General features: G+C 41.5%; 3 protein-coding genes across 14 annotated transcripts; all 3 read right to left on the reverse strand.

Moving 5' to 3' along the window:
- Positions 1–50,498: 50,498 nt before the first annotated feature.
- LOC107078840 (ubiquitin carboxyl-terminal hydrolase 37-like) lies at positions 50,499–57,977 on the reverse strand. Of its 12 annotated transcripts, none has more exons than XM_069196729.1 (14): positions 57,923–57,977; positions 57,037–57,254; positions 56,469–56,615; positions 55,910–55,949; positions 55,670–55,752; positions 55,052–55,183; positions 54,178–54,778; positions 53,542–53,621; positions 53,101–53,243; positions 52,474–52,592; positions 51,882–51,941; positions 51,561–51,630; positions 50,817–50,955; positions 50,499–50,621 (listed from the first exon to the last, which is right to left on the reverse strand). In XM_069196729.1, exons 1-7 carry the CDS (start codon positions 57,959–57,961, stop codon positions 54,607–54,609), a joined length of 831 nt encoding a protein of 276 aa, XP_069052830.1. In that variant the 5' UTR covers positions 57,962–57,977; the 3' UTR covers positions 50,499–50,621; positions 50,817–50,955; positions 51,561–51,630; positions 51,882–51,941; positions 52,474–52,592; positions 53,101–53,243; positions 53,542–53,621; positions 54,178–54,606. The 12 variants fall into 12 exon arrangements, with proteins under 12 accessions (XP_069052830.1, XP_069052826.1, XP_069052829.1 ...); XM_069196725.1 differs by having other exon boundaries at positions 51,882–51,944; XM_069196728.1 differs by having other exon boundaries at positions 51,429–51,630; positions 51,882–51,944.
- A 1,248-nt stretch (positions 57,978–59,225) lies between these two features.
- On the reverse strand, positions 59,226–114,134 carry cfap65 (cilia and flagella associated protein 65). The gene is made up of 33 exons (XM_015359428.2): positions 114,048–114,134; positions 108,244–108,325; positions 104,192–104,364; positions 103,168–103,270; positions 102,271–102,437; positions 100,468–100,667; positions 98,162–98,307; positions 96,396–96,618; positions 95,660–95,925; positions 90,011–90,211; positions 89,189–89,533; positions 88,259–88,396; positions 86,550–86,789; positions 85,813–86,037; positions 84,502–84,660; positions 82,962–83,127; positions 82,586–82,714; positions 79,647–79,860; positions 78,349–78,477; positions 77,756–77,932; positions 74,926–74,992; positions 74,152–74,262; positions 72,842–73,033; positions 70,576–70,734; positions 69,741–69,884; positions 68,941–69,057; positions 66,987–67,118; positions 66,013–66,063; positions 64,094–64,308; positions 62,049–62,177; positions 60,564–60,848; positions 59,773–59,907; positions 59,226–59,500 (listed from the first exon to the last, which is right to left on the reverse strand). The coding sequence occupies exons 2-33, from the start codon at positions 108,316–108,318 to the stop codon at positions 59,368–59,370; spliced, it is 5,346 nt and encodes a 1,781-aa protein (XP_015214914.2). The 5' UTR covers positions 108,319–108,325; positions 114,048–114,134; the 3' UTR covers positions 59,226–59,367.
- Positions 114,135–125,023: 10,889 nt separating this feature from the next.
- Positions 125,024–138,997, reverse strand: mnx2a (motor neuron and pancreas homeobox 2a). Its single transcript, XM_006636815.3, has 3 exons — positions 137,897–138,997; positions 129,775–129,932; positions 125,024–127,783 (listed from the first exon to the last, which is right to left on the reverse strand). Exons 1-3 carry the CDS (start codon positions 138,333–138,335, stop codon positions 127,445–127,447), a joined length of 936 nt encoding a protein of 311 aa, XP_006636878.2. The 5' UTR covers positions 138,336–138,997; the 3' UTR covers positions 125,024–127,444.
- Between the last annotated feature and the right edge of the window lie 5,182 nt (positions 138,998–144,179).

A 144,179-nucleotide genomic window follows, 5' to 3' on the forward strand; every position in this document is an offset into this window, starting at 1 on the left:
AGGACTCTGAAATAAAGGACAGCGCTGAGGATGACATGAAGAAACACAAGACAGGAATGGAGAAGGAGGTGGGGAGAAGTGGGTCAGAACGAACTGGCATCAGCCAAAAGAAGACAGTGATAATTCTAATTCTAATGCAAAACACAGTGAAGGACATAGTAAAGGATGGGTTTCAAGAAGAAAATTCTGAAGTAAACACAAATTCAACTGAGTGTGAAACAGACACTCAAAGAAAGACACCAAGTCCATCTGAAGCCCCAGCTGTGCAGCAGCAATTCCTGACCACTGCAGAACCTCACAGCTCTGCACCTGACACAGAGGACCAAGCTCACCTGAGAGGACAGGAGGGCCACACAAATGGAGCCCCCTGTACACCTCCCACAGCCCTGAGAGACGAAGGGCTAAGAAATACAGAAACACAAAACAGACACGAGCCTGAAAAGGAAGAGCAGAAAAAGAAGACAGAGGAAGAAGAAGTGGAAGACATACACAACACTGAAACAGAAAAGGAAGAAAATAAGCAACATGATGGAAATGGTACCAGCGGAGTGGAGGAGACAGAAAAAACAAAGAGCCAGTCAACAGGAAAATATGACGGCTGTGACAAAAATGACAAAGGTGAGGAGAGTGTGTTAGCAGAATGTAAGGAAGTGACTCTCAACAGAACTGAGCCCATGATGTTGCCTGGAACACAGACACAGGGAACAGTCTGCACTCCTGGAACTTCACAGAGCCCCGTTCCTGCCAACCTGCACCTTCACCCACAAGAAATACAGAGCGGGGAGAAAACTGAGGACGACAGGATGGTCCAAACCCACCAAGTAGACAAACTGTGGACTGAAGATGCACAAAGTCCACCAGATACGCAACATGAAGACTTTAAAGAGGACAAAGACATAGAAAACAACAATGAAGAACATTTCAATTTAAAGATAAAAAAGAAATCATTAGTTATCCAAGACAACAATCTGAAGGAGAAATCGCAGCACGGAGAGAAGAGAGACTTCGTGGCAGAAATGCCACCTAATCTCCCCCCTGTCAAAACACCTCATGATGCAGCACAGGAGTCCGGCTTAAACACAGTTGTGATGAACTTTCCTCCTTCCCCTGAGCCCATTAAGCATCGCAGGAGGAGAAGAATCAGGGGCAGAAAGAAAAAGAAAAATATGGAGGCAGTAGGGAATGAAACTCCCCCAGCAGAGACAACGCAAAATAACTCCAAGGAGATGCAGTTCGATTACCGTGCCAAGACAGAGGGAGAAAGGAAAAGACAGACAACACAGACTGTCAAAGAGGAGAAAGTGTCACCTGAGCCACTCAGACAGACAACAGGCGTCCACACTGGGGCCCAACAGGTTCAGCCTCAGATCTTACAGTCAGGTCCACAGCCTGGCATGAGGAACAGGTGCAACACAGAGCACATGTCTTCCTCCTCAGAAAGCCACTCCAATGGATCAGCTCACAGGGGAATATCAATGAACAGGAACACAGTCACATTCAGAAACAAGAGAGAGCTCACATCCAGTGCCAGGCAGGGGTGTGGACCTCCACAACAATTCTCAACTCGGGGGCGGCTGCAAAGCTCAGACACAAAGTTGAGCCCCCCTGGCTTCTATCGGACTTTAGTTTTCTGGAACAGCCAGATGAAGGACAGACGAGTGGAGAGATGGTCCACCTGCCCTGAAAGGATCACGCCCTGCCCCCAGGCACGCCCCTCCACCCACAAGACAGCAATGGAGAAGGAGGTGGAGAGAAGTGAGGCAGAACTAGCAGTCATCAACAACATGAAAGACGTAATAGACTCTGGAAATACAATTACTATGCAAAAGACAGAAGAGCACATAGTAAAGGATAGGTTTCAGAAAGAAAATTCTGAAGACAACACAAATTCAGCTTTGTGTGGAACAGACACTCAAAGAAGAACACCAAGTCCATCTGAAGCCCCAGCTGTGCAGCAGCAATTCCTGACCACTGCAGAACCTCACAGCTCTGCACCTGACACAGAGGACCAAGCTCACCTGAGAGGACAGGAGGGCCACACAAATGGAGCCCCCTGTACACCTCCCACAGCCCTGAGAGACGAAGGGCTAAGAAATACAGAAACACAAAACAGACATGAGCCTGAAAAGGAAGAGGAGAAAAAGAAGACAGAGGAGGAAGAAGTGGAAGACATACACAACACTGAAACAGAAAAGGAAGAAAATAAGCAACATGATAAAAATGGTACCAGCGGAGTGGAGGAGACAGAAAAAACAAAGAGCCAGTCAACAGGAAAATATGACGGCCGTGACAAAAATGACAAAGGTGAGGAGAGTGTGTTAGCAGAATGTAAGGAGGTGACTCTCAACAGAACTGAGCCCATGATGTTGCCTGGAACACAGATACAGGGAACAGCCTGCACTCCTGGAACTTCACAGAGCCCCGTTCCTGCCAACCTGCACCTTCACCCACAAGAAATACAGAGCGGGGAGAAAACTGAGGATGACAGGATGGTCCAAACCCACCAAGTAGACAAAAAACTGTGGACTGAAGATGCACAAAATCCACCAGATACGCAACATGAAGACTTTAAAGGGGACAAAGACATAGAAAACAACAATGAAGAACATTTCAATTTAAAGATAAAAAAGAAATCATTAGTTATACAAGACAACAATCTGAAGGAGAAACAGGGGTGTGGACCTCCACAACAATTCTCAACTCGGGGGCGGCTGCAAAGCTCAGACACAAAGTTGACCCCCCCTGGCTTCTATCGGACTTTAGTTTTCTGGAACAGTCAGATGAAGGACAGACGAGTGGAGAGATGGTCCACCTGCCCTGAAAGGATCACGCCCTGCCCCCAGGCACGCCCTTCCACCCACACAGACAGTGACCAAACAAAAAGACAGACAGACAGTGACAATGCACCACAGAAAGTCAGACAAGCTGAACGAAGCTCTAGTGCAGTATTTGCATGTACACAAGGAGGAAAATATAGAGCTCAAAACATACAGAACCAGACAAGCGGACCTAACACCTGTCAAGTCTTTAAACACAAGAGGACCGGAGCCCACCTGACCTACTCTGAGGTAGTGAGAAGACAGTCTGGGCCTGTTGGGAGAGCACTCCCGAATCAAACCCCCCCCACAGATCACAACGGGGGGAATCACTGAGGACCTGGACAACAGCCTGTGACCAAGAACACTGACTAAGCACCTAAAAAACTCACAACTTCATTTCTTCAAAAATAAATTTACAATATGCAATCATAGCTGTGTTTCTCTTCTTTCTACACTAAAAACCTGAGTCCATTTTGCTTCAGAATCTAGAAGATACCAGCACATATAAAGAATGATGGAGAGGCGTGTCCAGTCTGGTGCGACACATGAATTCTGTGTCTGTAAATAAATAAAGACAGACTTTATCTATTCAATCCTTCAACAAGCTTTTTAAAAAACTTATTTGTAATATATTAAGAAAACTATAAAGAAAATTACTGATATTACATTCCTACGTATAACCATACGTTATGGTTTGGTTTCACCAATACCCATCAACAGCTTTTTGGACTCTAATTTACAGTGTATTAGTAATATTACAGCCCTACAACACGTGAAATGATACAATAAGAACAACTGATGAACGTCACAGCCATACTTTTTCAATGTGATAGAAATTTCATAGATGTGCTCTAGAGAATGTTCCTTCCTTAAAACATATTACTAATCAACCTGAATTTAAAACAGAAAACGCGCAAGATTTATTAAAGGTGTAAAACTCTCAACATTTTCCCTCATTCGATGTTCATGCAATGGATAGAAAATAAAGAGAGTTCATCCTTTACAATCCCTTGGACCCTACATGCTGACAACAGTTGAGTCTGCAAGGAAACAAACTTGCAAACAAACTAAAACAACTCAATGCAATAATTCGAATGGACTCAGACATCATACATCACAATGAAGCCGCTGGCTTACCTGTCCAAGAACAAACACTGCCTGAAGACTGACGCTCTCGTGCTGGGTGAAAAACAGAAGAGTTTGCGCCCCCTGTAGGGAGAAAAATAAATCAGACTCTACTGAGAAAAAGGTTCAACAGATTCCTGGAAACTGAATGCTTTTTGAAATAAAAATTGACTTTGGATGTGTGTGGCACACCAACATAAGATGAGCTCTCTCAGCTGTAATCTTCTGCATTCATTGTAAAGTATCCTTGTACTCATACTCTTCATTTTAACATTTTTACCAAACATTTGAACATTTTCAAATTATACTCCCCATTTAAGTCTAAAAACTGATAAGCCAAAAAAATCATCTTTGATAACATCTTGTTTCCAAAGAAACATGCTAATGGGTCTCATGCAACGGCACACAGATGAAAAACAGTCTACAAACCTGCCTACAACATAATCCAACATTCACAACTCTAATGACCAAGAGGTTGACTGATATTCATCCAGAACAATAGAAAAAGACAAAAGTTAAGACTAAACTCTTTGAGGGCGACCATGAGCTACTCTTTAGGGCCCTGACGAGACAAATATCTAGTATGTGTTGACAGAAATAGATTCTATGCAAAATATACTTCAGACTTTACTATATACAGTACTAGATAGTACTATATACAGGGTCTGCAATGAAAGAATAAACTTGCAAACAAACTCAAACAACTCAATGTAATAATTTGAATGGACTCAGACATCATACATCACGATGAAGCCGCTGGCTTACCCGTCCAAGAACAAACACTGCCTGAAGACTGATGCTCTCAGGCTGGGTGAAAAGCAGAAGAGTTTGCGCCCCCTGTAGGGAGAAAAATAAATCAGCTGCTTTACTGAGAAAAAGGTTCAACAGATTCCTGGAAACAGAACACTTTTTGAAATATAAATGCATTCTGGAAGTGTGTGGCACACTGACATTAGAGAAGAGCAGAGAGAAAACAGTAGGGAGCCCAGGACAGAGGCCTAAGGGACTCCAGTGGAGAGAGAGTAAGGAGACGTCTTTCCAGGAGACCTGGTGTCTGTATGAAGTGAGGGAAGAGGAGAACTGGGCAAGAGCAGTACCACAACTACCAAGATCTAAAGTACTGTATATAAATTACAAAAAGTCAGCAAAGGCATACTTATGTAAATATATGCAATTTACTAAAAACTTTCAGATCAAAGGCTTCCTACTGTATATACAGTCAGAATTGCAGCACTGTCAGATTTATTGCCAAATAATATCTCCAACTCCACAATACCAAACTACTGGACAGAATATAATACCACCACTACAGAAACATACACATGTTCTAAAATATACAGAAATGTGTTTACATGAAAGAAAAGGTGGAAAAACACAAATAAGGCATAAGGGAAAGTTTGAAAAACTCATTACAATCTCTCCATTAAATGTTGGATCAAGATTTCTAAGCATGTGACATCACAGAAGACCGTGTTACCATGGCGCCGATGATGTCACTCAAAGAGTCTTGAAGACGACAGTTGTATTCATCTGCTTCTCAGTCTGAACATGGAGCTGCAATGGGAAACACACTGACCTGTTTGCAGTGTTGCCCTTGTCAATGTACAACATGGGACTGTCAGAGAAAAACAAACAAGGAGGCTGACCTCCTACATGACATCAGACAGAGGTGCAAGCCTGAGAGGAGGAGGAGAGAAAGAGAAGAAAGGAGAGGAAGGGCGAAAGCCACCAAAAGCCTGAGACAGAACAGAAACAGGAGGGCAGGAGGAGCCTGGGTCAAGAGGACTCCTGAAACAACACAGGGGGACAAAAGAGACTCTGCTGCCAACAGCCCAGCTTGGCTGAGTCACTGCCGAGCCTCAGAAATTAAGCCCACCTGTGGTGGAACGGATAACACAGATAAGATCCAGCAACAGGAGAAAGACAAAAACAATGACCAAGAACTTTCACCAACTAAGGAACAGGAACAAGAGATGCCGAACCTCACTGTGCCTCCAGAATCTCTGACAGAACTAAAGGACAGGCCTGGGCCGCTACAGGAACCTGGGCTAGAGGAAAACTCCCCCCCCTCTCAACTCTCACTGCACAGACTGCTCGGAGAACGACAGCCCAGGAATCAAACTGAGGACACAAAAGACAATCAGCAGGAAAATGAGCAACAGCTCATGGCTGACAATGACAGTAAATTAAAAGAAGAATGCACGATGAAGACTGAGGATAGGGATGAGGAAGAAACTCCTAAAGAAAATCTGGACAAGGGAAACAAAGCACTAAAGAAGGCAAAAGAGAAAGAGCTGGAAACTACGCATGACAATGAAACACAAAAAGAACAAGATAGGCTACAAACTGAAAATGCTACCAGGGACGAGGATGATATCACAAAGGACATAGTAACACCTTGTCCAGCCAAGGACAATTCAAAGTCTGAAGTTGAAAACAAGTTCAGCCTAACTCCTGTGCTAGACTACAATCTTGAAAGCAGAAGACAAATGAATGACTGGACACTTGAGTGCTTTTACCTATCGCCCACACAAACACATGGTACAAGGACAACAGTGGACAACATGAGAGGGGACTGTGAAAAGACAACACAAGCACTGCCAGAGCAAAACACAGGACACCCTAGAGACAGCTCTGAGGATGACATGAAGAGACATAAGACAGGACTGGAGAAGGAGGTGGAGAGAAGTGAGGCAGAACTCACTGTCATCAACCAAGAAAAAAAAGTCATAGACTCGGGAAAAAGAATTGCAATGCCAAACACAGAAGAGGACATAATTCAGGACGAACAACAAGAAACGTGTGCAGAATACACAAATAAAGCTTTGTGTGGAACAGACACTGAAAGAACAACATCAAGTCCATCTAAAGCCCACCAAGCAGATGAAAAACTGTGGATGGAAGAAGCACAAAGTCCACTAGACACTCAACATGAAGACATTAAAGAGGGCAAAGACTCAGAAAAACTAAACGAAGAACACGTCAAGTTTAAGATACAAGAGAAATCATTAGCGACACAACAGAACAATCTACACGTTGTTACACAATCAAAGTCTCCAGCAGAAGGCAAATTCAGCCAACTTGCTGTCTCAGACTACAGTCTTGGAAGGAGAAGCCTCATCTGTTGCAGAAGGCAAAGGATTGACTGGGGAGCTGAGGGCTTTTTCCTATTGCCTACAGAGACAGAAGGCAGAGGACTGACAGTGGAGCACACCACACAGGACTCTGAAATAAAGGACAGCGCTGAGGATGACATGAAGAAACACAAGACAGGAATGGAGAAGGAGGTGGGGAGAAGTGGGTCAGAACGAACTGGCATCAGCCAAAAGAAGACAGTGATAATTCTAATTCTAATGCAAAACACAGTGAAGGACATAGTAAAGGATGGGTTTCAAGAAGAAAATTCTGAAGTAAACACAAATTCAACTGAGTGTGAAACAGACACTCAAAGAAAGACACCAAGTCCATCTGAAGCCCCAGCTGTGCAGCAGCAATTCCTGACCACTGCAGAACCTCACAGCTCTGCACCTGACACAGAGGACCAAGCTCACCTGAGAGGACAGGAGGGCCACACAAATGGAGCCCCCTGTACACCTCCCACAGCCCTGAGAGACGAAGGGCTAAGAAATACAGAAACACAAAACAGACACGAGCCTGAAAAGGAAGAGCAGAAAAAGAAGACAGAGGAAGAAGAAGTGGAAGACATACACAACACTGAAACAGAAAAGGAAGAAAATAAGCAACATGATAAAAATGGTACCAGCGGAGTGGAGGAGACAGAAAAAACAAAGAGCCAGTCAACAGGAAAATATGACGGCTGTGACAAAAATGACAAAGGTGAGGAGAGTGTGTTAGCAGAATGTAAGGAAGTGACTCTCAACAGAACTGAGCCCATGATGTTGCCTGGAACACAGACACAGGGAACAGTCTGCACTCCTGGAACTTCACAGAGCCCCGTTCCTGCCAACCTGCACCTTCACCCACAAGAAATACAGAGCGGGGAGAAAACTGAGGACGACAGGATGGTCCAAACCCACCAAGTAGACAAACTGTGGACTGAAGATGCACAAAGTCCACCAGATACGCAACATGAAGACTTTAAAGAGGACAAAGACATAGAAAACAACAATGAAGAACATTTCAATTTAAAGATAAAAAAGAAATCATTAGTTATCCAAGACAACAATCTGAAGGAGAAATCGCAGCACGGAGAGAAGAGAGACTTCGTGGCAGAAATGCCACCTAATCTCCCCCCTGTCAAAACACCTCATGATGCAGCACAGGAGTCCGGCTTAAACACAGTTGTGATGAACTTTCCTCCTTCCCCTGAGCCCATTAAGCATCGCAGGAGGAGAAGAATCAGGGGCAGAAAGAAAAAGAAAAATATGGAGGCAGTAGGGAATGAAACTCCCCCAGCAGAGACAACGCAAAATAACTCCAAGGAGATGCAGTTCGATTACCGTGCCAAGACAGAGGGAGAAAGGAAAAGACAGACAACACAGACTGTCAAAGAGGAGAAAGTGTCACCTGAGCCACTCAGACAGACAACAGGCGTCCACACTGGGGCCCAACAGGTTCAGCCTCAGATCTTACAGTCAGGTCCACAGCCTGGCATGAGGAACAGGTGCAACACAGAGCACATGTCTTCCTCCTCAGAAAGCCACTCCAATGGATCAGCTCACAGGGGAATATCAATGAACAGGAACACAGTCACATTCAGAAACAAGAGAGAGCTCACATCCAGTGCCAGGCAGGGGTGTGGACCTCCACAACAATTCTCAACTCGGGGGCGGCTGCAAAGCTCAGACACAAAGTTGAGCCCCCCTGGCTTCTATCGGACTTTAGTTTTCTGGAACAGCCAGATGAAGGACAGACGAGTGGAGAGATGGTCCACCTGCCCTGAAAGGATCACGCCCTGCCCCCAGGCACGCCCCTCCACCCACAAGACAGCAATGGAGAAGGAGGTGGAGAGAAGTGAGGCAGAACTAGCAGTCATCAACAACATGAAAGACGTAATAGACTCTGGAAATACAATTACTATGCAAAAGACAGAAGAGCACATAGTAAAGGATAGGTTTCAGAAAGAAAATTCTGAAGACAACACAAATTCAGCTTTGTGTGGAACAGACACTCAAAGAAGAACACCAAGTCCATCTGAAGCCCCAGCTGTGCAGCAGCAATTCCTGACCACTGCAGAACCTCACAGCTCTGCACCTGACACAGAGGACCAAGCTCACCTGAGAGGACAGGAGGGCCACACAAATGGAGCCCCCTGTACACCTCCCACAGCCCTGAGAGACGAAGGGCTAAGAAATACAGAAACACAAAACAGACATGAGCCTGAAAAGGAAGAGGAGAAAAAGAAGACAGAGGAGGAAGAAGTGGAAGACATACACAACACTGAAACAGAAAAGGAAGAAAATAAGCAACATGATAAAAATGGTACCAGCGGAGTGGAGGAGACAGAAAAAACAAAGAGCCAGTCAACAGGAAAATATGACGGCCGTGACAAAAATGACAAAGGTGAGGAGAGTGTGTTAGCAGAATGTAAGGAGGTGACTCTCAACAGAACTGAGCCCATGATGTTGCCTGGAACACAGATACAGGGAACAGCCTGCACTCCTGGAACTTCACAGAGCCCCGTTCCTGCCAACCTGCACCTTCACCCACAAGAAATACAGAGCGGGGAGAAAACTGAGGATGACAGGATGGTCCAAACCCACCAAGTAGACAAAAAACTGTGGACTGAAGATGCACAAAATCCACCAGATACGCAACATGAAGACTTTAAAGGGGACAAAGACATAGAAAACAACAATGAAGAACATTTCAATTTAAAGATAAAAAAGAAATCATTAGTTATACAAGACAACAATCTGAAGGAGAAACAGGGGTGTGGACCTCCACAACAATTCTCAACTCGGGGGCGGCTGCAAAGCTCAGACACAAAGTTGACCCCCCCTGGCTTCTATCGGACTTTAGTTTTCTGGAACAGTCAGATGAAGGACAGACGAGTGGAGAGATGGTCCACCTGCCCTGAAAGGATCACGCCCTGCCCCCAGGCACGCCCTTCCACCCACACAGACAGTGACCAAACAAAAAGACAGACAGACAGTGACAATGCACCACAGAAAGTCAGACAAGCTGAACGAAGCTCTAGTGCAGTATTTGCATGTACACAAGGAGGAAAATATAGAGCTCAAAACATACAGAACCAGACAAGCGGACCTAACACCTGTCAAGTCTTTAAACACAAGAGGACCGGAGCCCACCTGACCTACTCTGAGGTAGTGAGAAGACAGTCTGGGCCTGTTGGGACCCCCCCCACAGATCACAACGGGGGGAATCACTGAGGACCTGGACAACAGCCTGTGACCAAGAACACTGACTAAGCACCTAAAAAACTCAATTTCATTTCTTCAAAAATAAATTTACAATATGCAATAATAGCTGTGTTTCTCTTCTTTCTACACTAAAAACCTGAGTCCATTTTGCTTCAGAATCTAGAAGATACCAGCACATATAAAGAATGATGGAGAGGCGTGTCCAGTCTGGTGCGACACATGAATTCTGTGTCTGTAAATAAATAAAGACAGACTTTATCTATTCAATCCTTCAACAAGCTTTTTAAAAAACTTATTTGTAATATATTAAGAAAACTATAAAGAAAATTACTGATATTACTTTCCTACGTATAACCATACGTTATGGTTTGGTTTCACCAATACCCATCAACAGCTTTTTGGACTCTAATTTACAGTGTATTAGTAATATTACAGCCCTACAACACGTGAAATGATACAATAAGAACAACTGATGAACGTCACAGCCATACTTTTTCAATGTGATAGAAATTTCATAGATGTGCTCTAGAGAATGTTCCTTCCTTAAAACATATTACTAATCAACCTGAATTTAAAACAGAAAACGCGCAAGATTTATTAAAGGTGTAAAACTCTCAACATTTTCCCTCATTCGATGTTCATGCAATGGATAGAAAATAAAGAGAGTTCATCCTTTACAATCCCTTGGACCCTACATGCTGACAACAGTTGAGTCTGCAAGGAAACAAACTTGCAAACAAACTAAAACAACTCAATGCAATAATTCGAATGGACTCAGACATCATACATCACAATGAAGCCGCTGGCTTACCTGTCCAAGAACAAACACTGCCTGAAGACTGACGCTCTCGTGCTGGGTGAAAAACAGAAGAGTTTGCGCCCCCTGTAGGGAGAAAAATAAATCAGACTCTACTGAGAAAAAGGTTCAACAGATTCCTGGAAACTGAATGCTTTTTGAAATAAAAATTGACTTTGGATGTGTGTGGCACACCAACATAAGATGAGCTCTCTCAGCTGTAATCTTCTGCATTCATTGTAAAGTATCCTTGTACTCATACTCTTCATTTTAACATTTTTACCAAACATTTGAACATTTTCAAATTATACTCCCCATTTAAGTCTAAAAACTGATAAGCCAAAAAAATCATCTTTGATAACATCTTGTTTCCAAAGAAACATGCTAATGGGTCTCATGCAACGGCACACAGATGAAAAACAGTCCACAAACCTGCCTACAACATAATCCAACATTCACAGCTCTAATGACCAAGAGGTTGACTGATATTCATCCAGAACAATAGAAAAAGACAAAAGTTAAGACTAAACTCTTTGAGGGCGACCATGAGCTACTCTTTAGGGCCCTGACGAGACAAATATCTAGTATGTGTTGACAGAAATAGATTCTATGCAAAATATACTTCAGACTTTACTATATACAGTACTAGATAGTACTATATACAGGGTCTGCAATGAAAGAATAAACTTGCAAACAAACTCAAACAACTCAATGTAATAATTTGAATGGACTCAGACATCATACATCACGATGAAGCCGCTGGCTTACCCGTCCAAGAACAAACACTGCCTGAAGACTGATGCTCTCAGGCTGGGTGAAAAGCAGAAGAGTTTGCGCCCCCTGTAGGGAGAAAAATAAATCAGCTGCTTTACTGAGAAAAAGGTTCAACAGATTCCTGGAAACAGAACACTTTTTGAAATATAAATGCATTCTGGAAGTGTGTGGCACACTGACATTAGAGAAGAGCAGAGAGAAAACAGTAGGGAGCCCAGGACAGAGGCCTAAGGGACTCCAGTGGAGAGAGAGTAAGGAGACGTCTTTCCAGGAGACCTGGTGTCTGTATGAAGTGAGGGAAGAGGAGAACTGGGCAAGAGCAGTACCACAACTACCAAGATCTAAAGTACTGTATATAAATTACAAAAAGTCAGCAAAGGCATACTTATGTAAATATATGCAATTTACTAAAAACTTTCAGATCAAAGGCTTCCTACTGTATATACAGTCAGAATTGCAGCACTGTCAGATTTATTGCCAAATAATATCTCCAACTCCACAATACCAAACTACTGGACAGAATATAATACCACCACTACAGAAACATACACACGTTCTAAAATATACAGAAATGTGTTTACATGAAAGAAAAGGTGGAAAAACACAAATAAGGCATAAGGGAAAGTTTGAAAAACTCATTACAATCTCTCCATTAAATGTTGGATCAAGATTTCTAAGCATGTGACATCACAGAAGACCGTGTTACCATGGCGCCGATGATGTCACTCAAAGAGTCTTGAAGACGACAGTTGTATTCATCTGCTTCTCAGTCTGAACATGGAGCTGCAATGGGAAACACACTGACCTGTTTGCAGTGTTGCCCTTGTCAATGTACAACATGGGACTGTCAGAGAAAAACAAACAAGGAGGCTGACGTCCTACATGACATCAGACAGAGGAGCAAGCCTGAGAGGAGGAGGAGAGAAAGAGAAGAAAGGAGAGGAAGGGTGAAAGCCACCAAAAGCCTGAGACAGAACAGAAACAGGAGGGCAGGAGGAGCCTGGGTCAAGAGGACTCCTGAAACAACACAGGGGGACAAAAGAGACTCTGCTGCCAACAGCCCAGCTTGGCTGAGTCACTGCCGAGCCTCAGAAATTAAGCCCACCTGTGGTGGAACGGATAACACAGATAAGATCCAGCAACAGGAGAAAGACAAAAACAATGACCAAGAACTTTCACCAACTAAGGAACAGGAACAAGAGATGCCGAACCTCACTGTGCCTCCAGAATCTCTGACAGAACTAAAGGACAGGCCTGGGCCGCTACAGGAACCTGGGCTAGAGGAAAACTCCCCCCCCTCTCAACTCTCACTGCACAGACTGCTCGGAGAACGACAGCCCAGGAATCAAACTGAGGACACAAAAGACAATCAGCAGGAAAATGAGCAACAGCTCATGGCTGACAATGACAGTAAATTAAAAGAAGAATGCACGATGAAGACTGAGGATAGGGATGAGGAAGAAACTCCTAAAGAAAATCTGGACAAGGGAAACAAAGCACTAAAGAAGGCAAAAGAGAAAGAGCTGGAAACTACGCATGACAATGAAACACAAAAAGAACAAGATAGGCTACAAACTGAAAATGCTACCAGGGACGAGGATGATATCACAAAGGACATAGTAACACCTTGTCCAGCCAAGGACAATTCAAAGTCTGAAGTTGAAAACAAGTTCAGCCTAACTCCTGTGCTAGACTACAATCTTGAAAGCAGAAGACAAATGAATGACTGGACACTTGAGTGCTTTTACCTATCGCCCACACAAACACATGGTACAAGGACAACAGTGGACAACATGAGAGGGGACTGTGAAAAGACAACACAAGCACTGCCAGAGCAAAACACAGAACACCCTAGAGACAGCTCTGAGGATGACATGAAGAGACATAAGACAGGACTGGAGAAGGAGGTGGAGAGAAGTGAGGCAGAACTCACTGTCATCAACCAAGAAAAAAAAGTCATAGACTCGGGAAAAAGAATTGCAATGCCAAACACAGAAGAGGACATAATTCAGGACGAACAACAAGAAACGTGTGCAGAATACACAAATAAAGCTTTGTGTGGAACAGACACTGAAAGAACAACATCAAGTCCATCTAAAGCCCACCAAGCAGATGAAAAACTGTGGATGGAAGAAGCACAAAGTCCACTAGACACTCAACATGAAGACATTAAAGAGGGCAAAGACTCAGAAAAACTAAACGAAGAACACGTCAAGTTTAAGATACAAGAGAAATCATTAGCGACACAACAGAACAATCTACACGTTGTTACACAATCAAAGTCTCCAGCAGAAGGCAAATTCAGCCAACTTGCTGTCTCAGACTACAGTCTTGGAAGGAGAAGCCTCATCTGTTGCAGAAGGCAAAGGATTGACTGGGGAGCTGAGGGCTTTTTCCTATTGCCTACAGAGACAGAAGGCAGAGGACTGACAGTGGAGCACACCACACAGGACTCTGAAATAAAGGACAGCGCTGAGGATGACATGAAGAAACATAAGACAGGAATGGAGAAGGAGGTGGGGAGAAGTGGGTCAGAACGAACTGGCATCAGCCAAAAGAAGACAGTGATAATTGTAATTCTAATGCAAAACACAGTGAAGGACATAGTAAAGGATGGGGTTCAAGAAGAAAATTCTGAAGTAAACACAAATTCAACTGAGTGTGAAACAGACACTCAAAGAAAGACACCAAGTCCATCTGAAGCCCCAGCTGTGCAGCAGCAATTCCTGACCACTGCAGAACCTCACAGCTCTGCACCTGACACAGAGGACCAAGCTCACCTGAGAGGACAGGAGGGCCACACAAATGGAGCCCCCTGTACACCTCCCACAGCCCTGAGAGACGAAGGGCTAAGAAATACAGAAACACAAAACAGACACGAGCCTGAAAAGGAAGAGCAGAAAAAGAAGACAGAGGAAGAAGAAGTGGAAGACATACACAACACTGAAACAGAAAAGGAAGAAAATAAGCAACATGATAAAAATGGTACCAGCGGAGTGGAGGAGACAGAAAAAACAAAGAGCCAGTCAACAGGAAAATATGACGGCTGTGACAAAAATGACAAAGGTGAGGAGAGTGTGTTAGCAGAATGTAAGGAAGTGACTCTCAACAGAACTGAGCCCATGATGTTGCCTGGAACACAGACACAGGGAACAGTCTGCACTCCTGGAACTTCACAGAGCCCCGTTCCTGCCAACCTGCACCTTCACCCACAAGAAATACAGAGCGGGGAGAAAACTGAGGACGACAGGATGGTCCAAACCCACCAAGTAGACAAACTGTGGACTGAAGATGCACAAAGTCCACCAGATACGCAACATGAAGACTTTAAAGAGGACAAAGACATAGAAAACAACAATGAAGAACATTTCAATTTAAAGATAAAAAAGAAATCATTAGTTATCCAAGACAACAATCTGAAGGAGAAATCGCAGCACGGAGAGAAGAGAGACTTCGTGGCAGAAATGCCACCTAATCTCCCCCCTGTCAAAACACCTCATGATGCAGCACAGGAGTCCGGCTTAAACACAGTTGTGATGAACTTTCCTCCTTCCCCTGAGCCCATTAAGCATCGCAGGAGGAGAAGAATCAGGGGCAGAAAGAAAAAGAAAAATATGGAGGCAGTAGGGAATGAAACTCCCCCAGCAGAGACAACGCAAAATAACTCCAAGGAGATGCAGTTCGATTACCGTGCCAAGACAGAGGGAGAAAGGAAAAGACAGACAACACAGACTGTCAAAGAGGAGAAAGTGTCACCTGAGCCACTCAGACAGACAACAGGCGTCCACACTGGGGCCCAACAGGTTCAGCCTCAGATCTTACAGTCAGGTCCACAGCCTGGCATGAGGAACAGGTGCAACACAGAGCACATGTCTTCCTCCTCAGAAAGCCACTCCAATGGATCAGCTCACAGGGGAATATCAATGAACAGGAACACAGTCACATTCAGAAACAAGAGAGAGCTCACATCCAGTGCCAGGCAGGGGTGTGGACCTCCACAACAATTCTCAACTCGGGGGCGGCTGCAAAGCTCAGACACAAAGTTGAGCCCCCCTGGCTTCTATCGGACTTTAGTTTTCTGGAACAGCCAGATGAAGGACAGACGAGTGGAGAGATGGTCCACCTGCCCTGAAAGGATCACGCCCTGCCCCCAGGCACGCCCCTCCACCCACAAGACAGCAATGGAGAAGGAGGTGGAGAGAAGTGAGGCAGAACTAGCAGTCATCAACAACATGAAAGACGTAATAGACTCTGGAAATACAATTACTATGCAAAAGACAGAAGAGCACATAGTAAAGGATAGGTTTCAGAAAGAAAATTCTGAAGACAACACAAATTCAGCTTTGTGTGGAACAGACACTCAAAGAAGAACACCAAGTCCATCTGAAGCCCCACCTGTGCAGCAGCAATTCCTGACCACTGCAGAACCTCACAGCTCTGCACCTGACACAGAGGACCAAGCTCACCTGAGAGGACAGGAGGGCCACACAAATGGAGCCCCCTGTACACCTCCCACAGCCCTGAGAGACGAAGGGCTAAGAAATACAGAAACACAAAACAGACATGAGCCTGAAAAGGAAGAGGAGAAAAAGAAGACAGAGGAGGAAGAAGTGGAAGACATACACAACACTGAAACAGAAAAGGAAGAAAATAAGCAACATGATAAAAATGGTACCAGCGGAGTGGAGGAGACAGAAAAAACAAAGAGCCAGTCAACAGGAAAATATGACGGCCGTGACAAAAATGACAAAGGTGAGGAGAGTGTGTTAGCAGAATGTAAGGAGGTGACTCTCAACAGAACTGAGCCCATGATGTTGCCTGGAACACAGATACAGGGAACAGCCTGCACTCCTGGAACTTCACAGAGCCCCGTTCCTGCCAACCTGCACCTTCACCCACAAGAAATACAGAGCGGGGAGAAAACTGAGGATGACAGGATGGTCCAAACCCACCAAGTAGACAAAAAACTGTGGACTGAAGATGCACAAAATCCACCAGATACGCAACATGAAGACTTTAAAGGGGACAAAGACATAGAAAACAACAATGAAGAACATTTCAATTTAAAGATAAAAAAGAAATCATTAGTTATACAAGACAACAATCTGAAGGAGAAACAGGGGTGTGGACCTCCACAACAATTCTCAACTCGGGGGCGGCTGCAAAGCTCAGACACAAAGTTGACCCCCCCTGGCTTCTATCGGACTTTAGTTTTCTGGAACAGTCAGATGAAGGACAGACGAGTGGAGAGATGGTCCACCTGCCCTGAAAGGATCACGCCCTGCCCCCAGGCACGCCCTTCCACCCACACAGACAGTGACCAAACAAAAAGACAGACAGACAGTGACAATGCACCACAGAAAGTCAGACAAGCTGAACGAAGCTCTAGTGCAGTATTTGCATGTACACAAGGAGGAAAATATAGAGCTCAAAACATACAGAACCAGACAAGCGGACCTAACACCTGTCAAGTCTTTAAACACAAGAGGACCGGAGCCCACCTGACCTACTCTGAGGTAGTGAGAAGACAGTCTGGGCCTGTTGGGAGAGCACTCCCGAATCAAACCCCCCCCACAGATCACAACGGGGGGAATCACTGAGGACCTGGACAACAGCCTGTGACCAAGAACACTGACTAAGCACCTAAAAAACTCACAACTTCATTTCTTCAAAAATAAATTTACAATATGCAATAATAGCTGTGTTTCTCTTCTTTCTACACTAAAAACCTGAGTCCATTTTGCTTCAGAATCTAGAAGATACCAGCACATATAAAGAATGATGGAGAGGCGTGTCCAGTCTGGTGCGACACATGAATTCTGTGTCTGTAAATAAAGAAAGACAGACTTTATCTATTCAATCCTTCAACAAGCTTTTTAAAAAACTTATTTGTAATATATTAAGAAAACTATAAAGAAAATTACTGATATTACATTCCTACGTATAACCATACGTTATGGTTTGGTTTCACCAATACCCATCAACAGCTTTTTGGACTCTAATTTACAGTGTATTAGTAATATTACAGCCCTACAACACGTGAAATGATACAATAAGAACAATTGATGAACGTCACAGCCATACTTTTTCAATGTGATAGAAATTTCATAGATGTGCTCTAGAGAATGTTCCTTCCTTAAAACATATTACTAATCAACCTGAATTTAAAACAGAAAACGCGCAAGATTTATTAAAGGTGTAAAACTCTCAACATTTTCCCTCATTCGATGTTCATGCAATGGATAGAAAATAAAGAGAGTTCATCCTTTACAATCCCTTGGACCCTACATGCTGACAACAGTTGAGTCTGCAAGGAAACAAACTTGCAAACAAACTAAAACAACTCAATGCAATAATTCGAATGGACTCAGACATCATACATCACAATGAAGCCGCTGGCTTACCTGTCCAAGAACAAACACTGCCTGAAGACTGACGCTCTCGTGCTGGGTGAAAAACAGAAGAGTTTGCGCCCCCTGTAGGGAGAAAAATAAATCAGACTCTACTGAGAAAAAGGTTCAACAGATTCCTGGAAACTGAAAGCTTTTTGAAATCAAAATTGACTTTGGATGTGTGTGGCACACCAACATAAGATGAGCTCTCTCAGCTGTAATCTTCTGCATTCATTGTAAAGTATCCTTGTACTCATACTCTTCATTTTAACATTTTTACCAAACATTTGAACATTTTCAAATTATACTCCCCATTTAAGTCTAAAAACTGATAAGCCAAAAAAATCATCTTTGATAACATCTTGTTTCCAAAGAAACATGCTAATGGGTCTCATGCAACGGCACACAGATGAAAAACAGTCCACAAACCTGCCTACAACATAATCCAACATTCACAGCTCTAATGACCAAGAGGTTGACTGATATTCATCCAGAACAATAGAAAAAGACAAAAGTTAAGACTAAACTCTTTGAGGGCGACCATGAGCTACTCTTTAGGGCCCTGACGAGACAAATATCTAGTATGTGTTGACAGAAATAGATTCTATGCAAAATATACTTCAGACTTTACTATATACAGTACTAGATAGTACTATATACAGGGTCTGCAATGAAAGAATAAACTTGCAAACAAACTCAAACAACTCAATGTAATAATTTGAATGGACTCAGACATCATACATCACGATGAAGCCGCTGGCTTACCCGTCCAAGAACAAACACTGCCTGAAGACTGATGCTCTCAGGCTGGGTGAAAAGCAGAAGAGTTTGCGCCCCCTGTAGGGAGAAAAATAAATCAGCTGCTTTACTGAGAAAAAGGTTCAACAGATTCCTGGAAACAGAACACTTTTTGAAATATAAATGCATTCTGGAAGTGTGTGGCACACTGACATTAGAGAAGAGCAGAGAGAAAACAGTAGGGAGCCCAGGACAGAGGCCTAAGGGACTCCAGTGGAGAGAGAGTAAGGAGACGTCTTTCCAGGAGACCTGGTGTCTGTATGAAGTGAGGGAAGAGGAGAACTGGGCAAGAGCAGTACCACAACTACCAAGATCTAAAGTACTGTATATAAATTACAAAAAGTCAGCAAAGGCATACTTATGTAAATATATGCAATTTACTAAAAACTTTCAGATCAAAGGCTTCCTACTGTATATACAGTCAGAATTGCAGCACTGTCAGATTTATTGCCAAATAATATCTCCAACTCCACAATACCAAACTACTGGACAGAATATAATACCACCACTACAGAAACATACACATGTTCTAAAATATACAGAAATGTGTTTACATGAAAGAAAAGGTGGAAAAACACAAATAAGGCATAAGGGAAAGTTTGAAAAACTCATTACAATCTCTCCATTAAATGTTGGATCAAGATTTCTAAGCATGTGACATCACAGAAGACCGTGTTACCATGGCGCCGATGATGTCACTCAAAGAGTCTTGAAGACGACAGTTGTATTCATCTGCTTCTCAGTCTGAACATGGAGCTGCAATGGGAAACACACTGACCTGTTTGCAGTGTTGCCCTTGTCAATGTACAACATGGGACTGTCAGAGAAAAACAAACAAGGAGGCTGACCTCCTACATGACATCAGACAGAGGAGCAAGCCTGAGAGGAGGAGGAGAGAAAGAGAAGAAAGGAGAGGAAGGGCGAAAGCCACCAAAAGCCTGAGACAGAACAGAAACAGGAGGGCAGGAGGAGCCTGGGTCAAGAGGACTCCTGAAACAACACAGGGGGACAAAAGAGACTCTGCTGCCAACAGCCCAGCTTGGCTGAGTCACTGCCGAGCCTCAGAAATTAAGCCCACCTGTGGTGGAACGGATAACACAGATAAGATCCAGCAACAGGAGAAAGACAAAAACAATGACCAAGAACTTTCACCAACTAAGGAACAGGAACAAGAGATGCCGAACCTCACTGTGCCTCCAGAATCTCTGACAGAACTAAAGGACAGGCCTGGGCCGCTACAGGAACCTGGGCTAGAGGAAAACTCCCCCCCCTCTCAACTCTCACTGCACAGACTGCTCGGAGAACGACAGCCCAGGAATCAAACTGAGGACACAAAAGACAATCAGCAGGAAAATGAGCAACAGCTCATGGCTGACAATGACAGTAAATTAAAAGAAGAATGCACGATGAAGACTGAGGATAGGGATGAGGAAGAAACTCCTAAAGAAAATCTGGACAAGGGAAACAAAGCACTAAAGAAGGCAAAAGAGAAAGAGCTGGAAACTACGCATGACAATGAAACACAAAAAGAACAAGATAGGCTACAAACTGAAAATGCTACCAGGGACGAGGATGATATCACAAAGGACATAGTAACACCTTGTCCAGCCAAGGACAATTCAAAGTCTGAAGTTGAAAACAAGTTCAGCCTAACTCCTGTGCTAGACTACAATCTTGAAAGCAGAAGACAAATGAATGACTGGACACTTGAGTGCTTTTACCTATCGCCCACACAAACACATGGTACAAGGACAACAGTGGACAACATGAGAGGGGACTGTGAAAAGACAACACAAGCACTGCCAGAGCAAAACACAGAACACCCTAGAGACAGCTCTGAGGATGACATGAAGAGACATAAGACAGGACTGGAGAAGGAGGTGGAGAGAAGTGAGGCAGAACTCACTGTCATCAACCAAGAAAAAAAAGTCATAGACTCGGGAAAAAGAATTGCAATGCCAAACACAGAAGAGGACATAATTCAGGACGAACAACAAGAAACGTGTGCAGAATACACAAATAAAGCTTTGTGTGGAACAGACACTGAAAGAACAACATCAAGTCCATCTAAAGCCCACCAAGCAGATGAAAAACTGTGGATGGAAGAAGCACAAAGTCCACTAGACACTCAACATGAAGACATTAAAGAGGGCAAAGACTCAGAAAAACTAAACGAAGAACACGTCAAGTTTAAGATACAAGAGAAATCATTAGCGACACAACAGAACAATCTACACGTTGTTACACAATCAAAGTCTCCAGCAGAAGGCAAATTCAGCCAACTTGCTGTCTCAGACTACAGTCTTGGAAGGAGAAGCCTCATCTGTTGCAGAAGGCAAAGGATTGACTGGGGAGCTGAGGGCTTTTTCCTATTGCCTACAGAGACAGAAGGCAGAGGACTGACAGTGGAGCACACCACACAGGACTCTGAAATAAAGGACAGCGCTGAGGATGACATGAAGAAACACAAGACAGGAATGGAGAAGGAGGTGGGGAGAAGTGGGTCAGAACGAACTGGCATCAGCCAAAAGAAGACAGTGATAATTCTAATTCTAATGCAAAACACAGTGAAGGACATAGTAAAGGATGGGTTTCAAGAAGAAAATTCTGAAGTAAACACAAATTCAACTGAGTGTGAAACAGACACTCAAAGAAAGACACCAAGTCCATCTGAAGCCCCAGCTGTGCAGCAGCAATTCCTGACCACTGCAGAACCTCACAGCTCTGCACCTGACACAGAGGACCAAGCTCACCTGAGAGGACAGGAGGGCCACACAAATGGAGCCCCCTGTACACCTCCCACAGCCCTGAGAGACGAAGGGCTAAGAAATACAGAAACACAAAACAGACACGAGCCTGAAAAGGAAGAGCAGAAAAAGAAGACAGAGGAAGAAGAAGTGGAAGACATACACAACACTGAAACAGAAAAGGAAGAAAATAAGCAACATGATAAAAATGGTACCAGCGGAGTGGAGGAGACAGAAAAAACAAAGAGCCAGTCAACAGGAAAATATGACGGCTGTGACAAAAATGACAAAGGTGAGGAGAGTGTGTTAGCAGAATGTAAGGAAGTGACTCTCAACAGAACTGAGCCCATGATGTTGCCTGGAACACAGACACAGGGAACAGTCTGCACTCCTGGAACTTCACAGAGCCCCGTTCCTGCCAACCTGCACCTTCACCCACAAGAAATACAGAGCGGGGAGAAAACTGAGGACGACAGGATGGTCCAAACCCACCAAGTAGACAAACTGTGGACTGAAGATGCACAAAGTCCACCAGATACGCAACATGAAGACTTTAAAGAGGACAAAGACATAGAAAACAACAATGAAGAACATTTCAATTTAAAGATAAAAAAGAAATCATTAGTTATCCAAGACAACAATCTGAAGGAGAAATCGCAGCACGGAGAGAAGAGAGACTTCGTGGCAGAAATGCCACCTAATCTCCCCCCTGTCAAAACACCTCATGATGCAGCACAGGAGTCCGGCTTAAACACAGTTGTGATGAACTTTCCTCCTTCCCCTGAGCCCATTAAGCATCGCAGGAGGAGAAGAATCAGGGGCAGAAAGAAAAAGAAAAATATGGAGGCAGTAGGGAATGAAACTCCCCCAGCAGAGACAACGCAAAATAACTCCAAGGAGATGCAGTTCGATTACCGTGCCAAGACAGAGGGAGAAAGGAAAAGACAGACAACACAGACTGTCAAAGAGGAGAAAGTGTCACCTGAGCCACTCAGACAGACAACAGGCGTCCACACTGGGGCCCAACAGGTTCAGCCTCAGATCTTACAGTCAGGTCCACAGCCTGGCATGAGGAACAGGTGCAACACAGAGCACATGTCTTCCTCCTCAGAAAGCCACTCCAATGGATCAGCTCACAGGGGAATATCAATGAACAGGAACACAGTCACATTCAGAAACAAGAGAGAGCTCACATCCAGTGCCAGGCAGGGGTGTGGACCTCCACAACAATTCTCAACTCGGGGGCGGCTGCAAAGCTCAGACACAAAGTTGAGCCCCCCTGGCTTCTATCGGACTTTAGTTTTCTGGAACAGCCAGATGAAGGACAGACGAGTGGAGAGATGGTCCACCTGCCCTGAAAGGATCACGCCCTGCCCCCAGGCACGCCCCTCCACCCACAAGACAGCAATGGAGAAGGAGGTGGAGAGAAGTGAGGCAGAACTAGCAGTCATCAACAACATGAAAGACGTAATAGACTCTGGAAATACAATTACTATGCAAAAGACAGAAGAGCACATAGTAAAGGATAGGTTTCAGAAAGAAAATTCTGAAGACAACACAAATTCAGCTTTGTGTGGAACAGACACTCAAAGAAGAACACCAAGTCCATCTGAAGCCCCACCTGTGCAGCAGCAATTCCTGACCACTGCAGAACCTCACAGCTCTGCACCTGACACAGAGGACCAAGCTCACCTGAGAGGACAGGAGGGCCACACAAATGGAGCCCCCTGTACACCTCCCACAGCCCTGAGAGACGAAGGGCTAAGAAATACAGAAACACAAAACAGACATGAGCCTGAAAAGGAAGAGGAGAAAAAGAAGACAGAGGAGGAAGAAGTGGAAGACATACACAACACTGAAACAGAAAAGGAAGAAAATAAGCAACATGATAAAAATGGTACCAGCGGAGTGGAGGAGACAGAAAAAACAAAGAGCCAGTCAACAGGAAAATATGACGGCCGTGACAAAAATGACAAAGGTGAGGAGAGTGTGTTAGCAGAATGTAAGGAGGTGACTCTCAACAGAACTGAGCCCATGATGTTGCCTGGAACACAGATACAGGGAACAGCCTGCACTCCTGGAACTTCACAGAGCCCCGTTCCTGCCAACCTGCACCTTCACCCACAAGAAATACAGAGCGGGGAGAAAACTGAGGATGACAGGATGGTCCAAACCCACCAAGTAGACAAAAAACTGTGGACTGAAGATGCACAAAGTCCACCAGATACGCAACATGAAGACTTTAAAGGGGACAAAGACATAGAAAACAACAATGAAGAACATTTCAATTTAAAGATAAAAAAGAAATCATTAGTTATACAAGACAACAATCTGAAGGAGAAACAGGGGTGTGGACCTCCACAACAATTCTCAACTCGGGGGCGGCTGCAAAGCTCAGACACAAAGTTGACCCCCCCTGGCTTCTATCGGACTTTAGTTTTCTGGAACAGTCAGATGAAGGACAGACGAGTGGAGAGATGGTCCACCTGCCCTGAAAGGATCACACCCTGCCCCCAGGCACGCCCTTCCACCCACACAGACAGTGACCAAACAAAAAGACAGACAGACAGTGACAATGCACCACAGAAAGTCAGACAAGCTGAACGAAGCTCTAGTGCAGTATTTGCATGTACACAAGGAGGAAAATATAGAGCTCAAAACATACAGAACCAGACAAGCGGACCTAACACCTGTCAAGTCTTTAAACACAAGAGGACCGGAGCCCACCTGACCTACTCTGAGGTAGTGAGAAGACAGTCTGGGCCTGTTGGGAGAGCACTCCCGAATCAAACCCCCCCCACAGATCACAACGGGGGGAATCACTGAGGACCTGGACAACAGCCTGTGACCAAGAACACTGACTAAGCACCTAAAAAACTCACAACTTCATTTCTTCAAAAATAAATTTACAATATGCAATAATAGCTGTGTTTCTCTTCTTTCTACACTAAAAACCTGAGTCCATTTTGCTTCAGAATCTAGAAGATACCAGCACATATAAAGAATGATGGAGAGGCGTGTCCAGTCTGGTGCGACACATGAATTCTGTGTCTGTAAATAAATAAAGACAGACTTTATCTATTCAATCCTTCAACAAGCTTTTTAAAAAACTTATTTGTAATATATTAAGAAAACTATAAAGAAAATTACTGATATTACATTCCTACGTATAACCATACGTTATGGTTTGGTTTCACCAATACCCATCAACAGCTTTTTGGACTCTAATTTACAGTGTATTAGTAATATTACAGCCCTACAACACGTGAAATGATACAATAAGAACAATTGATGAACGTCACAGCCATACTTTTTCAATGTGATAGAAATTTCATAGATGTGCTCTAGAGAATGTTCCTTCCTTAAAACATATTACTAATCAACCTGAATTTAAAACAGAAAACGCGCAAGATTTATTAAAGGTGTAAAACTCTCAACATTTTCCCTCATTCGATGTTCATGCAATGGATAGAAAATAAAGAGAGTTCATCCTTTACAATCCCTTGGACCCTACATGCTGACAACAGTTGAGTCTGCAAGGAAACAAACTTGCAAACAAACTAAAACAACTCAATGCAATAATTCGAATGGACTCAGACATCATACATCACAATGAAGCCGCTGGCTTACCTGTCCAAGAACAAACACTGCCTGAAGACTGACGCTCTCGTGCTGGGTGAAAAACAGAAGAGTTTGCGCCCCCTGTAGGGAGAAAAATAAATCAGACTCTACTGAGAAAAAGGTTCAACAGATTCCTGGAAACTGAATGCTTTTTGAAATAAAAATTGACTTTGGATGTGTGTGGCACACCAACATAAGATGAGCTCTCTCAGCTGTAATCTTCTGCATTCATTGTAAAGTATCCTTGTACTCATACTCTTCATTTTAACATTTTTACCAAACATTTGAACATTTTCAAATTATACTCCCCATTTAAGTCTAAAAACTGATAAGCCAAAAAAATCATCTTTGATAACATCTTGTTTCCAAAGAAACATGCTAATGGGTCTCATGCAACGGCACACAGATGAAAAACAGTCCACAAACCTGCCTACAACATAATCCAACATTCACAGCTCTAATGACCAAGAGGTTGACTGATATTCATCCAGAACAATAGAAAAAGACAAAAGTTAAGACTAAACTCTTTGAGGGCGACCATGAGCTACTCTTTAGGGCCCTGACGAGACAAATATCTAGTATGTGTTGACAGAAATAGATTCTATGCAAAATATACTTCAGACTTTACTATATACAGTACTAGATAGTACTATATACAGGGTCTGCAATGAAAGAATAAACTTGCAAACAAACTCAAACAACTCAATGTAATAATTTGAATGGACTCAGACATCATACATCACGATGAAGCCGCTGGCTTACCCGTCCAAGAACAAACACTGCCTGAAGACTGATGCTCTCAGGCTGGGTGAAAAGCAGAAGAGTTTGCGCCCCCTGTAGGGAGAAAAATAAATCAGCTGCTTTACTGAGAAAAAGGTTCAACAGATTCCTGGAAACAGAACACTTTTTGAAATATAAATGCATTCTGGAAGTGTGTGGCACACTGACATTAGAGAAGAGCAGAGAGAAAACAGTAGGGAGCCCAGGACAGAGGCCTAAGGGACTCCAGTGGAGAGAGAGTAAGGAGACGTCTTTCCAGGAGACCTGGTGTCTGTATGAAGTGAGGGAAGAGGAGAACTGGGCAAGAGCAGTACCACAACTACCAAGATCTAAAGTACTGTATATAAATTACAAAAAGTCAGCAAAGGCATACTTATGTAAATATATGCAATTTACTAAAAACTTTCAGATCAAAGGCTTCCTACTGTATATACAGTCAGAATTGCAGCACTGTCAGATTTATTGCCAAATAATATCTCCAACTCCACAATACCAAACTACTGGACAGAATATAATACCACCACTACAGAAACATACACATGTTCTAAAATATACAGAAATGTGTTTACATGAAAGAAAAGGTGGAAAAACACAAATAAGGCATAAGGGAAAGTTTGAAAAACTCATTACAATCTCTCCATTAAATGTTGGATCAAGATTTCTAAGCATGTGACATCACAGAAGACCGTGTTACCATGGCGCCGATGATGTCACTCAAAGAGTCTTGAAGACGACAGTTGTATTCATCTGCTTCTCAGTCTGAACATGGAGCTGCAATGGGAAACACACTGACCTGTTTGCAGTGTTGCCCTTGTCAATGTACAACATGGGACTGTCAGAGAAAAACAAACAAGGAGGCTGACCTCCTACATGACATCAGACAGAGGAGCAAGCCTGAGAGGAGGAGGAGAGAAAGAGAAGAAAGGAGAGGAAGGGCGAAAGCCACCAAAAGCCTGAGACAGAACAGAAACAGGAGGGCAGGAGGAGCCTGGGTCAAGAGGACTCCTGAAACAACACAGGGGGACAAAAGAGACTCTGCTGCCAACAGCCCAGCTTGGCTGAGTCACTGCCGAGCCTCAGAAATTAAGCCCACCTGTGGTGGAACGGATAACACAGATAAGATCCAGCAACAGGAGAAAGACAAAAACAATGACCAAGAACTTTCACCAACTAAGGAACAGGAACAAGAGATGCCGAACCTCACTGTGCCTCCAGAATCTCTGACAGAACTAAAGGACAGGCCTGGGCCGCTACAGGAACCTGGGCTAGAGGAAAACTCCCCCCCCTCTCAACTCTCACTGCACAGACTGCTCGGAGAACGACAGCCCAGGAATCAAACTGAGGACACAAAAGACAATCAGCAGGAAAATGAGCAACAGCTCATGGCTGACAATGACAGTAAATTAAAAGAAGAATGCACGATGAAGACTGAGGATAGGGATGAGGAAGAAACTCCTAAAGAAAATCTGGACAAGGGAAACAAAGCACTAAAGAAGGCAAAAGAGAAAGAGCTGGAAACTACGCATGACAATGAAACACAAAAAGAACAAGATAGGCTACAAACTGAAAATGCTACCAGGGACGAGGATGATATCACAAAGGACATAGTAACACCTTGTCCAGCCAAGGACAATTCAAAGTCTGAAGTTGAAAACAAGTTCAGCCTAACTCCTGTGCTAGACTACAATCTTGAAAGCAGAAGACAAATGAATGACTGGACACTTGAGTGCTTTTACCTATCGCCCACACAAACACATGGTACAAGGACAACAGTGGACAACATGAGAGGGGACTGTGAAAAGACAACACAAGCACTGCCAGAGCAAAACACAGAACACCCTAGAGACAGCTCTGAGGATGACATGAAGAGACATAAGACAGGACTGGAGAAGGAGGTGGAGAGAAGTGAGGCAGAACTCACTGTCATCAACCAAGAAAAAAAAGTCATAGACTCGGGAAAAAGAATTGCAATGCCAAACACAGAAGAGGACATAATTCAGGACGAACAACAAGAAACGTGTGCAGAATACACAAATAAAGCTTTGTGTGGAACAGACACTGAAAGAACAACATCAAGTCCATCTAAAGCCCACCAAGCAGATGAAAAACTGTGGATGGAAGAAGCACAAAGTCCACTAGACACTCAACATGAAGACATTAAAGAGGGCAAAGACTCAGAAAAACTAAACGAAGAACACGTCAAGTTTAAGATACAAGAGAAATCATTAGCGACACAACAGAACAATCTACACGTTGTTACACAATCAAAGTCTCCAGCAGAAGGCAAATTCAGCCAACTTGCTGTCTCAGACTACAGTCTTGGAAGGAGAAGCCTCATCTGTTGCAGAAGGCAAAGGATTGACTGGGGAGCTGAGGGCTTTTTCCTATTGCCTACAGAGACAGAAGGCAGAGGACTGACAGTGGAGCACACCACACAGGACTCTGAAATAAAGGACAGCGCTGAGGATGACATGAAGAAACACAAGACAGGAATGGAGAAGGAGGTGGGGAGAAGTGGGTCAGAACGAACTGGCATCAGCCAAAAGAAGACAGTGATAATTCTAATTCTAATGCAAAACACAGTGAAGGACATAGTAAAGGATGGGTTTCAAGAAGAAAATTCTGAAGTAAACACAAATTCAACTGAGTGTGAAACAGACACTCAAAGAAAGACACCAAGTCCATCTGAAGCCCCAGCTGTGCAGCAGCAATTCCTGACCACTGCAGAACCTCACAGCTCTGCACCTGACACAGAGGACCAAGCTCACCTGAGAGGACAGGAGGGCCACACAAATGGAGCCCCCTGTACACCTCCCACAGCCCTGAGAGACGAAGGGCTAAGAAATACAGAAACACAAAACAGACACGAGCCTGAAAAGGAAGAGCAGAAAAAGAAGACAGAGGAAGAAGAAGTGGAAGACATACACAACACTGAAACAGAAAAGGAAGAAAATAAGCAACATGATAAAAATGGTACCAGCGGAGTGGAGGAGACAGAAAAAACAAAGAGCCAGTCAACAGGAAAATATGACGGCTGTGACAAAAATGACAAAGGTGAGGAGAGTGTGTTAGCAGAATGTAAGGAAGTGACTCTCAACAGAACTGAGCCCATGATGTTGCCTGGAACACAGACACAGGGAACAGTCTGCACTCCTGGAACTTCACAGAGCCCCGTTCCTGCCAACCTGCACCTTCACCCACAAGAAATACAGAGCGGGGAGAAAACTGAGGACGACAGGATGGTCCAAACCCACCAAGTAGACAAACTGTGGACTGAAGATGCACAAAGTCCACCAGATACGCAACATGAAGACTTTAAAGAGGACAAAGACATAGAAAACAACAATGAAGAACATTTCAATTTAAAGATAAAAAAGAAATCATTAGTTATCCAAGACAACAATCTGAAGGAGAAATCGCAGCACGGAGAGAAGAGAGACTTCGTGGCAGAAATGCCACCTAATCTCCCCCCTGTCAAAACACCTCATGATGCAGCACAGGAGTCCGGCTTAAACACAGTTGTGATGAACTTTCCTCCTTCCCCTGAGCCCATTAAGCATCGCAGGAGGAGAAGAATCAGGGGCAGAAAGAAAAAGAAAAATATGGAGGCAGTAGGGAATGAAACTCCCCCAGCAGAGACAACGCAAAATAACTCCAAGGAGATGCAGTTCGATTACCGTGCCAAGACAGAGGGAGAAAGGAAAAGACAGACAACACAGACTGTCAAAGAGGAGAAAGTGTCACCTGAGCCACTCAGACAGACAACAGGCGTCCACACTGGGGCCCAACAGGTTCAGCCTCAGATCTTACAGTCAGGTCCACAGCCTGGCATGAGGAACAGGTGCAACACAGAGCACATGTCTTCCTCCTCAGAAAGCCACTCCAATGGATCAGCTCACAGGGGAATATCAATGAACAGGAACACAGTCACATTCAGAAACAAGAGAGAGCTCACATCCAGTGCCAGGCAGGGGTGTGGACCTCCACAACAATTCTCAACTCGGGGGCGGCTGCAAAGCTCAGACACAAAGTTGAGCCCCCCTGGCTTCTATCGGACTTTAGTTTTCTGGAACAGCCAGATGAAGGACAGACGAGTGGAGAGATGGTCCACCTGCCCTGAAAGGATCACGCCCTGCCCCCAGGCACGCCCCTCCACCCACAAGACAGCAATGGAGAAGGAGGTGGAGAGAAGTGAGGCAGAACTAGCAGTCATCAACAACATGAAAGACGTAATAGACTCTGGAAATACAATTACTATGCAAAAGACAGAAGAGCACATAGTAAAGGATAGGTTTCAGAAAGAAAATTCTGAAGACAACACAAATTCAGCTTTGTGTGGAACAGACACTCAAAGAAGAACACCAAGTCCATCTGAAGCCCCACCTGTGCAGCAGCAATTCCTGACCACTGCAGAACCTCACAGCTCTGCACCTGACACAGAGGACCAAGCTCACCTGAGAGGACAGGAGGGCCACACAAATGGAGCCCCCTGTACACCTCCCACAGCCCTGAGAGACGAAGGGCTAAGAAATACAGAAACACAAAACAGACATGAGCCTGAAAAGGAAGAGGAGAAAAAGAAGACAGAGGAGGAAGAAGTGGAAGACATACACAACACTGAAACAGAAAAGGAAGAAAATAAGCAACATGATAAAAATGGTACCAGCGGAGTGGAGGAGACAGAAAAAACAAAGAGCCAGTCAACAGGAAAATATGACGGCCGTGACAAAAATGACAAAGGTGAGGAGAGTGTGTTAGCAGAATGTAAGGAGGTGACTCTCAACAGAACTGAGCCCATGATGTTGCCTGGAACACAGATACAGGGAACAGCCTGCACTCCTGGAACTTCACAGAGCCCCGTTCCTGCCAACCTGCACCTTCACCCACAAGAAATACAGAGCGGGGAGAAAACTGAGGATGACAGGATGGTCCAAACCCACCAAGTAGACAAAAAACTGTGGACTGAAGATGCACAAAGTCCACCAGATACGCAACATGAAGACTTTAAAGGGGACAAAGACATAGAAAACAACAATGAAGAACATTTCAATTTAAAGATAAAAAAGAAATCATTAGTTATACAAGACAACAATCTGAAGGAGAAACAGGGGTGTGGACCTCCACAACAATTCTCAACTCGGGGGCGGCTGCAAAGCTCAGACACAAAGTTGACCCCCCCTGGCTTCTATCGGACTTTAGTTTTCTGGAACAGTCAGATGAAGGACAGACGAGTGGAGAGATGGTCCACCTGCCCTGAAAGGATCACGCCCTGCCCCCAGGCACGCCCTTCCACCCACACAGACAGTGACCAAACAAAAAGACAGACAGACAGTGACAATGCACCACAGAAAGTCAGACAAGCTGAACGAAGCTCTAGTGCAGTATTTGCATGTACACAAGGAGGAAAATATAGAGCTCAAAACATACAGAACCAGACAAGCGGACCTAACACCTGTCAAGTCTTTAAACACAAGAGGACCGGAGCCCACCTGACCTACTCTGAGGTAGTGAGAAGACAGTCTGGGCCTGTTGGGAGAGCACTCCCGAATCAAACCCCCCCCACAGATCACAACGGGGGGAATCACTGAGGACCTGGACAACAGCCTGTGACCAAGAACACTGACTAAGCACCTAAAAAACTCACAACTTCATTTCTTCAAAAATAAATTTACAATATGCAATAATAGCTGTGTTTCTCTTCTTTCTACACTAAAAACCTGAGTCCATTTTGCTTCAGAATCTAGAAGATACCAGCACATATAAAGAATGATGGAGAGGCGTGTCCAGTCTGGTGCGACACATGAATTCTGTGTCTGTAAATAAATAAAGACAGACTTTATCTATTCAATCCTTCAACAAGCTTTTTAAAAAACTTATTTGTAATATATTAAGAAAACTATAAAGAAAATTACTGATATTACATTCCTACGTATAACCATACGTTATGGTTTGGTTTCACCAATACCCATCAACAGCTTTTTGGACTCTAATTTACAGTGTATTAGTAATATTACAGCCCTACAACACGTGAAATGATACAATAAGAACAATTGATGAACGTCACAGCCATACTTTTTCAATGTGATAGAAATTTCATAGATGTGCTCTAGAGAATGTTCCTTCCTTAAAACATATTACTAATCAACCTGAATTTAAAACAGAAAACGCGCAAGATTTATTAAAGGTGTAAAACTCTCAACATTTTCCCTCATTCGATGTTCATGCAATGGATAGAAAATAAAGAGAGTTCATCCTTTACAATCCCTTGGACCCTACATGCTGACAACAGTTGAGTCTGCAAGGAAACAAACTTGCAAACAAACTAAAACAACTCAATGCAATAATTCGAATGGACTCAGACATCATACATCACAATGAAGCCGCTGGCTTACCTGTCCAAGAACAAACACTGCCTGAAGACTGACGCTCTCGTGCTGGGTGAAAAACAGAAGAGTTTGCGCCCCCTGTAGGGAGAAAAATAAATCAGACTCTACTGAGAAAAAGGTTCAACAGATTCCTGGAAACTGAATGCTTTTTGAAATAAAAATTGACTTTGGATGTGTGTGGCACACCAACATAAGATGAGCTCTCTCAGCTGTAATCTTCTGCATTCATTGTAAAGTATCCTTGTACTCATACTCTTCATTTTAACATTTTTACCAAACATTTGAACATTTTCAAATTATACTCCCCATTTAAGTCTAAAAACTGATAAGCCAAAAAAATCATCTTTGATAACATCTTGTTTCCAAAGAAACATGCTAATGGGTCTCATGCAACGGCACACAGATGAAAAACAGTCCACAAACCTGCCTACAACATAATCCAACATTCACAGCTCTAATGACCAAGAGGTTGACTGATATTCATCCAGAACAATAGAAAAAGACAAAAGTTAAGACTAAACTCTTTGAGGGCGACCATGAGCTACTCTTTAGGGCCCTGACGAGACAAATATCTAGTATGTGTTGACAGAAATAGATTCTATGCAAAATATACTTCAGACTTTACTATATACAGTACTAGATAGTACTATATACAGGGTCTGCAATGAAAGAATAAACTTGCAAACAAACTCAAACAACTCAATGTAATAATTTGAATGGACTCAGACATCATACATCACGATGAAGCCGCTGGCTTACCCGTCCAAGAACAAACACTGCCTGAAGACTGATGCTCTCAGGCTGGGTGAAAAGCAGAAGAGTTTGCGCCCCCTGTAGGGAGAAAAATAAATCAGCTGCTTTACTGAGAAAAAGGTTCAACAGATTCCTGGAAACAGAACACTTTTTGAAATATAAATGCATTCTGGAAGTGTGTGGCACACTGACATTAGAGAAGAGCAGAGAGAAAACAGTAGGGAGCCCAGGACAGAGGCCTAAGGGACTCCAGTGGAGAGAGAGTAAGGAGACGTCTTTCCAGGAGACCTGGTGTCTGTATGAAGTGAGGGAAGAGGAGAACTGGGCAAGAGCAGTACCACAACTACCAAGATCTAAAGTACTGTATATAAATTACAAAAAGTCAGCAAAGGCATACTTATGTAAATATATGCAATTTACTAAAAACTTTCAGATCAAAGGCTTCCTACTGTATATACAGTCAGAATTGCAGCACTGTCAGATTTATTGCCAAATAATATCTCCAACTCCACAATACCAAACTACTGGACAGAATATAATACCACCACTACAGAAACATACACATGTTCTAAAATATACAGAAATGTGTTTACATGAAAGAAAAGGTGGAAAAACACAAATAAGGCATAAGGGAAAGTTTGAAAAACTCATTACAATCTCTCCATTAAATGTTGGATCAAGATTTCTAAGCATGTGACATCACAGAAGACCGTGTTACCATGGCGCCGATGATGTCACTCAAAGAGTCTTGAAGACGACAGTTGTATTCATCTGCTTCTCAGTCTGAACATGGAGCTGCAATGGGAAACACACTGACCTGTTTGCAGTGTTGCCCTTGTCAATGTACAACATGGGACTGTCAGAGAAAAACAAACAAGGAGGCTGACCTCCTACATGACATCAGACAGAGGAGCAAGCCTGAGAGGAGGAGGAGAGAAAGAGAAGAAAGGAGAGGAAGGGCGAAAGCCACCAAAAGCCTGAGACAGAACAGAAACAGGAGGGCAGGAGGAGCCTGGGTCAAGAGGACTCCTGAAACAACACAGGGGGACAAAAGAGACTCTGCTGCCAACAGCCCAGCTTGGCTGAGTCACTGCCGAGCCTCAGAAATTAAGCCCACCTGTGGTGGAACGGATAACACAGATAAGATCCAGCAACAGGAGAAAGACAAAAACAATGACCAAGAACTTTCACCAACTAAGGAACAGGAACAAGAGATGCCGAACCTCACTGTGCCTCCAGAATCTCTGACAGAACTAAAGGACAGGCCTGGGCCGCTACAGGAACCTGGGCTAGAGGAAAACTCCCCCCCCTCTCAACTCTCACTGCACAGACTGCTCGGAGAACGACAGCCCAGGAATCAAACTGAGGACACAAAAGACAATCAGCAGGAAAATGAGCAACAGCTCATGGCTGACAATGACAGTAAATTAAAAGAAGAATGCACGATGAAGACTGAGGATAGGGATGAGGAAGAAACTCCTAAAGAAAATCTGGACAAGGGAAACAAAGCACTAAAGAAGGCAAAAGAGAAAGAGCTGGAAACTACGCATGACAATGAAACACAAAAAGAACAAGATAGGCTACAAACTGAAAATGCTACCAGGGACGAGGATGATATCACAAAGGACATAGTAACACCTTGTCCAGCCAAGGACAATTCAAAGTCTGAAGCTGAAAACAAGTTCAGCCTAACTCCTGTGCTAGACTACAATCTTGAAAGCAGAAGACAAATGAATGACTGGACACTTGAGTGCTTTTACCTATCGCCCACACAAACACATGGTACAAGGACAACAGTGGACAACATGAGAGGGGACTGTGAAAAGACAACACAAGCACTGCCAGAGCAAAACACAGAACACCCTAGAGACAGCTCTGAGGATGACATGAAGAGACATAAGACAGGACTGGAGAAGGAGGTGGAGAGAAGTGAGGCAGAACTCACTGTCATCAACCAAGAAAAAAAAGTCATAGACTCGGGAAAAAGAATTGCAATGCCAAACACAGAAGAGGACATAATTCAGGACGAACAACAAGAAACGTGTGCAGAATACACAAATAAAGCTTTGTGTGGAACAGACACTGAAAGAACAACATCAAGTCCATCTAAAGCCCACCAAGCAGATGAAAAACTGTGGATGGAAGAAGCACAAAGTCCACTAGACACTCAACATGAAGACATTAAAGAGGGCAAAGACTCAGAAAAACTAAACGAAGAACACGTCAAGTTTAAGATACAAGAGAAATCATTAGCGACACAACAGAACAATCTACACGTTGTTACACAATCAAAGTCTCCAGCAGAAGGCAAATTCAGCCAACTTGCTGTCTCAGACTACAGTCTTGGAAGGAGAAGCCTCATCTGTTGCAGAAGGCAAAGGATTGACTGGGGAGCTGAGGGCTTTTTCCTATTGCCTACAGAGACAGAAGGCAGAGGACTGACAGTGGAGCACACCACACAGGACTCTGAAATAAAGGACAGCGCTGAGGATGACATGAAGAAACACAAGACAGGAATGGAGAAGGAGGTGGGGAGAAGTGGGTCAGAACGAACTGGCATCAGCCAAAAGAAGACAGTGATAATTCTAATTCTAATGCAAAACACAGTGAAGGACATAGTAAAGGATGGGTTTCAAGAAGAAAATTCTGAAGTAAACACAAATTCAACTGAGTGTGAAACAGACACTCAAAGAAAGACACCAAGTCCATCTGAAGCCCCAGCTGTGCAGCAGCAATTCCTGACCACTGCAGAACCTCACAGCTCTGCACCTGACACAGAGGACCAAGCTCACCTGAGAGGACAGGAGGGCCACACAAATGGAGCCCCCTGTACACCTCCCACAGCCCTGAGAGACGAAGGGCTAAGAAATACAGAAACACAAAACAGACACGAGCCTGAAAAGGAAGAGCAGAAAAAGAAGACAGAGGAAGAAGAAGTGGAAGACATACACAACACTGAAACAGAAAAGGAAGAAAATAAGCAACATGATAAAAATGGTACCAGCGGAGTGGAGGAGACAGAAAAAACAAAGAGCCAGTCAACAGGAAAATATGACGGCTGTGACAAAAATGACAAAGGTGAGGAGAGTGTGTTAGCAGAATGTAAGGAAGTGACTCTCAACAGAACTGAGCCCATGATGTTGCCTGGAACACAGACACAGGGAACAGTCTGCACTCCTGGAACTTCACAGAGCCCCGTTCCTGCCAACCTGCACCTTCACCCACAAGAAATACAGAGCGGGGAGAAAACTGAGGACGACAGGATGGTCCAAACCCACCAAGTAGACAAACTGTGGACTGAAGATGCACAAAGTCCACCAGATACGCAACATGAAGACTTTAAAGAGGACAAAGACATAGAAAACAACAATGAAGAACATTTCAATTTAAAGATAAAAAAGAAATCATTAGTTATCCAAGACAACAATCTGAAGGAGAAATCGCAGCACGGAGAGAAGAGAGACTTCGTGGCAGAAATGCCACCTAATCTCCCCCCTGTCAAAACACCTCATGATGCAGCACAGGAGTCCGGCTTAAACACAGTTGTGATGAACTTTCCTCCTTCCCCTGAGCCCATTAAGCATCGCAGGAGGAGAAGAATCAGGGGCAGAAAGAAAAAGAAAAATATGGAGGCAGTAGGGAATGAAACTCCCCCAGCAGAGACAACGCAAAATAACTCCAAGGAGATGCAGTTCGATTACCGTGCCAAGACAGAGGGAGAAAGGAAAAGACAGACAACACAGACTGTCAAAGAGGAGAAAGTGTCACCTGAGCCACTCAGACAGACAACAGGCGTCCACACTGGGGCCCAACAGGTTCAGCCTCAGATCTTACAGTCAGGTCCACAGCCTGGCTTGAGGAACAGGTGCAACACAGAGCACATGTCTTCCTCCTCAGAAAGCCACTCCAATGGATCAGCTCACAGGGGAATATCAATGAACAGGAACACAGTCACATTCAGAAACAAGAGAGAGCTCACATCCAGTGCCAGGCAGGGGTGTGGACCTCCACAACAATTCTCAACTCGGGGGCGGCTGCAAAGCTCAGACACAAAGTTGAGCCCCCCTGGCTTCTATCGGACTTTAGTTTTCTGGAACAGCCAGATGAAGGACAGACGAGTGGAGAGATGGTCCACCTGCCCTGAAAGGATCACGCCCTGCCCCCAGGCACGCCCCTCCACCCACAAGACAGCAATGGAGAAGGAGGTGGAGAGAAGTGAGGCAGAACTAGCAGTCATCAACAACATGAAAGACGTAATAGACTCTGGAAATACAATTACTATGCAAAAGACAGAAGAGCACATAGTAAAGGATAGGTTTCAGAAAGAAAATTCTGAAGACAACACAAATTCAGCTTTGTGTGGAACAGACACTCAAAGAAGAACACCAAGTCCATCTGAAGCCCCACCTGTGCAGCAGCAATTCCTGACCACTGCAGAACCTCACAGCTCTGCACCTGACACAGAGGACCAAGCTCACCTGAGAGGACAGGAGGGCCACACAAATGGAGCCCCCTGTACACCTCCCACAGCCCTGAGAGACGAAGGGCTAAGAAATACAGAAACACAAAACAGACATGAGCCTGAAAAGGAAGAGGAGAAAAAGAAGACAGAGGAGGAAGAAGTGGAAGACATACACAACACTGAAACAGAAAAGGAAGAAAATAAGCAACATGATAAAAATGGTACCAGCGGAGTGGAGGAGACAGAAAAAACAAAGAGCCAGTCAACAGGAAAATATGACGGCCGTGACAAAAATGACAAAGGTGAGGAGAGTGTGTTAGCAGAATGTAAGGAGGTGACTCTCAACAGAACTGAGCCCATGATGTTGCCTGGAACACAGATACAGGGAACAGCCTGCACTCCTGGAACTTCACAGAGCCCCGTTCCTGCCAACCTGCACCTTCACCCACAAGAAATACAGAGCGGGGAGAAAACTGAGGATGACAGGATGGTCCAAACCCACCAAGTAGACAAAAAACTGTGGACTGAAGATGCACAAAGTCCACCAGATACGCAACATGAAGACTTTAAAGGGGACAAAGACATAGAAAACAACAATGAAGAACATTTCAATTTAAAGATAAAAAATAAATCATTAGTTATACAAGACAACAATCTGAAGGAGAAACAGGGGTGTGGACCTCCACAACAATTCTCAACTCGGGGGCGGCTGCAAAGCTCAGACACAAAGTTGACCCCCCCTGGCTTCTATCGGACTTTAGTTTTCTGGAACAGTCAGATGAAGGACAGACGAGTGGAGAGATGGTCCACCTGCCCTGAAAGGATCACGCCCTGCCCCCAGGCACGCCCTTCCACCCACACAGACAGTGACCAAACAAAAAGACAGACAGACAGTGACAATGCACCACAGAAAGTCAGACAAGCTGAACGAAGCTCTAGTGCAGTATTTGCATGTACACAAGGAGGAAAATATAGAGCTCAAAACATACAGAACCAGACAAGCGGACCTAACACCTGTCAAGTCTTTAAACACAAGAGGACCGGAGCCCACCTGACCTACTCTGAGGTAGTGAGAAGACAGTCTGGGCCTGTTGGGAGAGCACTCCCGAATCAAACCCCCCCCACAGATCACAACGGGGGGAATCACTGAGGACCTGGACAACAGCCTGTGACCAAGAACACTGACTAAGCACCTAAAAAACTCACAACTTCATTTCTTCAAAAATAAATTTACAATATGCAATAATAGCTGTGTTTCTCTTCTTTCTACACTAAAAACCTGAGTCCATTTTGCTTCAGAATCTAGAAGATACCAGCACATATAAAGAATGATGGAGAGGCGTGTCCAGTCTGGTGCGACACATGAATTCTGTGTCTGTAAATAAAGAAAGACAGACTTTATCTATTCAATCCTTCAACAAGCTTTTTAAAAAACTTATTTGTAATATATTAAGAAAACTATAAAGAAAATTACTGATATTACATTCCTACGTATAACCATACGTTATGGTTTGGTTTCACCAATACCCATCAACAGCTTTTTGGACTCTAATTTACAGTGTATTAGTAATATTACAGCCCTACAACACGTGAAATGATACAATAAGAACAATTGATGAACGTCACAGCCATACTTTTTCAATGTGATAGAAATTTCATAGATGTGCTCTAGAGAATGTTCCTTCCTTAAAACATATTACTAATCAACCTGAATTTAAAACAGAAAACGCGCAAGATTTATTAAAGGTGTAAAACTCTCAACATTTTCCCTCATTCGATGTTCATGCAATGGATAGAAAATAAAGAGAGTTCATCCTTTACAATCCCTTGGACCCTACATGCTGACAACAGTTGAGTCTGCAAGGAAACAAACTTGCAAACAAACTAAAACAACTCAATGCAATAATTCGAATGGACTCAGACATCATACATCACAATGAAGCCGCTGGCTTACCTGTCCAAGAACAAACACTGCCTGAAGACTGACGCTCTCGTGCTGGGTGAAAAACAGAAGAGTTTGCGCCCCCTGTAGGGAGAAAAATAAATCAGACTCTACTGAGAAAAAGGTTCAACAGATTCCTGGAAACTGAAAGCTTTTTGAAATCAAAATTGACTTTGGATGTGTGTGGCACACCAACATAAGATGAGCTCTCTCAGCTGTAATCTTCTGCATTCATTGTAAAGTATCCTTGTACTCATACTCTTCATTTTAACATTTTTACCAAACATTTGAACATTTTCAAATTATACTCCCCATTTAAGTCTAAAAACTGATAAGCCAAAAAAATCATCTTTGATAACATCTTGTTTCCAAAGAAACATGCTAATGGGTCTCATGCAACGGCACACAGATGAAAAACAGTCCACAAACCTGCCTACAACATAATCCAACATTCACAGCTCTAATGACCAAGAGGTTGACTGATATTCATCCAGAACAATAGAAAAAGACAAAAGTTAAGACTAAACTCTTTGAGGGCGACCATGAGCTACTCTTTAGGGCCCTGACGAGACAAATATCTAGTATGTGTTGACAGAAATAGATTCTATGCAAAATATACTTCAGACTTTACTATATACAGTACTAGATAGTACTATATACAGGGTCTGCAATGAAAGAATAAACTTGCAAACAAACTCAAACAACTCAATGTAATAATTTGAATGGACTCAGACATCATACATCACGATGAAGCCGCTGGCTTACCCGTCCAAGAACAAACACTGCCTGAAGACTGATGCTCTCAGGCTGGGTGAAAAGCAGAAGAGTTTGCGCCCCCTGTAGGGAGAAAAATAAATCAGCTGCTTTACTGAGAAAAAGGTTCAACAGATTCCTGGAAACAGAACACTTTTTGAAATATAAATGCATTCTGGAAGTGTGTGGCACACTGACATTAGAGAAGAGCAGAGAGAAAACAGTAGGGAGCCCAGGACAGAGGCCTAAGGGACTCCAGTGGAGAGAGAGTAAGGAGACGTCTTTCCAGGAGACCTGGTGTCTGTATGAAGTGAGGGAAGAGGAGAACTGGGCAAGAGCAGTACCACAACTACCAAGATCTAAAGTACTGTATATAAATTACAAAAAGTCAGCAAAGGCATACTTATGTAAATATATGCAATTTACTAAAAACTTTCAGATCAAAGGCTTCCTACTGTATATACAGTCAGAATTGCAGCACTGTCAGATTTATTGCCAAATAATATCTCCAACTCCACAATACCAAACTACTGGACAGAATATAATACCACCACTACAGAAACATACACATGTTCTAAAATATACAGAAATGTGTTTACATGAAAGAAAAGGTGGAAAAACACAAATAAGGCATAAGGGAAAGTTTGAAAAACTCATTACAATCTCTCCATTAAATGTTGGATCAAGATTTCTAAGCATGTGACATCACAGAAGACCGTGTTACCATGGCGCCGATGATGTCACTCAAAGAGTCTTGAAGACGACAGTTGTATTCATCTGCTTCTCAGTCTGAACATGGAGCTGCAATGGGAAACACACTGACCTGTTTGCAGTGTTGCCCTTGTCAATGTACAACATGGGACTGTCAGAGAAAAACAAACAAGGAGGGTGACCTCCTACATGACATCAGACAGAGGAGCAAGCCTGAGAGGAGGAGGAGAGAAAGAGAAGAAAGGAGAGGAAGGGCGAAAGCCACCAAAAGCCTGAGACAGAACAGAAACAGGAGGGCAGGAGGAGCCTGGGTCAAGAGGACTCCTGAAACAACACAGGGGGACAAAAGAGACTCTGCTGCCAACAGCCCAGCTTGGCTGAGTCACTGCCGAGCCTCAGAAATTAAGCCCACCTGTGGTGGAACGGATAACACAGATAAGATCCAGCAACAGGAGAAAGACAAAAACAATGACCAAGAACTTTCACCAACTAAGGAACAGGAACAAGAGATGCCGAACCTCACTGTGCCTCCAGAATCTCTGACAGAACTAAAGGACAGGCCTGGGCCGCTACAGGAACCTGGGCTAGAGGAAAACTCCCCCCCCTCTCAACTCTCACTGCACAGACTGCTCGGAGAACGACAGCCCAGGAATCAAACTGAGGACACAAAAGACAATCAGCAGGAAAATGAGCAACAGCTCATGGCTGACAATGACAGTAAATTAAAAGAAGAATGCACGATGAAGACTGAGGATAGGGATGAGGAAGAAACTCCTAAAGAAAATCTGGACAAGGGAAACAAAGCACTAAAGAAGGCAAAAGAGAAAGAGCTGGAAACTACGCATGACAATGAAACACAAAAAGAACAAGATAGGCTACAAACTGAAAATGCTACCAGGGACGAGGATGATATCACAAAGGACATAGTAACACCTTGTCCAGCCAAGGACAATTCAAAGTCTGAAGCTGAAAACAAGTTCAGCCTAACTCCTGTGCTAGACTACAATCTTGAAAGCAGAAGACAAATGAATGACTGGACACTTGAGTGCTTTTACCTATCGCCCACACAAACACATGGTACAAGGACAACAGTGGACAACATGAGAGGGGACTGTGAAAAGACAACACAAGCACTGCCAGAGCAAAACACAGAACACCCTAGAGACAGCTCTGAGGATGACATGAAGAGACATAAGACAGGACTGGAGAAGGAGGTGGAGAGAAGTGAGGCAGAACTCACTGTCATCAACCAAGAAAAAAAAGTCATAGACTCGGGAAAAAGAATTGCAATGCCAAACACAGAAGAGGACATAATTCAGGACGAACAACAAGAAACGTGTGCAGAATACACAAATAAAGCTTTGTGTGGAACAGACACTGAAAGAACAACATCAAGTCCATCTAAAGCCCACCAAGCAGATGAAAAACTGTGGATGGAAGAAGCACAAAGTCCACTAGACACTCAACATGAAGACATTAAAGAGGGCAAAGACTCAGAAAAACTAAACGAAGAACACGTCAAGTTTAAGATACAAGAGAAATCATTAGCGACACAACAGAACAATCTACACGTTGTTACACAATCAAAGTCTCCAGCAGAAGGCAAATTCAGCCAACTTGCTGTCTCAGACTACAGTCTTGGAAGGAGAAGCCTCATCTGTTGCAGAAGGCAAAGGATTGACTGGGGAGCTGAGGGCTTTTTCCTATTGCCTACAGAGACAGAAGGCAGAGGACTGACAGTGGAGCACACCACACAGGACTCTGAAATAAAGGACAGCGCTGAGGATGACATGAAGAAACACAAGACAGGAATGGAGAAGGAGGTGGGGAGAAGTGGGTCAGAACGAACTGGCATCAGCCAAAAGAAGACAGTGATAATTCTAATTCTAATGCAAAACACAGTGAAGGACATAGTAAAGGATGGGTTTCAAGAAGAAAATTCTGAAGTAAACACAAATTCAACTGAGTGTGAAACAGACACTCAAAGAAAGACACCAAGTCCATCTGAAGCCCCAGCTGTGCAGCAGCAATTCCTGACCACTGCAGAACCTCACAGCTCTGCACCTGACACAGAGGACCAAGCTCACCTGAGAGGACAGGAGGGCCACACAAATGGAGCCCCCTGTACACCTCCCACAGCCCTGAGAGACGAAGGGCTAAGAAATACAGAAACACAAAACAGACACGAGCCTGAAAAGGAAGAGCAGAAAAAGAAGACAGAGGAAGAAGAAGTGGAAGACATACACAACACTGAAACAGAAAAGGAAGAAAATAAGCAACATGATAAAAATGGTACCAGCGGAGTGGAGGAGACAGAAAAAACAAAGAGCCAGTCAACAGGAAAATATGACGGCTGTGACAAAAATGACAAAGGTGAGGAGAGTGTGTTAGCAGAATGTAAGGAAGTGACTCTCAACAGAACTGAGCCCATGATGTTGCCTGGAACACAGACACAGGGAACAGTCTGCACTCCTGGAACTTCACAGAGCCCCGTTCCTGCCAACCTGCACCTTCACCCACAAGAAATACAGAGCGGGGAGAAAACTGAGGACGACAGGATGGTCCAAACCCACCAAGTAGACAAACTGTGGACTGAAGATGCACAAAGTCCACCAGATACGCAACATGAAGACTTTAAAGAGGACAAAGACATAGAAAACAACAATGAAGAACATTTCAATTTAAAGATAAAAAAGAAATCATTAGTTATCCAAGACAACAATCTGAAGGAGAAATCGCAGCACGGAGAGAAGAGAGACTTCGTGGCAGAAATGCCACCTAATCTCCCCCCTGTCAAAACACCTCATGATGCAGCACAGGAGTCCGGCTTAAACACAGTTGTGATGAACTTTCCTCCTTCCCCTGAGCCCATTAAGCATCGCAGGAGGAGAAGAATCAGGGGCAGAAAGAAAAAGAAAAATATGGAGGCAGTAGGGAATGAAACTCCCCCAGCAGAGACAACGCAAAATAACTCCAAGGAGATGCAGTTCAATTACCGTGCCAAGACAGAGGGAGAAAGGAAAAGACAGACAACACAGACTGTCAAAGAGGAGAAAGTGTCACCTGAGCCACTCAGACAGACAACAGGCGTCCACACTGGGGCCCAACAGGTTCAGCCTCAGATCTTACAGTCAGGTCCACAGCCTGGCATGAGGAACAGGTGCAACACAGAGCACATGTCTTCCTCCTCAGAAAGCCACTCCAATGGATCAGCTCACAGGGGAATATCAATGAACAGGAACACAGTCACATTCAGAAACAAGAGAGAGCTCACATCCAGTGCCAGGCAGGGGTGTGGACCTCCACAACAATTCTCAACTCGGGGGCGGCTGCAAAGCTCAGACACAAAGTTGAGCCCCCCTGGCTTCTATCGGACTTTAGTTTTCTGGAACAGCCAGATGAAGGACAGACGAGTGGAGAGATGGTCCACCTGCCCTGAAAGGATCACGCCCTGCCCCCAGGCACGCCCCTCCACCCACAAGACAGCAATGGAGAAGGAGGTGGAGAGAAGTGAGGCAGAACTAGCAGTCATCAACAACATGAAAGACGTAATAGACTCTGGAAATACAATTACTATGCAAAAGACAGAAGAGCACATAGTAAAGGATAGGTTTCAGAAAGAAAATTCTGAAGACAACACAAATTCAGCTTTGTGTGGAACAGACACTCAAAGAAGAACACCAAGTCCATCTGAAGCCCCACCTGTGCAGCAGCAATTCCTGACCACTGCAGAACCTCACAGCTCTGCACCTGACACAGAGGACCAAGCTCACCTGAGAGGACAGGAGGGCCACACAAATGGAGCCCCCTGTACACCTCCCACAGCCCTGAGAGACGAAGGGCTAAGAAATACAGAAACACAAAACAGACATGAGCCTGAAAAGGAAGAGGAGAAAAAGAAGACAGAGGAGGAAGAAGTGGAAGACATACACAACACTGAAACAGAAAAGGAAGAAAATAAGCAACATGATAAAAATGGTACCAGCGGAGTGGAGGAGACAGAAAAAACAAAGAGCCAGTCAACAGGAAAATATGACGGCCGTGACAAAAATGACAAAGGTGAGGAGAGTGTGTTAGCAGAATGTAAGGAGGTGACTCTCAACAGAACTGAGCCCATGATGTTGCCTGGAACACAGATACAGGGAACAGCCTGCACTCCTGGAACTTCACAGAGCCCCGTTCCTGCCAACCTGCACCTTCACCCACAAGAAATACAGAGCGGGGAGAAAACTGAGGATGACAGGATGGTCCAAACCCACCAAGTAGACAAAAAACTGTGGACTGAAGATGCACAAAGTCCACCAGATACGCAACATGAAGACTTTAAAGGGGACAAAGACATAGAAAACAACAATGAAGAACATTTCAATTTAAAGATAAAAAAGAAATCATTAGTTATACAAGACAACAATCTGAAGGAGAAACAGGGGTGTGGACCTCCACAACAATTCTCAACTCGGGGGCGGCTGCAAAGCTCAGACACAAAGTTGACCCCCCCTGGCTTCTATCGGACTTTAGTTTTCTGGAACAGTCAGATGAAGGACAGACGAGTGGAGAGATGGTCCACCTGCCCTGAAAGGATCACGCCCTGCCCCCAGGCACGCCCTTCCACCCACACAGACAGTGACCAAACAAAAAGACAGACAGACAGTGACAATGCACCACAGAAAGTCAGACAAGCTGAACGAAGCTCTAGTGCAGTATTTGCATGTACACAAGGAGGAAAATATAGAGCTCAAAACATACAGAACCAGACAAGCGGACCTAACACCTGTCAAGTCTTTAAACACAAGAGGACCGGAGCCCACCTGACCTACTCTGAGGTAGTGAGAAGACAGTCTGGGCCTGTTGGGACCCCCCCCACAGATCACAACGGGGGGAATCACTGAGGACCTGGACAACAGCCTGTGACCAAGAACACTGACTAAGCACCTAAAAAACTCACAACTTCATTTCTTCAAAAATAAATTTACAATATGCAATAATAGCTGTGTTTCTCTTCTTTCTACACTAAAAACCTGAGTCCATTTTGCTTCAGAATCTAGAAGATACCAGCACATATAAAGAATGATGGAGAGGCGTGTCCAGTCTGGTGCGACACATGAATTCTGTGTCTGTAAATAAATAAAGACAGACTTTATCTATTCAATCCTTCAACAAGCTTTTTAAAAAACTTATTTGTAATATATTAAGAAAACTATAAAGAAAATTACTGATATTACTTTCCTACGTATAACCATACGTTATGGTTTGGTTTCACCAATACCCATCAACAGCTTTTTGGACTCTAATTTACAGTGTCTTAGTAATATTACAGCCCTACAACACGTGAAATGATACAATAAGAACAACTGATGAACGTCACAGCCATACTTTTTCAATGTGATAGAAATTTCATAGATGTGCTCTAGAGAATGTTCCTTCCTTAAAACATATTACTAATCAACCTGAATTTAAAACAGAAAACGCGCAAGATTTATTAAAGGTGTAAAACTCTCAACATTTTCCCTCATTCGATGTTCATGCAATGGATAGAAAATAAAGAGAGTTCATCCTTTACAATCCCTTGGACCCTACATGCTGACAACAGTTGAGTCTGCAAGGAAACAAACTTGCAAACAAACTAAAACAACTCAATGCAATAATTCGAATGGACTCAGACATCATACATCACAATGAAGCCGCTGGCTTACCTGTCCAAGAACAAACACTGCCTGAAGACTGACGCTCTCGTGCTGGGTGAAAAACAGAAGAGTTTGCGCCCCCTGTAGGGAGAAAAATAAATCAGACTCTACTGAGAAAAAGGTTCAACAGATTCCTGGAAACTGAATGCTTTTTGAAATAAATATTGATTTTGGATGTGTGTGGCACACCAACATAAGACGAGCTCTCTCAGCTGTAATCTTCTGCATTCATTGTAAAGTATCCTTGTACTCATACTCTTCATTTTAACATTTTTACCAAACATTTGAACATTTTCAAATTATACTCCCCATTTAAGTCTAAAAACTGATAAGCCAAAAAAATCATCTTTGATAACATCTTGTTTCCAAAGAAACATGCTAATGGGTCTCATGCAACGGCATACAGATGAAAAACAGTCTACAAACCTGTCTACAACATAATCCAACATTCACAGCTCTAATGACCAAGAGGTTGACTGATATTCATCCAGAACAATAGAAAAAGACAAAAGTTAAGACTAAACTCTTTGAGGGCGACCATGAGCTACTCTTTAGGGCCCTGAAGAGACAAATATCTAGTATGTGTTGACAGAAATAGATTCTATGCAAAACAATACTTGAGACTTTACTATGTAGGAAAGGACTTTCAGAAATTCAGAGAATATGAAAAGGCCTCTGTAAGCTCTCCTGAATTCAGTCCTTCTCTGCTTCATGAAAATACATTTTTTGGCTCAAAGCGACCATGGAGTATACTGCATTAACACTGGTGGTGATGGGTATAATTCTTACCACGTGATTCATCGCAGCTTAACATTTCCTGAGGAGAGTGTGTCAGGGTAAAACCATATTGGTTAATACCATATTAATGTAAGAATCTCGTCAAGCAGCATACTGGAGAGCCATAAGCTGAATTCTGTATAGTGTTGCTAATGTGGCAGAGCAAAGGTAGCGATGCACTGTGCACAGTAAGATATCGCATTTAACACTGAAATTGGCCGCGTGGATGAACCAGGGTGAAAAAAAACATACCTCTTCAAAATGAAAATTGAACAGGTCAGCAAACTAGACAAGTATAGGATTCTAATCAACACAATATTTCTCTCGGATGATCAATATTCTTAATTCTTAAGAATCGTTTCAATTGGAAAGCCTGAGGCAAAAAATAAAGGGAAATGCTGGACGTTTTAAGATATTTGAAAATACCTCCAGGATGGAGATTTAAGGACCAAACAGGAGGAACAACGTGCATGTGGTAACCCTATAACGTAACCAGAAGTGCTGTATGTGTAGAGTACACACCCTACAGTATATAAATACAGCAAATACTCTATCCTCACCTTGTACCCTAGTGATGTTTTCACATCCACTGCTGCTTCTTAGGATTTCAATAGCTTCATTATTGCTTGAATGGTCAGGATGCACACTGACTCACTAACCTGTCGCTGGAAACAGCACACAGAACATACTGAAATGCAGGGGGACCCGCTTTTACGCCAATGACCGCAACCTAAAAGGGAGTCCAACAGTAACTTTCTAGTAAAATCATTGCAAAAAGGGTTTTTTATTATATAAAAATAATTTGCTATATATGTTACTGTCTTGTTTTACACCTATGGGTGACTGAGATGTTTATGTGATTTGTACGTCTTTTCTATGCCCCGACATTACGGCCTCTGAACACAAAGCCCCGAACAAGGTTCAGAGAAACGTCGAGAAGCACAAGCAGACTACGTCGCCTTACAGTTAAATGTCATTTTCCTCAATACAGTACAGGGTGTCCTTATTTATCACATACTGTATACAGTTTTCAGTGTAACTTTATTTAGTACTGTTCTGTACATCATAATTTCTGTCGACACCCGAAGAAGGCTCCACGGCCGAAACGTTGTGTTTTCTCTCTTCTCTTTTCAACATGGAATAAACCTATTACTTGTTACTAATTCGGATAATTTGGTTGTCGGTACGAAGCAGTATTGAGTACATACTGTCCTGCAAGTGTACAGGAATAAGTAGAACAAGCGGTTCAGTATTGTATTCAACATCAATTTCAACATGAAAGAGGACACCCAGAGGAACTTTCCTATCGCCTTATCTGGGAAGGGGGTGGGGATGGACAGTATTTTCAAAATATCCCACGTTTTATGTTCATTTGTTAATCTACCTACATATCAGGTATTAGTACAGAAAATGTCTGTGCTTGTAAATAATAATGTCTAATAATTAGTAAGATTTTTCACTGGCTTACCACCTTAGTTGTGCAGAACTTTACTTTTCTTCCCGTTGATGTGCCCAAGCATATTTCTCTGTAGATCGGATTTCTCTCGGCAGTGGTTGAATACCTTGAAGATGTTTAAATGTGTGAAATGCACAAGTCCCCTTGGCTGCAGTAACAGTATCGTCTGTTTTGCTGCCAGATTTGACTAAATATGAGCTTGCAAGTCAAGTACACCTTTATTTGCCACGGAGACAGAAGTACCAGTCTTACACACCAAACATTCAGCTTCCCAGTCTTCTCTGCCACTTCGAAAATACGGAAATTAGATCCGCTGTGAAGCGAGTGAAGAAACTCTACGTCTCTCTTTCTAACCTCATCTACTGTCCTTAAAACTTTTGTTAATTATTCTTCGTGGTGAAAATAATGTGGTCGAATTGTTGGATATTTGAAAATTCCCCCCGGGAAGGAGATATAAAGATCAAAATAGAGGACATTTCCGGCAAAATCCGGACGTACAGCAACCTTAATTAAGCGGCATATTGCATCTCCTGGGACATATCCGAATATAGTAGCAGTTTATTACTGAAATAAGACCGTTACTCCGGAATAATTTAACGCGTTAGCCTCTGGGAAATGTAACTGTTGGACTTCAGGAATGAAAAGAAGTGTCCATCCAGGCCCAACACATGAATTGAGATTTCTGTAAATCAGTAAATTGACAAAGACTGATAATTAAAGCTGCTCTATATCACCGCAGGTCGACCGTTATTTGTTCACTTTTCAGCGGCCGCTCACGCGCTTGTGTGAAAAGCAGCCTCGCTCGCGCCCCCTGCTGGCGGCTCACTGAACCAGCGGTCGGTTCACACGGACACACGTATTGATTGTGACTGAACACGGTACTGAAATAGATTAATTTTACCTTTCCGAATTACATAATATTCAACTACAATACAATTCCAACCACTTTACAATAGACCTTCGTCGCATGAAGTCATGGGTCCTCAGTATTTCACCGTTTAATGCACAGAATGCCCCACAGTGAGTTTGGAGAGCTCTGTTGAGACAAACAGCCCGTGTAGGGGAACAAATTCAGCAAAACGCAGAAAGAAACGGGAGGCTCAGTCACTTTAAGTCTGTGTGTATACTTCTTTATTGAGAAGGTCTCCACACTGCTGGTACTCAGGGGGAGGAGGGATATTGAGTACAAGGGATACAGTGGGTTAAATGTGTAATTTCATATAGTTCAATGTAAGGGTATATTAATGAAAACACTCTTAAGGGGTCTTTTCAGAAGTTATTGATGTTCATTGCAGTAAAAGTAATAAAAAAGTTATTTCTGATATTTGCATACGTTAATGTTACTGGTTGGATAAAAAATGAACAGCACAAGTTTGGGTTAAAGAGGAAACAGGCACTTCAGTGCACTTTTATAAGTCCCAGTCCCAGTACCAAGTCCCAAGTCCCAAGTCCCAAGTCCCAAGTCCCAGGTGTGGATCTCCCTCCTGTTCACCTCACACACCTGTTGATGAGACACAGTGCATTTAATTAGGAGGAGCTCAGCTGTCAGGTGTCAGGACAACAACCCACAGCTGGCTCCTCTTAGGCCATAACCGACATTGACTGCCTGTCACAGTTCAGTACCGATCCTACACTAACAAGTCATAAACATTTCGTTAGAGCAATGAATCTGCTTGTAAAACCAACAAGTCTGTACCTGTGTGTGTAGAAGAGAATATACGCATTCCTCTCTCCAGCCTTCAGCACAGACAGCTCGTCGGTCCTCCTCACCCTCTGGCTATTACACTGGAGCCACGTCTGCTCCGCGATGTTAAAAACATCACTGATGTAATGACCTGCAGAGACAGAGAGATGAGGCTTCTCTCATCAGTGAGACATTATTACATATCACAGTGACAAACCACCAAGGGACTTTTCATTGACTCTACAGGCAGTGTCAGTAGATTTCTCTACATCAGAATAGCATTGCATTGTTTTATGTACTGTATTTAGCTGGTGCCGTTGTTCTGTTGTGTTGGTAACATTTGTAAAGATTTAAAAATATGTTTTTCCCATATGATCTAAAATGTATAGCATGTATTTGGGAAGCACAGAGTCTTTTGTTCACAAAAACCACCCATGGATTCGTCTGGCTCACTGCTCCTTCCTCCTGTTCCCCCTTGTTCTCCTGGTTCACATTCTGTCTGACCTGAGCCACAACCTTAACAGGTCAGAACTATGTCTGTCACCACATCCAGGGTCCCTGAAGACACTGAGCTCCCTATACATTGTGCAAGGATGGGTCATTGCAGGACCACACTGTCCTCACCGATATTGTGTCCCTAACATCTCTGTCTGATGTTCTTGTACACACAACAGCAGGAAGCTCCTCAGATAACTGCACTGCTCATAAACGCTGTTTCTCATGTGATAACAGGTCGGGTTTTTGAATTTGTCTTACTAGAGGTGGAAGTTCTCCCAGCATGGCTGAGGACACCGACTAGCTGATAGTTTGTTGATGGTTCCCCGTTCTGAAACAAACACAGTAAGCAGGGTGAGTGACATTTCACCACTGCCTCACTTGGACTGCAGTCTGCAATCTCTTCAATCCTCTTTTCTTCTCTTCATAAACCTAAACTCTCACTCAGCTCTCTGTTCTCTTTCAAAGACCCCATCTCTCACTGACTCCAACACAAACTCTTGTCACTCTCTCTGAGCTTCTGTCTGAGTCTGCCCTCATGTTCTCCCTGCTGCCTCTATCTCTCTCCCTCCTCTTCCTCACCAGCTGCTGTCTGTGCTGAGCTACTGCCTCTGTCTCACAGTGAGGCTCCACTGGGCTCTGCTTCTTTGTTTTCAAGGACATTCAGAAAAAACAGAAATAAAAAGTGTGAACACACATGTCTCTGAAAGTGCAACTTAAGAAATATATAAGGCTATAACGACCATGTCAGAAAACTTGAAGCAGATTAACTATTCTAAGATTTGATCATTTCATGGGTCTGGGCATCTTAAGAGGACACATAATTGTCCTTAAAAATAAATGAAAGAGATTTTCTAAGGATAATCTTCTTAGAATGCGCCAGGTACTGTAGATCTGAAGTAATGACAGGTAATTCAGGAGTTTGTAATTCCAAGTGGAGTGAACTGATCACAAGTTTGTGTTAGGAAGCAGATCACTGAATGGACACTCATCAGAGAAAGGAACAAATGATCTGATGATCAGTTTAGGACTAAGAAAAGGACTTGAGGATTAGGAAGAATGTGATCTGACAGGAATGAGATTCTGCTCATCTATTGCTGTGGCTGTTTTCGGATATGTGTGAAGGTGTCAGGACTGTTAAGGAGATGTGGGCCAGAGGTGAATGGGGGGTTACCTGGTGATTCTCCCTGCTTGTCCTGAGGGGCTGTGGAAGGTCCTGACTACAGGCTCTCCTGCAAGCTCATCTGCAGGGCTGCAGCCAGGAGCTCTTCTTCATTGAGCCCCTCTAACAACCTGTAGAGACAGCATTGAGAGTGTGAGCTCTGCTCTCAAGCAGACTGACAGGACAGGTGCTTTCTCCCCAGAGTTACAGCACACAAAGCTCTCCTTGACTACCTGCTCTCTGTCACTTGCCAGTGGTAATAATTGGCTAGTCTTCATGTCCTCAATCTGGAGTTTATGTACTGAGTTATAAATTTACTATAATTATATCAAGTTCCATAACCCAATAATGGGTATATTGGCAAGTGTGAAGAAAGTGCAGGATACAAACTTCAATACATTGCACTACACTACTACCACTACAATAAAAACTAAAAGATTAAAGTATACAGTGTTGAAGTGTGAGCATGCAGTGGAAGAAACTGTGCAAGAATTGTGTTATTCTGCAACATAATATCTTACAGTATATCTTAGAGTCTCATAATGTCTTAGAGCTGGATTTTACACTCCACTGACACAGCTGCTCTGTGCTGCAGACAGTGTGACACTGTGACTGTTTCTGGGCCGAAGCGGGACTCACACTGTGGGCTCTGCTCTCCAGTCCAGAGCACGGGGAAGCTGGACACCACCGCTGCAGTGGGCTTGAGTGGTCAAGCCGCTGGGGATGACCACTGGCTCCTGTAGCTTGCTGTTGTACTGCAGCGTGGTGTCGTACCTGAACCTCTTCAGTGCAGGAAGGGGAAGAGGGACAGTGGGAATATCAGTGAAGAAGCACAATTCACTCCAGTTATATGAGACACTCTCATGAATGCAACAGTGCAGCAATTTACTCTTTATTCACATTCAGTCCAGAATGACCACTAGAGAGTCTCAGCTGTCATTTCCTATGAGCCTAGTGTGCTGTAGATGGGAAACTGGCTTCCATGCTGCTGCACATAAAGATCAGTCAATGCAGAGTGAAACAGTTACGCAGTAACTTCTCTGACACTGCTGTGGGCTTGTGAGCTGCACGCAGACCTACCTGGGCAGTGTGCTGAAGCTTGAGGTGACAGAGGCCAGCTGTCCTGAGCAGCTCTGACACCTCCGCTCAATCACTGCATCCTGGGCGAGGGAAGAGACATTGTCTGTGATCATCTGAGACAACCTAGTCAAGGTCACACTTTCGAGAGACCCACTTATGTTCAGACTGAATAACAATAATACTGAATAATAGGACTGATTCACATGATAGCTTTAAAAGCTGGGAATATAACAGGGAGAAAACAAAGAAGGCTACAATTTCAGTGATACAATCAGGATGTGACACCAGCCAGACTTGAAAAAAAAGATAAAAATAAATAACTGTACACTCTGTATAGCCATATAGTATCAACAGTATCATTAAGTTTAGATTTAAGAAAAAAAAATCTCTGAAGAAATAAGGATGTAGGATAAAAATGCAACATTAGCACCTGAGGCTTTATCATTGCTTAGAGTTTCCACACACATATTCTATGAAGATAGAGTGAACTTCACTTGTGCTGAATCAATCTTATTTCTTTTCTCTCAGACACAAAACCCACGTTCTCCTCTGATCCTGCCCCTAAACCATGATGCCTGTCTCATGAGGCACATGTTAAAAAGCCCCGTGTTCGTCCCGTCGAGCGTCGAGACTGACCTTGAAGTAGAGGTCCAGACAGTCCTGGATGGAGGCCAGCGGGAGGAGGTGTCTGCTCAGCCAACCTGAGCAGACAGAGGTCTTTCCTGTCGTGTGTTCATCAACTGTGTGTGCCAGCCCTCCACTACAGGATCCAATTCTGGTGAAGCCTAACAGTGTAAAAGGGGTTTGGGAGACGAATTGCCCACACAGGCAAATTACAGAGACTGGTTAATCTGGCCAGCATATGTGTTGGAAGTGAGCTGAATCCAGATCACACTGGAACCACCAGCTGCACAACAGCACTGCCCAGTAGAGCACTGTGTTTTCTTCTAAGCCTTGCCTGAAACTAGAATCAGGAAGCATTTAGATCAGTTTAATTCTGTGGATATTTTTTGAGGTTTTAGTAGTGGAATACATTCTGTGGATTCTTCAGGTGTGTTTCAATGTCTAATATATGTGACAGAGTGATACATGTCTTAGTTTTGAAGCTCTCAATTGTTGCCTGTCTCCACAGAACTCCTCATAAGCAGCTGAGATGACTGTTTTAATGCATCTCAGCTGCTCCTCCTTCTGACTCAGGCTGCTCTGGTTCCTCCCTGCAAGCAGGTGAGCAAACGACCTGCAAGGAAGAGAACAGAGCAGTCTGGACACTCCTCAACACAGCAGAACAGAGGCGAGTCAGTGGACTAGAGGAGCACATGTCAGTATTGGCGAAAAGGAGGAAAACTAAGACACATGATCTAAACAACAGGTTCAATTTACATCTTTGTTTTCCACTGGAAGTTATAATTTTCACAGTCAGGAGGACTTGTGTGACCTCGCAAGTTTATTTATGTTTTTGAGTCTGCCTCGGTCTCTTTAAGTTGCTTCTTCCTGCCCTGGGCTCCAGTACCTGAGCCGCCGAGTCTGGGGCATCGTGTCCCAGCTGTGTCCCTCCCTCAGGATGTAGTTGGAGAAGGACGGTAGGCCAGAGAGACACTGCAGGGCAGCGTTCATGTAGCAGCTGTTTCCCAGGTTGGGGACCCTGTGGACAGAAGGACAGGGTCAACTGAGGAAGCCCTGGGACAGGCTGGAGTCTGAGCTGCACTAAGGGGAACTGGAGCTGCCCTGTTCCTTCACTCCCTGCTGCAGCAGACACTGCAAAGCACTCTGGGCACTTCCTGTCATGTGTTCCTCATATTATTAAAGTATGATTCTCACAGTTTGAAATATTGTCGGTTTTGAATAGTGGATATTACAAAATGTGATCCTAGCTAGATCAGAAAGAAGATGTCAGTCAATCAAGCTAGATTTCTGAATATATTCTTCAATAAATGTCCCTCGTTGCAGTTCTGGAAAAGTAAAGTAAAGCAACAGAGATGTTATTACTTTTATCGGCCATTGCTTGCTGGTGGAAGTAAGCTCACTTATAAAAATCAAGGCACTCAGGAGAGAAGCAACGCTGGTCATGGCTTCTTGTGATGAGTGTGTGAATCCGCTCCTAGAACTGTCTGAATGGGCGGTTCACTACCCCAGGAGCTGGGTGGTCTCTCTGAAGGGCGCTCTGACGCTGAGAGGAGGCGCTGTCCTGGAGAGCAGCACACGACACTGGAGCTGGAAAGGAACAGCGTGTGTTCACAGTGTAAACTGACATCATGAAATATTATTTCTTACAATGACTGGAAAGGAATAACTGAGACCTTCTGACTTTCTCATGGGTGCTGCACCAAGAGCTCAGTCAGCTCTTTTGGTTGAAATGAACATTTTGTACCTGTCCAGTGAGGAAGAGGGCTGCTGGTCTCTGCCCCCTCCTAAAAAAAAGAAAGCAAAACATAAATTGTGGAACCTCAAGTCGAATTTATTTCTGGTGTAGCAAAATTCCATTAGAATGGTGCTTTATGATTTATTTTCCATGAAAGACATTCTTCACACAGACTGCTGGGCTGCACAGTGTGCAGACAGAAGGACAGGACATACAGACCTAGACCTGAGCTCCTCATCTTCTCAGTGTGCTGCTGCTCACCACCTGGGGGCGCCCTGTCAGCACTCCTGCTACTGACACAACACAGGAAACACAGCAGTTAGAGCTCAGGCTGTGACTATCAGTCTCACACACTGATTCCAGTCTCACACTTTCTCAACACATCAAATATTTTAAAACCTCAAGTGCGTAAAACATGGTTTAGCTGGAAATGGAGATTATTTTAGAGTTTACTGAATTCCTCCAGGAGCTATGACTTATGATCTTAAGGTCTTTGCATTTATTATGCAGCATTTATTTATACCTATGATTGTTCTTATACAGAGGAGTATAACAGTAGAAGACATGCCTGTTGTGAGCTGCGAGAGTGTCTGACCCAGAAAGCTCTGTGTCAGGCAGGCCAGGAGAAGAGGTCCTGGGGCTGGTCTTCTCCTGGACCTGACGCCCATCAGCAGCTCCTCCTCTGTCAGGAGCAGACTGCTGGGCGCTGCTGGGGCTGTTTGAGAACAGAGTAGAGACACTGGGGTCAGTAAAGGGCAGGGGAAGATGATCTGGGAATGATGCTCTTCCCATCATCACTAACAGGAGATAGAAAGTCTAGAATAAAGCACTTCAGGTAAGATGATGAGGGTCATTGATAATAAAACCCACTTTTCTTTGCAAGGACAGCAAGAAATATACAGTAGCAGTCAGCCAAACATTCACATTACAGTTGGACTTGGCTGTAACATAACAACAAAAATAAACCTTCTAGATTGTGACAATGGTTGGTGATACAGTTAGGACTGACGACATGATCTTGCAACAGTGATTAATTGACACTTGAATAAATCTGGACAATTGGCTTCAGTAAGTAGAGGGGTTTGACTCCATTCCCACTGAGTCCATGGAGCTGTTATCTGTGAGCTGCTCAGTACCTGTGTTGGGGGAGCTCAGTCTGGACCACACAGGAGACCTCCTCTCCCTGGCTGTAAGGTCGTGTGTCCAGCTGTCCCTTCTGCTGGGCCCCAGGGTCCCCAGTGCTGTCTGGGGTCCCAGCTGTGGACACTGTGTCCACCTTACCTGACCTTACAGCCCATCTGTCTTTCCTCCTGTGCGGTGTTTTGCTCCCCTCACAGGCTTTCTGGGGTCGAGTCTGAAAAGACCATGAACACACCTGAGTCAGAATAACCCTCCTCTTACCCACTCCAGCTCACTCTCCACTTTGTGTTGACCCTTCATACTCAGAGGACTCAGAGAGCAGAGAAGAGCTCTTCAGATAGCTGCAGAGGAAGGCTCAGGCATCATCGTCCTCCCCCTGCCCTGGATTTGTTGACAGTACTGGGCTATAAGTTCCAACAGTAATGTTTCGTGACACCTCTAATCTGCAGGTTGCCTCTTGCATGACATTATGATATACAGCAGTTTACCATGGCCACTAAACATTGTAAGTCTGACAAATCTTGCACTTTATGTAGGCCACTTCTTTCATATTCTAATACATCTCAATATAAACAATAAAAATACACAGCATTAATAACAAGTATTATTTCAAACAGCATGAACACTATTTATCAGTAGGAATTAAAGAGCATATTTTTGAAAAGTTTTAAAATGCAGTCTTTGAACCCGTATACAGGGTGTGTCAGGTACTACAATAATATGAAATCCAGTTTTTCAGTTTCGTATATCAACATAACAGAAATTTATTTGTATTCAACACGTGTACGAGATTTAAAAAGTGTCATTAGTGTGTTTAGTGTTTTCCTAGATTCCTAATAAGAATTACATAATCGTTACATTATCCCAAAATCGAAAACTCACCTTCCGAAAGCACCAAGAAAAACATCCACAACACGGCATTGTGTTCTTGCAGTTAATGAGCTTTGATGCTTAAACGGGCAGAAATAACTAGCGGGCAGGTATTATGACATCATCAGGGTGATGTCAACATTGATTGCTGTGAGAAAACCTGGAGTCGCCCGACATTTAATACATCTCAACTAATAATAATAATAAATGTGATTATTTTAAAACATTATCAGTATAACGTGTCTAAATATTGTCCTTTGAATACTTCTTCTCTGAATTCAATTTAATCTTTAGTGAGCAGATAAAGGGTACGAAAAGCAGTGAACTGATTATATATCCTCCCGTGGCTTGTACGCCGCTCCATAACTTACATTAATAGGCACGATCTTGCCTGCTGAAACAAGTCCTCTCTGTACAAAAAATATTCTCGATTTCTCACACTAGAATAGGCCTACAGTACCGTCTCATGCTCTCATTTTGAAGAAACGTGTCGTCAGTATGTACTAACACACGTAGGGTTCTGAGAGATCAATATTATTTTGGTAAGCTGAAACTGAAACATCAAGGCGTATATATAAAGTGAGTGAAACTTGAGTCTGGCGTGTGTTCGGTCGCATTTGGGTGTCACTTTAACATTAGTTCTGATACTGTGAGGGGCCCCTGCACTGGTGACTCTCGTAGGACAGCGGAGATATTGAAGGATCAGGGATATACTGTACTGTAGTGACCAGAGGAGCTCAATCTTCAGAAAAACAGGGTCGTTGTCAAAGCTGCTGCGAACGGTCATGATCCACAAACCTTAATCGGAAAACACTCTCAGAAGACAAATCGCAACTCCTGAAAATGCACGAGGTTTACATTTACAGCACTCCGTACACATGAATGTAGCGACAGCCTGTTGTAATAAAGCGAATTACTCCGAATTGACAGAATTGTTGGAACGACCTGTAGAAATAACGCAAACTAATCGCACAATAAAAATTAGGTTCTAAAAGTTGAATTTTTAAGTTTTATTGTTAAAATACGTACACATAAAGAATAATGCTTGACCAGCCTCTCGAACTGTACACTTTTCTGACAGGGTGTTAAGAAAAGATTTATTTAATAATCCGTAGTGTGTCTTTGATTAAGTAGTTGCATTAACCATGAAGAGGAAGGAAATAGTTTGTATTTTTCTACGTTAATGATTTTGACATTGTGTTGTTTGGATAGACAGTTCCCATTTTTAAGGTAAAATAAAATCTGTAGGCAGTAATTAAATATTCAATACTCTTAACTGCACCTATGCTCAGCAAAAATGCACAGTTTTCCAGGATTGATTGATTTCTGTGTTTTATTTAATAAAATAAAAGTGCGCCGGAAAAACACGTTAAGGTGATGCCCCGCCCTCAGCTTCAGGTCTACAGCGTGCACTCGAGAATGTGACTCCAGTCTGGTAGCAGGGTGGTCTGGGGGGCTCAGACCACAGGCTCTGCTGCCGGTCTCTCCAGACTCTGGGCCTTATGTCCCCCTCCTCTCTCTCCCGACGTCACTGCGCTGAGTGCCTGGGACCGAGGTGACCTTTTGGAAGAACTGCCCTGTGATGACCTCCTACATTTCAAACAAAAAGAATGATATTGAGTCTTAAGCACTTTTATGTAGCCTGACTAGATACATATTTGGAGGAAGTATGAAAGACGTTCGGCTGATTGTAGCATATGAGACCCATGAGAACATACAAACTCCACCCAGACAGCACCCCAGGTCCAGAACTGGACCCAGAGCCCCAGCGCTGTGAGGCAGCAATCCTAATCACTGTGTCACCGTGCTGCCCATGATCAACATTTACTCCTTTTTTCACACGAGGCCAGGGAAACACTTACCTCGATGTGGATGGGGGCAGCGCTATGACCCGCGGCCTTGCTGTCAGAACCACCTCTCCCACACAAGCCTCAATAAGAATGTTCTGAAGTGTGTTCACGAGAATCTCCTCAGCCAGATCACAGAACTCTGGGAGCCTGAAGACAAGGAAACCCAAAAAGCATTCTTTTTTAACACCTTTTGCTGACTTTTCATGAGTGCCACCCAGGAGATCAGACCTTCAGCTGAGTTGTTAAAGGACTGAACTCAGTCTGAGCCTTTACTATATTATTAACCATCCTTCTTCTACTGACTCTGCGTCCCTCTATTTCCAATTCACTACTTTTAAGCTCTTCTCCATTCCTGCATAGCCAGCTTTTCCCAAATTATAAACTCCTAATTTTAGACTCATATTTTAGAGGATTTTGAAATTAAAAAAAGGATATCCTCTTAATTACATCCTGATTATAAGAGTACGTCACAGCAAGATGGCCGCAGGTACAGGTTGTAACTGTAGTGGCAGCAGTTTCAAGTTGTCATTCTTAAATAGTGAATAAAGGTTCAGAAAACGAACAGAGCATTTTTGTAATAGTTACATCCTAGTGGCAACAGTCTCAAAATGAAGCTATAGGACTCCAGGTACAAGTCACGTCAGGAACAGGACACAAGAAATGACTTTAGATTGTCTGTTACTACAGGCTAAATTAACGTCTCTGGTTCGGTACCTTTTTAACGTTCTTATGATATTAGAAACCACGAGTGCATCATGTTAGCATCGTGGAACACAAAGAAATTGAATCTTTGAGGTCCTTACCTCTTGATTGCCTCCTGCATCTCCAGCCGGTGCTCCTGCTGTTTGATATCCTGGGAATCTGCCTCACTGGGCTGAGGCTCTGCTGTCAACGCACTGGGCAGATCGTCCCTGAGGGTATCCCGGGGCAGTGGGGAAGAATTTAAGGAGCGGCCCCTCTGGTCAGGCCCCTCCTGCTGCGGTGCCAGTGTAGGAGTTCGGGGGCTGCTCAGCTGGCAGAAATAGGGAACTGGCTCTGCCAGGCTGTCCGTCAGGGACTGTTGGAACTGAGGATCATCCAGTAGGCTCCTTACAATCCCCAGAAGAGACAAGTCAATAAACATCTAGATTATTCCGTGTACATTGCAGTGAGTTACAAAAAATGATTCGGTTGGGGGGGGTTCCCAGACTCCAGTCTCTGTGCTGATGCCATTCTCTAGGCACTTTGGGGAAGCAAAAAAAAAAAGGAACATAGGATATGCAGTTAGGTAGGTGCAGATTTTAAAACGAGGAATGTTCAAGCAACCACATGAGTTGAGCTTGAAGAAAGATGTAAGATGTGAAAAGAGGGTTAACTGATTTCTTTCTGCACAAAGACTTCTTATAACACAAGACAGTCCATGCTTAGGCACCTTTGAGTTATGGTGGGATGGGAATTAATTGATATGAAATTCCAAGCGCAAGATAAGGATCCCCCCCTACTAAGGAAAGATAAAACCAACCATTAAAAGTGTTCAAGGTCTTAGGAATGTCCAAACACAGGTGGCCCCCCATTACCATGGTAACAATTTGCGCCAGAAGCAGGTGAAATTTGTTATATAAATTGGAAGTTTTGTACCTATATTTCGAGCAATACTTTGGTCTTATTGTTCCTTGCATGCAATAAACTCAGTTGTTTAAACTTCGTCTCAGGTTCCCAAACTTATTTGTCTGTTACTACAGGCTAAATAAACGTCTCTGGTTCGGTACCTTTTTAACGTTCTTATGATATTAGAAACCACGAGTGCATCATGTTCGCATCGTGGAACACAAAGAAATTGAATCAACTGGACCTCCAGAGGAGAAAAAAATAACACTTAGGGTGGAAATGTTTGATACATTCACCATAAATCAGTCAACTATTACAAGCTGTTGAAATAGAATTAAGGGAACAAACTTAAAAACAAGACTGCAAAATTGCATAAAGGTCTGTATAATGTCTTTGGACCATTTAAGGTTTTTTGAAATGATTCATTTTGAAATCAAGGACCAAGAAACATTTAAATAACTAAACCAACCACCAGTTAACTGATACAGTGATATAAGTTATGTACGGTGATTTATGAGCTCAGTTAGAGTGAACCCCATTGGACACAGTGACACCCCAGGACAGAGCTTGGGAATACTGCTCTATGGTACCGGACTCCAGTCAGTCCAATGGGGTAACTGCATGTCCTACACCGTATACTGATCACTTATGATACTACAAAACCTGAGATTATGTGTCTCACAAGTCCTTAGCCAGTTTACCTGATCATTGAGGTCAAGATGCAGGTGACAATTTCCTTTTCTGGCCCGCTGCAGACAGACAGATCCGCTCTGGGGTCTGCTCTTTCAGTCTGTATTGAAGGCGAAGGAACCAGCTTGGGCTTCATCAGCCTGCAAGGAGAATATCAATGAAGACATTCTCAATCTGATCAGCCTCAAGAGTAACCAAACCTCCTTTTCTCCCAAGAGAAACTAGGGGTCCCATTTTAAAGTGTTTAGGAAATGCCAAATTATTATGTATGTACTGTATATATGCAGCAGCCAAAATATGGAATTAAATCATATCATTTGTGCTTTATCTACATCAATTTCATATTGTATACTGTACAACCTTAGTCTATATGCTGCAACATCCATCCATCCATTTTCTAACTACTCTTTTTAAAATAGAGGTTTGTGAAGGAGCCAGAGCCTAACCTGGAAAGCAAGGGGCGCAAGGCAGGGTACACCCTGGACAGAACGTCAGTCCATCACAGGGCAGACACGGACACAGAAAGACTCACTCACACCTCGCACCAGGGCCAATTTAATTTGGGCTATTTATTATTTTATTTGATAAGGACATTGTAGAGTGAAATATAACATTATACGTAAGTGTGGCCATTTCTGAACTGTCCTTGTACCTGTTCCAGTCATGTCATGGTCCTGTCATGCCAACAGTTACACTATTAACTGAATATTTAAAAGTAAAATCTTCGTCTGTTACTTGAAATATATTTCTACTTTTTAGCCACAAGTGGATAGAGATCATAAGTAAAAACAATGTTCTCATAACATAAACATACATCAAATACAAATGCTTGTGGGGTGGTTTCAAAGCTTTGACTCTGGTTTTGAAATTTCTGAGGTTACTGCATGCAGATGTAATAAAAGACAGTAGTAAAAAAAAGCTCCATCTTGACCACTGTTTCAGGGGTTCCCAGCACTGAACCAAGAACAAATCCATTCTGTTCCAGAATACTGGGGAGCTGGCCGTCATTTTCAATCTGGACACAAAGGACTGTCCTGTGGTTACAGTGAAGCCCACCAGTGGTCTGGTCCAGCCAGGGGCTCACCAGATCTTCACTCTGAGAACAACTCTAACCATAGATAATGATCAGAAATTGCACCTGTCTCTACAGCTGAATGCCTCTCAGGAGCACATTGAGGTGAATAATTGAGGATCTTATTATCTAACTTCAACAGCATGTTTGAATAGCTGTGTTCCAGTTTCCCACAACCCTTTAAAGAAGTCTGAGTTGCACATACACAGTGTTTCCAATTGTATAGACACACTCCACGGCCAGTTTTCGCAGAAGCCAATTAACGTACCAGAATGTCTTTGAACTGTGGCAGGAAACAGGAACAATTGGAGGAAACCCATGCAAACACTGGGAGAACACACATCATCTCCAAGCAGAAAGCACTCCAGCACTCCAGGACAAACACAGGGCAAGGTAGCAATGCTAACTGTGCACCACCATCCTGCCCCAGTTGCAACATATATACTGTAGACACTGAATATTGGAGAATATGTCTTAAGTAGAGGGAATGGCCTGGCATACGGTATGTCTTGTACTTTCTGAGGACCGTAATGTAGTACCTGGCATTTTCCTTATTGTACTTTGGTGAACAAGACTTTGCAAGACACATGATTACTGATGCATGTTCCTCTGCTGCACTGCTGAAGACAACAGCAAACCTGGCTAATGTGTTAATTTAGAAAGCTTCAATAGCTTAAAGGAACTAAAAGGACCACGAACAGGAAACAGAATTTACTGTCGGCGGCAAAAAGCTTCTAACCTGCTCTCCATCTCTCATACATTTTTTTTCAGCTACTGCACACTTGGAGTGCATGGTTGGAGCGACGCTCTTATCTCCACGCATATCGAAATCTAGCAAAATTGATGCGGTGTTATTTGGCAGCTGTAATCACCAGTGATGGGGATCTGTCTGGTTAAAAGGGGTGCTCTCTAATAATTTGGTAGGGCGCTCAATCAAAGGGGCTAACAAACGCTGGCGCTGTACCGTTCCCCCCTCTCCCTGACCTGTGAATGTAGTGCGTGTGCAGCCGGGAGGGGAAGCTGCTCTGGAACTCCTGCAGAGAGTGGGAACAAGCCGTCACCCCCAGGTGGAGAAGGAAGGGTCGGGGAGCCTCGGGTCTCCGCCACAGCCGGCCCGCCTCCCTCTGCGCCCTGCGTTCCGATCGGCTGAGCCCCACGCCGTTTCCCGGCTCCGTGCGGCTCCGGATCGGGGGGAGGGTCTGTGCGGACGGAGAGAAAAGCACAAAGTTTGTCATTCCCAGAGTGGTCTGGGAGCAGCCATGAACAGTCACTCAGAGAGTCTGCTGCTAGTGTGTGAACAGTCCAGTGGCAAGGAGAAAGGAGTCATTAATTAGTCACTATTAATTCATGGAATTCACAATTTCTGAAAAGGCTTTCTTGTAGTTTTGCTTGTAGCCATTGTGATCTGGGTATTAAAGTCTATTTACTAGCCAGACTGAAGGTGACGAAGAAGATCGATTACTTCTTTGTTGTAATGTGAGCCACTTTTTTCCCCCAAAACTTTAGCTCACTAAAAAAAGAAACTAAGATATGTATTTTTTTATGGCACTGAGATTTAATGTTACATACCCTTTTCCTTGACAAATTCTTTTACACATGCCAAATGCCAGGACAATAATTGATATTGCTATAACTGCACTGCTGTTAGCATAGGGGAGGGGGACCCATGACATTGTAAACAAGCAGGCTTGTGATACGTCTCTTTTAACCCAATAGAAATATTACTTTGAATTTCAAGATTCTTTTGCTGAAAAATACTCATTACTTGTTAACGTTGCATGCAGATCACATTGGAAGTTCACGATTTTGTGCTGAATTTGAGATTTGTCCATTTTTTCTATACCACCAATGAATGTATTTTGTGATATTTGGACAGCAGTTCCCCTTTAAAGAAACATAAAACTACCGATATGTGTCATGGAATTTTATCAAAGAAGAGCCAGGAGAGGTGTTGTCATTCACTCAGTAAGGTCTTTATTCATATTGCAATATGGGAAAAAGCCATCACCCGTCTGTGCAGAGAAGTGAAAGCTGATTCAAAAGCAAGCAGGGAGAGCCCTTGTTTTATATCTTTTTTTAAGCTGATGCAACACTTCAAGGACAGGCAAAGCGGTAATTTTCCATTCCTTATAGGTTTCTGCTTTAAGCAAAGAAGAGCAGTTATTCAAATAGTTTCTCGTACTCCCTTCTTCAAGCAGCAGAGATAAACATTATTAAAACATCCCGTGCTCTTGACGAGTTGGGTGCTATCACCCTTTGTTCTAAGTATCCAGCTGCTTGTGCAGCACAGCTCTGTCCGTAAACAACATTTTTAGGATAAAACACTTTTTCTCGGTAACTTTCCATTCCATATGTACTACCTTAGTCTGTATATAATATGTACTGTTTCACGTCGATATATTTGGTTTCATGTGAAGCTGGTACAGTGGCCTCCCCCACAAATCTGAGATGGATGAAGGGGTTAGAAAATGGATGGATGGCTGTGATTTGTTACACAATTTTAAGTCTTGTAAAACCTTTGAAATGTATTTTGGCTTACAATCTAACAGCAGCTCATTTTTTAACTCTTTTAGTCAACAGCGACTGTTTTGCCCGAAGCCAAAGGTGGGCAGGTTTAAATTGAAGCTGTTAGAATTTAAACAGCCACTATTTAGTAAGTCAGCTGAATTCATGCTGGGGGTTCGGCTAACAACCATACTTTAGAAGAAATCTGACTTCATAACCAATTCCAAGATCTCACTCCAGTTTCCTAATAAACAGTTATTTACTAAATTCACAACATTGCGCACCACATTGACCAGCTAGCCTTATTTACCAATTTTTTTATTCTCCCGTTTTACTGTAAATTTGAAGGACTTGTCCTTCAAGACACAAACACGGACATCATATCAACAGGATATTACCTTATATTTTTGGACGCAAGTGTCCATTTGCTGGCCAGACCTTTTAGATCCCTACGATGAAGCAAAATGGGAAGAGAGGCAAAAAAGCTTAATATGAGAATGATGGGGAAAAAGTCATGCAAGACATTGCATTGTATGAGCACACTTATACTGAGCTTTGGTAAGCACTTTCTTTTCAAGACTTCATTTGAGGAAAGAAAAGCCATTCCTTAAAAACCACATGGGGCGACACTGAATTTAAAACAGTGTCCTACTTTCTTTACTGTGTTTGTTCATAGTCTCAAAATATTTCCGACGTGCCAAATAAACATCATCCTTGCCGTGACCTCAGCCTTCATTAGAATATTTTGATACACATACACAAACTATAGTAGTTCACGTAGGGAGCTGCGTCAGCACGCGCAGGCTGCAAAGGAACAAGTAAAGGTTTATAACATGCTGAAAAGAGAAGAAAAAAAACACACTGTTTCGACTGTCACACCCGAAGAAGGCTCCACAGCCGAAACGTTGTGTTTCTTTTCTTCTCCTTTCAGCATGGAATAAACCTATTACTTGTTCCTCCTACACAAACTACAGTATATGCTGACAGTGCTGCATTAGTGATTGATATGAACTTCCAACTGAATTAATTTGAGCAAGACGAAAATTACAGCTTTTTGTATCAAACCAAATTTGATGATGTGTCTTTGAAAGTGAAGATGGGACGTCCACATATACTGTATATACTGTACAGTCACATAAACAGGTAGAGATTCTGTGAAATCACTGGTTTAACTTTCTCACTGTAACAAATGCACATACTGTATAAGTATTTTGACACCCTCTAGTTACCTATGACAGACTTTCCCCCCAGTTGTACCAGGTCCTTTAGAGCTGTTACTCAGATAGTTAAACCACACCTTCATAAATAACAATGGTCGATATTACCAGTCAGTGGAGCTATAAGGCCGCAGAGAAGGGCCAATGGAAAATACCTTGGTCTGATCTTCTGCCTGTGGCCGGTTGGCTCTGTCAGTCAGGGTGAACTCATTCTTCTGCCTCTCCTTCTCCAGCTCCCACTGCTGTAGGTCTTGGCGATACTGCGCCAGGGCCCCTTCTGTGGTCACCTAAAAGCAGCACCCACAGGCTAAGCTATAGCAGGGGCTTGCTGTTCTGGGCAATGTCTGGGCACAATGCCAGCTCTTACAGTAAGTACAGCGACATTAACATTGTCAGACGTGACTTGAGAGGTATCAACCCGTGAAACATGTTTTCTGCGATAATGTTCTTAATTAGTTAACTTTAACCCTACAAATTAAGCATTTATCTCTCATGAGAAGGAAGCAGATTTAACTTGCAAGGATCCCTGTGCCGATTCATCAGAAACACATTATACTCAGTACTTCAATATAAAACGGAGGACACGATGAACTGTCATTAAGACACTTCTGAAGTTTAGCACAGTTTAAAAATGAGAAAGATGTCCAGGGTCTGTGTGCGTGGCGTGGGTGAGAGAGGCTGGAGACGTCTTTACAGTCTTACTGACAGTTTTATTGCCCTCTTCATTACAGTGGGGCATACATATCATGGAGGAGAGAGAGAAAATGAAGGCTGGACACAGAGGAGGGATTCATGCTGTTTATCTTATCTGACTACTATAAGTTTGTGATTACTGTTCTTTTTTTAAGTCAATCAATCTTAAGTAAATCAACATAAAGTCAATGCATTAGTACTTTCTTTATCATTGAGGGAGGTTTACTTATGTCTTTTAACCATACATACCATAGACTGTAATGGACATCAGTATGTGTAAATTTGGCTATTCATGACAGTTCTCTGCACCGAACCCTCACAAATGTTGAGACCTTACCTTTTTCATATTAGATGTTGATTAAAGGGTTTTTCTGCCATTTTGATTAATCATTCGTGATTGTGACATGCTTAAGTGTCGTTATTGCATAAACATTAAATCACCTCATAAGTGAGAGAGATGATTGGGCACAGAAGTAATGATGAAGTAATTCAATTTATCGAATGTCATGCCTGGTGAAAATTAAGAAGGAAGAGCACTGGTACAAATCAATATGCCACTATCTTCTAGAGAAAAGCATGTTCATTTTGGAAGCTCGACTAAGCTCGCTGTCGTACAGTAGGTGCTCACAGCCAGCCCTTTCTAATTAAGATGTTTTAGACACAATCTGTTAACAATAGGCCACAATCTGGAAGACAGTGAATCACAACACCGTTCCAAAATTGATACATCACCATCTTTGAGACTGCTTTCAGACTCCCAGTTCCACTGTATTAGAAATATCAGGTCATAAGAAATGGTTGAGGGTAACCTGACTACACAATAGTATATTAGACAGTACATTGGTCAAAATCCAGGACCTCAACATTTGGGCAGCATGACACAATGGCACAGAAATCTGCAAACTGGTACGAAGCATGTGTTGCAGAGGTATGGCCTGTATTGCTTTAGGACAAACGTTATTAGTGTCCACTTTTCACAGTTAATCAACATCAGCATTTGTCATGCCGATGACAATTATCGCTGAATATGTTGCAGTAATAAGTGATCCAAATTAAATTAATTATGTATTATGTTAATTATAAATTCATGCATTTATCATGTATCACAATACATAATGTTAAAATGTTTTTATTATCCTGTATATTTCTTTTTTGGTTTTTATACAATTTGCTACGTGTCTCAGTGAAACACATCTTTACAATCATTTTGATGGATGCTATTAATGTATTTGCTGTTCTTTCAATTTTTGTTTTTTACCTGTATTTTGTATTTGTTTTTTAGTCCTTAGATTCAGTTCACATGCAGATACAAATACAGATAAATTTCCACCAGGTGAAATATCAGCAAGTATGTATTGATTCTAAGTATCTAGCATCACATAGTGTCTTATACAGTACATCACAGACTTATCATACCTGACAGATAAGGTCCAGGAGGTAGAAGCTGGGGCTACCAGAGGCATGAAGAGTGATTATACAGTGAGTGCTGTCTCCAGCAGCCAGCTCTCCACTCTCAGGATGTATGTGCACAGCCTGTGCAAAACACATCAACACAGCAGACTCATTGGCATTCACTTCATCTCTATACTGTAGCTTTCACTACAGTCTCACAGATCTACAGATGGGAAGAAACATTTTAGGTATCCATGACCTGACCTGGGGACTTCCCAACCTTCCCAACCTACAAAGCTCTCTGAATGGTTTTGAATCCACTCAGAAAGTGGCCTGCTGGTGTCACCTGTGGCTCCTGAGCTCTGCTCTCACTGTTTAGCCACTCTAGAGAATAACCGGCCTGAACTACTTGTTGTAAATTTGTATTGTAGCCGGCACGGACCATTTATGGAAACAGAAATGAGAAAGCAATATAAAAACGTGACAGGTTGCATTATTAAGTTTACATCGACTGAGACCTCAAAAGCCAGAGAAATGGATGACAACACAAGGGGCTGTGTTTCCTGCAGTCATCGCTGAATAAAAAAGGACATCTACAGAATGCACATTTAAGGGAGTTGATGGTACTGTTTCTATCAGTGCTTGCTGGCGCTGTGCTAAGTTGTGTGGATAGCTTAATTAACCATTAGGCAAAAATAATACCTGAAAACTCAGAGACTATACGTATAGAACTGGCAGATTTTTAAAAAGGGTAAATATTTTTTTGTTGGAGAACAGCCATTAAAGCAATCCTGTGACCTGATGAGGATGAAAAGGGCACGGACCTGGCTAGCATGCTGGGAGGTGTTGTGCCACGAGTAGAAAACTCTGTCCGTCTCTGAAGTGTTGTAGAGGAAGACCATGTGGGTCTTCGTGGAGCAGACTGGGATGTCGCCAAAGGATATGCTCTCTTCTGACAGGAACACCAGCTGCAGAGGAAGGGCATGTGGAAGAGAGCAATACCAAGGGATTTCTTACTGTTCAAAAAGTGAACGTTTTGTAAGAAGCCATTTCTCCAGATCGAAAGAAAATTCAGAAGAACTGTACTGAAGAATGGTATTAAGAATGTTTTCTTAGGAAGTAGAAGCTTTCAAGAATACAGTCCTTCTACATTTTGGGACTGACACTTCATTTTTCAGGTTCAGTTTAATGAATCAGATTGTCTTAAACTTTGTGGAACGTTAAGTCTGCTGTGTACATGTACAGTATCAAGTGTGATTCTGAACCATGAAAAGCAAAGTACAAATAACAAATAATGGCAGTATATTATTTTCTTGAACGTCAGTAATTTTAAAGATCTAAATAAATGTAAAACATTATACATTAAATCCCTGGCATAGAAAATTGTTGTTAGTTTAAAATGCACAACAAAGGAATTGAACAGATGGTTAGCTCATTGTAATTTCTCCCTCTAAAGAGAGAATTACAAGTTAACATCTTGTAATGATGTTTATTGCCGAACAACATTTTTAATAGCAATGCTGAGTACAAATGTTAAGGAGATAAAGCCAAACAACTAAAAGACTTTAGAATTTCAGACAAACAAAATGAAAGTTATATAGAGCCAATTAACTTTAATTTGACTTGTAACTCAGCCCTGCCACATATGAAAGGTCTCACCTGTCCTGGTAAGGGTACTTTCTGCGTACTGGGCACAGAAAATGGGATGCAGTCAACTCTGAGAGGGGCTGCTTCTCCCAGAGCCCTCCCATCATACCCTGCTCCATTAAATGATACCAGAGCAGAGTCCCCCTCTAGAATGTGTATGGGAATATCCACCTGTGACCATAGGATACAGCATCAACAAACACACTCAATGAGGATGACATGGCACAGTTTTTGCTAGAGTGAATCAAAGACAGACATAATGTAATGTAAAGGAACAAGTCATAGGTTTATTCCATGCTGAAAACAAAAGAAAGAAAACACATTGTTTCAGCCGTGGAGCCTTCTTCAGGTGTGAGAGAGACAGAGCAGTAAGCAAAGGTAATGTAGCAGGAGAACAAGAGCTGGGAGAGAGGAGGAGCGAGAGGTGGGAGCAGGGGACAGGCAGAGTGGGCAATCAGGTGGTGTGGAGTCAGGATAGGTGAAGAGAGGTGTGAAATGAAACCTACAATGAATAGAGAGAATTTAGAAGAAAATAATGTACTGTCAGTGTCTGATGGTGTTCTAACTGGACCTGTACTTTTCAACAGCTGTGCTTTGAAGGAAGAGAAGGGGAAAAATATCAATACAGAATGCTTTCCTATATGTCTATTTCATAGTCAGGTTTAACTAATAAAACAATCCCATTTAGTACATGAGCAAATTAGGTTGTCAAAACCTAGTCCTAACATAATCTATGTTTCTGATTGGGTCATGATGTCAGTTCAGCTGTTCTCAAAACAGTATATATGGGTGGAACAGGAAATAGTATTTCTTGTTAATGAGGTATAATTTACAGCACAGAAATTCAGTGGATGGCATAAAGCTAGTAGATGATGATGTTCAGAACACTAAGAATGGAAAAACAAAATAAAAATGCAAGTTGAAAGACACAATTCAATTGAATAAGTGGAAAACATACACTTGGGTGAATAAAGATGACATTTCTGGGTTTGCCTCATGGGTTTTCAAGGCATTTAACGTTTACTAAGATACTAAGATCTGTGGCATCTCTGCTTCATACGTACATTTAAAACTTTTTATTAATGTACTATTATCATGGTTCAGCCATGATTTCATGTTACCAGTGGGCAGATTTTCTGAGATTTACTGAGGTGGAATTAAGAAAATGTTCTCTTTTCTTTCTGTAATCAGATCATATACGTCTTACTTAACATTAACCACCTGCATTTCAGATATTTACCAAGGAAGAAATTAACAATATGCTTCAGGCAGAGAAATATATAGAAGTTCAATATAAAATAGTAAATGTTTAGAGGCAGAACCTCTAAAGGTAGCAGCTCTTAAGAAGAACAATTCTCTAGGGCTTGATAGCATTCTACTAATTGTACTTAAAGAAGCAAGATATGTTATTCATAGGCAATTGGAACAGGGTAGCTGTCATTATGGGGTGGTTGGTTAAAAACTCTATTGTACTATATAATGGTTAAATGATTTTGTAATAAGGTTATTAGAAAGACTGTGACAAACGTATGCATGTTAAGGTTAAGCGCACATGCTGTATATGCACATGGGAGCAGAACAGCACCTTGCTGGAGCTGAGTCTCGTTATGCTGTCTCTAAATGGTTAAGACTAACATCGAGCTGAAGAGGAAAGATTGCACACAGAGAAAACACAAGTCTTGAGAGAGCCCGGTTACACACAGTCTCCTGGGTAGAAGGTTGAATCTCTGTTACAGACGGTTAGACGGATTAAGGTTTATATCCATGGTTATTTATTGTTAGTTTGGGAAGAATGTGAAGGAAAAAACAACAGTTAGTTTTTCCACTATATAGAATTCCTGGACTTAAAAGAACGTCCTATACTGACAGGATGAAGGAACTTGAGCAGAGAAGACTACAAGGGGACTTGATACAATTACTTAAAATTCTTAAGGGCATTTACAGTCTGAAATAAATGCAGTCGACATCTTAAGGACAGACTGTGAAAGACAAACTTTGGATACAGGTGGTAACTATGTGGAAGTGCAGTTAAAACTCTGAACAGGAGGCACGTCTTGACACAAAGGGAACAAGCTACCCAGCCATAGTGTTGAAGCCGAAACCCTGGGTTCCTACAAGAAACAGCTGATGAGATCCTTCGATCATTTAGCTGTGAACTACCAAACAGACTAGATGGACTGTAACTCATTTACATTGAGTCACTGTATAATTAAGTACTAGATCATGATTAACAAGGCAATGAAAATCTAACACCATTAATAATAACACTCATGCTTACAGTATAGGTTTTGGCTTCCAGGGGAGAGAAGATCCACTCCACAACAGCTGTTCTCCCAGGCTGCACCTCTCCTCTGGGATTGAGACATTGAAAAATGGGATGTCCAAAATTCTCCTCCTTTAAGTCATCCAGAGGCTCCAGGTCAATGTGGTAGCATAGAGGAACTGAGCCTCCATTGTACAGCTCATAGACCTACCAAAAACACCAGTGTTCATTCAGTTCATATTCGGGAAGGGATCCAACACATACAGTAGGCCTGGCAAAGTCTGTGGTGTCTAGTGAACATTGTCTGTTAAGAAATAGGCTGCCCGTAACTTCATACCAGTTGGAGGAGTGTTAAATTAATGTTGTACTTTATTGTAATTGATTAAATTGATGTAATTGATGAAACCTGAATGACTTTAAACGAACAAGGTTAGGAATGAAACGTGCACTCTACTTGATATCTAAGGATAATTTGTTCTGTCAGATACCAAGCACCATTAGTTACTTCTTAATGTAAAAGGGGAAATATAAATACCTTGTCGGGAGGCTGTCATGTTTGTTTTACACAGTTAGCTAGCTACCTAGTTTTGTTTTACAGCAGCAGGTGTTTAGGGGCTGTATTTCCACTGTTCTGCTATACAGCACTGGGGTATCGGCAGTGAGTGCAACAAAGGAGTCATTATAGTGAAAAGAGTCATTCTTTTTCAGAACAGCTTTTGTTGAGAGACTGTGATAATCTAAATTTAAAAAAATCAACTGCCTTCACATGAATGTTCATATAGATAGATAGTTTATTGTCTGTTACCGTGGAAACTTGTCTTTGATTTCTCCCATAAAAGTACAAAACACACAAGCAAAACGTAAAGTCACATAAAATACATGAGATCACAACAGTATGTAACACATAAATAAAGGGATAAATAAATAGGTGGCAACAGGACTACATTTCCATACATTCATTGAGCAGTTTTATTGCAGAGGGGACAAAGGATTTCTTATAAATGTTTTTATTTGAATTTGGTACCCTATGCCATCATTATGATGGGAGCGTTATGGATTGAGAATGGAATGGGTGCATACTGTACATACTTACACACACATATACTAAATAGGTGAATATAATCTAATATCGAATCAAATCTAATATCTAATAATGATATAATCTATAATCTAATACTGGATTTTGAGATGCAATATTTCATGGTGGGTGTCCCGCTGCATCTCTTTTATCAGTGTCCTGCAGGTTTAGCTCCTGCATCTTCTACTTCGAGTTCTTCCAACTGACTGTGCATCTGGCCTGGTGTGTCAGTGGCGTAGGTACTCACTTGTCTGGGAGGACTGAAGCTACCAGTGGCCACGGGGGCAAAAGTGTGTTTGGTGGACATGAAGTGTATGTAGGGCCTGTCCTTCTTCACTGTGACTCCAATGAAGTTCAACTGGAAAGAGAGGGAAAAAAGACGTGTACAGTACAGGTACAGTTTATAGCGCTTCCTTTTTAAAGACACAAGAGGGAGCCCATTCGTGAGAATGGTTGATCAGCTGAGCCTTCTGCAAACTTGATAGAGACTATTATATAAATGCTGTTAATATTGTAACAGGATGGCTGACTAAGACAAGGTGGAAGCTCTTGCCCGAGCTACATACCCCAGAAAGGCGTGAGGAATGACCTGCTGCCCTCAGTTACCTGACCCATTGCCACTTGTGAGCTTTCATTAACAACTGGGTGACCAGTTGCATGAGCAACACACAAATTAAAGTTACACTATAATGTTGCTTCTAAGCATCTGCTATCTAGAAGCAAGCAATGTTAAAATACCATTATTCTATTACCACGTTATCTATTAATCCACTTTAGGAATGTAAAATGGAACTCAACCCAAATTTGAAAAAAATTAAAGGTATTAGTAACTTATTAAAAATGAATAAAAAATGTGTGTGATTTTGTCACGTTACCAAAAATCACCGACTGACAGTCAACGAAAAAGACTAAATCAGATTCTCTACAGCAATACTTCTCCACTGTACGGGACTTTGAAAGCAAAGCCTGGGAAGTCAGGAATCACCCAGCTGTGCCCGACTTCTCCTCAGCTCTGTCTCACCAGGATCTCACGCCCATGAGACAGCTTCAGCAGGACGGGGAGGCGATCTGTGCCAGCAAAGTCATGCCTAAAAGGACACGTCACCATATCAACAACACGAGGAATTAAATGATCCGTTACGCATCGTGGGTACTTTTTATTTTGAACTCTTTTGACCCAAGTGCACATTTTAGGATTAGAACTCAACAGGAAAGTGATTTGACCGACGGGCAGCAATTAAAATCCAGAGCAACCCTTGTCAGATCACAGACATTCAATGCTTTTCCTTTTTTAGAAAAATGGGATCGATCTTATTTTTGATCACATTTCCACTCTGAAAACATAGGGTGCCTTCCAGATTTATTCATGGATAAAACAGCAACAAAAAACACCAAATACCAGAGTGATTTATGGATTGAATAATATTTCTTGGTTCAATTCTGAAGATGTTTTGTTGTAATCTTATTTTCGCTGCACAGAGCAAAGTTATATTTTAAGGACACAAGAAAATGTACATATGAGAGGAGGCTGTTTAGCCCCTTCTGGTAGTAAGTGGCAAATCAAACCAAGGATCTCATCCAATTATTTATTGAACACTACCAAATTATTGATCCATACTTCCATTGCCCTTTGGGTAATGAAGTTCCATCTAATCTCACTTTTAAATGCTAACGTCCGTGTGGTTTTTCACTTGTGTCCTCTGGTTCGTGTTTTACTGTTCAATTTGAAGAATTCCTCTGGGTTGATTTGGTCAATTCTTTTGAGAATTTTAATACTTGTATCAGGTCACCTTTTAGTCTTTTCTACAAAAAGCCCACCAGTTTGGATTTCTCGAAGTTTCAGACAGCCTTTGGTTGCTCCTCCCAGGACTGATATCTTTTTTTTTTCTGTAACTTTTTAGCTACAGTTAAACTTTAGGCCACAGCATTCAAAATAAAGCCTAAATTAAGCACTACACAATTTTTAACATGACATTGCTTGATTTTAATTCTAAGCGTTTAATTAATTACATTATACATACATATATATAAACTATTTACCATTACTAAAGTTCAGAAAGTACAAAGGTCACATACAGTGTATTCACACCCCCATGGTCAGAAATGTGTTAATCCTCCTCTGGCGGCGATTCCACTGACTAGACATTTCCTGCAGTGTGCTATGGGGTTCTAGAATATCTGAGAAGATACTACAAATTATGGGATTTTTAATCATTGTTCAGATTTGCTAATGGTTCTTCAAATCGTAATCTGCAAGATTAAGATGGCCAGTCCTGATAATTTATTTTGTATGCAGTTAAACACCTTGTGTTGTGTTGAAATGATTATCGTTCAGTTCGTTTTCAGTCAGGTTTGAGCTTCTTGGCAGAGAAAACCATTTCGGTGTGACCAACATGTTCTGGATTCTTGAACCTGTTGGTTTCTTCCTATTTCAACAAGGCTTCCAGGACCTTGAGATGTCAAACCACCTCAAAACATAACAGACACATACAATATTTCACAGTGGGTGGAAGTGGTTTCTCCCCGTGAGACCTCTTTTATACAAAACAAAACACTTACGAAAAAGCTCAAAACATTCAATTTTCACTTCATTTTCATTGAAATGTAGTCTGTGGATTCGAATCGCCTCTTTTTGTGATACACCCTTGAAAAGGCTTTTTCCATTGCAACCCAACACGAATGCCACTTTCATGCAGGACATGTTGAATGGCAGCTTTCAGCACTGTATCCTGCAGATGCCAGTGATCGTTAGCTGTTGCTTATGGATTTACAGTTACCTCTCAAACCACTTCCCTCAACTGCTTCAACACTACAGTGGAAAGAAAGTGGTAGATTCAGCTTTTTGTGAATTCTTCTTTAGTCTTCCTCTCATTTCTGGGGTCGCCGATAGTCTTCAGAGAACTTCCTACGATGCTGCACGCAGTTTAAAAATATTTTTCCACACATTATCTCTTTCCAGACCTCGAAGAAGCAGGAATAGTTTGGAGGCCTCTACCTGTATATACCTCTGGAGGTTTCCACTGCACTTCCAGAGAACAGAATGTTGTAGTCGGTTTGTTTTTGCTGAATTTTATGGTCGTGTTTTCTGGAATTTGATTACAAAGACAAATATGGCTTTGCTCAGCATATTGCTTTAGCAATAACAGGGTATCATTTTTAGATTCATTAACACCATATACATTATCCAATCCATATCTCATTCTGCTATCCAGTGTTTTCTGTTCCTGTTTCATCAATTAATGATTCTTGTAACACATGAGACTGGAGGGCACTGAGGAACCATATTTTCTGAGATAAAGTATAAATGAACAAGTAAAGGTTTATTCCATGCTGAAAAGAGAAGAAACTTTCTCGGCTGTGGAGTGACACACCCGAAGCTCCACAGCTGAAACGTTGTGCTTCTTTTCTCCTCTTTTCAGATGAAATAAACCTTTACATGTTCCTTTGCAGCCTATGCATGCTGACGCAGCTCCATACTTAATGTATAAATGAGACATGATTACCCAGTATATATTTGTTTTTTCCAAATCTTAAAGATCCTAAACACTGAGATTAGTTTACCCTTAACACAAGCTTAATTGGTGCTGAACAAACATATATTTTCAGGACAGCTCTTGTTAAATTGGGAAAGTAATATATTGTGCATCTCAAAGGTAAATTAAGCGAACACAAGAAAGAAAGTGGAGTTAGAGTGTGACTCATAATAGGCAATTAATTCCCCTTGTCAATACTGTGACACAAAATGTCAAAATTACAATTGCAAACGTTAAAACACAATTAAGGGCTCAAACAAGCTATGATGGTGAAAAATAGGTACTGTAATGTATTTGGGTAACCAGAGGCTGCATTACCTGTAAGAGAGCTGTATTGCTCTCTGTTGCCCAGGAAGGAGCTTGCCAGATCGGGGGGAAACACTGAAGAGCTTGTTGTCCTGAACCCTCATCTCGTGTAACTCTGTGGGGTCGAACTCCCCACTCTCAGCCCAGTACTCCAGTTCAATCTGCTGGTCAGCTGGAAACAGGAAGGACCTGAACAACAGATCATAAACGCTGCCATTTCCGCTGGGTTCATTATAAGCTTAAATAGAGGCAACTAAACACTGTACTTTGGGTAGCCATGAATAAACTGGGTAATGTTTTTCTTTGACTTTTTACAGAACCCCACTCCAGAAAGTCCTTTTTCTTGTACATTTCTGTTCCCGCCAGCAGAATAATAAAAAAACACAATGGTGTCAATTCTAAATAAAGCACGCTTGACCACGATAATAAGTAATTCTGGAGCAATTGGTGATGGAATTCTAGTAAACGGCTGTTTAAACTAACCATTCTGGGAGCATTCACATTTTCTCCCTAGTTTGAGTGATCATGCGCTGATGTACTCAAATGTAAGGTAAAGGACTGTGGCCTTTGAATTTTAAATACAAGTAACTGTTTTGTCGACCCACCAGTCCACAGGAATGGGCCCCTTGTTCTCGAGCATCATCAGAACAGTGGAGGGTTCTGAGCCAAGCGGGGCAGCGCTGAAGTTGAAGTCCAGGAAAACGGGGGTGAAAACTGAGGGGCACCGGCGCACGCTGCAGGTAAAACAGAGATCAGCACTTCACGGGACTCCGAGCAAACATTCGCACCGTGTGCAGACGACGCTAAACTCCTATTTAATTCCAGCGTGAGAGACGTCTGAATTCAAATCAGTCTTAAATGCTGAGAGAAGACCACACTTTTCTTCTAGAAACAAGACTCACAGAAAGAACATTGGTTTCACAGAGCTAGATTTCCCCCACCAAGAATGAAATCGTCCACCACCTTCTCAAAGACTCATGAGGTGTAAATGAGCACCTCATGAGTCTTTGTCTCAAATAAGCTGCGGACCTGGAAGATTTCTACATGAAGACATTCTGCAGGGCAGACGTATTCTACATGGAGAATCAGAGCCAGAGTTAGAATAACACCAGTCTCTGCAAAATTTCAAAATTCTCGCGTTCAAAGTACTGTATCTCACAAAAGATGAGTCTCCCAAAAAGGTGGATTTGACTGCGTCAGAAGGTGTTTTGGCAGAGGTGCAATTGGCAAGAATCACTCGGATGAAAGCAAACACAAGCTGGTGTTACACAAAAGCAGGAAATCCTCAACATCCGCAATATTCTATATTTGTGATTTGGCCTATTCGCGCAAAATGTTTAGAAACCCCTTTTTTTCCCACATTCATGGGTCAAATTTGCCTATATATGGACTGCCCAGTCATAGAGTCATAAATGCAAGCACTGACTTACGCAGCATTTTCATCTCACAGATTTACTTGACCTGACACTAGTCAAGGCATACCTTGGTTAACAAAGACTTAACATGTTCATGAAGAAGTGCATCATGGGTTATGCCCATTAATCAGTTTCATTAAAATTCTCATCAATAAATACCAATAGTATCTGTCGTATAGCTGACAGCTGTAACAAAATATTACTACAGATGTGCTTGTGTGACAAGTGGCAGAACTTCACCCTATTTCCCCCATAAGGTCTTAAGTCTTGCCAATTCCCCATTCATGGAAATGTCAAGGTACCTAACCCTCACAAATACCAAGGATTTACTGTACAACACATACAGGCCTGAGCCTATTTAAAAAGGGGTTGGCAAATGCATCTGAACCTGTCTCCTGCAGACAGTGAGATTACATTGGGGCAGGTCAGCTGTAATGTGGTAGACAGATCTTGCGGAGTTCGCAGAATAAGCACGCTCATTGCAGCACCTGTGTCGAGTGGGCACTCTGTAGATGAGTTCTGAGGGTGTCGGGTCCCGCTGCAGGTAGGAGTTCAGGGTGTCCAGGGAAAAGAGGTTCCAGAGCTGCAGCTTGCTGATGCCCTCCATGCTACCTGTGCTGCGGGCATCACACACAGAGAGCGTGGGGTACACCCCTTCTGCACACACCTGGCACAGGGTCTGGGCTTCCCCCATCACCTGTCCTGGACCAGAAAACACAGCACCATGGTCAGATCATGCCACCCACTTAATTTAAATACAACAATATAATACTACACCCTTCCAGCAGCCATATCACCCTGAAACTCACAACTGGCAGCCCGCTGAAGCTCACTAAGGTTGCTTCTGGAAGAGGTGTTAGTGGGGCCAGCAGGGGGCGCTCACCCTGCAGTCTGTGTGGGTCCTAATGCCCCAGAATAGTGATGGGGACACTATACTGTAAAATAGTAAAACCTTGGTCCTGACTCTCTGTGGTCATTAAAAATCCCAGGACGTTTCTCAAAAAGAGTAGGGGTGTAACCCTGGCATCCTAGCCAAATTTTCCCCTGGCCTTTACCAATCTTGGCCTCCTAATAATCCCCATCTATGAACTGGCTTCATCACTCTGTTCTCCTCCCTACTGATAGCTGGTGTGTGGTGAGTGTACTGGCACTATGACGGCCACTACATCATCCAGGTGGGGGCTGCACACTGGTGGTGGAGGAGGGAAGTCCCCATTACCTGTAAAGCACTTTGAGTGGAGTGTCCAGAAAAGCGCTATATAAGTGTAAGCAATTATTATCCATTTTATTATCCATATTAATTATCCATTTTCTAACCCTGTCGTAGGGGAGCTGCAAGCAAGCGGCGCAAGGCAGGTTATACACTGGACAGGAGGCCAGGCCATAACAGGGCACTCACAGACACGCACGCAATCACACCAGGGCCAGTTTTACAGAAGTCAATTAACCTACTAGTATGTTTGTGGACTTTGGGGAGGAAAGTGGAGCACCCCTGGGGATACCTATGCAAGAACGGGACAGAACATGCAAACTCCACGCAGAAGGCACCCCAGGAACTGACCTCAGGGCCTCAGTACTGCAAGGCACCATTGCCGACCACTGTGCCTCCATGCCCCCTGGGATACTAGTTGCAGTGGGAAGACCAAGAACACTGTACGACCAGAGCCAAAAAGCAGCCGTAAAAACAGCAACTGAAGAATTTTCTCTTGCGTAAGGCATTCCAAAATCAAACCTTAACGTATAAATTGTAGCCTTCCGTTCAAAAGCTGCCTTGACCTACCTGGTGAAGAACAGGGCTTGAAAACAAACAATATTTGTGGAAGTTTACCACTACTGTTTACAGTTATGAGATAATGCGTAACATAGACTTTAAATCTCACTGGCAGCCTTCCAGCTTAATACAATCTAACTTGAATGACAAAACCGAAAAGACTGAAAGATTCAGGGAGCTTTCATACATAGTCTAGTTGAAAATCTCTTACAGTAAATAATAGTAATTCAAGTCAGAGATCAGGTTAATTTTGGCAGGTGTGATGTTAGTGAGTAAGCAGATAAGCAAAATAAGGCTCACTTGAAAAGTGATCTTACAGTCTACAGTATGGTTCTCAGTTAAAGTCGAGCATTGCGAATGCAACTGGACAAGAGCTCACAAGCAGAAGAAACTGAACTACCTGGCTCATGTTGAAACCTGCCTAATTTTTATTCCTGTATATTTTCTTTTCCGCAGAAAGTAGTATATATTTACAAAGGTACACAAACACTTGTGTCCAATTCATAATATATTTCACTTAATTATGGTGTGGACATAGGATATTATTGGTGAAAGGGAGTGATAGAGAATATATTAATTCTATTAATTGGTAAAATGACCATGACAAAGTACAGGAAAGACTTTGAGTCACCCCAAAATCTAAAACTGGCACACAAATTCACATTTTAGCAGAACAATAACTGAAGGTACAAAAACAATGGCACACACAAGTCAAGTCACAAGTCTGGCGAGATGAGTGTGCATATCCCTAAGTGGCCTAGTTAAAGTCAACACTTGAATCCAGTGAAACCTGTTGAGCGAGCCTTGATGATCAGCATCCATCAACTATTGTCAATGAACTTGAAGACTGTACATGGGCAGAAATTACACTTAAAATACTGACAGCAATAATTACTGGAAAAGGAGATTCTATCAAATACTAACTTAGGGGGCTGAATATTTATGTAAGTAAACATCACTACATCATCTTTGCAGGTTTTGCTCCCAGTCAGCGTCTTTATATACATGTATATAGTAACACTGTTCAGTTTGATCATTAAATATAAGAATTTTAAAAAATATATCTAAAAAATGTGACATTGGTAGAGGATAAATATTTTTGCAAAGCACTAAACATTCACATTTTCTGCTTTGTGCTTCGTTTTGCTGCGTGTTTTGAATACTGGATTCATAATCATATAAAGTTTCCCTTCTGTCGTAAGTGCATATACTGAACATGCCGTAAAATGTAAGCCCCACAAGACCTAAAATCTTGTCCTGATCTTGAAAGAACACAAAAGAAAAGAGCACAAACCAATGATGAGCATAGCTTCCATCACATGTTTAGATCTTGTTTTAAAAAGCAGAATTGGCTGGATGCACCATCCGTACTCCGAGATACATTTTATTAAACTGCTGGTAATGTTTCAGGACTAAAGCTTTCATAAGGACAAACTCTGTGATCAGATAAATCAGATCATCTTAAACAAACTAAGTACATAAGTCACCTTAATTTGGCATTTAAGGGTCTGGCTCTAAATATTTTTTAGTGAAAAACAGTGCATTTTGTACTACAATATTACAGTCATATAAAGCATTTGTAAGAAAGAAAACTGATTCACTGAAACACACAGCAGACCTTTCTTTAGGTTTGTAAGAAGCAGCTCTCCTCCATACCTCTTGAGGTGAGAATCTGATAGGTGATGGACCAGCGATAGTGAACTCTCCTGGCGGGTTTGATTGTTGCCTTGACAACTACCTTTGATCTTGCAGGGATTGTTCCACTGTAGTACTCCAACTCGAGGGCTAAAATCCACAGAGAAACAGAAGAAAAGGCAGTTTTATTGTGGTGTGTTTCATGGTTGTAACGATCTAACAAAAAGATGCTGTGGCCATTTTTCCAATGCAGGACAAAAAATGAATTCAAAGGAAACGTTAAAAGCTTGTTACATTCGAGGCCAATGGCATACAGAAGGCCTATAAAATTTATTTTTTAGAAACCCAAAGAAAGGTAAAAAGTTGTTTGAGTTAGAAAGCTCTGAGAAAGCTCTACCGGTGGGGTCATTCTGCGTTTCTTCAGGGCTGCAGTGCCCAGAGATGTCTTGACCTACAGTCAGGGAGAAGCTGAGGGTGCAGGACCCATTGTTTAGCAGCACCAGGTCACATGTCTGACAGCTGCCAACCAGCACTGTCCCCTGGTCCAGGACAGCATGCTCTGCCTGCAAGACCAAGACAATCACAGTCTACATACGGTATCACTTCTCACGTAGACATTAAACGGACATTTGAAGACACTGAATGAAGATTCAAGAGAGCACAATACCAAATCATGATTACAGGCTAATCATCGCGGTACAGATCATACAATAATGCAACATTTATTCTAAACCAATTCTTCTCAAAACTGTTCTCCCTGTGTTTCTGTGGGTTTTTTTGCTGGACATGTTGGCTTCCTGTTACATGTCAAAGACATGCAGGTTAGAGTTCGCTGGTTAAACTAAATTCTCCCTTTCCCATGTGACATTTTCAATAGGATTCCTATTTGGGATAAGGTTGTATCTAGTACAACTAGAGATGAAAAGAACTTCATTACATCGCTGAACTGAATGGCCTCCTCTTATCAGTGACCTTTCCAAATCACGCTAACTAAAATTATTTTTGTACTTTCTATTTCTGTTGTTCTCATGTGTCTTCAAGTAGGTATGTACCGTTAAACACCTTCAAGGACTTCAAGAGGAGGGGGGATACATCTTTTGTCTAGCATATTTGGTTAATTCTTACATAATTCCAAATGTTTGCTCTAGTTTTAAACTTTCGTCTCTGTCTAACTCTCTCATCAGTAAAGCATTTGATAAAGTAAAAAAAAATCAAAAAAGGATGCAGGGCAGTATTTGTGACAGAACTAATAATTTATATAGTGAAGGAGTATATTCTTATTTTAAAGGTTTTCACACACATAATAAACTAAAGCATATTACGAGAGTATGGTGCAAATCTCATTGACAGCAAATATCAAACATAAGGTTGACAGACTCAATGATTTTAACAGCCAGTAAAAAAAGAGAAAATAATTCTAATTATATTAATATAGCACTGACCATTATGTTATTATGCTTTGCTTCTTCACTTTAAAGAAGGAAATACATTTTTAGTATATATAGTGTATAGTATATAGTATACTGTATATAGAATATCTACACACCCTTTCCAGCTAACACATTTTGTGACTTAATGTAACTGCCTGAAATCAAGACACATTAAATCAGAGTTTATTTTACCTTTATCTACACCTTGTAACACACAACCTCCAAGTGAAAAACATATGTTCCAACATTCCAAAACGTAATTGCAACACATGAAAACCTAGAAAATTGGGTTGGATAAGTGTGCATGTCACTTGTTAGTAACAACTGTAAATTAGCTCTGATGTACCCAATTGCCTTCCAAATCACACAACAAGCTAGTTATCCTCTGTTACTAACCTAAACAACTATTCGCAAACAGCTTGCAATAAAAATGATAAATGTTGTATAAAAAACAATGATCTATTGTTGATCTGCTTTCCCAAAATTGGGACGTAAATGAGTATTCACCTCAATGGATCCTTGTGAGGCCACCCCTATGACTCTCAAGGAAAGACGTGTCTTTTTGATGGAGAAAGCACTGTTCTGTTCCTGAAGAGGCCAAAATGTCAGGCTGGGCTTCATAGTGTACTGTGTCTCCTCCAGTGGTGAAAAAGACCAGGTCTGTGCCTAGTGGATACAGTACAATACATATGGAGAAAAATAAACAATAAGTGTATGCAGAAGTTCCCTAACGGTTTATATTATGAAAGGGCTGTGACTCCAGACAAGATGGAGATTCATATTTGGACTATATTCCCTAGAAATCTGTGGTCATGCTCTATAACTACTCATGTGGGAATCGCACATGGCACAAGTTTTTTTTATATATATATACAGTACATAAAAAACAAAACTGGCAAATTTCTGAATGAAGTGCTCTGTGCTTCATTGTCACCAATTCCAGAAAAATGACTAAGCACTAAGAGGCAAACTCAGATTAAACACTGAAAATAGTTTTGTTTATGATAGTAATAATATTGGGCCACTGATGGGTGTGAAGAACGTGATGGTTTTTATAATTGTGATAAATGCAAAAGGTTCAGCAAGACTGTATTAATTTGAACTTGTTATTATAGCAACTGTAGATTCAATAGATTTCAATAAAATGGAATACAATTAAGCATCCAAGTGTAAAAGTAAAAATGTAGCAAAATATAACTCAGTTTTGAAAATCATACTAGAAAGCACAAAATTATAAAAGGACAACTGGTTAAAGTATTTAACTATCAGCTAAACTTCAGCCCTTAGTTTTTTTCAATGACAATCCAAATCCAAATCAGTTTATTATCTAATTCCAAAGCAGCAGGTCTTCAATCCATAAAACTACACATTTTAATTTGGTATCGGACCCAGGCTTAACTATAAGAGCTGATGTTTTATATATTGTCTGAAAAATGAAACTGTGCTCTGAAAAATTAATATTTCTTAGTACCGAATATATGACATCATGGATGTTTCCTTAAACTTTATATTTCTCTAAATTCATTACATCATCTTGCACATTAGGTTGTAAAGGACTAAGCTCAGGAGCCCAACGGAATAGGATTCCTCTGCTGGCCGTGGGATTTGAACCAGCAACCTTCCAGCCACAGGTGCAGAGCCTCAGCCACAGTGCCACCGCTCCAGAAAATATTATACACCTAATGTGTAAGCAGTTATATTATTTATTGGTGCACACTTTTAAAATGGCATGATTTTTCATACTTCAGATGTAGTGGTTTGATCATTTGTGAAGCTAAATGAAGCTGTGTGGAGGAAATCTGGATTCAAGCCACGTACCAGGGATTCATTGGGCTGAATGATGCCCTCCTGTGGTGAAACTGACAGCACACAGCAGTCTGGGCTCCAGGTCTTCCACCTGAAACACAAAGGCACTCGGCTGACGTTCTTAATGATGTAAGAGCGCTCGGAGGAGAAGCCCACTGCTGTGGGCTTAAAGAAGAGAGTCCCATCTCCCTCCAGGGACATCTTCGGTTTCTCGGCCACACTCAGTATAGTGATCTCCTGCAAACAAACAAACAAAAAAAACATATCAGAAACTGAAATTCACAGCTCTCTCAAAAACACCGTAGAGAGGGATGGATTCATCCAAAACCAACCAGGCTATATGTAGTAAGCCAAGGGTTACGAGAGGCTTTTATGCCCACAGGACTGAAAACCTGAAATGTTGTACCATTTACAGACAATACACTGCAAAAACATTTGTTCAGAATACTATTCACCTTTCAAAATTGACATTACTGATCTGGAATCAGCCCAAAGATGGTTTAAAGGACTATTTAGTCCTGAACATCTTGTCTTGATTCATCGTCCCATCTTGATTCAATCATTCACAATCCTCAAAAGGTGCAGACAAAATCAACACAACCCACTCAAGATCAACAGTAAAAATCAACTGGAAACAATGTGTACAGTATGTGCAACTAAGACTTCTTTAAAGGGTTGTGGGAATCTGGAGCACAGCTATCCAAAAATGTTGTTGCTGAAGCTAGATAATAAGATCCTCAATTATTCACCTCAATGTGCTCCTGAGAGGCATTCAGCTGTAGAGACAGGTGCAATTTCTGATCATTATCTATGGTTGGAGTTGTTCTCAGAGTAAAGATCTGGTGAGCCCCTGGGTGGACCAGACCACTGGTGGGCTTCACTGTAACCACAGGACAGTCCTTTGTCTCCAGATTGAAAATGATGGGCAGCTCCCCAGTATTCTGGAACAGAATGGATCTGTAGGACTCTTGGTTCAGGGCTGGGAACACCTGAAAGTGGGAAAAACTTGTTGTTACTAACATTTCAAGATGGAGCTTTTTTTACTACTGTCTTTTATTACATCCACATGGAATCAATAACCTCAGAAATTTCAAAGCCAGAGTCAAAACTTTGAAACCACCCCACAAGCATTTGTATTTGATGTATATTTAAGTCAAGAGAATGTTGTTTTTACTTATGATCTCTGCTCCACAATAGTTGATTGGTTTTGAATGCAGTGCCAGTGTCCACGTCACTCATCTTTTAGGGTAATTTACGTTATTAAAGATGTACTAAAAAGTAGAAATATATTTTAAGCAGCAGACAAAGATTTTACTTTTAAATATTCAGTTCATAACTGTTGGCATGGCAGGACCATGACATGACTGGAACAGGGACAAGGACAGTTCAGAAATGGTCACATTTACGTATAAGGGTATTTTTCACTCTTCAATGTCCTTATCAAATAAAATAATTAATAGGCCATATTAAATTGGCCCTGGTGCGAGGTGTGAGTGAGTCTTCCTGTGTCTGTGTTTGTGTCCGTGTGTGCCCTGAGATGGACTGTTCAATTATTTTGTTCCATTTCTACCCCACTTACTGCAGGGAGAGCGCATTTCACTTGTTAACAGTTTCGCTATGAAAGGGAATGCTGGGTACAAAAGGGGTGAAAATGCTTGTTTTACTGAACATTTGACACCATTCTAAGGTCTTCTTGCAAACGTTTAAGGGTTCCCAAATGTAAGTCAAACATATGCAAACATTCCTTTGTTCCACTATCCATTAAAGCTGTCAACGCAAATGTCAAGGATAAACACAATTTTGACTCTTACAACCCACTTGAGTGCAATATGTTTTTGTGAGGTGTTATAAATGTTACATGTTGTTATGTGTTATACTGTACACGTACAATAGAGTGATGTGCAATGTTTTTCTTATTTTTTTAATAGAATAATGTTTTCCTTTTCTTCTTTTTTAAAATTTTGTTTGCATTCTATTTAAATGTATAGGAGTGCTGTGTGCCCATAAAAAATTTCCCTCAGGGGACAACAATAAAATCTTATCTTTTCTTATTAGATAGACATCAGAGGCCACAATTATCCTTAAATCAAGATCCAACCTCCCACCAGCTCTCAATGAAAGACGAATCTTATTTTAAATCTCTCTGCCACAGCCAAAACACTTTGTTTTTTGTTTCATTTTGCTTTTCAAAGCAAAATTGGCTCAACTAATAGCTCACATACTGACACAGCTCCCCACTCAATCCAACCAGACCAAAACAATTCTGTAAATTTCAGAAAAATATCCAGTCAGTAAACAAAAGCAGTTTTTGTTTTTCATTAAAACAGAGGTTTTGATGTTTGTGACCTGATGTGGTCACACAAAAATGCGACCTATGAAAAAAAAGTGAGGTATCGAAAAATATTTTGATATAGGTCGACTCAGAATCTCTGTGACATCTTGCCTGGGAGAGACTCACCACTTGTGGGCGATGGAGCACATAGCGGGGAATGAAGTGTTGATGGCCAGGCAGAAAGGAGTGACCACTGACTCTCAGTGTCAGACACCAGGGGGGGCACAGGGTGCTGTCCTCCACATAACAGCTGTCCTTCATGGCCTGGAAAGCACAGGAAACATTTACTTATAACTGTGAAGTTCTCTGGCTGCTTCTTTTAACCAGAGCAAAGTCAATTTGAATTGGTACAACTGAGCATTTTATCGAAGCAATCTGAGTGAACAAGTCTCTTGTTCAAGGGAATGATAGAACTGTCCCATGCAGGATTCGAATAGACAAGTTACAAATCTTGAGCCCTCAGCCCTACTCGGCTCTGCTTCCACATAAAACTGCTTCTTTTGGTCCTTTTCGTCTACCTTTAAAGGTATAATGAGCATCCAATGGGAACTTGGGGGACTATCGTATATGGACAGGGTGAGGGAGATAAATATCTTCAAGCTGACAGAGGGGATTCAGAGAAATTTGATCCAAGTATACAAAATCCTCTAGTGTATAGATGGGTTCAACCAAGGTGACTGCTTCACACTCACTAGTGAAAAAAGAACACAGGGTCATAGTTGTAAACCTAAGGGAAATTAATTCAGGCCTGAGAATAGGAAACTCTTCTTTACTCAAAGAGTTGTGGCCATCTGGAACAGGCTTACTAGCCAGATGGTTGAGGCTCAAACTCTGGGAACCTTTAAGAAATGGATGAAGAAAATTTTACATTCACTTAGTTTCTAAACGTTATTTGCTACTGCACCAAATTCAGAAAGTTGCTAACAAAAGCAGAGCATGATTTTATATTCACAACGGGAAGGTTGTTATCACTACAATATGGTCATAACATGAAGGCATTCTGTCTAAAGTGGCTTCTCTCATCAAACCACTTTAGCTATCACGGTCCTACTGTACCTTATAGAAAGCAAAACACTCCAGGTCAGCCCCATTGATGGTGTTTTCATGGCTAGGAGTGTAGGTGACCCTGAACGCGTTGGTTTTGAGGGGATGGAGGTCGCAGGTCACGGGGGTAACGCTGAATGGACTCCCCCCGGGACTGGTCCAAACGACGGTCAGCCTTCCCTTGGTGTGGTTTGTCAAGGAGACCGAACGGGAAGGGGAGCCACTGTGGAAGAGGAGCTCTGGTGGGTCAATGGTGACGTGAGGGCGGCTGGTCGCACCCGAGTCCCTCTCGAAGTATTCCGCCATCGAGCTCGACACGGGGGGACTGGGGGTGGCAGGTGGGTCCTCTTCAGATTCCTGGAACACAGACACTTGAAATGACTGAAGGAGCCAGTGGGGTGGTGGTGTCTTCTCTGCAAAGTGCAGTGCAGACTGACTACTAAGCTTGTGACCCTCCAGCCTGTGCTAAAGCAGTAGTTCCTTTAACAATATACCCCAGGACCTGCTACAACCAGAGATGCTCTGAATTCGATCACTTTTGGCTTTATATCGATCTTGAGGTCTTCATTTACAATTTGAACAGTTTACACCATGTTGAATTTCACCAACAGAACGTTGGTTGTTCTCAGTGGCTCCGTTGAGCATGATAAGAGTCGGAAGAAAAAAATGGAATTTAAGAAAAAAGCAACTCAAGAACATGTAAACTTTTATAAGTAGCTTAAGATTGTTTGTTAAGGTTTGTTTGTTTGTTCCAACCGTTTGCTGTTATGTGGCAAGAAGTGCAAAGAGATCTGGTATGAAGGGTTAAGGTCTGATACAAGGTTCTCTCCGTACCTGGTTTGGAAGCAGGAGGGCTCCGTCCTGGTCCAGCTGTAGCCGGTTCTCTGCCAACATGGCACTTAACATGTCAGGTGGGTAACAGGTCAGCCCCCTCTCTAGTTTCTTGTGGTACAGGTGTAGGTGTTTGGCATTAAGTATCGCTGGCTTCCATTGCTCAGAGTGACACGTGCCTATGAGGTCCAGGAAAATGGGATTCTACAAGAAACATATATTATAACAATCAATCCTTTACATTCCTTTTAGATCCTGTATTCCATCAGACGTTATTACACCATCATGAAGAACATCTTGTTTTTAACGATAAAAGTATTTATGCATTCATTGGTGGGGTGGACTGTCTGCCCACGTGTTTGTCAAAACTACTGTACAGTAGCACCAGGCCACAGAACTAAACCTAGAATCACAGAGCTAAGGCCTATAAAAGAAATACTAGATGTATATCCACCAATGGTACTTATCTTGAGTGCGAGTCTTAATCAAAGAAAAACAGGATTTCAGCTCTTTCTGTACTACAGTGGTTATTGTTTACCCATTTCCTAATTAAAACAGCTAGGCCTGCGTTAGTTGCTTGTTAGTTTAGAGTATGGTCCTAATCACATGTAGTGTGGGGTGTTATTTGCATTAGTTTTGATGGCAATGAGTTTACTTCCAATTCCATTCACTTATATAATGTCTATAACCACAACATATTTTGCACAGTGGCCTTACTGCAAAGGACTTCAGAGAGATGTCCGGATAATTTGACCAAACTTCTATGGATTGGTGAGAGTCAACATACATGTTTTTGTTTTTTCTTTTGCAGTTTTTGGTAACATTTACCTTCTTTTACCCATATGGCTTTCAATTTTTTTTTACAATAAATACATAACAATAATTATACAAACAATACCAAACACTACAAATGAAAATAACACAATGTAGAAGACAAAAAGAGAAGAAAAACCCTTAAGAATAAACACAACAACAAAACAAACACAAAACAATATAACCCTTTTTTCCCCTACCACAGACTACTGTAGCTTATAATATAGTAGGAAGCTCCAGTTCCAAGTAGAATATACACAAAATTAACATGAAATAATTACTATATAATCCCCACCATAACATTACTCAAAATAATGAAATATTTTATGAGAAGAATGTAAAATAAAGTTTCCAAATCTTGCAAAATTCATATTTTTCCCTCCATCATTCCTGCACACATTCGTTCAAATAGCAAAACTGTTAATATCTCAACATACCACTACTAATGGTTGGAGTAGAATCCTAAACTTAGTCCTTTTGTAGACTGCAAATACAATTTTTTAACCAATATAAGCTGGTTAGTAGTCAACTGTATCTGGAGGATATTATCAGTAATACCAATCTATCAATCATACAAAACCAAGGATTGAACTTCACTTGAGATTTCAAAATCTTTTCTAGTTTAATTCCAATCTCATTGCAAAACAATATTTCTCCAGCCTCAGATAGGGCCCTTTCCCAAGTTTCCATCCAGAAAGTGTCTCCCCACTCTATTTCTCAAGCCCTTACAACATTTTTCATGTTTCCTTTCAAGTTAATATTAAAGGTTGAACCAACAACAGATAAAAAGTGCTGAGGTTGTTTTCTTTGTAATGAAAGTGAATCAACAGAAGTACAAACAGACCCTTCCACGGGAAAATGCATGTTTGTAACAATAAAATCACTCAATTGCAGAAACTCCCAAAAAATGAGAATATGTTATATTTCTTGTTGAATTTCCTGAAAAGATTTTTAAACATTATCCACATATAAATCAGAAATATATATTTACCCTTTTCTTAAAGAAATCTGAAAACTACAGTATGCAAGGCTAAATCTGGAGAAAAGGCCTGGTTATTGTTAATGAGAGTTAAAGATGAGGGAGAGCCTTTTCTCCATATCGTTCATAGCAATTCTGCATATCGTTCCCAATTTTAAGAGTGCTAGGAAGAAAGGGATAGTATTTCATCAAACTGGTCATATTCTTTGCATTCCTGGTCATAACAGTCATGTGTGAGCAGGGCACAGTGAACCAAGCATTATTACCTACCCAATCTGAATGTGTATTGGCTCAAACCCACTCCCAATTTAAACGACACTCACAAGCCCAGTTGTAAAATTTAAGATTAGGTAGAGACAAACCACCATTAGAATAAGCCAACTGTAACCTAGACAATTTAACCCTTGGCCACTGTTTTGCAAATTAAACTTGATCTATTATTGTCAAAATCTTTGATCATTTGATAAATAAAGAGGGATCATTTGCAATATATACAAAAGCATAGGAAGTATATTCATTTGAATAAGATTTATCTGCCCCTGTCAAAAAAAGGCAAATAACAGCCATTTTCCATGTCTCACTGAACCTCTCTAAATACTGGGATCAAATTCAAGCTAAATAAATCATGTAACCTAGAATAAACATCGATATATATCCCTAGATAAGATTACTCTTAATGGAGAATCATCAATATTTCCACACTTACCCAGAAGCACTGCTTCTGATTTACTGTAGTTAATTTTACAACCTGAGAAAGTGCCACATTTATTTATCAAACCTATAACAGGAATTCAACTTTCTGGGTTAGAGACAAAAACCAGAATGTCATCTGCATAAAGGGAAATAAAATGATCCACGTTACCAATTCTGTTTTCAGGTTTTGACTTTAGAAATATGCATCACATGTACGATTGACATTTGTTTCATTTTTTGACATTTTTTTCCTATTAAATATTGCCGTCTCGTTAAACTGGTTAATTTAAGTTATAGAAATTAAACAGAGGTGAACAAAGTGAATTTTAAAATGTCTGACAGAAAAATACACCTAAAAGACACTGCCCCAATACTTTAGCAATGCATTGATGCATTAATAAATTAGAAAAGTAAGTGAATAGTACTGTGTTTACAGCAACTGTCTATATCATAAAACAGATTAATGTGCACTATTCCCTTTCAACAGGATCCATGTGTGTAACTCAATAGCATTTGATTAAAGCAAAAGCTTTGTTTGTGCTATAACCGGTGCACAAATAATAATAATAATAATAATAATAATAATAATAATAATAATAATAATATAATAAACTTTATTTTATATAGCGCCTTTAAAGGTGGCTTCTCAAAGCGCTTTACAGGATGACAATAACAATAAATAAGAAGACTACAACAATAAATAAGAAAATTTCACAAGACAGGACACAATTATAGTTACAACAATACAACGATATCAATAGAGGAGACTGTGGAAGATGGTATTAAGAAGAGCAGAGGGGTGAAGAATGGAACCAGTTAAGTAAAGGCTTTTCTGAAAAGGAGGGTTTTGAGTCTGGATTTGAAGGAGTTTAGAGAAGGTGACTCTCTAATATCCTTGGGCAAGGAGTTCCAGAGCTTGGGGGCATAGCAGGAGAAGGCCCTGTCGCCCATACAATGTAGACGGGCTTGGGGGACAGTAAGGAGGGCAGAATTTGAAGAGCGGAGGTTGCGAGGTGGGGAGTAGGGCGATAAAAGTTCAGACAGGTATTGAGGTGCCAAGCCATGTAAAGCCTTGTAGGTGAGCATGAGGATTTTAAAGTCTACGCGGAATTTGACCGGAAGCCAGTGCAAGGACTCCAGGATAGGAGTAATGTGAACACTTGCACTAGATCTGGTCAGGATTCTGGCTGCTGAATTTTGGACATACTGCAGCTTGTTCAGAGTAGATTTAGATACCCCAGGGAGCAGAGCATTGCAGTAGTCAATTCGAGAGAATACAAATATGTTGATCAGCTTTTCAGCCACAGTTAATGATAGCATAGGGCGTAGTCTTGCGATATTTCTAAGGTGAAAAAAAGATGTTTTGACAGTATGCTGTACATGTGTGGGTCGAATGTTAAGCCAGAATCTACAGTATTTGTGCCAAACAGTGGATGTACACATCTGCCAGGCTGGGTCATGAAGGTACCTGACACTAGGATCCTGATCAAGCCTCTTAGATCTCTATACTTGTATACAGGCACACTACAGATCAATTAGGTAGGAATTGCACATTCTCACATGTGAGTAGAACACTTGTGTGAGAAGACCTTGCTTCAGTAAAGACTCCTTTACTGTACGTCTTAAGATCATTGTGAATTTTTAATATGTCTAGGCTTGTTAAACTGCCTTAATTAGGTTGGGGTCTGTCACAACACAAGACTGTAATCCCTAATGATTTACTGCCACATTATAGCTCTGCAATTTTCAAGGGGAAAATCATATCTAAGCAATCCATCTTTTAACAATGTTAAGTGTGTCTGATGTGCTGTAAAAGCTGTCAAAATGTCTGTCAACACTGCGGAATTATACCGACACCTTTAACAGCAGTTGTGCTACCCAGTTTTGGGGAATACCATAAAAAAGCTCATCAACCAGACTCTCCCAAACCATTTTGCACCAGCTGAGATACAAAAGAGCATGCTGAATTTTGAATTCTACAAAAGAAAAACTATTGAAGAAATGGTTAAGCTGTTAAGTTTTGGGAATGAGAGGGTTTTCCAAGGCCAGTCATCTTATCAAAATCATCATACTGTATTGTGACACAGCGGAGAAACGTTTCACCTTCAGAGTCCACTAGACGCCACCAGAGGGCCCCAGAGGCAAGAAAACTGTCTCAATTAGATGTCTCAGTACTAACTCTAATTGTCTTAATTGAGAGAACTATATTAACGTAGGTCGCTGCGTCAGCATGCGTAGGCTGCAAAGGAACAAGTAAAAGGTTTATTCCATGCTGAAAAGAGAAGAAAGGAAAAACAACATTTCGGCTGTGGAGCCTTCTTTGGGTGTGAGAAAGACAGGGAAGTCGGCGGACTAATTATATAGCATAGGAGAGCAAAAGCCGGGGGCGTGGAGGAGGCGGGAGCAGGGGGGAGGCAGAGTGGGCACTCAGGTGGTGCAAAGTCGAGAGGTGAAGTCGAAACCTGCAAATGAATAAAGAGGATTAGAAGAAAACGAGTCTGTCGTTGAGAGAAGGGGGGAGGTGTGAACCAAGTCTCAGGATCATTTTGGTTTTGGGTATCTTTCTGCTGTAGGAGTTAAGAAACCCTTCTTTGAGAACGGAGACGGAGAGATCAGTGTGATCATGGCCATCAGAGGTTGAATGAGAAACTCATGAGAATCACAGCCCTAACATGCTCTCTGAAGTGGTCTCCGAGTCTCCCCACACCCAAAGAAGGCTCCACAGCTGAAACATTGCGTTTCCTTTCTTCTCTTTTCAGCATGAACTATATTAAATGCTCACACGTCTGCTCAGCTGTTCGTCCCAGAACCACGCCAAGAGTCCTGAGCTCAGCTCAGGCACACCCTTATTCTCCACAAGAGAGTATAAATCTTTCACAGTCTTATCTCTCAACCTTAAACTTGGATAACGCAATAACCTACAAGGAGCGCTCTATATCCTTCTGACGTAACGCCAGCGAACAGCGCAGCCCAGTAACCCACGCACTGTCGCAATATCTATGGATCAAGTCGCTATCAGAACTAATGAAGGGAGATGGGCTGATTGCAAACCTTTCTGGGAAAATGAGAAATTTTCCCGTTGTTAATCGCTGAGTGTTAAAGGTCCAAAGACGCAGCTCAGGGTTTACATCCAGAAGAGCTCGCTGTGCATGGCTATGCAGACTTGCCTGGTGGTGGATGAGGCAGACCAGCCTCCTGTAATAGCCGATGGGCTGGCTGGGCTGGAATCGGAGGTGGAGGGCGAGCGAGCTCTCTCCAGGGAGAACGCCCCAGGGTCTGTCGATGCCGAAGATGCTGTGGCTGCCGTCGATGCAGAACTGGTAGTGCGCGGGCACATCTGAGGTGTTGGTCATTTCCAGAGTTTGGACTGCAGACCCCCCTAGCTCCACACAGCCAAAATTCACCACAGAGTTCGTCAACGACACCAGAGGACCTGGAGGAAGACAAAACAAAGGAGAAGGTATAATTGATTATCTACCATTAGAAAGCGTTTGACCTTTTCTAGATTCAAAAATCTACACTGCATATCCATAATGCTGTATATTAAAAATAGAATTACAACATGGGGAACTGACACAAGATTTATCCATAGTAACAAGGTCATTGTAACATAACAGATTAAAATCGCATACTGCATAAAGTAATATAACTCATTTTTAGCTCTGTTTGGTCTCTAAATTTGGTTTGGTGTCATACAGTAAGTAGGGAAAAATAAAAGGTATTCTTCAAGCCTAGCGAGTAAAAATTAGCGGATGATTTAAAAACCCCAGAAAGTTCCATTTAAAATAGAAAGAAAGCTAGAAGTTGACGTTTTAATAGCTAATGTTTTCAAAAGAAAGTTATACAAGCTATCCTATTGGAGGTACTCAATGTGAGGACCCCAGGCCTTGGGCTGGTCTTTACCTTTACAGCTTCCAGTCACCTTCAGAAGGGCCTTGCTGACATTGCCGGCGGTGGTGACGTAGAAGTAGTCCACACTGGAGCTGCCCACTGTCTGAGGACTGAACCGCAGTGGGATCCTCAGTGTGCTGCCTGACGGCACACAGCCTTGCCTGGTCTCACAGGAAAACACATCCTCTAGCAGTGCAGGACGGGCAGCCTTGGTAACTCTGAATGGAGCTTTCACCTGCCAACCGTCACAAATGCACACCGACAGTGAATGAATATTAAAGTACCGTACATGTTAGTTTTATGAAAAAGAGAGAACATTCAATAAATTGTCTTTGACGCGTTGAGTTCCAGACTCCCATAACGCTTTGTGTAAAGAACTGCCTCCTTTTCTCCTTTTAAAATGCACTTCCCCTATGCTTTCAATTGTGTCCTTTGGTTCATAATAAATAATAAAAATAATAAACTTTATTTTATATAGTACCTTTAAAGGCAGCTTCTCAAAGCACTTTAAAGAATGACAACAACAATAAATAAAGAGAATACACAAGATTAAACACAATTACAATACACAGAGGAGACCGTGGATGGTGGTACTAAGAAAAGTAGAAGCAGAGGGGTAAAGAATGGAACCAGTTAACTAAAGGCTTTTCTGAAAAAGAGGGTTTTGATTCTGGATTTGAAGGAGTTTAGAGAAGGTGACTTTCTGATATCCTTGGAGAGAGAGTTCCAGAGCTTGGGTGCATAACAGGAGAAGGCCCTGTCACCCATACAATGTAGACGGGCTTGGGGGACAGTTAGGAGACCAGAATTAGAAGAGCGAAGGTTGCGAGTTGGGGAGTAGGTCAATAATAGTTTATACAGTTACTGAGGTGCCCAGCCATTTTAAAGTCTACACGGAATTTGACAGGAAGCCAGTGCAAGGACTCCAGGATAGGAGTAATGTGATCACTTGCACTAGACCTGGTCAGGATTCTGGCTGCCGAATTTTGGACATACTGCAGTTTGTTCAAAGCAGATTTAGATACCCCAGCAAGTCGAGAAAAGGTTTATGTTTCATTGTTGATTCTAAAGTCCAGAGGGTGAACTTTGTCAGTGCATTTGAGCATTCTGAATACTTCAATGATTCACCCAATGTAAAAAGGTGCCTCTCACCCCTTCATCAATTATCAAATTAATTAAATTATTAATTAATGTGCCACAAGTGAAACTATTACAAACAAAAGTGGCCTTAACGAGTTCTAGTGGTAGGTCGTCTGAAATCACTATTTTCATTACTGCTGGTCTGCCACAATCCTCTTGTAATCTGTTCAAAACTTAAAAGATTCAGATCTTTTAGCCTGTCTGTACAGGACATTCCTTTGAACTTAAGGACGTACTGGTTGCTCCCTTCTGGTCTCACTCCAAAGCAGCGATACCTATTTTTGTATCGTGGTGATCACGGATGTATACAATGTTCTAAATGAGAGCATCATAAAATTTTAACGTGGCATCCCTGAAATGAAATACAGTACTTTTACTACATATCTTCATATCTGCTTTGCATATTTTATTTTTAAAACGATGTCTCTACTTTAAAACTTGTCTTTCATTCAAGCTCAGTGCTTCACAGTTTGTATTTGTAGCTGTATGTTGTATTGAATGGGAAAGGTATATTACACTAAAATGAAAAATATGAATGCATAAGGACACACTAGGTGAAGGAAATTATTGCTGTATTTGAACTAAGCATATGAGGGCATTTTTAAAAATCGTTTGTCATCTTGATTTGCACGTCTTACCACAGACAGGTTGTGAACCTCAAAATGCTTCTCCACGGTGCTCCCCACGGCCACACTACCAAAGTCCAGAATGCTCTGGGTGTCTTCCTGCCCTGACGTCTGAGAGAGATGCCCTGGCGCGCTCACCAGGAGGTGGGAATATTTTGCTGTGCAGACACAGACAATGATGTGAAAGACACATCAGATGCATAGCGCAGTACAGCCAGTGATAACTATTTTAACAATAATATCTTCCTCCACCAATTCAGAAGGTTGTGGCTTATAAGTGTATCTGTACTACAATGGATACCATGTATCATTCCTTACAGCAACGTCCCTCAGTGAAGACTTAATTGTATTTTTTCAGCCGATTTCAAATCATTCAGCTTTCAGACTAAATTCATTTTAGAATGTGGCTTTTATAACACTTAGCTTTCGCAGGAAAACAATATAAGCAGATTTTACAAAAGAGAAACATACAATGTAGGGCAGACAAAAATCATTTCTGAAAGAAAATACTACCTGCAAAAAGTAGTAATCTCTGTTATTATAAACTTTTGTCACAACAGGATGTTCCAAAGCCAGTTAGGCAGTTGTTTTGTTTGTTGGTTAAGGAATATGTTACGACCCCAAGTGTCTAGGGGTAAAGGGGTGTAATATTTAGGATAATTCTTTTGGAAGCAGGTGGGTTTTGGTGAGGGACTAGGAAGCGTGATAACAAGGGTAAGGAACTAGAGTGGTGCCAAAGGAAAGAAAATAACAAACAAAATGGAGCTGGCTAGGACAGTGAGGGAAAGCTAATCTGACTACAAAAGAAAACCCGAAACACACGGTCTTCGGTATCTTCAACACCCTAACTAACCTCCCCTGACTACCCAAAACCATACAAGACAAACGGCAGTCACCCACACTAAACTAGTGTTACTAATACAAAGTAGTTCAGGTGGGTAGCTGCGTCAGCATGCGTAGGCTGCAAAGAAACAAGTAATAGGTTTATTCCATGCTGAAAAAAAGAAGAGAGAAAAAACACAGTTTTGGCCATGGAGCCTTCTTCAGCCTTCTTGACACCTGAAGAAGGCTCCACGGCCGAAACTTTGTTTTTTCTCTCTTCTTTTTTTCAGCATAGAATAAACCTATTACTTGTTCCTTTACTAATACAAACTCAACTAAGTGTGTAAAGTGTACCCAACAACCTAAACTAACCTATATACAAAAGTTCACACAAGTTAACCAGGAATACAAATAAGGGAGAACAAGAGTAATCAACGGGAACAGGGTACAAAAGAACACAAAGGTTGAACATGTAACATGTTAGGGCAAGGTCATGGCAAAACAAGAATAAACACAAACAAACGAACAAAAACCAACAAAACCAACAAAGCCAAAGCTGTACGAAAATACACACATGCACAAAGCAAAACAAACCAAACCAACGAAGGCGAAGCGATAACCGAAGGCGAAGCGATAACCAAAAGCGAAGCGATAACCAAAAGTGAACGGGACCGAAGTCAAATGAAAGGCCTCTTCTTCCTGAAAACCTCCATGTTATGTAGTGTTCTGATTGGCTGAGAGGTTGATTGATAATGATGTCATACGGAACAGTGGTGTAATGGTGGGCCAAAGGGGAAGGGAGAACAATCAAAGGTCAGCAGTGTGGAACATAATAAAAACACACACAGACCACACACTGGGACGTAACAGAATATAAAATCAAGATCAACTAATCCTGCAACATGCAAAGTGAATCATCTTACTCTTAATATGTTGATATTATTCCAACTTAAATGGTGCAGCATTCATGTTATTCATGTTATTAAGTTGAAAGATGTTTAAAAACAAATTACAAAAATGTTTAAAAACAAAATCACACATATCTCCTATTATTGCAGCTAATCCTATTAGAACTTGCCATTTTCCATTTAAGGCATGGGCACACAAGTTTCAATCACATGCTTAAATCCCAGAAAATCTAAATTTTGTACCCAAAGTAGCAGGAGACTCAAAACATCTGTTCAGTGAAGGCACAGTATGGCACAACACTTTTAAAAGTGCTTACACCCCAGCACCTTTTTAAAACAAAATACCAATGACAACAACTACATAAGTTTACTGATGAACCTATAGTGCTGTTTCCGGTATCATGATCATGTTCAACCGGATAAAAACCGCATATTTTCCTGCAAGAACAGCTTTACAAACCTATCTTACTCATCAAGTGTACTGTATGCGAAGATGCATTTATATATCATCTTAGTCCCCTGAGATTTAAGAACCGGCTTGAAATGCACTGAAAACACCTGGATCAGCTCGGAGATGGTCAGTCTTACACAGGGCTATGATGCGGACATTTCTCTTGGTCTCCCCATGGTCTCCGAAAGCACAGGTGGCGACTTCCTCGTACACTAGAGCGGCCTTAGGGCTGAAAACCACTGTCACCTGACACTCCACCCCAGGCTCCAGGAGACCACTGGCCGGGGAAAGCTGGAAAGGCTCGGGCACTTCCCAGGAGAACAATGTCTTGAGCTTGCTGAAGTAAAAAAAAGGAAGGTGAGTAATGGAGGTACGGTATACGGGCTGAGAAGGCAACAGCACATTTAAACAGATGCAATACTGCTGGGAATGAGCCACACATTCTTCACTCAAGAAAACCGAGATTTTGTACACAAAGTAGCAGCAGACTCGAAACATCTGTTCAGTGAAGGCACAGTCTGACTTTTTTTTTTATGGCACAAGACTTTTGAAAGTGCTTACACCCCAGCACCTTTTTAAAACAAAATATCTTAGTTGATATTGATAAACAAAAAGAATCTTAGTTGATTCTGCTCCCCTGAATTCCAAGAATCTGAGGCTTGTACTCTCCTTACTATTGTCGCGTGCTCATGTGTCTAAGGTGTGTTTACTGTACGCAGGAAAGTCTCACAACTTCTCTGCTAAGCTGTGGCTAGGGCTGGGCGATATGGCCAAAAACATTATCCCGATAAAAAATTTTCATATCAGTCGATATCGATAATTAGCACGATAAATGTCAAATCATTATTTCTTTCAAGTTTAAAGGCAGATTTTTTCTCCTGAGTGAAAGTTGAAGAAACTTGACAGTTCATTGGTAAATGAAACAACTCTTTATTTTAAGAACACAACAAACACTTGCCAAATAGCAGAAATATTAAACAAATCCTTTAGCTGCCCGGTCTGCGCAGTAGCGCGGTATTTTGTGCGCATGCGCATATCATGCGCAAAGCATTAACATATATATCGAACATTTATCGAACTTTTGTTAAAATTATATCGAGGAAAATTATATCGCGATAATTATTGTTATCGAATTATCGCCCAGCTCTAGCTGTGGCATGGTCAGACACTAGAGGAGCTGGCTTTCTGGCCAGAGTGGAAAAGGCAATTCAAGGGTTTTGCTCAAGCACTTATTTGAATGAGAAGTGACCGGGAATCACAAACATATGAAAAATATCCCCCCAAAAAACAATTGATGTCAATCAGCATAATGTCAACAGTTTGCCAGATAGGTTAATTTTAATTTTAGGCAGGTACGGTCATGTATAATGTGTTAATGCAGCTCCACACAGTTATTAGCACTAGTGAGTATTTTTATAATACTATTACAAAATATAGTTTTGCTCAACAACATTTAGAACAGAACATTTTAGAACTGCACATATGATACAAAGATGGGGAGATTTTGATATATTGTTTACTTTGGCCGCTATTGTGATATACTTTTGATATACTCCCTTATCCATAACATATGCTGTACGTTTACTGTACATATATGTAATGGATATAATCCCTACCTCACAGTTTTAAAAATAAAAAAATGTCCTGAAAATGTTTTCAAAGTGTCGCGTTGGCAAGTTCCAAGTCTCTGGACTGTGTCTTACAGAAAATTGAGATACAATGTATTTAGCAGTAAACAGCAACAACTTAAATCCCATTTTTCATACAGAAAGTTTTGATTTCTTCAGGAAAGTTGTAATGCAACTGAGAAGAATCCAGTACACCATTATACATGGGAGAAACACTCACTTGTCTTCAAACCGTAGTAAAATAAAAGGTACAGTACAGTGTTATTCATTCTTACTTCAATGTGTTAATCAAATGAGAATTCATGCAATTACCTGGTATTGCGAAAACAGAATGTGGTCTGAGAGCTGTCATGAGCAGCACACATGGGCACAACCACACACTCGGGCATCTCTAGTGAGTGGCAAGGAAGGGTGGCACAGAGCATGACTTGAAAAGCCCCTTCCTTCGTCTCAAACTGAATGCTATCCGAGAACTCGCGCTACAAACAGAAGGCTTACATTGGAGAATTCTTTTCACACCAGGAGTGCATATTGTGGTTACAGCATTTGATTTGACAAAAATCGAAAATTTCTGAAGATATCCATGTTTCCTTATTAATCAATTTAATTAGATATATTCAATCTGGATTCCCATGTATCGTTTAACACAATTTACGGTACTGCAGATATTAATTTGGCATACATTTTTCACCATATCCTTTTAAACACTCATTAATGTCAATCAGGTCTAAAACAAAAATACATTTTCTTCAGAAAATTCCCCTCCAAAAGAAAGCCATTTCCGTTGAACTAACTAAATGAAAACATCGAACTGTTCAGGTGCTTCATTTTTTTTTTTTAATTACATACCCTGTTTTGTAAATGCAATCAAAAAGGATGTGATTTAAAGTTTCTTTTACCACTGAATAATGGCAGAGAAAGTCCCTCCAATAACCTTAGTAATGTAATCAATACTAGTTCAAACACATGCACAAAATGTGTACAAGGTGTGGTTTAGTTATAACAGTACTAAATTGAGGCAATTTTGCAAAAAATATATTTCCTCATAAGCATGATTCTTTTCATTAATCATGTACAATTTACTGACAACTAGCCATGTCATTTCTACTACACAATGCTGTTACAATGTTGATAACTGTAAGAGCAGACATTTTCTTATCTCTAGCTATTCAGTCCCGGTTTCTGAACAAGAGGTTTGCTTGCCTTTACCTTTTCCAGAGGGCGGAAAGTGACAGGGAGGGAGAAGGAGGTCCCTGGGCTCAGGACAATTGTCTGAGGAAACAAGGTTGTGAAGAATCTGGAAGATGGTGGCCTGTGGAGGCAAACTATGTTAATTATCATTTCTGACCATCAGAACAGAACTTGCATTTCATGCTGTCTAAGAATCTCTAAAACCTGTTTGTCGGCCAGATTCCCCATCGACAGAGTTTTATTTTTCATGTATACTGTGCTACAGTCTGGTACTTTTGAAGAATTTAAGACTGTAGCTCCAAAGCTCAAGGTGGCCTGGCTGTGCTCAATGTCAAATTTCAATTCAAATTCAATTTCAAATTGAAAAAATATGGACTATTTCAGCTGAAGGTCACAGTTGGATTCTGAAGAAGAAATGGCGGGGAGTTTCGTCAGCGTGCGGGCTAAAATGAACCAGGCCGTGGTTAATGCCACATAAACAAGTAAATAGGAAGAGCAGCCTTCCTTGGACGGTTGGATTGTGTGGAATGTACAGATCTCTCAGTCACAGTTCCGATTTAGGAATATGAAGAATGAACTTCCATCCATCCATCCTTTTTCTTCATCCAAGTCAGGGTCGGGGGGGAGCCAGAGCCTATCCTGGCAAGCAACAGGTACAAGACAGGATTCACCCCGGACGGGATGCCAGTCCATTGCAGGGCAGACATAGACACAAACAAGCACACACTCACACCAAGGCATATTTTCCCAGAAGCCATTCACCTTCCCATCATGTTTTTGGACTGTGAATCCCGAGGAAACCCATCTGAACATGAGGAGAACCTACAAACACCACACTGACAGCACCCCATGTCCAGGAGTGAACCCAGGGCCCCAGCGCTGTGAGGCAGTAATGCTTATCACTGTGCCACCGTTCTGATCCCCTTTACAATAGTTCAGAAACACAGCTAAATTACCTTTGAAAATGTTACTCTTTCCAATAAATTAACACATTCTCCCAACTGCTAAGCTGTGCTTTGGAGACATGGGAGAAATGATTCACCTGAACTGCAGCTTCTGCAGTTTGATGTGAATGTTCTTCAGCAGAAGAGTTTTGGTAAACTCCCCGCCCAGCTCCCAGCTGTCCCACACCAGCTCCTCAAGCACCTCCACACCAAAGAAAGATCTCTTCTGCAGCTGCTGCCTCCGGGTCTCAGGGCGTCTGGGTACTGCCACCTGTCAGCCAAACACAAGATGGGGATCAAACAGACTGAAACAGAAAACATAAGGGTCCTGTCCAGACAGGAGGAGGGAGAGCAAACCATGAGCATTTGTTCCATGTCTATCTTCACATGTTTTTACCTTTATATATTATTTGATTTCTTCATGACCTACCCCTGTAGGAGAAAGGGAAATCTGATTTTGCAATAAAGCACATTGCCTTTTACATACATGGGCAGGGAAATGCCAAAGACACTTTTCACAAAGTTACATTAGTTGTGTGCTCATTGTCTTTGTTTTCTCAAGTCTTGACAGTTCTACCGCACACCATTAAGTACAATCAGGTGAACGTAATGAAAAAGACCTCAAAGATTTTACTGAGGAAGTATTACAAATAATCACTGAAAAAGCATTCCATTTTCAGAGCTGCTTATTACAGATTCGCAAAAGAACAAGGGACAAGGCTACATCCTGGACAGGATGTTCAGACCGTACATGTACATCTTAGGATATACAGTACGCACACAATACAGACATAAATCAGTCTGTGGAAGGAGGCAGGAAACTGAAGCAACTGAAGATGTATAAAACATACACAAACATTGAAAGAACATGGTAACTCCACACAGAAGTCAGTACAGTTCAGAATCAACCCCAGGACTTGAGACCTATGGAACAGAAGCATTTATTGTAACAGTGAAAAGTTTGCACTTTCAAACAAAACATTTTCAAGTACATCATTTACATTAGCCAGCAGCTATATGACCCTGCAACTCACAACTGGTGACCCACTGAAGCTAAGCGTGTGTGAGCCTGGTTAATACCTGGATAGAGACCTCCTGGAAAAGCTAATGTTGCTGCTGGAAATGGTTTTAGTTGGACCAGTAGAGGGCACTCCAATTGCAGTCTGTGTGGGGCCTAATGTCCCAGTATAGTGACAGGGACACTATACTGTAAAAAGACACTGCCATTTGGATGCAACGTAAGACCAAATCCCTGACTCTCTGCGGTCATTTAAAATCCCAGGGCATTTCTCGAAAAGAATAGGGGTGTGTCCTGGCCAAATTTCCTCTGGCCTATCATGGCCTCATAATAATCCACATTTTTGCATTGTCTTCATCACTCTGCTCTCCTCCCCAATGAGCTGGTGTATGGTCAGCGTACTGGCTCACTTTGTCTGCCGATACATCATCCATGTGGGGGCTGCACATTGGTGGTGGTGGAGGGGAGTCCCCATTACCTGTAAAGCACTGTCAGCAGAGTGTGATATAGGTGTAAGAAATACCATATTAGTTTAAGGAAGTATTATTATTCAGTAATGAGTAAGACAAGCCACCAGAGGGAGCCCAATACGAAATACACTTTATGGACAACAAAGGTCAGCAGGATTGAAAAACTGAAAAAAGAAAGAAATATGGTTTAAAAACATGACTGCTTATGAAAATAACACAGATCTGTGGAAACTACTAAAGTAGTAGGATTACAGCATTATTGCCCCAAGCTAAATGTATCATTGTGGAGTAACTGAAAACTACATAGGAAAAAAAGCAAATAGCTTGTGTTTAGTTTAATAATGTCACACCATGAGCACAACTAAACTACTGTACAGACTATAGACAGCTACACTGCCTTCCATGTTTATTCATAACCCTGATAAAATGGTAACAAAAATATCACATAGCCAAATGAGCTATGGACTAAATAATGTGTCTCTAATAATTAATAATGTTATTCTCCAATCACAAGAGCATTGCACAGAGCAAAGTCATATAGTACTGTATGTTATACATTAACTCCAAGACACAAGGGGGTAACATTCAGTTACACCTCTAGAACATTCTGCTCTTTAGAAATTCAGTGAAAGTCTCGTCTGCAGTTTTCCTGTTCCGCTGGGGAGTACTAGCGTGGAGTAGGAGGGTGGTTATAAAAACCCATTAAAAGCCGAATCTTCTACTTTCCTCTGTAGTGCTCATTATTAAGACATTCAAGGCTACTGGTATCGTGGCCAACCTGCTAGCAATAGGATGCAACTGTCCTTTGCTACCTTGGGCTGTGAGACAAGTGGTTTGGGAGACAACTGTAAATCCAAAGGAAACTGAGAAGACACACTGCTCATCTTTGGCGCACAAAGTGCTGAGAACTAAGTTTAAAATGTCCCTTGCATGAATGTGGAGCTCATAGCTGGGTCGCAAGGAAGAGGTCGAACCAGAAAAAAGGGCTGTCTTTTGCCAATATGCCAGTCATTTGTATGCCAGTTGAAACAATGCCTTATGGTAAAATGAATAGCAAATTGAGCCTTTTGGATATTCTTTAGGTTTGGTGTAAAAAGATAAAGCCCATGATGAGACTTGGAAATATTTGATAATGTTTTTTGGGTTGTTTTGCATCTACAGGTCCCAAAGCCCTCATCATGATTAAGGAAATCATGCACCCCAACAAACGCCAGGACATTGCGACCAGGCATGAGGTTCTTTCTTCCAAAAAGCTCGAGCTTTACTGAGGATAAACATGTCAGCAAGGCAATGAACTAAAACATATGTCCAAATCAACAAAGGTATGATTAACTACACACAAAATACATCTTCTCAACCGGCCATCCCAGACTTCTGACCTGAATCTAATTGGACATTTGTGATTCAAACTCAAGATGGAAGTTCACTAGCTGAAACCAAAGGGTCTGAAGGACATCTGCATGCAGAGATGCTAATAAATGTATTACTCTGAAATTATAGAACCTCATAGCACACTACAGGGGGCATCTTGCCAGTGTAATCCCTGCCAGAGGAGGATTTACAAAATACTAGCTACGGGGGTGAGAATAAATGTGAATCTCATGTTTTCTGAAATTAATTATCTTTGACAAATATGACTTTGCTCGTGGCACAGTGGCTAGCACTGCTGCTTTGCAGCTCTGGGGCCCTAGATTCTATTCCAGACCTGGGGTGCTATATGTGTGGAGCTTGCATGTTCTCCCCATGTTCGCGTGGATGGATTGAAAGATGGATGGCTTTGTTCTGTGCAATGCTATTAATAGTACTAAACATTAAACCACCCTGGTTTGAAAAATTCTGGTCTAGAGGAAGGAGGTCCACCTACAGGTCTGCCAACACCACTGTGCTGCCTAAAATACCTTGGTTTCCTTAGACATCTACCATGGCAAAAACAGGAAAGAAGGTGTAGAATTACAATGCCTTTGAATTATATGTTTGAATGGGAGACACAGAGCATGACAATGTTTTCTAGAAAAAACACTTGCAGGTCACGTTCATATGTCATGCTCTTACAAAAGATAAAGACATAACAGCCAGCAGCCATATCACCCTGTAACCCACAACTGGCAACCCGCTGAAGCCCAGCAGGTGTGAGCCTGGTCAGTACCTGATTGGAAGACCTCCTGGGAAAAACTAAGGTTGCTACTGAAAGAGACATTAGTGGGGCCAGCAGGGGGCGCTCACCCTGCAGTCCATGTGGGTCCTAATGCCCCAGTATAATGATGGGGACACTATACTGTAAACAAGCACCGTCCTTTGGATGAGACATAAAACAGAGGTCCTGACCCTCTGTGGTCATTAAAAATCCCAGGGCGTTTCTCGAAAAGAGTAAGGGTGTAACCCAAGGGCCAAATTTCCCATTGGCCCTTACCAATCATGGCCTCCTAATCCCCATCTATGAACTGGCTTCATTACTCTGTTCTCCTCCCCACTGATAGCTGGTGTGTATTGAGCATTCTGGAGCACTATGGCTGCTGTTGCATCATCCAGGTAGAAGCTGCACATTGGTGGTGGTGGAGGGGAGTCTCCATTACCTGTAAAGCGCTTTGAGTGGAGTGTCCAGAAAAGCTAAATGTAAGCAATTATAACATCATCATATTTTTTTACTCTGGGGTTGGGATACCTGTTCATGTTTGGCGAAGTTTGTCTTCTGAAAAGTTTCTGCGGTCAAGGGACAGCGGTGAATTTCTGCCAACATTGCAGCCCTGTCAAAAAAGGGAATATAAGAGTTCAGAGACGTATGGCTAAATATTTATTGAGCTGCTCCATGTTCATTTCTATTATTCTGATATTTGAAGATGTGCTCTGTAAATGTTGAGGGCATATTTGAAAGGGGGTTTATGTTATTATGTTAGACATTGTATCTGAAACAACACAACTGCCACCTGCTTTGATGTCTTCTTTGTACATTAAAACCCGAAAGACTGTAAACAGTTGTAAATATCTGCACCTCAAGCTTCTATAATAATACAAAACCAGGTTCCAGCAACTAACGCTTGTTACAGATATTATTATGGTACCAATAATTTAAAAATTATATCATTTTAATATAATTATATAACAATTAAATCGAGACTATCTTCCTTTGCTGGATAATCTTTAATCTATTTTTAAAGAGTATATACCTGTATTTATAAAAATAGCATAAACCCTTTATACATGCAGAGAAAAACAGAGTGTATGCCTCACACCTAACTACGCCACTGTTTCTTATATACAGTATATACAGAGACAAAAGCATGATTATTTTATTTTATAACTATATTGTGTTCTAATTATTCTTATATTCTAATTATATGGAGAAAATACTCAAGCAGTAGGCAGATGGTCTTTGAAGGAAAAGAATGATGCTTTTGCAGTACGTTCTTCAAAAGATCACCCTACACCCCAGCAGCCAAACAGTTACCCTTTTCGGCAAAGTTCAGGATTTAAACTTCACTTTTTTTCATACGTTTGTACAACAGTTAAGTCAGAAGGCTGTGAATTTATGACATCCATTGCTCATTTCTTCCTTTCCCATTAACTTAAGTGACACGACAGGCTGGAGAAAATCTGAACCAATAAGGGTGATTACTTTAAAAGATCACACAATCTGTTCATATTTCAGTAATGAGCCTGACATTCCCTGATTGATTAAACGGCAAAGTGTAAATATTTTACAGGGTCGGGCCGTTTCAGTTATTGTTCCTGATTTACAATCCTCCAAATGCAAATTTATTTATATATTTAACCATAAAATGAGTGTTTCTGGTAACCGTTTTCAAGTAAGGACTTACAGGTCCAAATGAGGCCACACTGTTAATTTAATATACAAAAAGCAGAAGTGGCATATGCAATAACAGAACTAGGCAGGTCCACATTTTCTATTGATCATTCCACTGCCTCTCTCAATTTCCTAATAAGCCAGCAGCTCAACAAAGCCATGTTTCTTGCCTCTTGAATTACGTTTTAGGTGGCAAAACATGAATTCCTTGTGTTTAATGTGCAAACTTGAGGGTTGTGTTAAACATTTTAGCTATGCTTAGCTGGTCTTCAGTAATAAAGAATCACTTCTGACCTTCTTTTATGCAGCCTGATGTGTTTGTAGCACTGGATCTTTAGGAAAAACTGTCTGTAAGAATCCACAGATAAAATATGCATTAAAATGCATTTCCAACTATATAAAGACATACCTAATATGTGGAGGCTTTAGAATAAAGTGCTATATTTATATGTCTCTGGGTGGCACAGTGGTTAGCAATGCTGCCTTGCAGCTCTGGTGCCCTGTGTACAAATACGGACCTGGGGTGCTACAGTATTTGCGTTGGATTGTGTGTGTTTTTCCTGTGTTCACATGGCTTTCCTCCAGCTATGCTGGTTTCCTCTCACAGCCCAAAAACATTCTGGTAAGTTAAATGGCTTTTAGGAAAAACGCCTTAGATGTCAGACACTGCGCACATGTCTGTGATTGTAACTGTGTGTGCCCTGTGATGGACTGGCGTCCTGTCCAGGGTGTATCCTGCCTTGCGCTCGTGGCTTGACAGGATAGGGTCAGCCTCCAACTTGACCCTGAATTGGAAGAAGCAGTTAGAGGCTTTCTTTATACGGAAGAAATATGTCTCAAATATACATTTGTTATATTTTAGGTCTCATCGTTCAGGAGATATCAAGGAGGCAACAGAATTGTTATTGCATTACGCTGACAAACAGGAACCTGGAAATCAGAAGAACCACACCTAAAAGTTGAATCTAAATCTAAAAATTAAGATTTGATTAAATGTACGAGGAGTAATACAGTGCATTGCAGAAGTACACAGACTTCTGCATGGTTTTTACTTTTCATTGCTTTAAAGCTTATAGTCATGATGCTTTGAAGAAGCAATTCATATTTGTTGTGTAAACAACAAACGTAAAAAAATAATTTACGTGAAAGGACAATGGAATAGTCAGGTTTGCAAAAGCATTCAAGCCCTTTGCTGTGGCAAATCTAAATTAATTTAGGTGCAAAAATGACCTTAAGCAGACACACAATTAGTGAACTCTGTGTGCAATAACAGTGGATCCTATGATTTTAGAATACACACACCTATCTCTGTCATTCTTAGTCAGGTAGTGAATTTCAAGCAAAGATTAAACCGTGAAGACTTAGGCGTTTTCAAAAACTCACTGATAAAGTTGAGTTTTTTGAAAGGTCAAGAGAAGTGTATAAACACATTTCAAACAGTTTCAATATCTTTTTATGCATGGTGAATTTGATGTTGAAGGTACCCAGACATTGTAAACTGAGCAAGAAGGATACTGGGAAGCCCCAGTGAAGAAAACTTTGTAAGAGTTACAGAGTTCAGTGGCTGAGATGGGAGAAAATGTCCATGGGTCAACAACATCCCGGTCACACCACAAAGGGAGCTGAAAATAAAATCCTGCATGGAATTTGCAATAAAGCACTTAAGCGAAACAACAGAGTGTTTCACTTAGTCATTACCATCTCCCTGGTCGAGCACGATGGTGGCAGAATACTGATCGCTATGTTATAGATCGGCTTCTCATCAGCACGGATTGAGCAGCTTGTCAGTAAACCAGGAACACGGGAGGAGCAAAGTAGTGAGAAATCACTGAGGAAAACCTGCTTCAGACTTAGCATGAAGACAAAATTTCACTTTTCCACAGGACAATGACCCAAAGCACAAGGCTAAGCTACACTGGAAAGGCTTAACATTAGAAAGTGAAAGTCCTTGAGTGAACCAGTCAAAGCCCCCACTTGAATCCTATTAAGGAATCACAGGACGACTTTAAAACTGCTGTCTGTAAGCAAACCCCAAGCAACTTGAGGAGCTGATAGACTTGTGGCTGTACCTGCTGCCAAAAAATACTTCCACAAAGTATTACGGAGTTCAACGATTGTGCAATCAACATATTTTGCCCACATTTATTGCAACCTATCTCAAACATAGAAGTCTTTAGTTTGAGTGTCCAGGTTTTTGATTGAAATTTCAAGTTTAAAAGAACGGGTATGCACCATAGGGAAATTTCACAGAATGGGACACCACAGGCAGGGTCTGAATTTTTTTTGAAAAGGCGCTGTGTGTATGAATAGCATCATTTTAAAAATGATTACACATAGTTCTAATTACAAAATGTTGAAATTGATTTAACCTGGAAAGGTAGTATCCATCACCAAGATATCTTAAAAAACTAAGTAACTAAGTTATGAAATAACTTTGGATATTTTTACACAGCTCAATGTTACTCAATAAGACCCCAATGTCATTAATCTCGCAGGTTTTTATTTTATTACTGGCGTGTGTTTAGGATGGCGTGTGAATGTGTTGGGTGGATGCATTTGGTCATTGGCATTATGTTGTATATTTGTATTGTATGTCTTTAATTGAGCTCAGATACAATTCCATGAAACTCATTGTCATGGGATCAAAGTATTGAATTGCACTAAGAAGTTCAATGCTACTGAGATGGTGAGTAGCCCACAAAGTAGCAGGACGTTTTTGACCCAAATGTGTGGTCAGAAAAGTGGTTGGGAATTCAGCTCAAACCCAACACTTTCAGAAATCTCTGACATCCTCAGGATATAGGACTACAATCTCAGGACTACAATCTGCGGCTCACTGAATGACCCAAGTGTCTGCTGTAGAATGCCATACAACACTAAGAAAATACAAATAGCAATTAAATGACTACCAAAATCATACGGGACTGGATGATGAAACGAGCAATATTAGCTCAGAAAGGTGAAGCTCGTGCTGAATTTGCATGCTGAGAATGCCACAGCATGTCAGAGATTTCTGCTAAGAGTAGAAGAGAGAGAGAGTGTCTTTATTATCCCCGGGGGGGTGGGCAAGCTGTTTTACAGCAGCAGTGTTGGTGTACAGACGGACAGAAGAAAAAAAAACGACAGGAACAACAATATACATACATATTTACATTTAAGGTCAAGGGTTAAGTAGTGAAATGGCTAAAGGTATGAATGAGAACTTGAATCTGTTGGTTTTGGAGTTGAAGTCGGTATCTGTGTTCTGAAGGGAGTAACTGGAAGTTAGGAAACATGGGGGGTGGTGAAGGATCGTCGCAGACGGATTTTGCTTGACGCAAAACACGTGGATGATAGATGGAGGAGAGGGCTGAAAGATCGGCGCCCATGACCTTCTGCCATATTTTCACAAGGCTGCCCACTTCGTTTTTGCTTCTCAGATTTAGGTTGCCAAGGCAGCAGAGCGGGGTAAAAGTTAGAACGGATTCAAGGAAGGACTGATAGAACAAAATCAACAATGAATCACCGACCTTAAAATACTTCAGCTTTGTTAAGAAAAAAAGATGCTATCGACCTTTCCTGAGGATCGGGTCAGTATTGGCTTCGAAATTGGAGCTTGGAGTCCAGAACAGTCCCTAAGTACTTGTATTGTTCTCCTAGCTCCACTGTATCTCTCTTGATGTACAGTGGGTTATGGTGGGAGCATGAGTTTTACCTGAAGTCAATTATTATGTCTAGAATAGATCTGATTGGCGAACTAATAGATTATCCATTAGTGTCTTAGTCAGAGCTCATGGCCAGAGATTCCAAAGTTTTCTAGGATTATTCTAAGACAACAGCAGGTGCCTTCCATCCAGAAGGCCAAGGTTGGACAGAGGTATACTATACCACAGGATAACAACACAAAGCCAACATTTAGCTCCATCACAAAATAGAAAGAGATCTAAAGCCTCTGGTATGGAAGAAAGCACAGGCCATACAATCTGGAGGAGCAGAAGAAACACGGAGAAACGGTCAAATATTCTTCATGAGAAGTTTAAGAACTTAAGACACGCCGATCTTGAGGCCATCAAAGGAAGGTTCACAACACACTGGTTGACTATTGGGCAATAAATACATCTGAGCAGTTCCACGAGTCTTAAGTCTTTTTTATTTTTCTGTGTACAAACAGATATTGGAATTTGGCTGCACCTAAATTGTTATGCTAAATCAATTTTTAATTGCTTCATCAAGTTCATCAAGATGAGTAATTAGATAAATGAATCTATTATTTGTTTGTTAGTGACAGTTATCATGTTAATCCAAAAAAAAAGTGTGCGAGTCGGAAAAGTGGAAATAAAACCAACTTATTTGATCAGTTATTCTCCTATGCAGTGTTATAGCTAGAAACAACAACGATTTAATGTGATTCTTTAAACACATACAGTATGACTTTAAATCAGTTGGATACAGTAGTCCTACATGTCTCTAAAGATACGACGAGATGCAGAAAATGTAAAAAAAAATGAGTTAATAAAGAATTAATCGGAGACGTTTGCACAGACTACTTTGCAAATGAATGAAAAGGCAACAAATTTCAAGAAGAGTACACCTACTTCTCACTACGAAAATCCTATCTTCTGAAATATAAGGTTAAATACAATATGTTGTACGTCTGACAACTACTATTAGATACGCCATCTTACCTTTTGTGTGTGAATATTTTAAAAAGCAAACAATAAAAAAAAAATCCTAATGCTTTTCAGCAGCTTTAAGCAGCCATGTTGCCGTCTCCGTGGATACACTTTTGTTGATTAAATGCTGCCTTAGTAACAACGGCAGCTAATGAGGGACAAACAACACCAATGGTCTGTGCGAAACGGAGAACCTAAAGACGTAATGCTAAAAACCGGTATTTATATAACGCTTTTTTCTTTACTGTACGTCTTCATATTCCATACACTTCCTTTGATCTCCCATCTGTTATACAGTACAACACTATAGACATCAGTGAAGAGCTGGATAGATGCTCTTGAATGATAACTGGACAGTGGTTTCAAATCCATACTGGAGCCAGACCCTGTGACCACCACAAGGTATATTATTTAGATTGTCTCAATGCTCGAGTCAAGAATTTAGACCCCTCAAAGGCACTGACAATCTGTGGAATTCTTCAGAACTTTGAAACACTGACCCAGAGGACAGTATCTAATCACAATTATCAATAAATTATCTATTCTTTGTCTCGTCCAAGAACATCAACACTTTGCCTATCACAGGAGTCACGGCTGCCTTTTTAAATCACTTAGTCCAATTTAATACTGCTTTGTGGACAGTTAATAAAGCCACCTCTTGCCGAGAGACACAAAGCAATTTATGCAGCAGGCCATGAGCCGCATGATAGGTTTCTTAAGAATTTGTCTTAAAGAATTTAAGCACAAAGCAGCAGACATTAGATAGCTCTGGACTGAACAGACTTCACCTCCTACAAGACTGCATTTTTCTGCTTCACCAGTACAAAGTGCATCCATATTCACACACACAAATCGTGGAAGAGAGACAGCACTAATTATTAGGGATTTCCACTGATAAGTCAAAAGCCAGGGCCGGATTTTGGTGTTCGTAGGCCCTAGGCACTTTAACTCCAAAAATGTGCAAAAAGAGGGCTAAACGCCAATTGAATTACGTCGATTGACATGATGCACTTTCAAGTATTCTAATGCTAAACCACATGATCGATGGAGCAAGTTGAGCGACCATCGCTTCGGTACTTCTAGTTTCTAGAACAGCCGCTAGATAGCATATGATTATTGGTTTGGAGCACCTAGAGTCGATCGCAAGCATGTTGTTTCAGTTTGTTTTTCTTTAGTCACTAGTGTTTCCCTCCTTCGTAGGCCCTAAAGATTTTGTAGGCCCTAAGCACTGTGCCTACAGTGTCTAATGGGAAATTCGGCACTGTCAAAAGCTGTGCATAGTTATTTCTGATGGGGCACAACTATTGCATGTCTGAGCAGGGTACTTCATTCAGATCACTTCTGTTAAATGCCCAGTCTTATAAAAAGTAAAAAATGTGAGCCGATTGAAACAGGAAAGACACTTGTCTTTACCAAGCAGTTTGAACTAATGTATAATGAAGGAAAACAGAAAGGCAAAACACCACCTCCTCCACACTCTAGCCCTCCCGTCTGCGTGGAACAGGCTGAAGAGTGACTCGTCCCTGAACAGGACCTGATGCCACTGCAGACGAGTCCATCCCAGCCTCTGTCTGGCCCAAGCCAGTTGCATCTGACGTCTAAGAGCTGTGAGCAGAGAGCCTCTGACAGGTCACCTTGCTCTAAGGCCAGCAGCATGGAGCCTCACTGTCCAGTCACTGATGTGACTTGTGTCTGCTGGCAGTCTCAGCAGCAGTACGGGTGGCAGGTCTGAAACGATCTCTCAGATGGACCAGTCTGATGTGTCGGTCCTGCTCTGGTGTGGTCACTCATGGGCAACCAGATCTTGGACAGTCATCTGTCCTGCTGGTCTGCTGAAACCTTCTCTGCAGTCGGGACACAGAGGGGTGGTTTACTCCATAGTGTCTGGCAACGCTGGCACATGATATGCCTGCCTGCAGCATGCCGATGGCCTTCTCCCTTGCTTCTGCTGACATTCAGGGCATTATGGAATGCACAGAAAACTGACTAAGTGTGGCCTTTTCCTTGCAGTGGCCTAATGCAAGAAATTGTATAGGGCTAATGAAGTGATGTTATGTTAAGCTTTGAATTAAGGCCTTTTTAAAGGTGACCTGATCAGGCATTATTCCACCTGGACCTCGCTGGGTCAAAGTGCACCTAACGAGCTTTTGTATGACTGGCAAGTTGCAATGCCTCACTGCCCAAGCTGTACTGCTGGTCAGAGTACTGAAAACTAATTGACAAGTTTTTGTGAAAGAACATAAGCTACAGTATAACTATAGTATTCTTATTCCAGGAAATGTTGCGTTTCATTTTTCCATCAGTATATATGATGAAGGAAAGGGTTATGTCGTCAGCCCACTGTGACGTTTTAATAATTCATATTTGAAAGCCCCAGGACTCCTCAGACAAGTTGTGGTGCCCAAGTGACTGAGGGCCACTGAGAGCAGGGTAGGGTTAACGGGTCAGGGCTCTCTCAGCTCTCTCAGCTCTCAGAGCTGCCCCTCTCCGCCTCACCTCGAATTGGAGCGGAGCCTCAGGTACGGGGCTGTGTTTCGCCCGTGACGTGTGGGAAGACGAGAGCAGCTCAAAGCCTGGAAGTCACATCTCCTAGGGGTTCTGAATGACTGAAAATAAAATGAATGACAGCGTTTTCCACCAATCAGAACAGCTTTTTTGAGGCGGTCAGTGTCAAAGTTCCATTCCAATAGGGGGGAGCCTCACAATGTGAAATGGTCCGGGCCTCGTCTGAGCTCTTGGAGGGCCTGCTTGGTGAGATAATTTGGCTTCACCCTCTAGCTTAAAGGGTAACCATAGTACGAGGAAGCTCGAATACCATTCGAAGAGAGTGAACCAAGAGACAGCTGGAGATGTGGTGGAGGAGGGATGACTTGATGACTGTAAAGGGGGGGCATCTGTGTTCAGTATACACAGTAGATAATTTCTGTAGTGATGGTGATTAGGTACAGCTGTGTTAGACTGACGTGTTGTTGTTATCCCTCCCGAACTTCAGTTAGTACCTTCCATTTAACAATTCTAGATCTATCTAAAAAAGAATCAGTCAAAAATAGACAACGTCACAGTAACGACTAAAAGGTTCAGCAAGGAAACACAAACACAAACGATTATAACAGAGTTCAAAAACAGCACAACTGCAGTTGAGGTTAGGTACAGTCAGGTTCGGTCTTACAATCAAGGCTCCTCATTCCCTAACTCACAGACAGTTCTGTTGTAAGACAGTGCTACAATAACAAAAACAGAGGGTTTGTGTTCTCAGATTTCTAAAACGATTTCTCCTGCTGTACCTCCTGTGAGCACTCGTTTTGTAATTTATTAATTTCTTGGTTCAGGGGTTATTCGGAACTGTTTCTTGACAGATCCCAGTTACTCCATTTCCATAATGTTACCTCTTACTGTATGTCATTATGTACGCATTTTCTCTGCCTCCAAAAGTAAGAAAAGAGTCTGTCTATGTAAGAAGGTACGGCTTTAAATCTCGTAGTTAAAAATAAACCAAATTGCTTTATCAGCATGGAAAAGATGGCCTCTGAAGGAAATAGGTCACACCCCTGCTTTTAAAACACTTCATCACTGCACTTACACAATGACAAACTGGAGTTCTTGTTTTGGTCACCCCTATAATTTGGTTTTCACAAATTAAATGGGCCCAGTGACATCACCATCAAGAGAAGATGATTTTCCTTCCTGTTCATTAGCTTAATTATTTCACTATCAGTAAACCCACTTTAATAATTCATATTTGAAAGCCCCAGCCGTAAATAACAGTCATTTATTTATTATGCTACCGTTAATTTCTTTCACATTTTAATCCATGTTGTTCTAAATCTAAGGCTTCAAACGATAAAGCCTCCTTGAAAAATGGAGGCACTTTCCTGTTACATAATATTGCTGTAAATCTAGCTGCTTCGTGGAGTCTAATTAAGTGACATCAAAAAAAGTTTCCACAAAGTAGCTTCTCTTGAGCTCTGTCTGATATGTGGCTTAATTACTCATATGTGTGAATTTTAAATAAACTTCAAAGATTTGCTCCTTTGGACATTTTAATTAAATGTCACTCATCTTCTCTTCTTGCCTGTAGTACTTCGTTCATAACCCAGGATGATTTTTTAAAAATGTATCTCCAAAAAGTTATCTGAACTTGGTACTGTATGTCCAATTGACAAAAATCCAAATGCCACCAGGGTCATTTACTTTGGTCTTTCAGTTAATATTGTATGAATCTGAACTGTGATGACAAAACAACTGCTTAATTTCATCTCGTTAAAAAGATTTAAAAACAAAACTGTTTGGCAAGGAGATTCCAAACCCCACCACTGCATGACTCAGATTACATTTACATACATTTGGCAGGTTTTGACAGCAAACAATTGTTAGATCACTGTGCTAAATATTACAAGACAGGTTTATAATACATCTGCAACATAATGATACAGCTAATTGTAATTGCAAGAGTCAAAGACATCATCTTAAAATTGTTATCTTGCTAAGAATAGCAGAAGCAGCAAGCAACTATGTAGCTTTTATGTCATGCTCTGAGTTTTAGGTGACATGCATCACATAACTGTACTCGACACAGGCGTGAAATTTCATATTTACCCATTTAACACTTTCTAACGTTTGGCATGTTGACAACACTTGCATTTCTATTATATTGATATATGTATTTCTGGGGAACTCTTTAGCTCTTTTAACCTTGTTTTCAACTACACACAGTGCTTGTTTAGGAGACTAACAGCATATTTAGGTTCAGAGAATCGAATAAAATGTTTATTTAGTCACTTTCTTCATTCAGGTATGACCTATTAAAAATTAAGCCTTTTCATTGGTTGATGACAGACAATTTAATAAATTGGATAGGTTTAAGATTTGCAGTCTAAACTTCCAGTTAGATTTGTCTCTGTCAGTTAGTCACAATTATAAAATGGCAGCGACTGTGGTCAATAGTTAATATGGCTACAAAAATGAATAATCACTTGACATCATTCACTCGTGGGAAGTGCATTAGCTTTGTGCTGCTCTGGGAAAGTTTGATAAGCGTACAATGGCCTATTGGACATAACCTGTGCAACTCTTTCAAGCTTACCATAGATTAAATTTGATCATTGGCTCGTGACAATCAAGCTATTTGGCTCATGTAACTCATTTGGTTTTGCATAGCAATTTGATTCGAGAATCTCATTCTTCCATTTCTTCAAAAAACCCAAAGAACTGGCATGGATAACACAGCTGCATAGCATGTCCCATTTTCCCAACAAACCTGTGTGTCAAGAAGTGCCTCCTATTTTTTTTTTCAATTACTGGTTTTTGATTAACTGTGAATTCTGAAAAGCACCATATCATTAAGATTTGTAAAGGCTCTTCAAGATTTTCAGAACTTGAATCAGGTCATAGCCTTTCCTGTTCCGCATCCAGATTAATTATCTAAACTATAAGACTATAGTTATAAGACTATAAACTATAAATTATAAGATTAATTATTTCATCAATTTCCCTGCGGGATTAATAAAGTATTATCTATCTACCTAAACAATTTCCATTTTCATTTCTTTGCCCTCCTCTTGCTGTTGTAGCTCTGAAAATTAACTTGTATTACCCATTGAAGGTGGCACAGTGGGCAGCACCCCTGTCTTGCAGCTCTTTGGCCTTGGGTTCAATTCCTGGGATCTCCTTCTTCCCTTCAACAGGCAACAACAAACAAAAGAGGGCCTAAGAATTTGCTAGATGGAAAAAGCATTTTTCACCACATAGATTTTAAAATGCATCACGCCCTTGAGTTATGTGACACTCAATAGATAAAATATTAGGAACCACCTCTCTTATTTTGGACACAGAGTATGGAACATATTCCACATGTTTCTTACAGCCTAAACCCACGCTGTCCCTTAGCAAAGTCACATCTGTCTGTGGCTGTACTGGTTGTCTTTTGGTCTGTCTCACCAGGTCAACTATACAAATATTCCTCATTCCTCGGAGTAACTTCATTTGACTGGGGGGTTCTAATATTTCTCCCTGATTATACACTTGGCAGGAGGGGGTGTCGTGGTTAACATTGCTGTCTTGCAGTACTGAGGCCCCCTGGGTCCAGTTCTGGACTTGGGGTGCTGTCTGTGTGGAGTTTGTATGTTCTCCCTGTGTTTGTGTGGGTTTCCTCCAGGTGCTCAAGTTTCCTCCCAAAGTCTAAAAACCTACTGGTAGGTTGATTGGCTTCTGGATCAATTGGCCTGGGTGTGCCTGTGTTGTGTCTGTGTGTGCCCTATGATGGACTTGCATCCTGGGCACAGTCTATCATATCTTGCACTTTTCTGCTTGACAGGTTGTGCTCATATCTTGAACTGGGTCCATTTCTTTCTATAATAATCTCGCAAAGAGCTTTCTTTAAAGTGTGTTCAGGTCTCTGCTTTCTAGCCTTGGGTTTAGGGATAAATATATTTGTTTCCTCAAGAACAAGAATATCTTGAAACTGTTGCTATCCATTTTCTACAGACTCCAATTATACTTGATAAACCATGTCTCACTCTCACATAATCTGATTTACTTAAATTAAAATCTTTGTTCTGAATTCCACCAAATTCTAGTTCCATTTTACTGTTTGAATATATGCTCCAGAGTTGTGGATATTGGGATAAATATCTTACAAAATAATAAACACTGCACATTGGTGGTGGTGGAGGGGAGTCCCCATCACCTGTAAAGCACTTTGGGTGGAGTGTCCAGAAAAGCGCTATATAAGTGTAAGGGATTATTATTATTAATGTAAAAGGGGAGATATACATCTTGTTGTAATACTGGAATGTGGGTGTTTTTCCAGATATGTTACATGCCTCAAGTTTTTAGCTTTAAAACATGGTTGATAAAGTGAGCAAAACTGGGATAAATCTGTGTGATGGATCGCGTGCTTCCACGTTTATACGGGATGACTCATGCCTCAGTCAAGTCATGAATCAACAATGCAAATTGAAGAGCTGGAAGTTGGTGAGAATTGGGTGATAAATACACTCACAGACATGACTGTTTTAGGAGGCACAGAGAGACAGGGCAAAATTATTATGCGATGGAGTGTGTCGGAGCAACACACCTCCCGGAATGGGAAAGTCAAATATTTTAGATGGGGAAAAATTCTCGTTTCTGTGGGAGGCTTACACTCTTTTAAACATTTTTTAATTTCTTCCTCAGGAACTGCACACAGTGTTACATTATGAACATGGCAGTCGGTGGTGACATACATCATTGTAATGGCTTTAGGCTCAGCAGTATGTAAGATTCCACAGTGTCTTGCTGGAAGATGTTTCCCTTAAATGTTGATTAATATAACCCAGGATGAATCAGGCTCCTATTGCCGTTATGTCACCCACCACCAAGCCCCCTCAGCAGCCGAGCAGCATTAATTCTGGCACACGTTTCCTCAGCCCGTATTGCGACTAACCGGTGTCACACAGGAAAGATTTCCCCAGCAAGGCTGTGTGACTGATCATCCCTTGCGATAAATTTCATTTTCAAAATCGGTATATATCTACATACCTTCACCTTTTGGCTCCTTCTCAGAGAGCTCATCTTCTCCCTGTGAACCTGTAATTTCTGTGCCCTCTCTGCCTGCCACCCGACGATCCATCATCAGCACTGCGCAGATTACAGCTCCATCTAAATCTGTATCTAACGAGCACAGAGACATTCCTCTGAAGTTTTGTGTTTTCACGGTGAGTTCTTAAGCCATGACTGTTCAGCTTGCTTTGCCATTTATTAATTAACATTATTCTTGTATTGCATTACTCATTCTGAACCTTAGGGTGAAAAGCATTTCTTATATCAGCAGGTCATACAGTTATGTATTCTTTATTTAAATACCACTTTGCAACTTGCTCATGAGGTTCTGATCATCATTTGTATAGAATTATGTTTTTTTTTTGTGAAAGTCGGCTTGGAGAAAGCTGTCTTCTACTTAATGATTGCAAAAAATATATATCATATAGTACACATAGTGTGTGTGCAGTACAGATGCAGTGTACACATATTAGCCTGGAGTCTCCATCCAGTTGTCAATCTATAAAGAATGAAAACTCTTTATAAACATTGGAATAAATCTTGAGGAGTAAACAGTAAATTGAAATCACGTGGGTAACTGTTGTATCTCTTTCCAGCAGCCTTCTAAAAAATCCAGAGGTCAACACATTTATTAACTCCAGCAGAGCTTTACCTTAATTGGGGCGCACTTCTGCCTCGTCTACGTTTTATTATGTCTAGCAAATCGTATCTAAAATTGTATAAATAGGGTGGCAGGGTGGTGTAGCCCCCTCAGGTGCCACCCGGGTTTGATTGAAGCCCTGGCCTTTTGTGTGGCTGGACTCTTTGTGTTCATGTGGGTTTTGACTGGTGGTCTGCTTTCTTCTGCCTCTCACCTCCTAGGGAGGCCATGCTGACAAGATCTGGGCAGCTAATTTCAATTAAACTTTTCTGCTATGGGCAGGTGTCCAGGGTGGCGCAATAGCGCAGTGGTTAGTGTAACTCCAGACCTGGGGTGCTCTCTTCCTGGAGTCTGTATGTAAGATAAGATAAGATCACTTTATTGGCCATATACAATTTCTTGCATCAGGAATCTGTCTTTTCACATACCCAAGCTTGCTCTCCATGAGACACAAGAGAAGCTTGGGGTCAGAGCACAGGGTCAGCACCCCTGGAGCAGGGGCTTGCTCAAGGGCCCAACGGAGTAGGACTCCTCTGGCGGGTGTGGGATTTGAACCAGCAACCATCCAGCCATAAGTGCAGGTCCGTAGCCACAGTGCCAGCTTTGTTTGACTTTCTTCCGGGTGCTCGGAAAGAATGGAAGAATGGATGGACAACAGGTTGTGTTATGTTGTTCCTTGAATGAATGGATCATACAGTAGGTAGCTATTAAAATGATGATTTGTTCATTAGCAAAGGCAATAACACTCTATGTTGGTTTTATCATTGACATAAGGAAGCAACTCAGGCAGTATATTGACGTTGCATTTTTTATCCGTGAAAGTGTCCTCATAGTGTCCTCATAGGTATCACTTATGGGGTGTTACCTTGGCATCCTGGCTTTTAGCAATCATGAGCTCTTAATAATCCCCATCTCTGAACTGGCTTCATCACTCTGCTCTCCTCCCCACCGATAGCTGGTGTGTGGTGAGAGTACTGGTGCACTGTGGCTGCTGTTGCATCATCCAGGTGGGGACTGCACATTGGTGGTGGTGGAGGGGAGTCCCCATTACCTGTAAAGCACTTTGAGTGGAGTGTCCAGAAAAGTGTCACTTATATAAGGGTAAGGAATCATTTTTATAAAACTCGTTTTGACCCCCCTTCTCCTCCTGCTTTCCTCACCATGCAACACAATCTGTTTCTTAAAAAACTGCTGGTGATTTAGCTATTTGATTAATAAACAACTAAAACTTTTAAATTAATGCTCTTACATTAGTATAGAACTTAGCAAATAATGCTGTGTCATTACAGCATGTAATAGTATTCTGTCATCTAGAATGACACAACATTTCTACCCTGTTCAGTATATCTAATTTTCTAATTTTATTACTCCATTCGGAAATGCAAGTTTGTGCTAATGGATTCAGTAATCAAATAATATTTCACCTGACCAAAGTATGAACTTTGCCTGCACTGGAAGGCAATTATTTGCAATTACATTATTTATTGTGTTAAAACTACTTTTTTTTTCTCAGATGGAATTTCATATTTTAAAAAGGCATTAAATATTATGAATGACATATGTTCAGGCTGCCCACAAATTTCTCAGAAGCAAATCCTTTTATTAGTCATGAAATGTTTTTAAAACATTTAAAAAAGTAAAATAATTGTATGTGTCCTTTGCACAAGATTGCATTCTGTTCTAATAATTACTTCATTATATTGTAATCACTTTCTCTGTTTAATCTTCTACTTACTGGTTTCTAATTACATTCAGAGTGACTGGGAGACTCAGGTGAGACACTGAATTGTTTCTGTAAGCGTTGGATAGGCCACAGGAGGGCGCTGCAGAATATTTTAAAAAGTGTGCTGATGCATCGATCCTAGAGGTGTCATGGTCTTGAGATCCAGGAGGAATAGCAGATTGAGGACATAGGTTATTCAGCATCCAAGTCTTTAAAGGGCTAACCACTTTATCCAATCCAGGCTTGTGAAGGAAGCCAGAGCCTATCCTGGCAGCAGACAGGCACAAGGCAGGATACACCCTGGACAGGACACCAGTCTGTCACGGGATACACACAGACACTGACAAGCACACACTCACACCAGGGCATATTTCCCCAGAAGCCATTTAACTTCCCAGCATGTTTTTGGACTGTGTATCCCGAGGAAACCCATGTGAATACGAGGAGAACCTACAAACTCCACACAGACAGCACCCCAGGTCCAGGAGTGAACCCAGGGCCCCAGCGCTGTGGGGCAGTAATGCATCCTGCTCCCCATAAGAATTATCCTAAACCAAATGAAATTATTATATAATCCTTGAACTTTACAATAGATCCAAAATACAGCTAAATTACCTTTGAAAATGCTGCACTTTCCAACACAGTTGTGACCTTTCTCCCAACTCCTAAGCTGTGTTTTGGTATGTCACAGGATACACACAGACACACAGCAGGGCCAATTTTCCCCAGTATGTCTTTGGACAGTGGAAACCCAGAGGAAGCCCACATGAACATAAGAAGAACATGCAAACTCCACACAGACAACACCCCAGGAATGGGGCCCAGGGCCTCAGCTCTGTGAGCCAGCAATGCTAAACACTGTCCCACCCTGCCACGTCACAACGGAGACCAGCTTTCAGAAATCAAAGAACAAGCATTATTTCTAAAACTCTTTAACAGCTCGTTTGTATCACTACTACTGCCTTTTGCAAAATCAGTTAATTTTATTCATTCATATTTTGTGATATTCCTGAATAGAATAATTCACACAATTTTCTAACCACTTAACAGAGCAGATGAAAATCACAATGAACACACGTGAGAGTATTCAACTTTAGGCATTTTTATTTTGCTTAATTTACTTTAGTCTAGCATTTGGTTTTGGATCATTCACAACTTCAAGAAATAAAAGTTATAAATACTGTACAGATGGGATTTTTTTCCCCCCATCATTCACGATTGTTGAAGACATCAACACATTCTAAGTAGGGATAAATACTATTTTTCAAATGCAAATAAATTAAAATATACATATGGTTAAGTAACGTCAATACACTGTTAACAACAATAATAGAAAGGAGTTTAAAAACCCTGGCAAATCTGTAGTCCATCATCAGTATCACGGTTTTCAGTCCCAAGAAAGTGAGATGAGGAGGTAAGATATTTGAAAGAAAGTCAAGACTTAAACCACTGTGTGAATGGAGTATTCCTTCGCAGTTCTGATCACTTTCAGTAAGGTTTTATTGTTTTGTCATAAAGACCTGTTCCTTTCCTTATTTGTTCTCAATTACAGTATCTTCTCAGCGCAGTTGGTCCACAGAGTGTACAGAAATGTTGACGGAAGCATTGTCTCGCAGAAAGGTACAGTACATTTCAATATGTACTGAAAAAAACTTGTTGCACATTTCTCTGTTTATTGTCCATAATATAATGGACACTACTCTAGAATTCTTGAACACGGGACTAGAAGACAAACAGTACAGTATAAGTGAATCCCACCTTACCTATGGAGTTAAACAGCAAAGCTTAGGGTACTATTCTCATTCTTTCAGTTTGACTGATAGAACACTGTCTGTCTTCTACCTTGAATTTCCCATCTTTTCCCCTAAAACCTGATTATTTCCAGTACCGTACCGGAATCTGGACTTCTCATATTCGATGTGAGTGACACAGAAAGCACAAGAAGAGAAGCAGAAGGAAGACAATTCTGAAAACTCTCTCGCCGATTTCAAATTGCAGGCGACTCATTCTGAGTTTTGCTCGGGACACTAGCAGTCTTTTATCTTAGTAAATAGATATTAGTGGATGTCAGTGTTTTGGTTCTGCAAATAGGTCAAACAAACAGTTCAGTAAACTGCACAGATTCATTGCCTTTCAACACTTTCAAAGGTAAACTGAACTTGAAAATCACCGGACTATAGAAAACTAGAAGTGAAATTCTTGAGAGGTCTGTTCAACTTTCTCTGCATCATAACACTGAAGGAAAATAATGCTCCCAGAGTTTACATTGGACTTTATATTTGTTTCAATACAGGTACAGTGCCTATAGAACAATTATTCCATTATTCAGTTCAATTCTTTTCTGTTTTTTATTTTTAATTAATTTAGTAAAATGTCTGGATTTTTTTTCGTTGACATGATAGAGTACTGTGTGTTGATGAGCGGCAAACATTCTCAGTTAGATACACCATGGTTCTATGCTGTAACACAATAAAATGTGAAAACATCCAAGGGGAGGGGTGTAGACTTTCTATAGGCACTGTATATTGTATGTTTTAAATCAACCCCAATTCCTGCTGAATGGATTGTCACAGAGGCCCTCGGCCTTATGGGACAAGACCTGTGCCTGCTGAAGCAGTGTTAAGCAGGGTGTTTGGCTTGTGCCAGACACAGAGGCGACTAATAAAGAAATGGAGGCCCTTTCTCATCAGCCAGAAAAGACGTGCCAGCATGATGAGAGATGCAGGGGTGACCATGCGTGATTCTCATGCAAAAGCTTTGAAGAGTAGGAAACCTGTCCACGGAGTGGGCTTGCTGACACGACGTCACATAGTAAATAGACTTAAGCTAAGAAGTCGATTCTGAACCTGATTCTAAGCCAAGGATGGCCGTTCCAAATCAACCCGATGCCTTGGACAGGAAGTTTTATCAGTTTCGAGAAAGTTGTTTTTTTTCAGATTAAATGGCAAGATCTTTCTTTGGAATGGGGATATGGTCGTTTCTGGTGCGGGATATGAGGAAATGTGTACGTGGGTGTCCTCATTGTCTTTATTTTGTGGGTTCCTGCTAGCGAAGAAAAAACACATGTGTCGGGAGCAGATGGACATCTCAATGGGTGAACCAGATGACGTGAAAAACCCTTTCACAAATTCATACTTGTTTTCACAGTCTTAACTCAACGCTTGGGTTACATACATATTTACAGCGCGTTGACTCTCCGGGAGAGCAGAGCACTCCTATTTTCAGACCAGGACTACTTTCCTGGCTTGAAGCATTTGGGGAGCTGAAGGGTCCTACGCCAGGAACATATGGACAAGAGCATCAGGAGGAATTTTGAGTAGCTTAGTCACATCTGTGGAAACAGATACCCCTCTGACTGGTTTCAGCACCTGTTGGTGAACGAGAGCACCACTGGAAAAATAGAAAAGCACAGAGATAAATGCGCATTGCAACCACAGTCCAGTCCTGCGATGTCCTTTGGCCTGTGTATGCAAGAACCACCATCTCCAGACTCTACAGATTAAGGCATCAGAAGCCGACTCCAATTTTCCTGTCAGTAGTGCCTTCCGCCAGCTCATCCTCAGAATAGGAGCCGTGTGGGCTGTAATTCAGGTCAGTGGTGTGCTGCAGGTAGTCTGTGGCGTGGCCCAAGCTGCTTCCAAACTCCTGGTGAGCGGCCTCTTCGTCCTCTTCGTCCTCCTCCTCCTCCTCCTCCTCCCTCACGCCCCGCGGAGACCCCCGGCTCTCTCCTGGCTTGTCCCCCTGCTTCCCCCCGCGCTGCCTCTCCGCCTCCGCCTGCGCGGCCTGCTCCTTGGCTTTGCGACTGCGCTTCCACTTCATCCGCCGGTTCTGGAACCAGATCTTCACCTGCACAGTCACAGTCCACAGGGGGAGGGGAGGTCAGAACACACACGTTTCGCCTTACCAGAAAGAGACTAAGAGGGGCAGTGACTCCAGACTAGATGGAGACTTCTGTCTGGACTACATTCCCCAGAATGCTGTGGGGGGAGTGGGGGGGGTGGAGGAGGAGCAACAGTCACCTGACCTGCTGGCCCAAGACAATTAGTCAGGTGACAATTTATTATTTAATAGGCTGGAAGCTAAAGCTTTCGAGATCAGTTACTATCTGCAATCTGAGGACACAGGGTAGATTCTCTACAATGCAGCTGCACCAGAGGAGGTGGGGGGGAAGATAGTCACAGACTGACCAGCGACTGAACAGCTGAGGAGCTGTGAGTTTCGAGACTTTCGAAGAGTATTATGAAGGGTCTCAAAGATAGGCAGTTCTGTAAAACTGGAAAGCCACTTAGCTGCCCAGTTCGTTACTTAGGGACTGAAGACGGCAATCAAGAGCTCAAAAAAGAGATAGGTTTGCATTTTGGTACTTGATTTCATGCTTCCTGTACTGCAAATAAACTGCACATGACTGCTGTGTGTCTGTTTTACCCTGACCCACCTGTTCAAATTCCTATTTCAAACAATCTAGACCAGGAAGTGTCATAGAGACTTACTCCATTTTTTCCTTGAAGTGTCTCAGACTTCATAATGAGGCTATGGAGTGTTGCAGGATTTACTAGTCAAAGCAAAGTGTAGACTCTTCTTTATACAATTTCCTTCTTTATTCAAAAAACATTTTCCTCACTTACCTTTACATATGATAAAGAACTGTGGAAACGGTATGTGAGTCCTAGTTGGGACACTGGTTAGGAAACTACTTTTTTTTTCTTCTAAAAACCTAACATACCAGCTAATCTATTGTGAATTGGCTAGAGTATACATAAAACACAAGAATGTGGCAGTGGACTAAGATCACTCCTGACTGTCACAAGAGAACTAAGAATGTAACCAGTACCCATACTTGTTTAAGAGTGTCACATAAAAAGTTTAGATAGTGATAGATGGGACATAAGTGATAGATGGGACTGCTAATCTACTGATTGCATCTACAAATTTACAAATTACTATTAACCTTTAGGTGCAGTGACTTAGTTGGTGTGCCTATCTACCAAAAAAAGGATCTGTTTTATCTACAGTATATTCCAGATTGGGTAGAGATTGTGATACCCTTGTGTAAAAAAAAAAAGACATTGAAATTCTAATCTCTGTAAATTGAAATCAATTATTTTGATAGCATTATCAAAAAAGCTTGTCGGCTTGTCCCAAATATCAGCCACAACAGATTTTTGGATTTGCTTTCAGAATGTGAGGAAAATAAAACTGGCATGGGCACGCATAAGGAAATTATCACCTTTAAAAATACTGAAGCTTCCAAATTATTCTGGAACGGCAGAGTTCACATTGGCTGCCATTGCCGAGATATTGCTGGTGCCTGTTTCTGTGGTCTGTTGACTTGAATGTAAATACAGCAGGAAGAACTATTACGGATCAGATAAAATGCATCTGAAACAGCAATTGGATAAACTTTAAGATAAGGAAAAGGGAAGTCGCCAATGAACTAAGTGAGCAAAGGCTAATTTTAATGAAGGTGTTCACTAAAGGTGAAGTCTACCACATACCTCAGGCAGGGAAAGTACAGAGCTCTGTATTAAACAGTACTGGCATGGAAAAGGGAGATGTGTTTTGGTTTCTAGAAGCCCTGAAATTGAGTAGATCCCCAGAGCCTTGTAAAGGCAGAAGTGACACTTTTACAGTGTCTACAGAAGCCTTAAAAAAATGGACAACTCCATTTGTATGGTTATACATCCTCGACCTAAAACGATATTTGGCAAAAGAATATCCTTTCTTCCATCGAGTAGCCACTTAGCCGCTCCAGCCCTTAATGACCACTTGCTTAGTGAGCACCTTATTACTTATTTATTAATTAATTATTAAATATTTTCTCATCAGGCCGTCCTCACCTGCGTCTCCGTCAGCATTAGAGAGGTGGCCACTTCGAAGCGCTTAGGCCGCGACAGATACTTGTTAAGCTTGAACTGGTTCTCCAGTTCCAGGAGCTGCTGGCTTGTGAACGCCGTCCGAGGTCGCCTGCATTTTCCCATCAGAGAAGACTGGGGTGCTGCCGGAAAGGTTAAAGAAACGGAAGGGCATCAGGAGTCTGTCGGACAGAATCGATCTACTTCTTCCCTTCAACAGCCAACTCCAAACAAAAGAGGGCCTAAGAATTTGCTAGATGGAAAAAGCATTTTTCACCGCATACATTTTAATATGCCTCACGCCCTTGAGTTATGTGACACTCAATAGATAAAATGTTAATAACCACCTCTCATATTTTGGACACAGAGTATGGAACATATTCCACAAGTTTCTTACAGCCTAAACCCACACTCTCCCTTTTTTTATGGCTGTACTGGTTGTTTTTTGGTCTGTCTCACCAGGTCAACTATACAAATATTCCTCATTCCTCGGAGTAACTTCATTTGACTGGGGGGTTCTAATATTTCTCATTGATTATACACTTGGCAGGAGGGGGTGTCGTGGTTAACATTGCTGTCTTGCAGTACTGAGGCCCCCTGGGTCCAGTTCTGGACTTGGGGTGCTATCTGTGTGGAGTTCGTATGTTCTCCCCATGTTTGTGTGGGTTTTCTCCAGGTGCTCCAGTTTCCTCCTATAGTCCAGAAACATACAGGTAGGTTAATTGGCTTCCAGGGAAGCTGGCCCTGATTTGAATGTGTGCACGTCTGTGTCTATATCTAACTGCCCTGTGATAAGACTGGCAGGCTGTCCAGGGTGTACCCCTTCCTGTGACCCTGAATTGGAAGAAGCAGTTAGAAAATGGATGGATCACATACTTTATTTGGTTAAATCTAGTTGTCCAGGCACAAGAATATCAGCCTTCGACCAAATAGCATTCTCCATCCACGAGTCTGTATCAATCACAGAAAAAGCTTTTGGGGTCCGGAAAGCACATGGCGACCAATAGTTTAGAGAGAGACCACCATCTTTGATCAATAAGGAACAAGACAACATCCCTCAGGCAGTGGAAGAACAACAGTCTATATTAAACATCGTATTTGCATAGTAGATGCAGAGGAGTTGCAGGTGCTAAGAGGAATCAAGACGACTTAAGTCCCCAGGACCCTGGGGTGTCTTACCAACTGTGCTCAAGGAAACAAGATGCTATTCAGAAGCTGTTGACACAACTCTTCCAACAGTCTCGTGAGATTTGGAAAGTCTGACTACTAAGGTAGTGATGGCTGAATGGAAAATTGCTAAAACAGTAAATGTGAAAGGTGAAAAAAATGAACTGAGGTAATTATAGACCCGTAAGTCTGACTTCTCTTACGTGTAAGGATACGGAATAACTAAATAGGAGGATCGCCTGCATGGAAATCTGATATTGGTGCAATCAACAATCAAGCGAACATTGAAAACGTTCTGAAAATCTAAACCATACACACTTAATACGTCATAAATATAATACATTTTAGATTACAGGCAGGGAAATGCGTGTTTGGATTGAGAGTCGGAGAATAAATAAAGATGAATGCCCAAATCGGAATGATGTAATAAGTGGAGTACCACAGGGGTCTGTAGTAGGACCGCTTATTCCTAATTTATAATAGTAATCTAGATTCTAGTATAGTTATTAGATTAGTTCACTTTGCAGATGACCAAATTAGGCAGATTGGCATACACTGTAAAAAGACATTTCCAAAGATCTAGAGATCAGGCAAACACTTGGCGAGGAACACTGCATGCAGGTAGACATTCTATAATCTAGGAAACACTAAATTAGAAGAAACTACTTGTGAAAAAGACAAGGTGTCGATGTTGGTCATTTACATCTTCTCGACACTGTGGGGAAGCAATTAAAAAGCCAAACAAAATGCTAGGCTATAGAATTGAAAACAGAGAATTTAAATCAACATACAAAATGTTTCAAATGTATAATGCTCTCGCAGGGCCTCATTCAAAACATTGGCAACAATTGTGGTTCGGTCCACCACTTTATAGAAATGATGTCGCTCTTCTAGAATCTATCCAAAAAAGAAAAAGGAGATTTATTTTAGGGTTTAAGGGCATTCCCTAAACTGACAGGCTGAATCTTGAAAAAAAATGATGATCGCAAGGGAGCTTGGTACAAGTATTCAAAATCCTCAAAGGCACTAACAAAAGCAACCCATTGTACTTCATCAGAATTAAGAGAGAAACACAAACTAGAGGACACTATGTGGACACTATGTGAAAGTGCATTTAAAACTAAGAATAGGAGGCACTTCATTACTTGAAGAGTTGTGGCTGTAGGGAACAGGGTACCCGTCATGTTGCTGGTACCCTGGTTTCTTCAAGAAGCAGCTGGATAAAATTCAGGAATCAATTAACTATTACTTCCAAACTGGCTAGATGGGAAAATGGCCTGTTCTCATTTCAAACCGTTTTTACGTTTAATCTTAACCATTAAACCGCTGATACTACTGATAACTGCTGAAATCCTAGGAGGATTGATCAATTGATTGATTGACTCAATACTATCATGCGATGAGTCAGGGAGGGATCTCTCTATTGTTATGAAGGGATAATTATTTTTTTTCCTTTACTCTTTACCTAACTCGTTGTTTGTGCAAGAGGAAACAGTACTGCATGTTATTTCTACATTGGCATCTGGGCTTACAATAAAAAGCAGAATAAAGAGCCTTGGCAATATACTGTACATTTCAAAGATCTGTGCATTCCTTAGGTGAAAGAACTTATAGCCAAAGGCCTTTTTTGGTTAAGTCGCTACCAACTTTGCTAATCAGCTTGGTTCAATTTGTGTTTTTTTTTCTGTCGAATTTCTCAGTTTGCTTGGGAATTGCTTATAAACAGAAGTTCCCATGTCTTTTCACAGAATCACAATATAATTCAAGTCAGAAGCCACTCATGCATTATTCTTAAACCAGTGAAATGTAGCTGTGGTCCACTGTCGTACTGAAAAGTGAATGTACAGTATGTCTTAGTTTTAAGTCTGAAGAATGTTTTCCTCTAAGATTGCCAGTATTTTGCTCCATTTATAATGATTTGGCTCCATTTGTGGCCAGCAGCCATATCACCCTGCTCCTCACAACTGGCAGCCCACTGAAGCTCAGCAGGTGTGAGCCTGGTCAGTACCTGGATGGGAGACCTCCTGGGAAAAACTAAGGTTGCTGCTGGAAGAGGTGTTAGTATAGGCAAAAGGCAGCTTTGTGGGTCCTATACTAAAAAGTGCCGTCCTTCAGTGAGACATAAAACCTAGGTCCAGACTCCCTGGGGTCATTTAAAATCCCAAGGTGTCTTTTGAAAAGAGTAGGGGTGTGACCCTTGTGTCCTGGACAAATTTCCCCATTGTTAATCCCATTGCCATGTGTATCAATAATTATGAGCTGAAAGCTTTCTATTACTCACTCTTCTGTGACGCAGGTGCTGCAGAACAACTTATGAACATGGTTTTCAATCTCTTAATTTTTACTTGCTCCATGATGAGAGGTGTAAGATTAGCAGTCGAATTACGAAGAGGACCAAAAGAGGTCTATACACTGCCAGACGATACTATCCAATAGAAACAGATTGAGCAGTGAAATATGGATAGCCCATACCTTATAACAGTAAGACACTCCTCGAAAAACACCATCGTCAGGACTCCATTTTTAGCTCCTCTAATCTGTGTATTTTTTTGCCTGAGACACTGCAGCATTCAGTTCCTGGTAGAAGTAATCAATCAAACTGCTGAACAGAACTGCCAAGTGTATGAACAACCAGCTTACATGTCTTATTTGTGTGGGAAAGAATCTCAATTGCTCTCAGAGACAATGCAGTGCACAAGCTGAATAAGCGAACATCCCTTATTTTTGTTTCTCTTTGCCTTTATTCGTTTTAGACCATGAATCTGAACGTCACATTCCTGGACTGAATGAATTAAAATTAATATTATTATAGGTAATAGGTATATATTTCATAATATGATATTATTAATAATAATTAATCATGAAATGAGTGGGGTATACCTGTGGTTTAATTCATTTTAAATCAAATGAGAAAATCTTGAAAAATAAAATACTGCACTTAATTTAACATTGTATAGATAGAGGGGTACTTACTGTATGTAATTTCTGTGAAATTCTGTAGCAATAATATAACGCCAATGCTTATACAATTCAGCCCGCTCCATCATACCTGGATGCTCCAGCTAAAACTACTGCTGCTATTAATAATTATGCTGATCTACTAATTTAACTGATGATTCATTTAGCAGACAACTGCATAAAGCTTCAGAACGGGTATTTTTTTCTTTTGACCAAAAGAAAATTACAGTATCAGGGTTAGAGAGTAGTATGGTCTCCCCATCCATCCAAAGCTCTTACTGGCAATATAATACGTATCTCTTTCTTGTTCTCTCCTCCTTTTATCGAGTTAAAAAAACAGCTCCGACACAAATAGGCTGTTCTCAAAAGCCTACAGTATGTCAACTGTGGCTGTTCAGGCCAAGGTTTGTCAATATTTGCCAATTAAACCTGGAAATCAATGACCTTGTTAGAATTTTAGATATAATTTATCTATTTCCGTTGCTCAAAACTGTCATTTTGTCTGTTGCATCGTATATTTTAAACCGTATAAATGATCTGAAAACTAACTAGCGTAAATATATCACAGGAAACCTAACTAAGATTTATAAATCACTGGGTTTTCTTCAACCGAACATGTGCTTCGTGGAAAATTTTATATGGCTTGATCATTTTCAGGCATTTACCATCATCGTCGAAGCTTTGAGTTTTCTCGTCTCAAAGCGACCAGAAGCGTCATCTTTTTTGCTTTTGTGTGTTTCGAAAACCAGGACGAGCACCCGGTGAAACAAAAAGAACGAGATGTAAAGTGAGCGTTTCAAATATTTAGTTTGACGCCACGACAACTCTTTTAATCTAGCATTAAGACTGTGCTAAAATCGTGCTTGAAATCGCTTCGAATTCAAATTTAATATTAAAGAAAGTGAGGCACTTATATCCGTGATAACCGTGAAATCAAACAATAACAACAGTCAGCCTGAATAGCATGAATTGTCTTCTGAGTTATTAAGCCTTAAAATTAAAAGTTTTGATTTTATAACAGAATGAAGAACTGATTATATTGCATGTAAACAGATTTAGAGGAATTCCGAGTTACAAAGCACTTTGTTTCAGCGTGTTTTGTGAAATTACTGCTTACCACAGTTTACAGCTTACCTACTGTACAACAAAAGTCAATGGGTTTTTGCATATATATAAAATTGACCCGAATGTTTGTACTTAAGAACAAATCTCTAAACATTGAAGACCAGTAAACCAACAAAACTGCGGTTTTTTGCGTTTTCTGCTCAGCTATAGCATTATTCCATCATTCTGCGCGTATAATGTTTTTTCGTACATTGCGTAAAAAGAAAATATCTAATCTAGTGCAATTCCCATTTTCTCTGTTACTTGCATTCATCCTCTTGGCAGATATTGAGATATTTAAGCACAATGTTTAAATTTACATGTAAGCATCAATATTTTGTTTCTTCGAGCGATCAGTACGTCTTTTTAAAAGGACAGTTTTGACGGACTGCGATGGAGCCCAGACCTCCAGTTACTTTAAATCTCCTTTTTGGTTAATCACCCGTTACCCTGCCGTAATAATACACTATGTTTTGTTGCTAAAACATCACAATCTAAAGACGACAACATTTGTAAAATAAACAGTGTATCTTATTCTTCTCGCTTTTTAAAGCCTTGTTTTGACTGAAACATTGTTGATTGTCGGTTTACTTACAATACAATGATTACAGGTGTATAATGGGTTTCCAGGGTTACATATTTTTAGGCGCTGTTGCATTAGATATTTTGAAAGCACAGACATTAAAATACCTAATACTGAAGTATAAAGGATTCCTCTATAATTAGCTCTATTTTAGTATCAGGATGAAGCTAAACTTCTCTCTTTGTTGGTATTAATATGTCAAGCTTTTTTCTCTTAAAGTTCACTTTTAGTGGTGATTTTCAAGATAATAATTTCATTTTTCTTATCACTAGCCCGATAAACTGATATTAGTAATTAGTATATTAAATAAAAAAGAAGATACAATTAAATGCGTCAACAATGGATTTTAGATGACCAATGTACTGTATATTACTGTATTTGTATTTTAGTTTTCGCGGACAGAAAACGAAGGAAATTATTTCTTTAAACAAATTTGTTTTTCGGGTGTAAAATCTGTCTTCTTTTTTAGAAGATAAGCAATGAGCACCGCGTTATCTCAAGTTCGCTGAGTTTATTATGTTAATTTCCCAAGTCAACAAGCACTACAATTGTACTGTGCTTGACTGGACGGCGAGGACACCTCTGTTGTAAACACAATAAAAAGAAATTTCAGCGTTAAATGGATACTTAAATGAGTTTCATATACTTTTCACACTCCTCGGTTTATTGGTCTCTAGTTTAATAAATTATCGAATTAACGGTAATAAATGTCATGCAAGCCTAGTGACAAATTAACTCACTTAATCCTCCTTCATATGTTCTTCTTTGTATTATCCTCAGATAGCCCTCCGGCTGTAATATGCGTTTTTACAACGCCTCGCGATGAAAACAGATAGGTATCCAAATTTTAATTCTTTGAGAGAAGCCATAAAGTTGATTGTTTTCTTCAAACACGGGTGAGTCAAGGCCCAGCCAACCCCATTAAAGCCTCAGATGATCTCTTCTTCCAAAGTTATACTGTATATACAGTACACGCACTTCTTAGGCTGCATGAAAACTAGTTACACTTCACATGTTTAATTAAACATTTTAGTTACGGCGTCACACTACCTCAAATTCCACAGTGCTTCGCGCTCAAATCTATCGATCCGCGATTTCTGGATCTTTATTCGGTGTATCTTTACTGCACTGAGTTTCCTGCACCACGGCGGTCATGAAAGCTTCCGAGATGCGTTTGATGTTTGTTTCAAAAATCGATTTCCCCACACCTGCCAGCGTGCCATGCAGTTAAAGCATTATTGATAATAACACTGTTTGAAATCAGACAAGGGCAGCGATAGTGTATATTAACATAAATAACACATTTCTGTTTTCTAAACACGTTGAGGCGGACGCTTAATCGTTATGTTTATTTTATCAACACAACTGTTACAGTACTAGGGTTTACAAAGTTATACAAATCCAGACAAAGTGTATAGACTAGGCTACTCACATCGTCTGCATGAATTGTAACACGGATCGTACATCTTACAGAGTTTTAGACGTAGCCTGTTTATTTTACACATTCGAATTACTGTAACTCCTGTTATATTTTCTTCCTGTTATATTTTCTCTCTTTGCGGAATTTTGCACAGTTTTGATTACTTGATTACATGTTATTTATGTTATTACATGTTACTGGTATTGCTATTGTGTTACTGTCTATTGTCTTATTTTCTGTCCTATTTATATACTGCACCTGAGTGACTAATGAGAAACACTTTTCATAATTCTATGCACCTGTGTAAGTTTAATGACAAAGTTGAATATTGATATTGAACTCACTAGTAACCGATGATTATACTATTTAAAGAACAAATAAAAGTAATCGTAAAGGAAAAACAGCTTTTTTAGCAGTATCTGAAACCTACTAACTATACTTTTAGAGCACAGATCCTCTATTTAGAAATAAACAGCGTAATAAATGTTTGTGTTCGTTTTCAGAGCCTCGGAGGGCACTTTTACAACACGACCCTCAAATAAAACGCCACGATCCTTAAAATAGAATCTTTGACGATAAAACCAGAACACTTTTTAAGTGAGTGCTTAAAATGTGAGGATAAAATACGAATGAAAACAACTGCGTACAGAAAATATTCAATTACACATGGAAGAACAAGGTAAGGACAAATTAATTTTTAGTGATTCGATTTTTTTTCTCCAATTTTCCGCGACCGCACTTCAGTGCTAAGAGAAGCGGTTTTTCTTAAAGCGTGGTTCTGGGTTCGTCCCTTTAAACGTAGGATTTTAGCAAACGAAGAACAATGACGTTCAACTACGCCACTCCAAAGGGCGGTCAAGTACGAGAATACTCACAGCTGTAGTCCGGCAGTCGTGGTACCATGATCCCGGCCCGGATCCAGTTCTCTATCGGGAAGGAACCGGTCGCGGCCACTTTCAGGTGCTCCGGATACTGCTGTGTCAAGTGCGAGAAGCCCGCGTAGGTAAACGCGGGATGCTGGGCTCCTAAGGCGGAGATCGGGTACATGGGCGCAGGGTACATGCCGGGCAGGGCCCCCTGAGGCAAAGTCGCCAGTCCTGGGTGCGGTATGTTGAGGAGACCGGGTTTGGGGATGATTCCCGTTTGCAGCTGAATTACCCCAGAGGGGGCCCGGGGCGAGGGGGTCTCTGTTCTCAGGCAGGACACGGGGCTGCTACCGGTGGGGCTGTCTGGGCTCGAAGACGGCGAGGGGGGTGCTCTGTGAGGCTCGTCCGCCAGCAGGGCATCGATACGAAAGTTCTTCGATTTTTCCATGGCCGGGACACTAATATCGGTTCTAGGCGCGATCAAATATACTGAAAAGCCCCCCGACGGACCGCTGCGGAAAGTTTCTCTCGGTTGCAATTTTGCGTTTTTGAGAACAGTACACGCACTTAACGTCCTAAACTCCTCTATCTATTCCGATTTGAAACTTTCATCTGATCGACAGCGAATACCGATTGCTACAAATCAAATGAATGCCAGCCAGTTTCTTTAGCGTATCCTTTAACTTACACGGTCCCGTATACTACAAGCGTCTTTACCGTGGCGTAGAAACCCTAATGGCACTGGACTTGCAAAGGATCTCTAAGAGGCCGGTTTCGAGCGATCTCGACCATCATTCCCCGTGAGCCGAATGTGTACCTTCTCTGAACTATAAAACTGTTGAAAGTTCATTCACTTCGCTTTACGATGGTCGTTCCCTACCAACTACAAGCATGATTAAAATATATATTACTCGGCTCACATTAAATCTCAATTTCCTGTCTACTGTGGTTTTATTAGCCTTTATCGCCTCTTGCCCACGCAAGCTATTCTCTGGTCATCATTTGCTGTCTTCAGCCTCTCCTCACCTCAGTGGGGTGTAAGCCAACTTAAATCCACAGCTACACTCCCGGCTCTCTGAACTACAACCCCTCCAAGCACACGCTGCCTCCTTCTCCGCACTCTGATTGGCTCTGACGGCTCGGGCTCCGAGCGCCGACCCTACCCTTCGACGGTTTTCTAATTAACTAATTACACGCTCATTTAAACCCAGCCCCCCCTTCACGGGATCAAATCCAACCTCACGCGCTTTAGGCAATCTTCCTGGTGGAAAAGTCCAAATGTCAAGTACTAGTTCAGCTAGGCTGCCTATCTGCAGGCAAGCAAAGTGCAGACCCCCAGGGGTCTCAAAGACCCAATACTCATTCATATGAAAGGTGAACTTTCTCGATCTTTCTGGACACCTGTGGGCCCGTCTGAAACATACATTTCAAGCGTAGATTCTAAAACCCGCAGTTAAAGGTGACATTTAATCAAATCAAACACTTCGAGGAAAAACAAAGTGCTATTCCTACCATTTTTACGTTACGGTTACATAACGTTGATATATTTGTTATCTCAGCTGTCCTACACTGCATTCAAATATAGTTCAAATGCAGCGTTGCATCAATAAAAGCAGAGGGGGAATAAAGAGCAGAAAAGTACACACACTCTTAACTCATTCCCAGTTCAATATATTATCCCGCTATAGTAAATGTACAATCTTGTACAAAATCCCAGAGACTGTTACCCTGTTTATACTGTATAGGCGTTTCCTTGATTAAGTATAAGGTTCACTCCTCTGCTCTCTTAAAGTGCAATCGACTTGTTCCCTTTTCTGCCTGCGATAGTGTGCAAGTTGAGTATTATTATCCTTAACGACTGTTATCATTTTTATGTTATTGTATTTGGCTCGCTGAACCTATGCGTTCTTTTTTGCAAAGTAATGTCCAAATGCGTGAAAAAAATTCACAACAGAAAATGAAATTTGTCACGTTTTGTGGCCGCGCAGACTTACTATACAGTCCCCTTTTTGGGGGGCAAGTCAAATCTTCAACTGCTAAGCCTTTCCATTACTGCCAAATACTGGCAAAAGAAAAGGGCGATTGATACAATACTTCTGGAGCGCCTGAGTGCTTTGTGAGCATCATTGCAAACACGCTTTCTCCCACGAAAAGCAGACTAATCATACCCGAGCAGTTACAACCAACTTGTGGATTTAGTAGATCTGCGTACAGATACTGATCATTCCAGGTTTAAAACGCTGTTTGCAATTCGTCGCAATTGACCAACTAAGTTTCCATTTAAAGTAGATCCCGTGGATTCAGTGTGTTAAGCATTTAATTCAATGCCACATGCCGCCGGGACTGTATATGTGTTGAACCGCTTTCATTTGCCTTTGTTGTAATGAGGTTGAATCTGCTCATTGATTCGTCCGGGTAAAATTCGTTGGAATAAAGTCGATCCGGTGTCTAAAAAGTACATTTTTCTTACTGAATTTTAAACCATTGCGTTTTTATTTTCAGAAATGAAATGTTCTTCAAAAGATCGCGATCTCAGTAAAATGTCCAGTTGACGAAATGGTAACGTTACATTTTAAATCTACATTTACCTCCCACGTATGAATTTATACACATATGACAAAAAAAAAAACAAGAAACGTCGTTAGCGTTCTCTGACTAGCATTACTGAGGAGGTTATACCAATAACAAATGATTTATATTTTAATTAGTGCGGTTTTAACGACTTGCTGATTTTAAAAATCCAGGCTAAAATGGAGACGCAATTAAATTTTACGAGCAAGAATTATACATAAACCGTAAAAGACTGCATTAAGAGATAATGTGATTTAGCTTTCGATAGCCAACATCTCGTAGTGTTCGAAATAAAATCCCCTACTGTCTCTTGGCGTATTTACTGCATCTCCCTGTTTTGAAATTTATTAATGGTTTGAAGTAACTAACGTGTAAAAAACAATTAGGTACTGGGATGATAAATTTGGCCACGAACGCAGGCGTCAAATGCACTAATTCTTATTTTTCAGACGATAAAAAGATAAAGTCGGCTGTGGAGAAATAGTAATAATACTGATGATAACGGAAATTCAATGTTATTTTCACAGTAACGACATCTCTTTTCATTTGACGCATACAGACGATTTTTAAAATAGTGTCTGGTTTCAAGGTGTCCAGTAAGGTCACTATCGGGGAAATTCAACCAGAGTCCCTTTAATTAATTCACTCTGCCGTGGTACTTTAGAGATACAACTATCTCTTTGAATTCTTAGACTGATCTCGCTAATTATCTATTGCGACTCTAATAGGAAAATATTGCAGGAGAGCGGGTTGGCGGGACTGGAAGTTGACCAGATCTAGATGACTTTCCAAACCCAAACGAAAACCGTCCTTGGCTGTTCTTCAAAAGAACGAGGGCGATGTTATCAGTGCAAAAATATACTGTACACACAGCCTCTTTGAAGGAACCGCCCAGAGCCAGGTGCCCACTAACATCATGAGATTATTATAATGTATATACAGACCAACCTGTTTAAGTCTCGGGGGGTTTATGCGTCGGACAGGACAATTACACTAAACGGAAGATGTGATTTTTAAATCAGCATACAAACTTCTATAGTCTACTCATTCGTAATTCAAAAAGAACACACGTTTAGGATGGTCAAAGGCAAGCCTCCCTTTACGTAAAACAAAATAACATTTGAACAGCTTGTGTTTCTATTATACATGAAATAAATCAACTATTTTGAAAAAAAGAAGCAGAACCTGGTGTGTATATCAATACACTGATATACATAAGATATTCTGATGAGGCTTCGTAATAAGGCAATTTGCCACAACAGAGACATTTTATTCCCCGGAACTTTACCAGATGAATTAAATTTGCTAAACCTAGATCTGATTTTACTCCACACTTGTCGACTGGTTTTCTGTACATTTCTGTCAATTCTGGCTCTAAAAGTAGCAAAACATCGTAGAAGAGCGGATTGGAGAGACCAGGTTGACCAGATCTCCTGTAGATAATATCCAAGATACGTGCATCAGTTTCGTGTATCAGTCCAACACTACCCACTAAACCGACAATGAGCCAACTGTTTTCTTGCAGGGAAAAAAAACAACACTTAAATTTTGTACCAAGCGGACCACCTTTAAACCACTTGAAATTCCTTCAAGTTAGTGAGAATAACGGGAAACAGCAGCCACCCAACATATATCTTTAAATATTAGCTCAACGGCCATCTCTCCCACGTGTGGTCGATTCACAAAACACCATGAGAAAGTTAAAATAATCTCATCACGAAAGTTTTGGGCTGTGTACCACGAAGTATGTAGTTGAGCTGAAACTGAAAAAGAAACGTAGTTAAAATTAAGGCTTTGTGTCCAAACGCGTAAAATCTGGTTGGAGAATTAGTCTTATGCTTTTAATTCCATTTCATTTGATTGATATACTGTACCGTATCTTTTGATCTTATTATTTTAATCATTATTATCCCAAACTATGGTAATTCTAATTTAAAAATTCCACTTTTTAAATGCATATACTACAACCTAACAGGTTTGAAATCCAGTTTTGATAGAACCGTAATGTGTTATCATGATTATGCAGTGTTAACACTATATATCAAGGTCCAACCCCAAAATTCTAGTAGTGACTGCATCGTAGTGAAAATGCGATTAAGAAAAGTTCTATTAGTCTCTTAGTGTTTCTTGATTGTGATATATATGTCTTTTATTTCTTTGTATTAAAGTTGTGACGATTTGACCTTATACAGGGAGCAACGATTTAAGATTTCTTTTAGAGCAGTTCCATTAAAATTAGTTTTGGGGTTAACTGTGTTAGGCGAGACCCGTTTCATTGACGGGGTGTTGTTTTTTCTGAATCTTTTATCATATATTGTGACATAATAAACACCACAATAAACGAATTTCTTAAGAATAAAGCAGTTACTTAAAATCGATCAATGGGTTCACAACGTAAATGAAACAGTGTAAGAACAGGTCTTACGATACGAATTTAATTGTATCAATTTTGAATAGCAAACAGCTTTTAATTCTCAAAGTTTATTCACAAAATAAATTGAGTTAGCGTCTCTGTTGATTTTAAGATAAACCTTGATAATATATTTACTTATGATTAGGCATGTGTTAGTCCATATTATTTCTGTCGAAGGTAACAAAGGATCTAAATTGGTTACATTTCTCAGCAAGAAATGTATGGTATTTTATGTCTTTGTTGAAAAAACATTATTTTAGAATTTAAAATTACTTTCAAACTTTTCAGGAAATATTATCCACTATCCAATATTATTTTTTCTTCTAAAACGAAAAGTACTTTTTCAATATTATAATGCAAATGTTATTTATTAATATCGGCGATAAATACAGTATAACGGTTATTTTGTAAAGTGCATTTCATAAAACTCATTCGACAAAATTATTGGCGAATTGTGAAATTGACACATATTGATTAAACCATAGCAATGTTTCAATAGATCATTTTTATAAAGTGGTTGCTTGTAAATCCATAGTACACTTAGTTGAAAAATTGCAGTAATCAAAGATTTGGACTAAGTATTGATGAAGAAATGTCAGTATTAGTTATTTCACATTGCTTTTTTGTTTTTTCCATCATATTTACAGCTGACTGGGAATTCACCCCAGTTTCGTTATAGTTCTTTGTATAATTAAGTCAGTTCCAGCTGGAAAGCTGTTTTTTTTTCAGTGCACGAATTTGCCTTGAAATGATGACAGTGTAGAATCAGGACATTCTCAGCTTTGTCAGGCAAGCAGTGAGAAAAAAAAATGAAACCTGCAATATCTATCTCTTGATAACTTGATTCTACAGCCTGACACAGTTTCATTTTGATCTCATAATATGGTCATCCATGAGGTCTGCCAGTCACAGCAGGGAGATTAATATGAGCTCATTTCAGTCCTAGAGCTGATACATTAGGGCAAGTTTCCATTAAGCTGAATCAAGAAAATTATGGTGGCACTGTGGTTGGCATCTCTACCTCACAGCAGTGGTGCTCTGGGTTCGATTCTGGACTTGGGCTTCTGTCAGTGTGGAGTTTGCATGTTTGTGTGAGTTTCCACCAGGTGCTCCGATTTCCTCCCTGAGTTTAAAGAACTACTGTTTAATCAGGCAGGGAGCTGCGTCGGCATGTGTAGGCTGCAAAGGATCAAGGAAAGTTTTATTCCATGCTGAAAAGAAACGAAAATAAACGTTTCAGCTGTGGAGCCTTCTTCAGATGTGTTAATCAATAGTATTCTGGGAAAATTGGCCACGGTGCGAGAATGT

Source organism: Lepisosteus oculatus, chromosome 12 (assembly GCF_040954835.1).
Source record: "Lepisosteus oculatus isolate fLepOcu1 chromosome 12, fLepOcu1.hap2, whole genome shotgun sequence".
Classification (NCBI taxonomy): domain Eukaryota; kingdom Metazoa; phylum Chordata; class Actinopteri; order Semionotiformes; family Lepisosteidae; genus Lepisosteus; species Lepisosteus oculatus.

What these genes read in the sequence shown, in the direction of transcription:
- cfap65 (XM_015359428.2), bottom strand. Translation starts at nt 108,318, where the DNA reads ATGTTGGCAGAAATTCACCGCTGTCCCTTGACCGCAGAAACTTTTCAG. An exon ending in TTCTGTTTTCGCAATACCAG is followed by an intron (nt 100,668 to 102,270) that starts GTAATTGCATGA and finishes TTTTTACTTCAG; the next exon opens with CAAGCTCAAGACATTGTTCT. An exon ending in ATCTTGACCTCAATGATCAG is followed by an intron (nt 60,849 to 62,048) that starts GTAAACTGGCTA and finishes GGGGATTGTAAG; the next exon opens with GAGCCTACTGGATGATCCTC.
- mnx2a (XM_006636815.3), bottom strand. Translation starts at nt 138,335, where the DNA reads ATGGAAAAATCGAAGAACTTTCGTATCGATGCCCTGCTGGCGGACGAG. An exon ending in ACGACTGCCGGACTACAGCT is followed by an intron (nt 129,933 to 137,896) that starts GTGAGTATTCTC and finishes CCTTTCCGGCAG; the next exon opens with CACCCCAGTCTTCTCTGATG. An exon ending in TAATGCTGACGGAGACGCAG is followed by an intron (nt 127,784 to 129,774) that starts GTGAGGACGGCC and finishes GTGACTGTGCAG; the next exon opens with GTGAAGATCTGGTTCCAGAA.
- LOC107078840 (XM_069196729.1), bottom strand. Translation starts at nt 57,961, where the DNA reads ATGCCGTGTTGTGGATGTTTTTCTTGGTGCTTTCGGAAG. An exon ending in TTTCTTGGTGCTTTCGGAAG is followed by an intron (nt 57,255 to 57,922) that starts GTGAGTTTTCGA and finishes TGGTCTTTTCAG; the next exon opens with ACTCGACCCCAGAAAGCCTG. An exon ending in GAGACCACCCAGCTCCTGGG is followed by an intron (nt 55,184 to 55,669) that starts GTAGTGAACCGC and finishes TTCTGTCCACAG; the next exon opens with GGTCCCCAACCTGGGAAACA.